The 144,179-nt window shown below is 41.6% G+C and overlaps 1 protein-coding gene across 1 annotated transcript; it reads right to left on the bottom strand.

The window, feature by feature from the left end:
- Positions 1 to 86,839: 86,839 nt before the first annotated feature.
- On the bottom strand, positions 86,840 to 138,095 carry ETAA1 (ETAA1 activator of ATR kinase). The gene is made up of 6 exons (XM_069768728.1): positions 137,774 to 138,095; positions 104,914 to 105,054; positions 104,325 to 104,401; positions 100,862 to 100,968; positions 97,110 to 98,887; positions 86,840 to 87,305 (listed from the first exon to the last, which is right to left on the bottom strand). The coding sequence occupies exons 1-6, from the start codon at positions 137,994 to 137,996 to the stop codon at positions 87,181 to 87,183; spliced, it is 2,451 nt and encodes an 816-aa protein (XP_069624829.1). The 5' UTR covers positions 137,997 to 138,095; the 3' UTR covers positions 86,840 to 87,180.
- Positions 138,096 to 144,179: the final 6,084 nt, after the last annotated feature.

Raw genomic sequence — 144,179 nt, 5'->3', positions numbered from 1 at the left:
GAAAGGTACAGCGCCACACATACAGTAGTGGTTGTGTCTGGTACTGCAGCTTAAATGAGCTCAGATCGTGCAAATGAATGGGGCTGAACTGTACCAGATACAACCACAGCTGATTGGATGGTGGCGATTTGTCTATATTTATATACAAAAAATGTTTCGCCCATTTTTTACCTACTAATTAAAAACTCCAGTACATAGAGTAATGATTACACATAAGGAAGATGTTGTAGTAGAAGCCCATTCATATTATGTGATCATTATAAAGAATTGACCCTTAAACGTTTGCTTTTTTGAAGATTTCAGCTTCGCCTCTTAACAGATGGCTAATTTATATTTGTGTTATTCATAAGTACGCAGCATTGCAATATGATTTTTCTTGACTGCTCCATAACTACATTTTGCAGAACATATAATCTAATTCGAAGCTTATTGATGCTTTGTAGTATTTGGGAAGCTGGTTTTCTGGGATATGGGCCAAAATGACAAATAAATAGGACCATAGCAAAATCTGCTAAGTAATATTATTCTCTTAGGGAAGTGAAGCAGATGAATGTTTTCTTTGTCTTCATGATTAAAGGAAAAGACCATCTTTCGTTATGGATTTTTAATGGTGTGTTAAAGTAGCTGCATCTTAATCTACATAGAGACATGATGAACCAGTAATAGGACCCTGACCAGGAAATCTTCAGGTCTGAGTCTAGACAATAAGTAGATTCTATCAGTTCCAACCTGATTCACACAACTGGTGGTCTACAAATAGGGAGATTTGGATGTTTCGCCCCCAGCAGTTCACCCCCGGATGTTTGTACCCTTGTGGTTCATGAATTCCCGTCCGTCATCATGTGCGGGGGCGAAATGTACCCAGGGCGAAATGTACCCGGGGCGAACTGCTGGGGGCAAAACATCCTATAAGCACAAATAGGAGATCTAGCCAACACTTTCTGGTGAAGGGATATTAAAAATGTCCTTTAGGCCGGATACACACGTCAGTGGCTCCGGTACATGTGGTGACAGTTTCCTCACGTACCGGAGACACTGACTCACGTAGACACATTAAAATAAATGTGTCTCTGCACATGTCAGTGTGTTTTCACGGACCGTATGTCCAAAACACGGAGACATGTCAGTGTTCGTGGGAGCGCACGGATTACACGGACCCATTAAAGTCAATGGGTCCATGTAAACACGTACCGCACACGGATGCTGTCCGTGTGCCATCCGTGTGCTGTCCGTGTGCGTTTTTCCTGTCATAGGGTTAAAATTGTAAAAATTGTTGCAATACATGGACACGGACACACGTACAGCACACGTACAGCACACGGACAGCACACGAACCCTAAAAACGTACTCACGGACATCACACAGATCCCACACGGATGGCCTACGTGAGCACACAGACACGGATAACTCCGGTACCGTTTTCTCCGGTACCGGAATTATCTGGACGTGTGAGACTGGCCTTAGTGTTCATTTGCTCTAGGAAAAGAAGTTCACCATATTGATCCCCCGTTCCAACTCTACAGGCAAAAGGACAAATATGGAAAAAGAGGGGAAAAAAGCACTGACATCAGCTAACAGGTTTCGGAAAATGCCGCGTTTTGGTGCGGTACGAGGAAGTTCCAGGCCAACTCCTGGGCGATGAGAAGAACAAAGGATTATGTGGCTCCAACAACAGCAAAATTGGAGACAGATTAAAGTATCACATTTATTAGAAACATTAAATCTAGGGAAAAATGAAAAAAAATAATGGATGAAAAGGAGGAAAGAGACACCGAGTCAAAAAGGACAAATATACCAGTCCACTAATGTATGGGCCCAACAAACTGCAGTAAATATCTAACATTCCTGCACCTTTAGCACTCAGTTAGGAAATTAATATTTTTTTAGGGAACCTGTTACTCCCTAAATGCTTTTTAAGGGATTTTGAGACTTCAGCCCTATCAAAACCACACTAGCACTGTTCTTGTTACTGGTACGGTGATTGTAAAAATAGTTTTTAATTCATATGCAAATGAGGGGGCATTCGGCTGTACCCATGCAATGCCCATGAGCTGAGTGCACCCCTATGCCTCTTGAATTTGCAATCGAGGTTACTGCCTTAGCTTTTGATGGACAGTGATCACTGCTAGAGCAAATGCTGCCCCCGTGTGAGTGTGCATGCCCACTGATACTGGTTGTGCTGGCCGTGCACGCACGCAGTGGCTGGGCGCATCTTCCTACCTAGCTCCCGTCTGTTGATGTCGCTCATACACCAGTAAGTGCAGCAAGCGACATCCACAGAGAACGTGCCCAGCCACAGTGCACACACGTCACCGGCACAGCCAGTATCAGACAAAAGAGGAAAAACAAAGCTGGCACATAGGTGAGTAAATTTAAAATTGATTCTTCGTTATTTGATCCTCCAATAAAAAGTTATTTGTGTTGCTTTACCATGAATGATTAATGAAAACATTATTTTAAAGGAGTTCATCCACTACTTTGTTACAGCTCATTGTAGGCCCTAGCGTGATGGAAAGAAAATTTTCTGATTCGTGCCTCCAAGAGCAGTGCCAGTCCCTCACATTCTGTCTCTTGGCTTCCACTCCTTGCGTCCTGTGCCGAACTGCAGAATTCATATTCTTCATGGGATGGAAGAAACACTGCATCTTCTGTGTTTTACTTCTTCTGTTTCAGATGAAATGTAAAGGCTACAGTTGATAAGCGGCGAGAGCAGGCGAGTGATGTCTCCTGCCGGAAGCCAATAAGCCAGTGGTCACAAGTGCCGAGTACAGAAGAGTGGTGTAGGTTTGGGAGATATTGACTTTCTTTGTTATTCTTCACCATCCTCTGGCCAATAATGAGGTGCTGTAAAATAATGGAAAACCCCATGGTTGCATGCATGCACGTGATAGCCTGCACTGAAGACATGATGTGGGGAGTTTGGAGAGAGTCAATCACGACCAAGGAGACAACATTACAACTGTGAGGCCGGACTGTTTTAGGAAAGAAACCCCTCATTGGATTAGTCAAAGATCGTTTTCATATGTAAGTGATAATAAAAAATTTTTTTTTGCGGAGATAGCAATAATACAAACATCATCTATATGGTTCCCAAGATTCGGGCCTTTTTTTGGGTACATTTTTGTGGTCTTTATGGTCTTTTCTAGGGGGCATGGCTCACAAGGTTCTTTTGGGGCACGTCTTTAGGCTGCTCTATATTATTATCCTGTGAGCATCACCTCCTTGGCAAAGACCATAAAAACGAACTGTAGATAAAAAGGGACACATCTCTGAAGGCACAGGGCGAGTTAAAAAAGCAAACAAACAGAACAGATTACTAAGGGGAGCAACTGTAAGAAAACAAGAGAAAATACTGCCCACTTTTGATCTCTTCATAGGTACTCTTTAAAGAGGTTTTGCAATTCCCCAAATGCTTGGTGTCATGTAAGACAACAAATCCAGATAATATTCACCTTTACTGCTCCATAATGTTTAGTGTGACAAACATGCAGTAACAAGAGGGAGCAAATATGCTATTCCTTACTTTCTTCTTCCCTCTTTCCCAAGCCAGCATAAGGAGACTAATAAGCCATGCATGCTCCTATGGAAAAATTAAATATGTAAATTGTCTCTTTAGGAAAGAAGAGGACTAGTATTCTAGAATCACCTATCGAAAGTAGCAAGCCTAAAAGTCAATATTGACCCTTTAATGAGCCTTGTCACATGGGTTATTATTTATTATTATAGCACCATTTATTCCATGGCGCTTTACATTTGAGGAGGAGTATACATAATAAAAACAAGTACAGTAATTTTAGACAATACAAGTTATGACTGGTACAGGAGGAGTGAGGACCCTGCCCCCGAAGGCTCACAATCTACAAGGGATGGGTGAGAATACAGTAGGCGATGGTAGAGCTGGTCGTGCAGCGGTTTGGTCGATCGGTGGTTACTGCAGGTCTTCAGGTTCTTTTTGAAGGTTTCGATGGTAGGTGAGAGTCTGATGTGTTGTGGTAGAGGGTTCCAGAGTAGGGGTGATGTGCGAGAGAAATCTTGTATACGATTGTGGGAAGAGGAGATAAGAGGGGAGTAGAGAAGGAGATCTTGTGAGGATCGGAGGTTGCGTGTAGGTAAGTACCGGGAGACGAGGTCACAGATGTATGGAGGAGACAGGTTGTGGATGGCTTTGTATACCATGGTTAGGGTTCTGAACTGGAGTCTCTGGGTAATGGGTTAGGATAAATGCAAACCAGCACTTTGCACTGAGGTATTGCAAACACCCACGAAACACGTGTCTGCAAATAGTGACTTACTTTCCTTTTATCCTAAGTCATGTGGCAAGGCCTATAAGTCTCTTTACACTAGCTTAGCATTCTCTAAAAGGAGAGAGGTTACCCCTTTGAACATTATCAAAGGGCTCTGACCTAGCCAAATCAGACAGCTTGATTTTCAATGAGGAGTGGTAAACACCCCAGAATACATGACTGAAATTGGAGTATCAGGTTTGGCTAAGTGTTGCAAGACATATGAAAGCATTTTTCGTATTGCACTGCTGGAGTGGTGCTTTAAATGCAAGTCCCCAGCACCCTGTCTGATATTCACCTGCCACCTTCATCCATTTCCAGCATCACTCTTGTCGGTCTCCGATGAAAATTGACCTACTCGCAGCTCCAGTATTTCTTGGGGCTGCGCGTAGGTCACTTTTCAATACAAATCTATTAGAGCCTCATTCTGGCGTTGTTCTGGCTCTCATAGACTTGTATTGAGAGTGTGTGATGTAGATTCTGACTTCCAGCCAGTCATAAACTATTGTTACAAGATGGCGTGCAGGACCGAAGTGGCACAGAAAAAACTGGGAAACGCTAGAGGATGAGTATATAACAGGGGGCATGGGGTTTAGATTTAAAGCGCCACTCCAGTGCTGAAAATATAAAATCTGCTGGAATGGTGCTTTAAATGTAAACCCCATGCCCCCAGTTAATTTAAAAACATAGATCAGCAGGAAAGATTCATATAAAACATAACTTTTAATCACATGATGCCATAAAAAACAAACCTTGTTAAGTGTGCTTAAAAAAGCGCCCAGTGTGCAAAGCAAAAGAAGAAACCCACAGTGGTGGGTATTCGATTGGAAAGGCAGAGTGTTGCCACCTTGTTGAGAAAATGCTCCCCATTTTGACACTTTATCTCTGGGGTATGTCCTACTTGGTACATAGGTTTAATGGACTAACGAGGGGGAGCCGCTGGCCCTCATTTGAGGTCAATTATGACGTTTAGCACTGTAAACTATCGATTAGGCTTTTGTGGACCCGCATTGGGTGTTAATTCAATCCAAGGTTGGACTTATGGCCTTTGTTTGTCACACTTATCAGGGTTTGGTTTTTACGGCATCATATGATTAAAAGTTATGTTTTATATGAATCCTTCCTGCTGATCTATATCTTTTTTCAGAAAGAGAGGACCTGCAGTAACTAGCAGCTGATTTTCCTATATAGGTAATTTAAATATAGTATTATTGATGCACACGAATAACGCTTGAATAAGGTATAAGTCACACATAGGTGTAGTGAACCATGCCAGATTACAGCCTGTTGGTCACCTCCATTCTATTATTAGATCAGGTGAGCCCCCTGCATTATGGAAATGCACCCACTAAGGACAGACACACTAATTCTTCCCTTTTATTCAAAATGTCCTAGATTTGATGTTCTTTTTAATTAATCTCTCTTCCATCTATCCTTAATTCCTCCCTTCATTTCTTTCTTCTTTCACTCCTTTCATACTCCAATCTTTTCGTCATTGCTTCACCTCCCTACCTGCCCCCTCTCTCCATTCTTCATTCCTGCTACTTCCTCTACCTATCCTTCCTTCTTCTCACTCCCTTCCCCCTCCCTCTATCCATACTTCCTTATTCTCCTATCCCTCACTCAACCCTTCCCTCCATTCTTTCTTTTCTCCTTCCTTTCATCCCCACGTCCATCATTGTTTCTCGTCTTCTCATTTTATTTACCATCCCTACATCCTTCATTTTCTCCTACCTTTGCTTCCACTTTCTTCCTTTCTTAGTTTCTCCCTACCTTCCTTCTTTCCCTCCTCCTCTCTCCACACACCCTCGATCCTTATATCCCTTTCTGCTTCCATTGCTCCTCTTTCTATCCTTCCTTCCATTCTTCTTTCCTTCCTTCTCACTTCTTCTCCCCTCCTTACATCCTTCCTTTCCTCCTTACTTTGCTTCCCCTTCCTTCCTTTTCACACTCTCCACACTCCCTCGATCTTTCTATCCCTCCCTCATTCCTTTGCTCCTCTTTCTATTGTTCCTTCCATTCTTTTTTCCTTCATTCTCACTTCCTCTTCCCTCCTTACATCCTTCCTTTCCTCCTTCCTTTACTTCCCCTTCCTTCCTTTCTTTTCACTCTCTCCACAGTCCCTCCATCCTTCTTTTCTTCCTTTGCTCCTCTTTCTATCCTTCCTTCCATTTATCTTTCCTTCCTTCTCACTTCCTCCCCCTCCTTACATCCTTCTTTCCCTCCTTACTTTGCTTCCCCTTCCTTCTTTCCTTTTCACACTCTCCACACTCCCTCGATCCTTCTATCCCTCCCTCCTTCCTTTGCTCCTCTTTCTATAGATCCTTCCATTCTTTTTTCCTTCATTCTCACTTCCTCCCCCTCCTTACATCCTTCATTTCCTCCTTACTTTGCTTCCCCTTCCTTTCTTTTCACACTCTCCACACTCCCTCGATCCTTCTATCCCTCCCTCATTCCTTTGCTCCTCTTTCTATTGTTCCTTCCATTCTTTTTTCCTTCATTCTCACTTCCTCTTCCCTCCTTACATCCTTCCTTTCCTCCTTCCTTTACTTCCCCTTCCTTCCTTTCTTTTCACTCTCTCCACAGTCCCTCCATCCTTCTTTTCTTCCTTTGCTCCTCTTTCTTTCCTTCCTTCCATTTATCTTTCCTTCCTTCTCACTTCCTCCCCCTCCTTACATCCTTCTTTCCCTCCTTACTTTGCTTCCCCTTCCTTCTTTCCTTTTCACACTCTCCACACTCCCTCGATCCTTCTATCCCTCCCTCCTTCCTTTGCTCCTCTTTCTATAGTTCCTTCCATTCTTTTCTCCTTCATTCTCACTTCCTCTTCCCTCCTTACATCTTTCCTTTCCTCCTTCCTTTACTTCCCCTTCCTTCCTTTCTTTTCACTCTCTCCACACTCCCTCCATCCTTCTTTCCTTCCTTTGCTCCTCTTTCTATCCTTCCTTCCATTCTTCTTTCCTTTCTTCTCACTTCCTCCCCCTCCTTACATCCTTCCTTTCCTCCTCCCTTTGCTTCCCCTTCCTTCTTTCCTTTTTGCGCTCTCCACACTCCCTCAATCCTTCTATTTCTCTGTTCTTACTTTGGTCCTCCTTCTATCCTTCCTTCCATTCTTCTTTCCTCCCTTCTCACTTCCTCTCTCCTCCTTACACCCCTCATTTACTTCCCCTTCCTTCCTTTCTGTTCACTCTTTCCACACTCCTTCCATCCTTCCTTCCTTTGCTCCTCTTTCTATCCTTCCCTCCATCCTTCTTTCCTTCCTTCTCACTCTCCCCCTCCCTCCATCCTTCCTTCTTCTTTCCCTTCCTTTCTCACAACCTTCGCACTGTTAGGCGTTCTCTGAGTGCATCCATCACACATCTTCAGATCATTTTTTATTGGTGTTTTCATTATGTGTAAAGAGTTGACAATGTTTTCTCGTATAGACACATTAGGACAGTAATGAGAGCTGAGATCACCGGGATAATACATGTTATAATCTCTTTTGTTTTGTGTCAATTTGCCTAATAACTGTTTTCTAATTTGACAGCTTTATAGCACAATTATTGAGAATAGAATTCCCTATAAATCACTGAGATAATAATAGTAAGATTCCTGTGTTACTGTTTAGAGTCAGGAGGAAAATTACATGGGGCAGTAGGATGAAATGAACCCCTGAAGGATATAGTGAGGCGGTGAAGAGGTGGAGAGACGCACTAGGGGGCACTGTTGCTGTTTAATGGAAATTCACAAAGCCCTTGATAATACAACTACTGAAAGGTTTCTATGAAAATATCGATGAAAATAACTATTTTTCCTTAGACGGTTCAGACGAAGATATCACATATAAATCAAAGCAACTTAAGAAGTCAAATGCTTACTTTATTTTGAAGGAAGTCGGTTCAATTATAAGAAATGAAATCCATGAGGCCGGACGAAAGTCGCGCAAATGTTTTGCCGTGGTTTATATTCTCTCATCTGCAAAATATTAAGTGCAAGATTCATCGTGCGGCGATGGCTCATTTCTAATTAGTTTGCAACATCTTCATTACTTTAGTAAATGTGGCTATACCGTATATATGGGTGCTGGGGAGCGCAGGAAAGAACGAGCAGTAACACTGACGTCCGTAAATATTATTCATATAGAGCGAATGGATGTGAAAAACACATTTCTACCAATCACTTACTGGTCAATTTCTGAAGTTACCCATCAAGGGTTAAATTCAATAAACAGAAAACGAGCGGGATACACATTGACGTCAATGAAAAAGGTGAAAAATCAGCAGGTATGACACCCAGATCTTCATAAAAGTGTGGCGACTTACATGTATTTAATATATAACTAGGTATCAGATCAGATTTTACAGTCCAACTAGAGAACTTTTATATATTACTGCAAAGTACCCATGTACCCAATAACTGTATAATATTACTTATTGGAATTACCATATTTGATTGATTTTTCGTCATAATAATGCAAAAATATTTTATATATATATATGTATATATGAAAAATAACATAATAAAATAAAAAATGACAACAAAAGTTTAAGCTGTAAGGTTATCAAGGCCCAAGTTTACATTTTTTATCGATCATTTTTTAGATGAAAAAATGGATCTTTTTACTTATCTGATGCTTAGCAAATCCAAAAGAAATGAAGAAATGACATACAATTAAAATGTAGCAAAAAATATGAGCAAAAAAGAAATAGAGGTAATTAAAAGGTGGAATGATTATAGTGGAATGCTAGTAAATACATTGCTGTAATATTCATCAAGAAATGTGTAAATATCATGAAAACATCTGAAATGTTGGGTTAATCACAAATAAGCGTCTGATCCACGACAGCATGAGGGAAAAGGTATGTCTGGAGACGGCATCTGATGTGGCTAAAATGCTAATGTTCTTCATGTCGAGACATAAAGTCTGGTTCATATCTGCAGTAATATGATTAGAACTATATGATTCTTAGTAAGTTTACAAAACAGGAGCAAAGCACATTATCCTGCTAATGTCTCGCTATGCACAACGCACAAACCAGACACCGGCACATTCAATTGTATCCATTATGTAGAGTTTAGAAATAGATAGATAGATAGATAGATAGATAGATAGATAGATAGATGATAGATAGATAGATAGATAGATAGATAGATAGATGATAGATAGATAGATAAATAGATAGATAGATGTGGAATAGATAATAGATAGATAGATAAATAGATAGATAGATAGATAGATAGATGATAGATAGATATGGAATAGATAGATAGATAGATAGATAGATAGATAGATAGATAGATAGATAGATATGGAATAGATAGATAGATAGATAGATAGATAGATAGATATGGAATAGATAGATAGATAGATAGATAGATATGGAATAGATAGATAGATAGATAGATAGATAGATAGATAGATAGATATGGAATAGATAGACAGATAGATAGATAGATAGATAGATATGGAATAGATAGATAGATAGATAGATAGATATGGAATAGATAGATAGATAGATAGATAGATAGATAGATAGATATGGAATAGATAGATAGATAGATAGATAGATAGATAGATATGGAATAGATAGATAGATAGATAGATAGATGATAGATAGATATGGAATAGATAGATAGATAGATAGATAGATACCGTAGATAGATAGATAGATAGATAGATAGATATGGAATAGATAGATAGATAGATAGATAGATAGATAGATAGATAGATAGATAGATAGATATGGAATAGATAGATAGATAGATAGATAGATAGATAGATAGATAGATAGATAGATATGGAATAGATAGATAGATAGATAGATAGATAGATAGATAGATGATAGATAGATAGATATGGAATAGATAGATAGATAGATAGATAGATAGATAGATATGGAATAGATAGATAGATAGATAGATAGATAGATAGATAGATATGGAATAGATAGATAGATAGATATGGGATAGATATATGATAGATAGATAGATCCTAACTAAGACATTTAACTCTACACATACATATATAATATAATAATTAGATGATAGCTTCATAGATAGTAGATAGATATGTGATTTGTTGATGGATGGACAAATAGATATTTAAAATGAGAGATACAAATTTAGATGTTAAAGATAGATGATAGATAGATAGATAGATAGATAGATAGATAGATAGATAGATAGATAGATAGATATGGGATAGATAGATATGGGATAGATAGATAGATAGATAGATAGATAGATAGATAGATAGATAGATGTAATAAATTACACATGGAAAGAATGATACATCATAGTTTACACTGTCATCTAGGATAAGCAAGTTTTCCCCACGTTGAGCATTTATAATGTAGTAAAGATATTAAAACAAGACACAATGCTGTTTGTCAATAAGGTACAATTTGCCTCCTTCACTTTTTTTCTCAATTAATAAAAAACATCACATATAGCCTATAGGAGGGCGATGCAATGTATCTGCAGCTCATGATAATTAGAAATAAAATATGTATTTTCTCAAATAAGGATATAATCAGTGTGGGGGAAACTCCTAGTAAGGAGATGATATAAAGTCCAGGTCTTCTAGATAATTACAGCCCTAGTTGCAACTGGAGATCCTACGTAATCTGACATATTTTTTGAAAAATATCTTTTTTCTCCTCCCTGATTGCATTTATTTTTCGTATATCATCTTCCCCGACACTCTCTCGTTAACCACATGAACTGAGTTGTTTTTCTTTTAAGAGACACATCTATTCGCAATATGGCCGTATAGTGTATATCCTCCTGGGCTGAAGTCTTGGAATTTGCAGCTACAATGGAGGAATGTGGGGAAAACAACTTCAGCTTTAGAGATGTCAATTCCATAAGTTTTTGTATCTAAGGTCATTAAAGGGAAAGGTGTTTTTATGTTTTTGTATGTGTTTATGTTTTTTACTTTTTATGCCTTCCCCTCCCCACTCAATAAGTTTCCTAGCCAATAATAAGTAGTATACTGTATATATATGAAGCCATATTCTGCTATACACAAACACATTCCCTTCAATTGTGCATTAATTAACTCTATCTGGAATGTAATATTGGGTTTTATACGGCACAGGAATTAATTTACAGCTAGTCCTCATTCACAAATGTCATAAAATAACACATGTTCCGACAGCAACAAACTTGCTATGCTGATTTCTCCTCTATAAAATATGATGGTAAAACAGAAAGAAAAAACATACTATCATTTGTATTATTCTTAATTACATAAGGCATTCCCTTTGTCTATAAAGCATAATAATTACAGAAAATAAATGAAATGGGACAAATTAGCAATTTTGTAAGAAAAAAAAATCACACTCAACAACTACAAAAATGCCAACTTATTTCGACTTTATAATAAACTTATACTTTTTTTTTGTTGTTATATCCCAGACTGAGTAAATAAGAACAACATAAGTTATTAAACTTATCAGTACAAAGCAAGGAAAATACAATGGGCTCAATTGTATATAAGCATTATAAGGATTAGGTTGCAACAAGTGATCATGAAGGTAGATAAAACTGTAAAGGTTCTTTTCATGTAACATAAAGGGTCATACTTTAGTGGATTTTGCGAAGTTTTTTTTTTTACGTAAAGGAATTTTAATCAAGAGGAAGATTAGGGATGTTACCACTTCGTCTGCTGAACGGAAAAAAAAGCTATTGCTTTTGCGGGATAGGCAATCTGCTTGTGAATACACCCGGTATCTTCCATACGGGAGGAACACAAGTTATAATTTAATAGAGAGAATTAAAAAAAAAGATAAAAAGTTATACACCCAGTACTGAACAAAGTTTGCGAATACTATGTAACAAAGAAATAAAGACAGAAAGAAAGAACGAAGGATAGAAAGAAAAAGGAGGGCGAAGGAAATAAAAAACAAAAGAATGGAAGGAAGAAAGAAAAAAAGACGGGAAACAAACTCATAGCCTGTTCAATGTTATGTGAATTCAAGGTCATTCAACCAATAGACAACTGAAGATATATCTAGAGATGAAAAAATAAATATATATTTACATAGTCTTGTTTTTTTAAATTACAAAAAAAGGAAATGGGCTGATGCAAACGTTTGGGGATTTGTGTGATCAGATATCTTTGATCAAGGTTTCAGACCTTAACTAGCCTTTTAGGGTTATGGCTTGTTCACTATTATCATTAGGAAAAGCCAGGTAATGCAAATTTCTCAGCTTTACAAAAACCCAGCCTCCTTTAACTTTGTGCCAAAAACAGTAAGCATGAGTTCTTCTAAGCAGCTGCCCAGCACTCTGAAAATGACAATGGAGGAGGCCCACAAATCAAAAGAAGGCTATAAGAAGAGTTTTATAATAAAGCGTCTTCAAGCTGCCCTTTCCTCAGTTCGAAATCTATTTAAGAAATGGCTGGAAAACCAACCAAAATTTCAGTGAGAGTTGCTCATAGGATCGCTAGAGAGGCCCCCGCTTAACTGCAAAAGACCTTCTATAACATTTAGCAGACTCTGGAATTGTGGTACATTGTTCTACTGTTCAAAGACACCTGCACAAATATGGCCTTTATGGAAGAGTCATCAGAAGAAAACCTCTCCTGCATCCTCACCATAAAATTCAGCATCAGAAGTATGCAAATGAGCATCTAAACAAGTCTAATGCATTTTGGAAACAAGTCTTGTTGACCTATGAGGTTAAAATAGAATTATTTGGCCACAATGATCAAACGAATGTGTGGAGAAAAAAAAAAGGCACAGAATTTCAGGAAAAGAACATCTCAAAAACCATTAAGCATGGGGGTGGATCAATCGGGTTTTGCGGTTGTGTTGCAGCCAATGGCATGAAGAACATTTCATGGGTAGATAGAAGAATGGATTCAATAAAATGTCAACAAATTCTTGATGCAAACATAACACCATCAGTAAAAAAAAAAAAGCTAAAGTTGAAAAGAGGATGGTTTCAACAAATGGATAATGATCCTAAAAACATGTCAAAATCCACAATAGATTACCTTAAAAGGAAGGAGCTGAAGGTTTTACAATGGCCCCCACAGTCACCTGATCTGAACATCCTTGAAAATCTGTGGCCAGACCTCAAATTAATAATGCATGCAAGACAAACCAGGAATCTCACAGAATCTGAAGAATTTTCCAAGGAAGAATGGATGAATATCCCTCAAGCAAGAATTGAAAGTCTCTTGGGTGGCTACAATAAGCATTTACAGGCTGTGATACTCTTAAAAGGGGTGCTACGATGGAAAAATATATATATTTTTGCCTAAAATACAAAGAAAATGTGTCATCTTTAACTGTAGGCGTTTTAGAAATAATTTCATCTTCAATTTGCTGAACTGTTCACAATAGCAGTAATTTTGTCAAGGGGTGCACAAACTCTTCCATGCCACTGTATGTGCACATGACATCTTTTAAACATGGACCTAGCCAAATCTGCCAATGAAGATTTTCAGTTGGCTCTTGCATCGATGGTATCAAAGAGTTTTGCTACATATAATTCATGCATAAAAGTTTCTGTACTTTGAAACATTATTATTTTTGAAAATTTAAAGATTCAGAATATTTTGTTATGTAAATTATCTGATTTTTTTTAGAGGAAAAAGTAACAATTCAAATAACTAAAACCTGTCAAAACACTATTGATAATTAAATAAAAACAGTTACAGAAATTGCACTATAAAATGTGGTCCTCATTCAGAGACAATTATTTTTTGCTTGTCTCTTGTACTCCTGCATCGGATCATCTCTTACAAATTTCTAGCAGTAATGTGCAAGCATTGATGGATTCCATTTTCCTTGATATGTTTGCTCCAAAGCCACAATATCTTGGTGAAATCTGTCACAATCAAGAGTCTAGGTGCCAATGTAAGAAATTAATCTTTAAGGACATGTTACAGCCAAGGTTCTTATATGTTTTGAGGACATTTTAAAACAATTTTTTATAGTTATCTGCTCTTAATTTCCCCATAAATTAGTTACCACTAATGCGAATGCTACCCATGCAGCCTATTCCTTGCCCTACAACAAACAGAGAAACTCCTCATCGTGAAGAAGTTTACGAATCCAAGGTCCAATAAAACTTCTTCCTTTATCTTTGCTTCAGTCAGCCTTGGAAATGTATCAATTTCATATTTTAATGCTTTTGGATTTTTATCCACTGGCTTATCAAAGTTCTTCATTAGGCCCAACTTCATATATAATGGCGGTAACAAAATCTTATGTGGGTTAACAAGTGCTGGATGTAGGACATTTTTACTCCCTGGCTGATGAGAATATCTGAGAGAGGTCATTCTTTTACTGTAGTGATATTCTCTTGCATGACTATCACACTTAAACAGAAAGCAGCATTATTTTGTGTATCCACCATGGAGACTAAGTAACAGGTCAACCTTTAAGTCACCACAGAGGGGCCACAAATGTTGATCATATTTCAGGCACCTGAACAACTGTTTCATGTTGTCATAGGTTTCTTTCATGTGGACTCCAACTTCAATTAAAAGTAGCACATTGCCATTATGCAGCAAAACGGCCTTTATGCTTGTTTTGGATGAATGGATGAAGAGCCTCTATTCCTCTGGATTATGACTTATATTCAGAGCTTTAATTAAACTGTTGATGTTGATGTATCCCACAAGATCACCCTGTATGAAGAAGTATTGGACAAAATCTTTATCATGGTTGTAGAACAAATAAATCTGAACATCGCCCACTAGAAGATTCCACTGATGTAGCCTGGAACCTAAGAGCTCAGCCTTACTCTTGGGTAGATCCAAATCTCTAGCAATATTGTCCAGCTCACTTTGTGTTATACAGCGTGGTTCAATTGAGGTTACTGACAGAAAATCTGGGTCGTGAGATGAAGATGCTTCATGACACCAAGCTCCATCTTCTTCCCCACTTGACTTGTTGACTTGACTGAAAATGTTTCTGGTATTTTTGGAACCACCAGTTCTTCTGTATGTGGTACCTGGCGTATTGCAGATGGAATGTTTGGATACTGTAAAGTCCACTTCTTCCTTGAAACTCTTTTCCCAATGGAGGGAACCATGCAGAATTAGCAATTGGCAGTGTGATTGGTTGGCTTTCTCCAGATAATTGGGACTGCAAAAGGCATAGATTGCCTCTTCCCATGCCACCACTGGGTAAGATGTGAGGCACATCTATTTCAGCATATGGGTGGAGCTCAACTCTTGTCCTAATGACCTATTCTGTAACAAAAATACAGGTTATAGGCTTTCCTTAACATGGTAGTCAAGTTTCGCCTTTGTGACGCAAAAGTGACTTCTCCACATATGCAGCAAAAAAATCTGCTTTGTTAATGCAGGAATGAGGCAAGTCTGAAAAAACATATAGAAACATGTCAATATGCTAAGAAACTAAGATAAGGAATCATAAAACTGTATACCTTACACAGAGAGCATTTATAAAAGATGGTAATGAAACGTCATCGAACCTGGGTTGGCGTTTTTTGATTGGTCGCCCAAACATGATAGAATATTGAAGGCTCAATAGATTAAATAGATTATGTAATAGACGAGTTACTAGCAATGCAATAATGATGAAATAATAAATATGCAATTTTTCTATACGCCTGCATGAAAGGTGTCATAAGTAATTACAACCTCATCTGGATCTTGAAAATCAGAGCCACTCAGCATATTTAAGCATCATATTTGTTTTTAGCAACACAAAATTAGTTATGTTCGACTGTTTTCGTCTCTGATCCAATTTGGCTGTTGGACAGTATAGATAGATAAAATTCCAAAAAAGGGGATAAAGCAGAATTGATCAAAAATTTGAGGTTGCAAGCAACAAAGTCCGGGCCACTGGGCTATAAAATGCAAAGAATAGATACACAGATAGATTGATAGATACACAGACAGATAGATATATAGATAAATAGATAGATAACAGCGAAACAGAATCTTTGCATTCTTTTTTTTATTTATTTTCATATTTTACATGTAAGCTGCCTGTCACACACATTGTGTTAGATGTTTATTGTTCATATAAGGAAAATACTAGTATTTTTATATTTTATATGCAGTTTTAACCTCTAAAAGTAAGGGCTCACATTCTTTATTAATGCTGTTAGTTTTAGTTTATAGGCGTGTAAGAGCTGACATACTGCACAATAATAATAAATCCGGCTGTCACAATAAAAATTTTCAATACGTAAAGAAAATGACAATAATACCATTCATCACTGTATAAGTAGTATCTGTCCGGTTATATATCACCAGTAATTCAGCAATGCATTAACGTCATACTCCGGCGTACCTCAGCACTACAAGTCAGCACAGGTATCCACCAGCTTCATGTTAATTCAACGGTTCATAATTGATCATCTACATTTTCTTGCTTGTTGTAAATTGCCGTATGTAAACTAGAAATATCGGCGACAGTAGAGATAATATTTTACATGTCAGATCATTCCTGTATCTACAGATCCATTCTTCATACCATTGACAAGGAATGTATTAATAGGAAGGATATGCCACTCAGTACACTGAGCCCATTGTTGTCTCTGGAATGATTAAGAATGATACACGCTAAGCCAGGTGCTTCACCGTCACAATGACTACATCAGGAGCTGTCAGTCTCTGACTACAGTGAAAAAAATGTCATTTTTGACTGAAGCTACATTTCCAGTATAACAAAAACATGCAGAATGTAACCTATTCTGTAAGACGGGCTACAAAAAAGGGAATAATGTCAAATTACTTTATTACATGTATTCCCTTAATTCAGCCAGTTACTTCTTATTCTAAAGACCAAGTAAGGCTCTGAGTTTTTTCTCATCCATTTAATATAACACGTTTGCTGGGAAAAGCTCCTTGTTTATTGCAAAGCTGGGATGGATGTCAAGTAGCGGCATCCATCACCCATAGGATGGATCCATCACCTATATTGAAAAAAGAACAAACATGGGGTGGTATAATTTTTTATTTGGATGCCGCTGTATAAAATAGGGCAGCCAGCTACTATTCCATACAGAAAACAAAAATTGTGAAGCCCAATGTACTGTATACCACTGAGAGAAGGTCAAATTGAATGGTGGCCATTCAACTGTGTTGGGAGCTTTACCGGTGAATCTGGATACAGAATGAATCCGGATCTGATGAGAGCCTTTAGGCCAATTGGCTCTGGGTACTGACAAGCAGAAAAAATGGAATATCCAATTTATTTTTAGGTTAAGGAATAATTTTTCACTGTCCCGCTAGTTAATAGAAGGTAAAACATATTGCCATGTGAATAAATGATCTTCATTTTAGAGATCCAATTGTGTTTTTTTTCATATTTGTTCATATTTATTTTTACTTCAGTGAAGCAGGCTACTTAACCCCTTTACCCCCAAGGTTGGTTTGCACGTTAATGACCGCGCCAATTTTTACAATTCTGACCACTGTCCCTTTATGAGGTTATAACTCTGGAATGCTTCAACAGATCCTGGTGATTCTGACAATGTTTTCTCGTGACATATTGTACTTTATGATAGTGGTAAAATTTCTTTGATAATACCTGCGTTTATTTGTTAACAACATGGAAATTTGGCGAAAATTTTGAAAATTTTGCAATTTTCCAACTTTGAATTTTTATGCAATTAAATCACAGAGATATGTCACACAAAATACTTAAAAAGTAACATTTCCCACATGTCTACTTTACATCAGCATTTTTTGTTAGGGAGTTATAAAGGTTAAAGTTTGACCAGCAATTTCTCATTTTTACAACACCATTTTTTTTTAGGGACCACGTCTCATTTGAAGTCATTTTGAGGGGTCTATATGATAGAAAATACCCAAGTGTGACACCATTCTAAAAACTGCACCCCTCAAGGTGCTCAAAATCACATTCAAGAAGTTTATTAACCCTTGAGGTGTTTCACAGGAATTTTTGGAATGTTTAAATAAAAATGAACATTTAACTTTTTTTCACAAAAAATTTACTTCAGCTCCAATTTGTTTTATTTTACCAAGGGTAACAGGAGAAAATGGACCCCAAAAGTTGTTGTACAATTTGTCCTGAGTACACCGATACCCCATATGTGGGGGTAAACCACTGTTTGGGCGCATGACAGAGCTCGGAAGCGAAGGAGGGCAATTTGACTTTTCAATGCAAAATTGACAGGAATTAAGATGGGACGCCATGTTGCGTTTGAAGAGCCACTGATGTGCTTAAACATTGAAACCCCCAACAAGTGACACCATTTTGGAAAGTAGACCCCCTAAGGAACTTATCTGGATGTGTGGTGAGCACTTTGACCCACCAAGGGCTTCACAGTAGTTTATAATGCAGAGCCATAAAAATAAAACAACATTTTTTTCCCACAAAAATTATTTTTTAGCCCCCAGTTTTGTATTTTCCCGAGGGTAATAGGAGAAATTGGACCCCAAAAGTTGTTGTCCAATTTGTCCTGAGTACGCTTATACCCCATATGTAGGGGAGAACCACTGTTTGGGCACACGGGAGAGCTCGGAAGGGAAGGAGCACTGTTTTATGCAGAATTGGCTGGAATTGAGATCGGATGCCATGTCACGTTTGGAGAGCTCCTGATGTGCCTAAACAGTGGAAAACACCCAATTGTAACTGAAACCCTAATGCATATACACCCCTAACCCTAATCCCAACGGTAACCCTAACCACACCTCTAACCCAGACACACCCCTAACCCTAATCCCAACCCTATTCCCAATCGTAAATGTAATCCAAACCCTAACCCTAACTTTAGCCCCAACCCTAACCTTAACTTTAGCCCCAACCCTAACTGTAGCCTTAACCCTAGCCCTAACCCTAGCCCTAACCCAACCCTAACCCTAGCCCTAACCCTAGCCCTAACCCTAACCCTAGCTCTAACCCTAGCCCTAACCCTAGCCCTAACCCTAGCCCTAACCCTAGCCGTTACCCTAACCCTAGCCTTAACCCTAACCCTAGCCCTAACCCTAACCCTAGCCCTAACCCTAGCCCTAACCCAGCCCTAACTCTAATGGGAAAATGGAAATAAATACATTTTTTTAATTTTTCCCTAACTAAGGGGGTGATGAAGGGGGGTTTGATTTACTTTTATAGCAGGTTCTTAGTGGATTTTTATGATTGGCAGCAGTCACACACTGAAAGATGCTTTTTATTGCAAAAAAATATTTTTTGCGTCACCACATTTTGAGAGCTATAGTTTTTCCATATTTGAGTCCACAGAGTCATGTGAGGTCTTGCTTTTTGTGGGACGAGTTGACGTTTTTATTGGTAACATTTTCGGGCATGTGACATTTTTTGATCGCTTTTTATTCCAATTTTTGTGAGGCAGAATGACCGAAAACCAGCTATTCATGAATTTCTTTTGGGGGATGCGTTTATACCATTCTGCGTTTGGTAAAATTGATAAAGCAGTTTTATTCTTCGGGTCAGTATGATTATAGCAATACCTCATTTATATTATTTTTTTATGTTTTGGCACTTTTATACGATAAAAACTATTTTATAGAAAAAATAATTATTTTTGCATCGCTTTATTCTCAGGACTATAACTTTTTTATTTTTTTGCTGATGATGCTGTATAGTGGCTCGTTTTTTGCGGGACAAGATGACGTTTTCAGCGGTACCATGGTTATTTATATCTGTCTTTTTGATCGCGTGTTATTCCACTTTTTATTCAGCGGTATGATAATAAAGCGTTGTTTTTTGCCCGTTTTTTTTCTTACGGTGTTTACTGAATGGGTTAACTAGTGGGACAGTTTTATAGGTTGGGTCATTACGGACGCGGTGATACTAAACATGTGTACTTTTATTGTTTGTTTTTTTTATTTAGATAAAGAAATGTATTTATGGGAATAATATATACCGTATATACTCGAGTATAAGCCGACCCGAGTATAAGCCGACCCCCCTAATTTTGCCACAAAAAACTGGGAAAACTTATTGACTCGAGTATAAGCCTAGGGTAGAAAATGCAGCATTTACCGGTGAATTTCAAAAATAAAAATAGATGCTCCATACCGTTCATTATTGCCCCATAGATGCTCCATATACAACTGTGCTATATAGAATGCTCTGCACCTTTGATTATGGCCCCATAGATGCTCCTTATAATGCTGTGCCATATATGCTCTGCACCTTTGATTATGGCCCCATAGATGCCCCTTATAATGCTGTGCCATATATGCTCTGCACCGTTGATTATGGCCCCATAGATGCTCCTTATAATGCTGTGCCATATATGCTCTGCACCTTTGATTATGGCCCCATAAATGCTCCTTATAATGCTGTGCCCCATATATGCTCTGCACCTTTATGGCCCCATAGGTGCTCCTTATAATGCTGTGCCCCATTTATGCTCTGCACCTTTATGGCCCCATAGGTGCTCCTTATAATGCTGTGCCCCTTATATGCTCTGCACCTTTATGGCCCCATAGGTGCTCCTTAGAATGCTGTGCCCCATATATGCTCTGCACCTTTATGGCCCCATAGGTGCTCCTTATAATGCTGTGCCCCTTATATGCTCTGCACCTTTATGGCCCCATAGGTGCTCCTTAGAATGCTGTGCCCCATATATGCTCTGCACCTTTATGGCCCCATAGGTGCTCCTTATAATGCTGTGCCCCATTTATGCTCTGCACCTTTATGGCCCCATAGGTGATCCTTAGAATGCTGTGCCCCATATATGCTCTGCACCTTTATGGCCCCATAGGTGCTCCTTATAATGCTGTGCCCCATTTATGCTCTGCACCTTTATGGCCCCATAGGTGCTCCTTATAATGCTGTGCCCCATATATGCTCTGCACCTTTATGGCCCCATAGGTGCTCCTTATAATGCTGTGCCCCATATATGCTCTGCACCTTTATGGCCCCATAGGTGCTCCTTATAATGCTGTGCCCCATTTATGCTCTGCACCTTTATGGCCCCATAGGTGCTCCTTATAATGCTGTGCCCCATTTATGCTCTGCACCTTTATGGCCCCATAGGTGCTCCTTATAATGCTGTGCCCCATATATGCTCTGCACCTTTATGGCCCCATAGGTGCTCCTTATAATGCTGTGCCCCATATATGCTCTGCACCTATATGGCCCCATAGGTGCTCCTTATAATGCTGTGCCCCTTATATGCTCTGCACCTTTATGGCCCCATAGGTGCTCCTTATAATGCTGTGCCCCATATATGCTCTGCACCTTTATGGCCCCATAGGTGCTCCTTATAATGCTGTGCCCCATATATGCTCTGCACCTTTATGGCCCCATAGATGCTCCTTATAATGCTGTGCCCCATATATGCTCTGCACCTTTATGGCCCCATAGGTTCTCCTTAGAATGCTGTGCCCCTTATATGCTCTGCACCTTTATGGCCCCATAGGTGCTCCTTAGAATGCTGTGCCCCATATATGCTCTGCACCTTTATGGCCCCATAGGTGCTCCTTAGAATGCTGCTGGTGCTGCCATAAAAAAAAAAAAAAAATCACATACTCACCTCTCTTCTCAGGACGCCGGCGCTTTCAATAATTACCTGCTCCTCGTGCGGCTCCGTCTCCAGCACTGACGCTCAGCAGAGGGCGCGCACTGACTACGTCACAGCGCCCTCTAACCTGAGCGTCACTGCTAGAGGACGCTGCAGACGGAGCCGGAGCAGGTAATTATAGCGCTGCGCTCCCCTTACCTGCTGCGGCGCGGTCCCTGCAGTCCCTGGCTTCTCCGGCGCTGCAGCTTCTTCCTGTAATTGAGCGGTCACATGGCACCGATCATTTACAGCAATGAATATGCGGCTCCTCCCCTATGGGGGTGGAGCTGCCTATTCATTTCTGTAATGAGCGGTGCCATGTGACCGCTCAGTGCAGGAAGAATCTGCAGCGCCGGAGAAGCCAGGGACTGCAGGGACCACGCTGGGAGCAGGTAAGTATGATTACACAGCCCCCGCTCCCCCTCCCCTGCTGACACCCGGGTATATGACTCGAGTATAAGCCGAGAGGGGGACTTTCAGCCCAAAAAAATGGGCTGAAAATCTCGGCTTATACTCGAGTATATACGGTATATTTTTTTCATTATTTGGGAAATTTTTTTTATTTTTTTTTACACATTTGGAAAAAAATTTTTAAACTTTTTTACTTTGTCCCAGGGGGGGACATCACAGATCACTGATCTGACAGTTTGCACAGCACTCTGTCAGATCAGTGATCTGACTTAGAGCACTGCAGGCTTCACAGTGCCTGCTCTAAGCAGGCGCTGTGAAGCCACCTCCCTCCCTGCAGGACCCGGATGCTGCGGCCATCTTGGATCCGGGCCTGGAGCAGGGAGGGAGGTAAGGAGACCCTCGGAGCAACGCGATCACATGGCATTGCTGCGGGGGTCTCAGGGAAGCCAGCAGAGAGCCCCCTCCCTGCGCGACGCTTCCCTGTACCACCGGCACACTGCGATCATGTTTGATCGCAGTGTGCCGGGAGTTAATGTGCCGGGGGCAGTCCGTGACCGCTCCTGGTACATTGTGCCGGATGTCAGCTGCAATAGGCAGCTGACACCCGGCCGCGATCGGCCGCGCTCCCCCCGTGAGCGCGGCCGATCGCTGTGATGTACTATCCCATCGAGGGTCAGATAGGCCCAGGGCACCTTGACGGGATAGTACATCTAAGGTCAGAGAGGGGTTAAAGGAAATGTGTTATTTTATATATATATAAATATATACAGTATATATATATATATATATATATATATAGTGATGTGGTGACCCATGTTACAGCCAGGGTGCACTGTATTTGCTCCACAGGATACACAAGGAGGGGTATCTGTAATGGTGATGGTGAAACAGTGTGCGGCAGGATTGTAAATGGCTGGTATGTGTCGCAGAGGAAGTCTGTGCTTTAAGCTCGAAGTAAGGTTGTTCTGGCACCTATAGTCCCACAAGTATTTGTGTTTGTTTACTTTAAAGGGAGGCTTGCAGGGTTAGTTAGAGAGATGGGTGGGTCTAACTAACCACACTCACCTCCCATCCAGGGGAGGGGTTACAGGTACATAATGTGGCCATGATGTGGTCACATGGTTCAGAGTGTTTGGACCTGAATGGTCTGTGTTGTAGGTCCTGAAAGAGGTCAGGTCTGAGTTAGAAGTTCCGGCAAGTGGAGACTTCCTGAAGAGCACGTGGAGAGACCGTGGACCTGGATGGTCTGTATTGGAAGCTCCTGTGAGTGGAGACTTCCAGAATAGCACCTGGTGAGACCACGTACCTACAGAGCCTGGGACGGCATCTGTGTTGGCAAACCCTGGACTGACAAGGAGTCAGCAAGAGGAGCAGAGCTCCTGGAAGGTAACCCCAGACAAGGGGGGTTGTAATACATGGCTGAGAAGTTTATCTGCTACATGAACAGACTGGTGGTCATGTCATGTTCGGGAATGTAATGAAATGAACTTTTTGTTATCTGGTTTATGCGGAGTTAATAAACCAAATAGACTGATTTATGTGAGAAAACCACTCCTGTGTGCTTTAATCCCGTGCCAAGCGAGTGTCCCCACACACTCAGTAAGTGTTATCTCACTATGTACAGTATATATATATAAGAAAAAGAAAATTTGGAGCAGCACAAAGAAAGAGTCCGGGTTCAGAGCCCCCCAGGCAAATACCAAACCTTTCTGGGCTGATTAAATAGCTCCTTTTCACTACAAAACGCTGTGTGCTGCCTCCAATTGTTCTGTTTTTTTTATATATATTTTTATATATACAGTATATACATATTTATATACATACATACACTGCTCAAAAAATAAAGGGAACACTTAAACAACACAATGTAACTTCAAGTCAATCACACTTCTGTGAAATCAACCTGTCCAGTTATGAAGCAAAAACAATTGTGAATTCATTGTTAATTTCTCCTGATGTTGAAAAAATGGAGCATGCAACAGATAGAAATGATAGGCAATTAGCAAGACGTCCCCTATAAACAAGTGGTTCCTCATGGGGTGACCACAGACCATTTCTTTGTTCTCATCATTTTTGGCAGTTGTTTTGGTCACTTTTGCAGTTTGTAATTGCTTTCACCCCTAGATGTTCTGTACAGTAGCATGAGACATTGTCTACAGCCCACAGAAGATGCCCACAGAAGGTATTGCAGCTCATCCAGGTTGTGACTGTCAGCACAGTGTCCAGAGAATGGAGCATATACCAGAAGACTGGCTAATACACCAGGACACGTGGAGGAGGCCATAAGAGGGTAACAACCCAGCAGTAGAACCGTTACCGCCTCCTTTGTGCAAGGATGAACCGGACGAGCAGTGAGAGAGCCCTGCAAAATGAACTGCAGCAGGCCACTAATATTCATGTGTCTGCTAAAACTGTCAGGAACAACCCCATGAGGGTGGTATGAGGGCCCAATGTCCACAAGTGTGTGTTGCGCTTACAGCCCAACACCGTGCAGTGCTATTGGTATTTGTCAGAGAACACCAAGATTGACAGATTCAACATTGGCAGCCTTGGCTCTTCACGGATTAGAGCAGGTTGACACTTAGCACATGTGACGGACGTGACAAAGTCTGGAGACACCATGGAGAATGTTCTGCAGCCTGCAACATCCTCCAGCATGACCAGTTTGGCAGTGGGTCAGTAATGCTGTGGAGAGACATTTCTTTGGAGTGCTGCACAGCCCTCCATGTGCTAGACAGAGGTACCCTGACCACCATTAGGTACCGGGATGTGATCCTCGACCTATTGTGAGACCATATGCAGGTGCAGTGGACCCCGGGTTCTTTCTGATGCATGACAATGCTAGGCCTTATGTGGCTGAAGTATGCCAGCAGTTCCTGCATGATGACATCCAGGATGTCTGCCCGTTTCCCAGACCCAAATCGAGCACATGTGGAACATCATGTCTGGCTCCAGCCACCAATGCCACGTTGCACCACAGACTGTCCAGGAGTTGACTGATGCTTTATCCCAGGTCTGGGAGAAGATCCCTTAAGAAAACCTCCGCCACTTCATCAGGAGCATTCCTAGGCATTGTAGGGAGGTCATAAAGGCACATGGAGGCCACACACACACAACTGAGCATTATTTCCTTGTCTTGAGGCCATTCCACTGAAGATAGATTAGCCTGTAATTTGATTTTCCACTTTGATTTTGAGTATCATTCCAAATCTATACCTCCATGGGATATAAATTTTGATTTACATTGATCATTTTTCTGTTTTTCTGTTCTCAATGCATTCCACTATGTAATGAATACAGATTTTCAACAGGAATATTTCATTCAATTACTGTATATCTAGGATATCGTATCTCAGTGTTTCCTTTATTTTTATTTTTGAGCAGTATATATAAATACTGTATATATATATATATATATTCAGTAAAGACCAAAAGTTTGGACACACCTTCTCTTTAAAGATTTTTCTGCATTTTCATGACTATGAAAATTGTATATTCACACTAAAGGCATCAAAACTATGAATTAACACATGTGGAATTGTATACTTAACAAAAAAGTGTGAAACAACTGAAATTATGTTTTATATTCTAGGTTCTTCAAAGTAGCCACCTTTTGCTTTGATGACTGCTTTGCACACTCTTGGCATTCTCTTGATGAGCTTCAAGAGCTAGTCACCGGGAATGGTTTTCACTTCACAGGTGTGCCCTGTCAGGTTTAATAAGTGGGATTTCTTATAAATGGGGTTGGGACCATCAGTTGCGTTGTGCAGAAGTCTGGTGGATACACAGCTGATAGTCCTACTGAATAAACTGTTAGAATTTGTATTATGGCAAGAAAAAAGCAGCTAAGTAAAGAAAAACGAGTGGCCATCATTACTTTAAGAAATGAAGGTCAGTCAGTCTGAAAAATTGGGAAAACTTTGAAAGTGTCCCCAAGAGCAGTGGCAAAAAACCATCAAGCGCTACAAAGAAACTGGCTCACATGAGGACCGCCCCAGGAAAGGAAGACCAAGAGTCACCTCTGCTTCTAAGGAGAACTTTATCCAAGTCAACAGCCTCAGAAATTGCAGGTTAACAGCAGCTCAGATTAGAGATCAGGTCAATGCCACACAGAGTTCCAGCAGCAGACACATCTCTACAACAACTGTTAAGAGGAGACTTTGTGCAGCAGGCCTTCAAGGTAAAATAGCTGCTAGGAAACCACTGCTAAGGACAGGCAACAAGCAGAAGAGACTTGTTTGGGCTAAAGAACACAAGGGATGGACATTAGACCAGTGGAAATCTGTGCTTTGGTCTGATGAGTCCAAATTTGAGATCTTTGGTTCCAACCACTGTGTCTTTGTGCGACGCAGAAAAGGTGAAGGGATGGACTCTACATGCCTGGTTCCCACCGTGAAGTATGGAAGAGGAGGTGTGATGGTGTTGGGGTGCTTTGCTGGTGACACTGTTGGGGATTTATTCAAAACTGAAGACATACTGAACCAGCATGGCTGCCACAGCATCTTGCAGCGGCATGCTATTCCATCCGGTTTGCGTTTAGTTGGACCATCATTTATTTTTCAACAGGATAATGACCCCAAACACACCTCCAGGCTGTGTAAGGGCTATTTGACGAAGGAGAGTGATGGGGTGCTACGTCAGATGACCTGAACCCAATCGAGATGGTTTGGGGTGAACTGGACCGCAGAGTGAAGGCAAAAGGGCCAACAAGTGCTAAGCATCTCTGGGAACTCCTTTAAGATTGTTGGAAGACCATTCCTGGTGACTACCTCTTTAAACTCATCAAGAGAATGCCAACAGTGTGCAAAGCAGTCATCAAAGCAAAAGGTGGCTACTTTGAAGAACCTAGAATATAAGACATAACTTCAGTTGTTTCACACTTTTTTGTTAAGTATATAATTCCACATGTGTTAATTCATAGTTTTGATGCCTTCACTGTGAATGTACAATTTTCATAGTCATGAAAATACAGAAAAATCTTTAAATGAGAAGGTGTGTCCAAACTTTTGGTCTGTACTGTATATCTTTCTCCTCCAGGACTGGTCCTTCATTTCCAAAATTTTCAATTCGGAGGTAAAATCCGTATTCAGTGGAGACAGACGTTTACATTATTATTATTATTATTATTATTATTGATAGTAGATGGCAGCTGGTGCTTTTAAAATTTTATGTAGGGGGAGGCGGGAAGAGCTAGAGTAAGCGCTCCTCCTCCCTCTTCCTCCCCTCTACGTAGAATCTTATAAATAATAATGATCATATCCTATATCAGTTATATAACAATCTGTCTTCAATGAAGACAGATTTTACCCCTAAATTCAGAAGATTGAGAGTGAATAATCAGACTTGAGAAAGATTTCTCTGATAAGGTATATTACAGAGTTGCGTATTTTCATGTGTACTATTGACTTATGAAATAAAAATTAAAATGACGGTTACACTTTAAGTTACCTGGGATGTTAATTTTTCCTTACAAATATTTTGAACATTGCCTATTTTTAATTCTGATCATTCAAGAATTACAAAAATGAATCATCTATATTTTTTGTACCTTTCGAAAGAAATAAATAGAACACTGAATTTAACATTGTTCCCTTCATAAGAGCTGCCACGTCCATAAATTTGAAGCTTCAGAGAATTATCATATTAATATTTTTGAATTAAATTCTTAAATCTCTACATATCAGTAGCTGGCATCTCTGCAAATATGCATTAAAAAGGCAATAATATATTTTACAGCCATAAGCCAGGACAATTCTGGAAATGTTAAGCTATGGAGAGCCCAAAAGGGGAATATGTAGGTATTTTATTGAATATCAACCTATTTCTTAAGTCCCCATTCTGTATTCCCTCCACTACTCTACTGAGAGGCATTTCCGAATATCCATCAACCTTTTTGTAAAATATGACTTTCATATCTTAGCTGAGCTTTCCAGATTTTCATGAAAAATATTTCCCATTGGAACTATAATAAACCATTTATATGAGTGTGTTTCAAATTCTGATGATTATCATTTATATTTAATGTATCAAAATATTCTGCAGTACTCTGAACGTAATACTGCAACCAATAAAACAGCAAAGCAATAATGTGATGCCTAACAGTACATAAAATGAATACTGCTTATAGGACTAGAGTGAAAGGAAAAGCTCAAGTACAAGATGTCTCTGATCAACCAACGGATCATTTGTCAGTAGGCCACCGGTGTGAGTGGAGACATGTGACAAGAAAATGAGAAGCGTCAACAATCTGCCTTTACACCATCTTTCAACTTTTTTTCCCATAGTTTTTGCCAACACGTTGACAGGAGAAATCCAGCCGGGAGACAGAAAGAATATAAATGTGATGTTATTTACACCATAGAATGAAGCTGTAAATTAAGTACATTGGTATGAGGATAGAAAACTAAAATATTTTTCCTCATGGATCTCTTTATGTGCAGCTGTTTCAAAAAGATTTCATATGACATTTATCAAACTTACGACAAAGAAAAAAGTAGATTATAAGCAATTCAGGAGGTTGACCACCTTTGGCCATATTGCACATGTCAGTGGCTCCATTGAGGCTTCCTTCCTTCTGAAGCTCTAAAAAACAGAATTAGGGTGAAACCTCGCACTGAACCATTGACTTTAACGAAGCAAATGGAGTGACTTTGTGTCTGGATTCCATTTCGGCAATCTCCACTTTTTTGAAGAAGGTAAAAAAATGTAGTCAACTGCACTTTTGTGCCCACCCCAAAAAGATGGAGGGAGACGATACTGAACCAACATAGCAAAACATGACTCATTTTGCCTTATAAAGTCAATGGCTCATCGGGTGTTTCGCCTGAATCACATATTTCAGGGCTTGAGATCGAATCCCCGGCAGAAAAACTGATATGTGAGATAGTCTTAGGCAACCTCTATCCATATACACTTACGTACGACTTCCCTCTATCAGAGAAGCTCTCATTTTGGAGGACAAGAATAAAAAAAATGGATAATTAATTTGATTAGGCCTCACCAAATACTTAGAGTGACCATTAATTTATCATGGTTATTCATCACTCTTCTTTGTGACCTTCGTTTGCTTCCTTATGCCTCTTCGGCTGAAATTACCTTATGGGCCCAGTATGGTGGCCACAGCTGGCCACCATTTTGCTTAGGAAATGACAAAAAATCTAAATTCTCTAGAATGCAGCTTTTTGCAAGATTTGAGTATAATTCAATTACGCTAGAATAAATGTATCCATCTCTACTTAAAGGGAATCTGTCACCCCAAAATTTGCCTATAATCTGTGGCCACCGCCATCAGGGGCTCATCTACAGCTTTCTGTATGAATCATCGTATGAAGATGGGAGGCACCAGACCTGGACCGCAACTCCCATCGGACCCGAACAGAAACGGGACCGCCCGTGGGTGAGTATAACATAACCTGTTTTTCTTATCTTGCAGGTTACTTCGGGGGCTTATCTACAGTATTACAGAATGCTGTAGATAAGCCACTGATGGCGGTGGCTGCAGTTTATAGGCAAATTTTGGGGTGACAGATTCCCTTTAATAGGGACGTTTTTCACTTACTAGATCATGAGTGTTTTTGGCATGTTTTATAAAATATGACTATACTTTTAGAGTTTTTTATCCTCCTATTGCAGTATTTTTAGGGCTATAGACAGTGTGTTCTTATTCCACCCTATTCACCACTAAAAAAAAAATAAGTGAATTAAAAAAAAATCCCAACCCAGTGAGGAGCACCCGTAGAGAAAATCAATGTCTATTAGGATTGCGTTTACAGTAATTAAATGGATCCCGTCATGTTAAAAAAGAATTATTAACCTGCAGATATGTAGTTAATCTACAGGTAATGGTGTTGAAATACCGTACAGCTGATGCACTAAAAGTCCAGCTACCAGGGTGAAATTAACTTTATTCTTACCGGCAGCCTCCAGCTTTCAGTAATAATGGCGTCATGCCTCAGCACTCATTCTACTTTCACACTTCTGTCATTTGGCCAATGTCGCAATGTGTCATTTTGGAGAAAAAAACGCATTCTGCAAAGTTGCCCGCAGGATGCGTTTTTTCTCCATAGACTTGCATTAGCGACGCATTGCGATGTATGCATACGTCGTCCACTGGATGCGTCGGGTTTTGGCGGACCGCCGTCTCGGAAAAACGTTCAAGGGAACGTTTTTCCATATGTTGCATCCAGTGTTTCACACTGCGCATGCCGAGCAGGAAATATTGCTCTCACGATCTTTCCTGCTCGGCAACGCAGACGGAAATGTGAAAGCAAACACTTCCGTCGGTACATCGCGCCGACGCTTCGTGACGGCCCCGTACCGATGGAAGTGTGAAAGAAGCCTTACTGACATCAGACTCAGCAGTGTACCAGCGCAGAGCCGGCTGTCAGTCAATGTCGGGGTGTGGTTACAGCCGCCGCTCGCTCTATACTGATAAGGGGACTGAACTGCTCCAACCACACTACTATGATTGAAAGTCAGAGGTTGCCCGGAGGAATAAAGTTCATTTTCTCCTGGCAGTGGGGCTTTCGGTGCGGTGACCGGCCGGTTTTACAACTCCATTTCCTGTAGATTAACCCCATATCTGCAGGTTAATAGCATTTCTTCACATGACAGTTTCCCTTTAATGCTTTAATATTTACTATAGACTATAATTTCCACTTTGGTTTGCTTTAAACTTTTATGGCGAGAAGGTGTTATACACGCTATTGATGTCTATCAAGATGCTTATTATCTTACAAAGCTTGTCATACTGTTCCATTAGTAATTCTCTACGCTGTTAGCAATTACCTAAATATATAGGAAATTCTATTTTCCAATAAGTAAAACTTGTCTCGGGTACAAGAAGTGTTCATTATCGTTTATTGCTTATCTTTAGAACCTCTGGATACTTGTGATTTGTATCAAAGTCATTCTAAAAAGTACGGGTGTAATTAATGGAAGACTGTACATGGCCAGGGTGAATGGTAGATGTCAGCTATTGCGTGATGGGCGATCATCAATCATCCATTGTCAGTTATTTCTGTCTTGGTGAGTAAGCCTTTATTTAAAGCATGAAGTAAGAATGCTGCCAGACCACAGGAACAAGCCCTGAGCTGTTTGCAGGTGCTGCTATTCACAGCTGTCAATTAAACCCTTGACATTTCCATAATGGCCAAGAGGCAAAGCATATGCAATTGATACTTTATATATCCAGAGAAAATATATATACATTGCTTTACCCAAAACAATAATAATGCATGCAACTATATAGAACAGAAATGTGCAATATATTATTATTATTTTTATTATTATTATTATTCGCCATATTAGTATTATTAGTAGTAGTATTATTACTAAGGTATGCTAACACTGATGTATAAAAAATCGGTCCTTTTCTCATTCAGAAAAGTTTGACACGTGGAATCTGTATGGTTTACATTTTGTCATGCAAGTGCAATGCAAGTGTGTGATTAATTTCTCGGCTTGGATCTGTATGCTATGTGTTTTTAACATCACCTTTTACAGATGATAAAACTCTATGTAAACTTAAAAGCTAGTTGACAAAGATAATAAAGCAATCATATACAAAGATATAGATACAATGGGGAAAATAAGTATTTAATACACTATCGACTTTGCAAGTTTTCCCACTTACAAAAAATGGAGAGGTCTGTAATATTTATCGTAGGTACACTTCACTTGTGAGAGGCAGAATCTTAAAAAAAATCCAGAAAATAACATTGTATGATTTTTACATAATTAATTTGCGTTTTATTGTATGAAATAAGTATTTGATACAATAGAAAAACAGACCTTAATATTTTGTACATAAACCTTTGCTTTCAGTTACAGAGGTCAGATGTTTCCTGTAGTACGTGTCCAAGTTTGGACACCCTGCAGCTGGGATTTTGGCCCACTCCACCATATAGAGCGTCTCCAGATCTTTCAGCTTTCAGGGCTGTAGCTGGACAACATCGAGTTTCAACTTTCTCCAAAGATTTTTATTGGGTTCAGGCATGGCCGGACTGAGCATCGGGCACTTCTGGCGAATGCCAGAAGGGCCGGTGCCTGTAGTGGGCCGGATTGTCAGCTACGTTGTTAACAGTGTTGGTGTCATCGGAACATCCACACTGTACTAAAAGCCTGTGTATACCTGCCTTATTATATTCTTTTGCCCCACTTCTGTCTTATCTACATCCGCCTCTTCTCCGTGTGTTATTTTAGTGCCTCACTTCCGCCTCTCCCCCCTGCCCCACTTCCGTCCTGCATGGTGTACTCTCTCTGCCACACTTCTGGTCTAATGCAATCACAGCATGACGTCATCTTCTCAGGCACAAGCGGTTTATTCCAACCAGGCTTGCTGACACCTCCTGCATCTTCGGCAGCAGCAGATGGACATCTGTCTCCCTGACCTGGTGACGCCTCCTTCCCGTGCTTGTTTCCCAGTTATCTGTCATGTATACACTCTTTTTCAGAGTATTTCTATTCATTGCAATGCAATCCTCATTTCTCCTCACTCCTAGTTCTCTCCTGTTTGCCTTCATTTTCCATCAATCGTTTGCTGCATTACATATTTTAGCCTGTGCTCTCCATCTTATTGCTGGCTTTTTTATTCTTCTCTTTTTTTCATCCTTACCTTTATTTTCCCCCTGTTATATAATTATTATTTATTTTTATCACCCCTTTTTCTCTTTTTTCCTAACTTTCTATACCTAGTCCCTTCCCTTGACTTTCTCACCTACTTTAATCCTTATGCGCCTTATAAATTACTCTTCTCTTCACCTTTACTGCTATTCCATGTTCATTTTAGTCCATATCTTATTTGCTCCCACATCCAAGTCATATTCCTGTTTTCTTTTTCCTTTTCTTTGTCTTCTATTTTTTTCTGCATTTTTTTACTTATTCTTTTTCTCTGTGGGTTATTTCCATGTATTTACTGATATTTAACTATTATTAATTTGCATTCTTATTGATACCCCTCATGCGTTTATAAACTTTTGCATGCGCAGTATGTATTATTTACATTTTAATTTTTAATGTTTTTTATTCTAGAACTAGCTGAAGAGCCCGGCGTTGCCTGGGCATAGTAAATATCTGTGGTTAGTTATAGCACCTCACTTCTCTTATTTTCCCATTACGCCTCTCATTTTCCCAATCACATCTTTCATTTTCCCCCTCACATCTCTCATTTTCTCCCTCACTCCTCTCATTCCCCCCTAACACTTGTCATTTCGACCTCACATCTGTCATTTTCCAATCACTCCACTATTTTCCCTTACTCCTCTCATTTTGCACTCACACCTTTTCATTTTCACCTCACACCTCTCATTTTCACCTCAGTATATACATGTTTGTCATCTCCCTTATACATAGTATACACCTGTGTGTCATCTCCTGTATATAGTATATACCTGTATGTCATCTCCCCTGTATATAGTATATGCCTGCTGTGTGTCATCTCCCCTGTACATAGTATATACCCGTATGTCATCTCCTCCTATATATAGTATATACCTGTATGTCATCTCCTTCTATATATAGTATATACCTGTATGTCATCTCCTCCTGTATATAGTATATACAAGTGTGTCATCTCCTCTGTATATAGTATATATCTGTGTGTCATCTCCTCCTGTATATAGTATATACCTGCATGTCACCTTCTATATATAGCATATATCTGTATGTCATCTCCTGTATATACTATATACCTGTAGGTCATCTGCTCCTGTATATAGTATATACCTGTGTGTCATCTCCTCCTGTATATAGTATATACCTGTATGTCATCTCCTCCTGTATATAGTATGTACCTGTATGTCATCTCCTCTATATAGTATAAAACTGTGTGTCATCTCTCCTGTGTATAGTATATATCTGTGTGTCATCTCCCCTGTATATAGTATATACATGTGTGTCATCTCCTCCTGTATTAGACCTCGTTCACAAGTTATTTGCTGAGTATTTTTAACTCAGTATTTGTAAGCTAAATTGACAGCCTGATAAATCCCCAGCCAACAGGAAGCCCTCCCCCTGGCAGTATATATTAGCTCACACATACACATAATAGACAGGTCATGTGACTGACAGCTGCCGTATTTCCTATATGGTACATTTGTTGCTCTTGTAGTTTGTCTGCTTATTAATCAGATTTTTATTTTTGAAGGATAATACCAGACTCTTGTGTGTTTTAGGGCGAGTTTCATATGTCAAGTTGTGTGTTGAGTTGCGTGTGGCGACATGCATGTAGCGACTTATGTGAGATGAGTTTTGTGTGGCGACATGCGTGTAGCAACTTTTTGTGTGTCGAGTTACATGTGACAGGTTAGTGTAGCAAGTTGTGTGCAGCAAGTTTTGCGTATGGCGAGTTTTGCGCATGGCGAGTTTTATGTGTGGTGCCTTTTGAGTATGTGCAAGTTTTGTGTGAGGCAACTTTTGCATGTGTTGCAACTTTTGTGCATGTGGCAATTTTTCCGCGTGTGCAAGTTTTGCGTGTGGCGAGTTTTCCATGAGGTGAGTTTTGCACTTGTGGCAAGTTTTGCGTGAGCCTAGTTTTTGCATGTGGCGAGTTCTGAGCAGCGACTTTTGTGTTCGACTTTTACATGGCGAGGTTGGTGTATGTGTGGTGAAATGTGTGCTGAGGGTAATATGTGTTCAAGCACGTGGTAGTGTGTGGCGCATTTTGTGTGTGTGTTCATATCCCCGTGTGTGGTGAGTATCCCATGTCAGGGCCCCACCTTAGCATCTGTACAGTATATACTCTTTTGTGCCATCGCTCTCACTCTTTAAGTCCCCCTTGTTCACATCTGGCAGCAGTCAATTTGCCTCCAACACTTTTCCTTTCACTTTTCCCCATTATGTAGATAGGGGCAAAATTGTTTGGTGAATTGGAAAGCGCGGGGTTAAAATTTCACCTCACAACATAGCCTATGACGCTCTCAGGGTCCAGACGTGTGACTGTGCAAAATTTTGTGGCTGTAGCTGCGACGGTGCAGATGCCAATCCCGGACATACACACACAAACACACACACACATTCAGCTTTATATATTAGATTTTTTCACAATCTGCATGTATCCTGTTTTTTCATGTGTGTACTGTATATATGTGTATTTTGTAGGCTGTGAGCAAGGTCTGAGGACCGAAACATTGGCCAAAAATCTTATACAGACATGTTTTTGCTGCACCCTTATAATTACGTCTTTTTCATTGGAATATATCTGTACCGTGGTATTTCATTCCATATCAAGTTTATTTTACCACTGAGCAAGAAATCTATTGTTCGTCTGAGAGCCCACCATATCATTCTCTACTCTCTCCATACTGGTAGCCATGGCCGGGCTTAGCTATGTGCAATCGCAAAGGATGCCGATCGGCAGACTGCATTGGGGTTGACTTCCCCTCCCTCTGGGCTCCTGCACACTCTCCTGTTAGATCACGGTTACAACCAGAGAGAAGGGCCTGCATGGCACTGGGTAGGTGGAATGGCGCCATGTCCTCCACCTCTCTCCCATCTCATCATCTGGCTCTTCAGCAGTAACCCCGCAGAGGAGCCAGGTGACGTGACTGCAGCCAATGCTGATTGGCCAAACATTGACCAATAAGGGCCAGATTTCCATTTTTCAGTAGCCCTGGATCTCAGCTGTTTATCGTACTCACATGAGGAGCAGCCTCATTCAGGAACTTGTGCTGCACCTGATATTACCGGTGGGGGGAGAGGGGCAGCTAAGCATCTGGTACTTTTATCTGAGTGTGTTTACATCTAATGTATACCCTATATCTAATGTACTCGTTACATCAATGTACAGTATATGTGTGCCAGGTGCGATATTTATCCAGTGTGTGAGTGCCATCAGTTCAGCCTGTGTGCGGTATACAGCCAGTGTGTGGTGGGGATGTGGGAGGGATGATCACACTGTGTAGAGGACTGTTGGGAGGACCATCATACTATATGGTGTCAGTGGGGGTGATCATCATACTGTATAGGGGGCTGTTTGGGGGCTCATCATATTGTATAGGGGACTTTGGGGTGGACCATCATGCTATATGGGGGCTGGGGTATCATCAAAATGCGTGAGGGGGTTGTGGGGACCATCATACTCTGTGGGGTTTCTGGGGGGACTATCATACTGTGTTTGTGATGGACATTATGCTGTGTGGAGTAGCTGTGGGAGGACCATCATACATAATTAAAGCAGGATCTTGTCTACCCATAAAACTGTAAGCTTTTAGCCCGGTAGAGACATTTTAGGTTACGGTCCCATCAAAAAGGTCCGCCTTGTCGAGGCTGGTGGGCTCTCATGAATTGGCCAATTTGTGCTCCAAGTACCTTCATTTTTAAGCATATTTTCTATATCAGTAATGTGGTTCCGATTTCATATATTTAATGTTTGCATAATGTAGCATTTCAAAGTGTAGATGTATTTTCTTAAATTTTTTTATTATAAGGAGGTACAGGATATCTACTATAAGGGGTCAAGGGAAATTATTATTAAAGGAGGCACAAAGGGAATTATAAGGCAGCACAAATGGATATTGGTACAGTATGGTGCTGTATAGCTGTAAGGAGGCACAGCAAAGAATTATCATAAGGAGTTACAGGGGGATATTATGTTTATAGGGTTCTTTATAACTGTAAGGAGGCATGGGGGAGCATTATTCCTATGAGGAAGTACAGAGGAAGCATTATAACTGTGTAGGGGCACTCAGAGGGCTCTGTTATTCTGTGGGGTACAATAGGAGGGTAGTATAGGGCATTATTAGTCTATGGGGCAGTGATAATAGCGGTGTATGGTTTGTATGGCTATGGATGGAAGAAGAGGTCAAAGTTGTCTGGGCCGAATGCAAAGGAAAAGGGAAAATGAATGACAGCAATCAGCGAGAATTTCACTGGTGAGAACCTGTACATTATAGACATATGTGGTCTGAGAGCACTGGTGTAGACAAAATATTCCCATTATATGGTCACTATATGGTGGGGGTATCAGTCCTAGTAAAGTGGTTTTGTTAAAGGGGTGATCCAGGCTTGAAGCTAGTCTGCAGTCACTGTATGTGACTGCAGAATTCTGAATCCTCACATTGTGTACATTGCATGCTGTGTGGATTCTCCGGTGACTGCGCTGGGAGTGGGCAATCATGTGATTTAAATTCTTGCAGTCATGTGCTTACTAGATGTGTCTGGGCTTGCTCAATACGATACGATACGATACACTTTATTGATCCCGTGGGAAATTATGGTATCACAGCAGCACAACTTAAATCATAAAAATCATAAAGGAATTACATAGTTGACATGACAGTTTGTTGACAGAAGAACATTATACATTAGAATAGGACATACACAACGAGTGAACTGAAATGTAGAGAAATAAGTAGACTTTCACCTTGGTGGTTTAACCCTAATGTTATTATTGTACATTCCCATGGCAGTTGGCACAAACGATTTCCTATATTTTTCCTTCTTACACCTCAGAAGTATTAGCCGGTTGCTGAAGGTGCTCTTCTGTCTCATGAATAGCTCATATAATGGATGTGCATTATTGTTCATAATTGCCATACACTTTTTCAGAGTTCTTCTCTCCACTACCTCCCCAAAAGAGTCCAGATTACAGCACTGCAGAACTTGCCTTCTTAATAATCTTATTCAGCTTATTAGCATCAGAGGCCCGCACACTACTACCCCAGCACGTGATTGCAAAAAAGATGGCACTTGCCACTACAGATTGGTAGAACATTTCTAACATTTTGCTACAATACATCAATACAAGTGAATTTAGCAAAGCCAAATGTGTTGGAATGTGGCCAGAGGTGTGGAAATCGCATACTTGCGGTCACATGATGGCTACTCTGAATGCGATAAATTGTGACAGTGAGCACTGTGACGATTTAGAAGTCACATAGACTTTAACCTCAAGCCTGGACAACCCCTTTGACGTTCAGTATAGTGGTATTAGCAATAATAATATGCTGGTAATATTTGGTTATGGTTTGTTGGCATTTGTCTGTTATATTGCAATATTATTAGTGCGGTATTATTATTATTATTTAATCTTATATAGCTGTATTATTGGCATTATGAAAGTAGTAAATATTGATTTCCTCCAGGCAAGGTAATATTAGTAATAGATATCCCCATCTGGTGCTATGGGGCGAGAACAGCATGGACCTGTGTTCTTTCAAATGCCAGAACTGAATTTGAGTCCCAGCCCGTCCCTGGGTTCAGGTCTAGTGACTGGCTCGGCCATTCCTGGACCTTTAAATGCTTTTTCCAGAGCCACTCCTTAGTTGCCCTGCCTGTGTGTTTTGAGTCATTGTCATGCTGGAAGAACCAGCCACGACCCATCTTCAATGCTCTTACTGAGGGAAAGAGGGAGTAGGCCAAAATCTTGCAATACATCACCCCATCCTTCATCCCTTCAATATGGTGCAGTCATTCTGTTCCCCTTGCAGAAAAGCACCCCCAAAGTATGATTTGTCATGGTTGGGATGGTGTTCTTGGGGTGGAATTCATCCTTCTTCTTCCTTTAAACACGGCAAGTGAAGTTCATACCAACAGTTCTATTTTGGTCTCATCTGACCTCATGACCTTCTCCCATGCCTCCCCTGGATTATGCAAATTGTCATTGGCAAACGTAAAACAGGCCTGGACATGTGCTGGCATGAGCATGGGGACCTTGAGTGTCCTGAAGGATTGTAATCCATGATGGCATGGTGTGTTACTAACAGCGATGTTTGAGACTGTGGTTCCAGCACTCTTCAGGTCATTGATGAGGTCTTCCCATGTAGATCTGAGCTAATTCCTTAACCTCCACAGAATCATTATTATCCCACGAGGCGAGGTCTAGCATGGAGCATGGACTGAGGAAGATTGACAGTCATCTTGTGCTACTTCTATTTTCTAAAAATTGTGCCAACAGTGGTTGACTTCTCACCAAGCTGTTTGCCTAATGTCCTATAGCCCATCCCAGCCTTGAGCAGCTTAGACAGCTCTTTGGTTTTGGCCACGGTCGAGATATTGGAGTCTGATTGATTAATCTCCATTACTAATACCAGGGTTTCATATCAGCCATGTTTTTGGACAATTAACAGCTGACATCAACCCCAAGCTCCATTACCCCGATTGAAGGCAAAGCGCCATTCTTGGAGTGTCTCATGTGATGTGGTACTTCTGGGGTGACTGCAGGCTAGTATTTTTAGGTTAGGAAGTTTCCATTAACCATGAACCTTCCCCGCCTGATAATATCAGCTCACAGCTGTCTGCTTTACCTTTACTGGTTTAAAAAAATTTAGGGAACCTTTCGTCGTTTTTTAAAATGTATTTACTTATTAGACTAAACAAGCATAAAAGCTGTAGTAAAAAGTTCACATGAAAGGCACTAAAGATTTAAGTTTTAAAATATCTAGGGGGGTTGTGAAATTATATACAGTCTTGTCCGAAAGTGTTGGCAGTGGCACCCTTGAAATTGTTGCAGAAAATGAAGTATTTCTCCCAGAATTTATGGGTGCACAAACCAAAATCAGAATCCATATGGATCATCCGCATTGCATTCTATTTTTATGGATACATTGCCAATCCTAAGATAGGAAAATGCATTTGGTCTTGCAATTTTTTTCACTGCTGATGTATAAAAAAGGATGACACACGAATTTCATATAGCTGTAAAAAATGGACTCACGAATGGCACATGGATGACGAACGGATGAAATATGACTGACAATATGCATGAAACTCATCTGTTTTTTTCTGGATGCAAATTGGATGAATTTTCATATGCTTATCTAACCCTGCCAAAGGCCGGTTTCACACAGTCAGAAGTCACAGTCCAAGTACGAACTTTGATGTCTTGTTGTTTTTTTCTCTTTGATTAACCATTTGTTTTCTGCTACCAACACCTGATGAACATTAACACATCATGTGTCTTCTTTGCTCCATTATTTAAACTTCAACCCTATAATGTCTTTATTATGTTGCTTGCATGTTTTTTTGTCCTAAGCAAGAAGTTTGTATACTTTGAAACGTACACAAATAAAAGACCACAGACCTATTTGTGTGTGCCTAGATCTACGATTTTACCCACCAGCATCGTGGGATTATTCACAACTCCACCCCTCTTCTATGCTAATATTCTGGTCTGAGGACCCATGGACCTGCAGCAGCTGGGATTTTATGCTTTTATATTGTTTTTTGATCATAACCATACCAGCTTAGCATAACTATAGTATAATATAATAATTATATATTTATTGTTAACCGGATAAGACCCCATTGTGCTTTTCTTTGCTCCCTAGTTTCTCCGGTTTTACACATTCCGCACTCACAGTCCGACTAAGAACTGCTTACGCAAAGGCTTCATATATGAAATTCGATTAACGGCAATGCAAATTGATTGTGCCTTATTGCCTTCTGGGGACCCCATAGCACAACAATTGTAGGATGTAGAAAAAAAAAAGATTACTACTCACTTCATAGCTCACCTTTCCCGCCCATGCAGCCTGCCGTCCAGTTCTCCGCATCTCTTCTTTTCCCATTCCTCCCATTGCATGCATTCTCTTAAGCTATTTCACTCCAGGCCTAGCCTTCCGATGTATCTAGGCCTCAACCATAACCACAGCTGGCAACCAATTTGATGAATTTGCACAAAATCTGTATTCTGGAGAATATTATTTTTTGAAAAATTTGAGAAATTCTTCTTGAATTAATATGCTACCTCTAATTATAAATTATGCAAAAAAAAAAAGATTAGTTAAATATAACCATCATCATCACCAACTTAATGTTTAATAGTATAAATTACATTATTAAAAGCCTACAAGCAACTGTTTGAGTCAACTAAGCAAGTTTCTTTGTTTTCCTTTTTTGTATTGAGGTCTATAATTTGCTGAAAATTTCTAGAATCTAAGCTGTTGTTTTGGAAATCCTATGGCCCAACATCAGAACATCAAAGATCTTGACTTCTTATCAATCATTCCTAATAGACAGCTGATAACAATACATAATGGCTTCTTTGAGCCCATATTTGAAAAGGAAAAGGTATGATAACTAAAAAGACACTGCTTTTATCTTCTAAAGACAAAAACTTGACAAATGTTGGATTCCAAGCTTTCATTACAAGACATTAAAATATAATTCAATTTGTGCAACACGTCATTCATCAAAGAAAACAAATTACAGTAATACAACGGAAAATATTTTTTTTAAATCTCGTGTACAAATAAAACAATCTACAATAGGATTTTTTATAAAGTAAATATAAAATGGTTTAAAAAATGACAATTTGCATTATCGATATATATATTCTATTGTGGTCTATGTGTGATCTTGTTTCTTCGTTGCACCTTCTTAGCATTGTTGACTCATTTCTTGGTCTTCATGTTAGACAAATGGATTAAAGAGAACCTGTCAGCACAATTTTGTAATGTAAGGTAAAGTCATGGCTGTAATGAGGCTGAAATACTAATTGAATAGAAACCTTTGGTGAAGAATTCCGTTTTGTGGTTCTTCTTTAGTCACCATTTGAAGTTTTCTGCTTAATTAGATTTCGGTGCGCAGGGGCAGGATTATGCATTGGTATTCTCCTCCTCTTTTGTGATTCTCCGGACCCTTAACCTGCTTCTGGTCTGCGAATGGCCTATCTCCTTTGTTTGAAATCTCAGCAGTGACCAGTCATTCAAAGACCAGAAGGAGACAGAGGGACGTTAGAGTGTAAGCCATGGTATAACAACGTTGTGCGATTCCCTTGAGACCTGGCGCCGATGTGCTGGAATGGCACCAATGCCGAAGGTGAGTATAGGCTGTTTTTATTTAACACTGGGGAATATAAAATATAGCAACTGAGAAGATGTTCAACCCATTTTATGTATTTGGCACATCTTTACCCAGTGCACACTTCATGAAGACAGGTTTAGATTTCTAGATGAATAGGGGTTATCTGAATTTGAGCCTGTGGCATAATCCATATGGCGTATTTTCCAGTCCTATTGCTTAGTAAAGATTTCCACCTTTTTGTCATTCTTGACATTGATTTTTTGACATGGATTTCCTTGAATAATATTTTTGCTAAACAGTTCCTCATTCTACATGATCATTTTACCCAAAATGTTTGACCACCCCTGCTACCCATTAATATAGAAGAATTATCTCTGTATATTTCACTTTCTTTCTTCTTTTGCATCTGTGATATTCTCAAGGTGATGACACCGCATAGAACAGGTTCCCAAACGACGAGTTGCAACCAAAAAGCTCTTTGACGTTTACATACAGAGAAACATTTTTCTATAATGTCAGACGGCTTGTCATAATAAAGGGCTGATCTGAAAAATCAGTATGCAACAAATGCAAAACAAGAGATTAATGAATGACACCAGAAAAATAAATGGCATTCACAGTCAGCAAACTTTCTTAAACCCAGTGTTAAAGGAGGGGCTGAGAAGGAATCATTGTCTACACAATTTGCCTCTAGGCACTAAAGCAACGAAAGCATTTAATACCTATAATTATTTTAATAAGCCCGGGCTTAAATCTAAAAAAACATAATTTAGTTAATATGCTACACAAGTACATAATTTACTTAATTGCAAGAAAAATATAATAAAAAAGTAAGATGCCGACACAGCAAAAGTAAAAAGGAGGGGTACATGTAATACAACATGACTAGAATGGTTTTGGTTTGTAAAAAATAAAAAATGGTTTCTATGAAATATCTATCTAGTGGATCTTCTAAACTGCAAAAAGCTTGGAATGCAATGACTAAGGCAAAGAGTCTAATGTATCTCTTAGTTCTTCACACTTTATTTTTCCCAAGAATGTATGAACTATAGTGCAGTCAGAAATAGAGCTAAAAGTAGCCAAGAGTAGAGTTGAACAAAACGTCTTTCGAGATCTTAGTCCAGTGACCACGTTGGTTGCCTTTGGATGATGACAAAGACACTGAGAACTTCCTACTACTGTGATATCCTTAGTGTACCTTGTATTAGGCCTGGCATCATCATTAAGTTGCTGTACAACACATGCATGATGTTGCTGGCAGCTACTAATCAGAAGTGGTACCGGGGATACCGCAGGTAGTATAGGTTCATGGTCTGGTACCGCAGTCATAGGATAGGACGTGGTTTCTGTACCGGGGTCCTGTGAATCTTTTTGCTCACCTCTAACCAAGAGCACTAACACACCAAAAGCAGTCAGGTTGCAGAGTATGGAATGAAGACATTGTCAGAGGATGGGACAAAGGTCAGAACCAAGAGTGGGACAAGAGGCACTTGGAAACAGATCCAAGAAGCAAGACAGAAGCAAAATCCAGCAGAGCAGGGCCATGACTGAAACTAACAGAGCCATGGCTGCTAGGATAAAAGCATTGGTGGAGAAGAAAGAGGTCAGGATGCCTAGTCTGAAGCTTCTGCCACTAGAAGGTACCCTCCACTGGCACATGGAGAGACAAATAGATAGATAGAAAAAAATTAATGAATAAAATGTATTTAGACTTCAAAAGAGATTTATAGCAATAAATAAATGGCCTGTACACAGAAATATGGTAAAAAGGTGGATGTTTCGTACATCTCGAGAAAAAAAAGTTCAATATTCAGATGCACAAACGCTTTTTTACTGTAAAAATATAAGAAAAACATGGCACTCTATTATGAATTGCTGTTGGTGCATATATGGGGTGTCCGGCCCATCGTATCAATAGTCTAAATAAACTTGGCACTCAACATTTTGGAAAAAGAAAATTTAGTTGTATTGAAATTTAGATTTATTATGAAAATTTTGATGTATTATGCATCCAGACAATAATTCTTTTGTGCATTATTTTGACTTATAACTGTATTTTTCTTTACTGTAAACATAGTCATACTCATCAGATGAATGTTAGCTGACGCAGATGACTATCTAATGCATATGGCGGTGTTTGGCAATGGTAGATAGATACTATGGGAGTGTGGAATGAAGTGTGTTGGATTTAAATGGAACCTGTTAGCAGGCATTTCCTATATAAAGTAGGGGCAGCACCTGTAAGCCCTATGTGACAGCATTCTAAAATGCTGTCTATATGTCCCTAATGTGTTCTCCATCAAACAAAAATTATATTTTATTATACTCACCTATGGGGAAGCCTGGTCCAATGGGCGTTGCTATTCTTGATCAGCATCGAAACCTTCAAAAAGAACCTGAAGACCCACCTCTTCCGACAAGCCTACAACCTGCAGTAACCACCGACCGACCAAACCGCTGCATGACCATCTCTACCCTCGCCTACAGTATTCTCACCCATCCCTTGTAGATTGTGAGCCTTCGCGGGCAGGGTCCTCACTCCTCCTGTACCAGTTATGACTTGTATTGTTTAAGATTATTGTACTTGTTTTTATTATGTATACCCCTCCTCACATGTAAAGCGCCATGGAATAAATGGCGCTATAACAATAAATAATAATAATAATAATCAGCACCTCCTGTTTTCTTGCATCGTATAGATGATGCATCCTATGTCACCAATACAGTGTCCACAGCATCTCACTCCTCCACAGTTGACTCCATCACAGGTGCACTTTTTTCTGCCCTGATGAGGACACAGCAAAGCACTGTAATGCGCATGCATGATGAAAGGCCAAAGAGCCCCAGTGCATGCTCACTACAATGCTTTGCTGTGTCCTCAGTAGGGCAGAGAGAAATGCACCTGTATAGGAGAATGATGCCAAGGACACTGTGTGGATGACAAGACAGGAGGAGATGAGAAAGAACAGCAACGCCCATCAGACTGGACCGCCCCACAGGTGAGTATAATAAAAGCTATTTTGTTGTTTCATTGAGAGGCATTGAGGACTTATACACAGAATTCTAGAATACTGTCACATAGGGCTTACAGGTGCTTTCCCTACTTTACAGTATATGGGTTCCCTTTAAAGTCTCCAACCCTTTCTTCTTAAGGAGATAAGCTGCTACCAAAGGAGCCTGGTAGCAGCTTCAGACTGACTTACATGGGTATTTTTGCCAACAACAACCTTTGAAAAAATTCAAACTCTGTGGAGATAAAAGATTTTAAGTACGATCACTCGGTCAGTAAGAGTTTTGCATATACTGTAGTTGATCTTTAATAAAAGATACGAGTAGCTGAAGAACAAGTATATTCTCAGCCTTTGGCTGATTGCTGCCATAGTTAATTGGGATGAACATTCCTACTGACTTATTTGGTCAAATATCAATGTAGAAAGGTCGAGAGGAATGAGTGGAGTAAGGTGGAGAGGAATAGTTGTTGGCCAATAATATTGCTTTTTAAAAAATATGGCCCACTGAAAAGCTGTAAACCTGTGGCCTATAGCCACCTCATTGGTTGGTTTTAGTTCATACAGTTGATTACTTCATCAAATGACTATAGAATTTTGTTGAAAACATAAGTATATAAATAAGTATATACAGTCTTACATTAGGATCTTCAGATTTTCAGTTGTATAGTGGGGGTCTTATGTATATGTACTGTATATTGCAAAAAGGAAATGGCTGCAATAATGTGAGCCAAAAATATCACCGATGACTCCACAGCCGTAATCTGGATGTGCAGCGTTGACTTTATACGGGCGGGAATTAGTTTGGTGTTTTGTTTTAGTAAAGCCTTGTTGGATTACTTGAGAAATGCAGGGAGGAAATGTTAAATATTATGGGGGGTTTTTCACTCCTGACTAGAACATGACAGTTCTTATGAAACACTGTCGAATCCCTTTTTCATTAAGGCCAGTGTTTACATCTCATTAGTACTTAAGACTATTAATTATGAGATTTATGGTTTCCCTTTTGATTATTTATGTACCGAGCTTCACCATGTATAATGGTTACTCCTGGTTAATGATTATTTATGTGACTTTACTGTGATGTAACTAATGAAAGGAATACACAATGAACAATACATATTTTTCCATCCAGCCAATGATATGGGGCATTGCAGTGAAAAAAGGAATCTGACATCGAACAATTACCATATTTTTGAGAAATTTTAAGCTACTCAACTTACTAACACATTGAATTGTTTGAAAATGTGCAGTAGTCAACCACCAGTCGCATGACCAGGTAGCCATTTTGGACTTTGAGAATACAAGTGTATTGATGTTTGGGAATGAAGAAATTTGCTCTTTTTTTTAGAGCATTACAAAAGTACACTTCAGTACAAAATGTGCAAGTGAAGTGCAGTGAAATCCATGAATGTGCAAAGGTAGATATCTCTTCTTAACTTTAGTGTGCTTAAAATTCACAAAAGATTGTGCCAAGAGAATTTGGCAATTACCAAATATGTGTTATCCTTTTTTACGTCCGTTACAATATCTATCAATTTCTTAATGTTACAACACAATAGTCGGAGATTTCAGAAACAGTCACAGAAGTACTAATTATCTGCTTTCTGTACATATTCATCATCATTTTTCAGAAAGGGACATATCTGGTACAAAATAGCAATGAAACGGACGTGACATAACAATCGTTGCGTTCTTTACAGGCATATATTTTTAACATTTACTATACAGCCCGACATTTATATAAAAAACATAAGAAACCTGAATATCTGTGAGATCTCTTTGACCTAATTTTAATGAAAACTTTGCTGGGAACGCTGACTCAGCCGATAAATCTGTAATATCTTGCGCGATTGAAAATACACTGCAATCCAAGAAATGTAATGTTACCAAAGTTCATATTTTGGGCCACCTTCACACATCCTGGTAATTTCTGTACTGCAGAAACCAGCACTGGTGAGATCTGTGGTCCACGTGACATCCATGTGTACATATGTGACATCCATATGTCCGTGTGCTTTCCATGTCCATGTGCTGTCAATGTGCTGTCAGTGTGACACGCATGGAATGAATTCCAGCATAGAAATTAAAGAGCTTTGTGTATTAAAGATGTTCAAAGATAGAGATAGATAATGATGAGGAGCAAGATTGATGATACAGTAGGTATGGTAAGTGGAATTTTCTGAACATCTCTGCGCTCAGCCACAGTGATCTTAGGGTTCTTCTTTACCTCTCTCACCAAGGCTCTTCTCCCACTATTGCTCAGCAGCTTGGATAGTCTGCCTCTCCATTCTTCCTCCAGACTCTGGGAACTTGATTTCAAACGTCTAGTGTAAAGTATCCACAATCAATGATGGTTTCGGGAGACATGTCATCTGCTGCTGTAGGTCCACTGTGTTTTATCAAGACCAAAGTCAGCGCAGCCGTCTATCAGGATATTTTAGAGCACTTCATGCTTCTCTCTGCTGACAAGCTTTTTGGAGATGGAGATTTCATTCTCCAGCAGGACCTGGCACCTGTCCACACTGCCCAAAGTACAAATTCTTGGTTTAAAAACAACAGTATCACTGTGCTTAAGTGGCCAGCAAACTCGTCTGACCTTAACCCCAAAGAAAATCTATGGGGTATTGTCAAGAGGAAGATGAGAGACACCAGACCCAACAATGCAGACGAGCTGAAAGCTGTTTCAAAGCAACCTGGGATTCCATAACACCTCAGCAGTGCCATAGGCTGAACGCTTCCATGCCATGCTGCATTGATACAGTAATTGATGGCAAAGGAGCCCCAACCAAGTATTGAGTACATTTACTGAATATACAGTTCAGTAGGCCAACATTTTGGATTTTAAAATCATTTTTTCAAGCTGGTGTGATAAAGTATTCTAATTTACTGAAAAGTGACTTTTGGGTTCTCATTGGCTGTAAGCCATAATCATCAATATTAAAAGAAATAAACACTTGAAGAAGATTACTCTGTTTGTAAAGACTGTATATAACATACGAGATTCACTTTTTCTATTGAAGAACTGAAATAAATTAACTTTTCGATGATATTCTAATTTTGTGAGATGCACCTGTGAGTAAAATAAAAAAAATAAAAAAGTCAATGGAGGAGTAATTCAACACAATTTTTTTTCCTATATAGTTTTTATTTTTAAATTCAAAACTAATTTAAAACAACCTAGAATTTACAAAACTAAAACTAGCCATCTAGAACCTGAAGGCGTAGGTCCAAGTGGAAGAAGAAGTGGACGTGGCGATATATCCAGACTATTTTTTTTTAAACAAAATCTGCACAGGTAAAAATACAGGCAACTCAGCAATTGTTGTTGCGCAGGCACTGCAGCTTTTATTGTCTCATGTGTGCCAGGCTGCCCACAAGCAACAACAAGCTGTCCTCGGTAGGAGATGTATCGTCTGGGTGCTCTATATTCCAACAACAATGCTACAGTGATGCCCATGAGCTGATCTGAGTGCCAATCTGCTGTGAATACAGTTGTTCCTCTTACTTCTCTTCCTCATCATCATCATCTTCACCCTCGTAACCTGTCCCTTGGCTGTACAGTTGGTTACTTTGCCACTGTTGGGGCAGTGTTCGCATAGTCTATCCAGCTTATGCAAGGTAGAGTTCCACCTTGTAGGTACATCACATATCCACCAGTGAGTAGCAGCAAGATGAGAAAACCAAAAATGTGCACACACTGCCCCCACTTTCAGCAGCAGCTCCGACATATATGGGTTGTTTTTCAGTAAGCTCTGCACCCCCAAGTTCAGCACATGCACCAGGCAAGGAATGTCCATCAAATCAGCTATGCCCAGAACTCCTACGAGATTCCACCAGCTATTGCACACAAAAAGGCCAGGCTTGAGGTTCACTGGCACTCATCTATCTGCTGTTTGATCCCAGTCAACAGCTTCTGCGCGTTGTGGGACTTGTCCCCCAAAGAGAGGGGTTTAAGAACAGCCTGCTGTCGTTTGCCTCTGCCTGTGCTGAAGTTGGTGGGGCAGGTCTGGGAAAAACAACGTACTGCGGGACAGCCACCACCATCAGTTTTTTTTTAACTATCCATCTCCACCAGTTGGAATGGCAGCATTTCAAAGGCCAGTAATTTGAACATCCTGTAATTCAGGACCATAGCTTGTGGGTGGCTAGGGGGAGTATCTACACTTCTATAGGACAGTGTGGAGATGCTCGGTGACACTGGAGGTGGTTATTGTGGTGGTGATATTGTCACATCCTCTCTTTGGTGGGGAGGTAAGTGGCCATGTTGATCATGAGCATGAGGAAGAATCTGACCCCGCAGCAAAAGTAGGAGCAGAAAGAGGCTCAGATCTGTCATGCTTTTTAAGGTGTTGGAATTCAAATGTCTCGTCATATAGGTGGTGATCAGGATAAGGTGACCACCTCCTCTTCCGCCAAACAGTACATGCCATTAGCATGGTCTCCTCTGCATATGAGGTTTAGGACCTTATCATCCTCTGAATCATCTTTCACCCACTTCTAAATTCTGACCTACCTACCGGTCTGCATACTGCAAAAAGACACTTTTCAACTGAGTTTCATTATCATCATCACCATCATCTGACATATGCAGTGGTGGTCCACTGAACATGTGCACTGACCCTCCCATGTACACATCCTCCAACATAACAAGTGGTTGGGCATCACTGCACTCTGTCTCTTCCACTTCTAGGGCAGGGCCACTAAATCCCAGCCAGTGGAGTCATCAAAAAGCAGAAGAGACTGCTGCATGATTTGGCGCTCGCCCATCACTAGTGATTATCACTACTTTTTCTATTTTTTTTTATACTTACATTTATTATGCTCTGGGGTATCTACAGAACCCAGACCATAATAAAGAAAATTAGAATAACTTATCTGCAAATCACATTTTCTTGGGAAATCTGTGCACACAGGCGAATTAGAATTCTGCCTGATCCACTCACCTCTAATCATCACCTATCCACTGAACAGATGATAAAAGTGTGATTGTTGAGACTCTCACTGCAAAGCCAACCACTGATTCAGAATTCAGGGGTGCAATACTGAGCATGTGCAACCACTGCTATAGATAGCTAAACAAAGTTAAAGGACAGTGGTCACACATGCTCAGGAACACTTAATTCACAAAAGGGACCATTGCACCTCATTTTCATAATCATAGGAGGGTCCTAACAGTCAGTACCCAACAGTTATATATTTATCAGCTATTCAGTGTAAGGGGGATATATGTTGTTTATAGGACAACTAGATGTTGGCCCGATTCAAACGCATCGGGTATTCTAGAATAGAATAGACAATTAGACCCTTAGACAACACAATGGCGGCACTTGACAGCAGTGGAGGACAATGATTCCAGAATTCCCGGCAGACTGTGCCCGTCGCTGATTGGTTGAGGCCGGCTGGCCTCGACCAATCAGAGACTGTGCCCGTCGCTGATTGGTCGAAGCCTGGCGGCCTCGACCAATCAGCGACGCGCACAGGCCAGCCGGCCTCGACCAATCAGAGACTGTGCCCGTCGCTGATTGGTCGAGGCCTGGTGGCCCCGACCAATCAGTGACGCAGGATTTCCATGACAGACAGACAAACTCTTAGATCCTTTAACCCTTTATCGACATATGACGTACTCGCTGATTTTAGGAAAAAAAACTATGGATGTTTCTTATTTGCGTAATCATATTGACTGGGATTGTCAGATCAGTTTTACTACATAGTGAATGTCGTAAATAAAAAACCCAAGAAACAATTGCAGATTTTTTTTCCATTATTTCACCACGATTGGAATTTTTTTCTTATTTTCCAGTGCATCACCTGATAAAATTAATGGTGTGATTCAAAATGACTCATCCCACAGAAAACAAGTCCTCATATGGCTATGTGGATCTAACAATAGAAAAGTTATAGCTCTTGGAAGAAGAATAAAGTGCAAAAAAGGAAAATCGCCCTGCAAGGAAGGGGTTAATCTTTATATGTCTCCTATATGCTACTGGGGCATGATACTCAGAATAAATATTGGAGGCGAATAAAGCAAGTCTAATCAGTATTGCAAACACAATTCTTCATCATCAAGAATTTATACTGTTTGCTTATATATTTCCAGTTTCCCTTTGTCTTGGCTCTAGTACAGTATTTTATGTACTGAGAATTGCCAGGAATCCATAAATCAGGATCCGATTTTATTTGATTGTTAAGTCTGATATATGTTAACTGCTTTACTAGTAATAAGTCTGGTCTGAACAAATGGTAGCATGCATGGAATTAACATTTAATCATATCTTTCAATTGGCTAGTAAATTCAACAGTGATATAAATGATAGGGGTGGGATGAATGTTCAGGACCATTCGTAAAAGCAAATCCATCCAAATCAGTGTTCTCATTATGGGCTGGCTACACCTGAAGAAACAAGTATGAAATCAAACTAAAGTATAAAATTTATAATATATCACATTGATAAATGCGATAACTTGTCATGAAAATGTATCTCTTTGTGTTACTTGGCCAAGCAATGCAAAAACTATTTAAAAGATGAAGAGTGCAACAATATAATGGGCAGCCACAGCTGAAATCCTATCCGAACCGGCAATTAAAGCTGAAAGTTAGCCCCAAATTGTACTCGCCTTAAAAGAGGTCAACAAGTGTAGCAATAAATCTGTGAGGACACCATAACCCTAATGAACTCAGCGGTGATCTCTAGAGTCAGTTGTCCAGCATTAGATTACACTTACATCCTGTGACCTGTCATCTAGGTCCCAGCAGTAAAAGAAAAAAGATCTCTACTCATTGTTAACATGTTCTACGATCAAAGAGGTGATGGAGTTGTGGATGAATTGTAAAAACATCAATTATCAGATTCAACTGCCCAACACTGTCATCATGCCAAGACACTAAAGTAAAAACTACCGCCACTACTTTACACTAATGCCCCTCTGAAGGACACCAGGGATTTCAGAACAATTTGCTTGGATTGGTTTTCCAAGGTTTTTCTATAATAGTTGTCTACAAATATCTGAAGGATGTCACAGTGTAGAAGGATCATCATTATTCTCATTTGCACATGGAAACACGAGAGGTAATGGAATGAAACTGAAAAGGAGAAGACACAGATTAGATATTAGAAAAAACTTCCTGACGATGAGGGTGATCAGTGAGAGGAACAGGCTGACGTGAGAGGTGGTGAGTTCTCCTTCAATGGAAGTCTTCAAACAAAGGCTGCACACACATCTGTCTGAGATGGTTTAGTGAATCCTGCATTGGACAGGATGACCCTGGAGGTCCCTTCCAAATCTAACATTCTATGATTCTATAAGATGTAAACAATAATGGCCAAATCTTTAGGCTAGACTGTTGATTGATGGCATTGATGATTGATCAAGGAGGACAAACCCATCGGGCTTCTGTTAATCAACAGAAAAGAGGGACCAAAACAAGTTTAAACGGACTGTCTATGTTTTTTTAAAGGGGACAAAAAGAAGGAAATCTTTTGAATTAATTCAGATCTACGCAGAAATACCCGCACCATTAGAGCACCACTGCTCCATAGGCCCTTCGGTCTTTGCAAATTGCCCCGAAAATGAAGATGCACTGATTGCTACAGACAGTCTTATCAGTGATGGTTGCATGGTCGGCCGGAGGCAACTGAGGCCATCACTTACTGACAATTCACAAAGATGGAACTGTCTCAACAGTCATGGAATAAGCAGCTAGGTGTGGGTTTATTTTCCAGTTTAGTGTTTTTGCTACTTTCCACCTACTTTGAAAAATGTTAGACTGTTCCTTTAGTTGTACAATACCCAAGTGCTCTATTTTATGCCTTTCCTTAAAGTGGCCAGTTTTTGCTTTTTTTTCATTCCCGCTGCAAAGTAAGAATGCTTTCAAAAATATACAGTGGGTGAAATAAGGATTGATATTTGCACCTCTTCAGGTGTTCAATACTTTTTCCATATGTCATTATTACATATAAGTTAATTTATAGACATCTATGGTTTGATTTCTGTCCCTGGTGTGGATTGGATGGGTGGTCACCGGCATCTGGTGAGAATTTCATGTCAATAGCACCTTTAGAAATATACTTATTTAGAAAATTGGTGACAAGTTCAATACTTATTTCACCCACTGTACATGTTCTTTGTATTCATTACATTGAAAAGTGAATGTACAAAAGAATATTTTAAATCAAATCAATATTTGGTGTGACCACCCTTTGACTTTAAAATAGCATCACTTCTTCTGGGTACACTTGCACAAGTTCGGGAATGTTGTGGGATTATAGTCAGTGGTATGCTTAACCAATTATAACAAATAGGTGATAATGATCATCATTGAAACACAATCAGTAACTGAAACATTATCTGTGTAAAAGATCATGATTAAGGGAGCTCGGTCTCCAGAAACGCGTTGAGATTCTTACCCATACGGTTCGTGCTGAAGTCTGTATCCTCTATGCTTAAAGTTTGTGAATAAAGAAAACTCTTTTTTACGGATTCGGTGAAGCTGGACATTCTCTTCTTTTTTTATAAAACTAGATGACAAACAGCTAAATTCTGCCAGAAAGGTGAGGTTTCGGAAGACAGTTTCATGTCACAGGTCATACACCATGGCAAGACTAAGCACAGCAACCAAACTCAATATATTTATATTGGATCAACAAGGCCTTTCCAAGGCAAATATTTTAAAGCAGGATAGGGTTTCATGCTGTGATGCTCAAACTATTTTGAAGCAACCTCAAAAAATGGGCAACGTTGAGGAGCGTAGATGCAGTGGTTGGCCAATGATATTTAGCAGATGAAAGTCACATCTTACTTACTTCCCTTTGAAATCTGAAGATGTCCAGCAGTGTCATAGCTCAGAACTGGCGGCAACCAGTGTGACTGAGCTATATCCATCTTCTGCTCGGAGAGGTCTGGCTAGAAGTGGTCTTCATAGAAGTATTGAGGCCAAAAAGCAAAATAAAAAATGGAAACAAGTAACACAACTACGCACAAAAAATAGGGTGTAGAAAAATGGCAGGAAATTATCTGAACACATAAGTAAAAATTGAGATGGACTGGACCCAAGTAGTGGAAACACAGTCGAGGGAGGCCACATAAATAATTAATGCCCAGTTCAAGAGAAAGGCCACACCGTTATATGCACATGATGCGAAAAGACAGAAAAAAACCAAAGGCCCAGCCCTTATCTACAGTATATGCATGTCACTTGACAAACGGTAAGGTTGTTAATTTTGGAGTTAGGACCGTCCCAATTACGGTCACCGTGAGGAGGCGGCATGGCTTTCGCATTTTTTTTAAATCTAAAAACATGTTAGCTAAATACCGTATATTATTTTCACTCTTTGTGCTATTTATTTATTTACTGAAGGGTATTTAATCATTATGCTTCTGTCCTTGTTTTTTTCTGTTCAGTGGCCTGTGTGAACATGCGCTTACACCAGTTTATATCCAAATTCATAACTTTGGTTTTTTTACAGTGTTATGTAACAGATTTGTAGTGTGGTCTGTGGCCATTAGCTGCGGACATCAGTCTTTGAAGGTAAACTCCAGAGTAATCTGTTTTATGGCTATAGGGCCCAAGGGGTGGTGAATGACCTTCCAAGTAAAACATCAAAGAGAGATTACGATATCACGTGATGTCCACTTTGACGTCTTATACCAGATACACCGGGCAGCACGGTGGCTCAGTGGATAGCACTGCAGCCTTGCAGCGCCGGACAACATCTGCAAGGAGTTTGTATGTTTCCCCCGTGTTTGCGTGGGTTTCCTCCCACATTCTAAAGTCATACTGATAGGGAATTTAGATTGTGAGCCCCAATGGGGACAGTGATGATAATGTGTGCAAACTATAAAGCGCTGCGGAATATGTTGGCGCTATATAAAAATAAAGATTACACAGGTCTGAAAAAAAATTTTTTCCAGGAGCTGTTTTGATTATTCCACGTAATCTTTATATTATTAAGTGCGCTGAATCCAAAAATGCCCTCCATTTTGTCATAGGACATCACATTTACTGACAATTTAAGTAACTATGTTAAATAAGACCATTCCTCAAAATAAATGAAAATTGACTCATAAAATTAATTTTTTATTACAAATGTTCCATGAAAATCATTTATTAACTGCAATGAGCTCACTAACACACACTAAAATCGATTCTTCTTCCCTGTGAGGCTTCTCTTGGTACATTTACGCTTGTGAGTAGCATCTGGAATGTCTCTCTGAAGCATCCAACAGTAGTCTGCCATCATTGTAATGCTCCATCTTCCCTGGTATCTTCTTTCCATCTCTTTAATGTCCTGGTGCAATCGTTCACCTTGCTCTTCACTCACAGCCCCCAAATTTTCAGGAAAGGTGTCAAGGTGGGAATGGAGGAAATGCACTTTCAAACTCATCAGGCAACCTAAAGCTTGAAATGCTTTCAGCATTTGTCCGACGATGTTTTTGTAGTCAGGGTCTTTGTTATTGCCTAAAAATTTCTCTACGACCTCTTTAAATGCAAACCACCTTTCTTTTTGAGGATATTCCCCACAAATGTAGCAGAAACTGTCAGGCGAATTAATACACTTCCGCTGAGCCATAATGCTAATTTTGGGAAACACGGTTGAATATGACGAGCTTACACGAACTGAGATGAAAAAGTGTGAACAGGCGAGAACCAAGATAAAACAATTGCATCAAGCCCGAGAATGTCAGAGCCTGCTCGTTCAGCTTGCAACATGTTGATGCTGGTTTCATTAGCTCACTCTGAAAGTTCTTTTCTTTAAAAGTTATATTTTTTGGCATTGTATATCTTCAATGCATTGATGTGAATAATTAATAGCAATTTTGACTTTCAAAACCCTAAAACAAACCATTAAAAAATACCAAAAATTTAGAAAAATATACTAAATTTGAAGAGAATTTTGCATTTTGTGGCAAATCCTGACATCCAGGATTTTTTTCAATATTTTTTTTCGTTTTCAGCACACCAAAACACACGGAAATTAGATGAAAATAATCAAACAGCTTTTTAGTCGCAGACCTGTGTTATTGATTATTATTATTAGATATAACACTCTGTATCATTATTCCCTGAAGTGTTCTTTGAGATTCATTGCAGAGAAAATCGGGAGGGAGAAAGAAAAAAAAGGACAAAATACATCTCTTAAAGGGAACCTGTCACCCCGAAAATCGCGGGTGAGGTAAGCCCACCGGCATCAGGGGCTTATCTGCAGCATTCTGTAATGCTGTAGATAAGCCCCCGATGTTACCTGAAAAAGGAGAAAAAGACGTTAGATTATACTCACCCAGGGGCGGTCCCACTGCTGGTCAGGTCAGATGGGCGTCTCTGGTCCGCTGCAGCGCCTCCCATCTTCATTACAAGACGTCCTCTTCTGATCTTCAGCCTGCGCACTGCAGTACTATCCTCTGCCCTCAAGAGGGCAGAGCAAAGTACGCCTGCGCCGGAGCCGTGGCTGAAGATCAGAAGAGGACGTCTTGTAATGAAGATGGGAGGCGCCGCAGCGGACCGGAGACGCCCATCCGACCTGACCAGCAGCGGGACCGCCCCTGGGTGAGTATAATCTAACGTCTTTTTCTCCTTTTTCAGGTAACATCGGGGGCTTATCTACAGCATTACAGAATGCTGCAGATAAGCCCCTGATGCCGGTGGGCTTACCTCACCCGCGATTTTCGGGGTGACAGGTTCCCTTTAAGCCACGCCTGACATTATGATTAAGAGAGAATATACAGCTCTGGCAAAAATTAAGAGACCACTGCAAAATGTACAGTTTTTTTATTTTATTTTTCTCTTTATAGGTATATTTTTGAGTAAAATGTAAATTGTTCTTTTATTCTATAAACTACTGACAACATGTCTCCGAGTTTCCAAGCAATAATTTTTGCCTTTTTTTCTGACAAAGAAAAATGGTCAAAATTAAAAAAAGATCAGACCACAAGTAATGCAAAGAAAACAAGTTCAAAATCATTTAGAAACAACAATACTAATGTTTTAACTCGGGAAGAGTTCAGAAATCAATATTTTGTGGAATAACCATGATTTTTAATCACAGCTCTCATGTGTCTTGGCATGCTTTCCACCAGTCTTTCACACTGCTCCTGGAGCAAAAATGTAAGCAGTTCTTTTTGTTTGATGGCTTGTGACTATCCATCATCCTCTTGATTACATTCCAGAGGTTTTCAGAGGGGTTCAGGTCTGGAGATTGGGCTGCCCATGACAGGGTCTTGATGTGGTGGTCTCTTAATTTTTGCCAGAGCCGTAGGTTTAACTGTAAATTAATATTTATTATTTCGTAGCAATTAGTTAAGCCTTTATTTCAAAACTTCTTCTTTTCGATGTGATTGTGCATTTTTCTCTGCATTAATAATAAATCGATATTAAAAGTAAAGGAAATTTCCTAAAAAGACGTCTGATGACTGTGGTTCCTTGAGGTGGTACAATTGTTAATCTGTACGAAATTAAAGTGACTACAATGTAAAGGCCAGTCTTCACACCTCTCTGCTTCATTTCCAGCTCCGTCCTCAGAGGTGTGTATAAGGAAGGTGCTGAAGTCCCATGGATTAAAGGTTAACGAGCCCAAGGAAAACAATATGGAAACCTCACGTTAACATACAGTGATCCTCTCCAGGTTCAAAATTTGTTTGGTAAAAGAAGTCAAATGTAATAATTCAACAAGAGAAAATTGCAATAGGAAACAGAATAAAAGAATTAGTGCGAGTATGATATGGAGTCCCACAAGGGATATTGGTTGAAACCTTGGAAGCAACATAATGGGAAAAGGATACAGCCGAGAAAGGCAAAAATGAAGATGTAAAATATGACTAGACACTGGAAAATAAAACAGACAATTATATTCTTTAGCAGGAAGGTTGTGCCAGATGAGAAAAAAAAAAACTAGAAAATGAGAAGACTGAAAATAATAAAGTTTGGAGCCACAAAAAAAAGAGTGGAGGATATTTATATTGGCCTGGGATTATGGAACAATGCACATTAAGCGGCGGGAAATTAATGAGGGTGAGAGTATATTTTATTGACGGATAATTAATTTTAGAATGTATTCTGTACTGTAGATAGCGACGGATCAGAGCTCAGGCATTGTCGAGGTAAAAGCTGGATACAGCCTCTCAAGAAAACACATTATTTATAGATTTAATTACATGAACAGCTGAAAAGAAAATTAAAGCTAAGGTTCTGTATGGCAAAGATCTGCGGCATGAATTATTTGCTCCAAGTAATTCAGCAAGTATACTGATCGGCTGTCGTCTACTTTTCAACGCCGTCTCTGCCTAACCTAAGGAGCATGGTTTTGAAGTGTGTATTTTGAGTGATAGCTGGGATATAGTTTTATAGTTTTGTAAAAATATTTTACATGCCTGTTTTCTTCATAAAAAAGAAATCCTTTAGAAAAGTATGGTTTTGCTGCCTTATTCCCACACAGAAAAAGTAAAAACGGCTTCTGATGCCCATACCAGTGTAATAATAGTATGGTAACTGTCCTAATTATTAAACTACAGAACCTGCTATTGACCCTTTTTAAGTTCTTCAGTATTCCACCAGTACTGTAGGTGCTGGAACTGACTATTCCTCGTTTGTCAGCATGAATTATTCCTGCCAATGTCCAATACCTTGCCTGCCCTGAACTGGAAACTCAGCTTTCTGTTGCACGTATGCAATTTAATAGAAAGGAGAGCAGGAGCAGAAAAACGAACACCCACCCCTACTTTCACAATGGCTTCTCTGATCCAGGAAATGGATTACCCTTGGCTAACGTTAAAGGACATCAAGAAGGGAGACACCTAGTGGCCAGCGCTTCAATTGTTTTTTTGTGGGGAGGAGAGGGTTAAGACAACATAATCTTTAAATAAAGTGATTTGCGGCCAGCTTATTTATCACATTATCAATTGCTCCTGGCCACATGACTGTGCAGAGAACAGCAATTGACTGAATTTACTAGCACTAAATTCTGGGAGTCCCAGAGGCTAGAACCCCACTGATCATAAAGTGATTGTATATCTTAGAAATACCTCTTTAAAAGTGTTGTATAATGAAAAAAAAAGTCAATAATCAGTTGACCACCATGGATCTGGCTACTGATACATGATATTAATATGCAACATGCTTCTTGGCCATATAATCCAATTAATGGGAATCTGGGAGTAGGATCAACCCTCCTAAACCATCTATCTGGGTAAGTAGGCTACAGGAAGATGGATAAAATGATACCTTGATATCTTATTCCAGAGAAATCCATATTTTTTCTTAATATGCAAATGAGCAGTTAAGATCTATGGGCCGGGCAGAGATCTCCCTGAGAATCTGCCTCCAGAGCTTATTTGAAATGAGAAGTGGCGTTACTAGTGTGAGACATGTAATGACTGATAGCTTCCCTGATCTATATGTATCACACTCTCCCTTTCATTTAATATAAACTCTGGAAGCAGATTCTTAATAAAATCAGCTTCCGGCCCCAAGATTTTTCACAGCTCATTTACATTAAAAAAAACCCTCATGGATATCTCTGGAATAAGACACCGGATTGCAGATATCAGGGTATCATTTTATTTAGCTTCTTATGACCTAATTGTCCATATAGACGGCTTAGGGGGTTGATTCTACTGACATATGACCTTTATCAACCATGTTATACATGGCTATAACTAGTCCTCCAGTTCTCCACAATAAAGCACATAAAGCAAAAGCTCAGTATAAATGTGTAAATTAGTAAACAATATTGCTAAATTCATCAAAATGACTATTTCTGCTGGGAGGAAATATAATATCCTGGGGAACAACTTCCATGTAGTTATTTATGAAGGCACTTAGTACCTCTGGGTTTTCAGACCCAATCTATCCGCTCACACCCCCATTACTGCAGGGACGTATTCCTGGCAGCAGGGCTATCAAAACTTTGAAGTAGTGGAGTTTGTTTATAGTTTACTGAGCAATGACATAGACATAGCTAATTTGTAAAGCATCCAATGACTTTAATAAAAGTTCTGAGTTATACAAGAAATTAATCAAAACACGACTACGGCACAACGCCGAATACTCAACATTGGACTGAATACAATGAAAGCATTAATACACGGAATAATCACCGCTACGGCTTTACAAGCAAGGCTTCATTATTCACCATAACTGCTTTACAAGTAAAATATAATATTCCAGGCAAGAATATTAGGAAAGGTTTCATATGCCCAGCAAAAATCTTTAAAATATTCCGAACAGATCAATCAAGTTTCAGATATTAACCTCGTAACCTCAGATATTAATGGAAGACGTGACAAAAGCCTCATCTGTGGTGGAAGTCTGATGGGACACGTGATTTACCTCAATATGTTTGTTTAGGGAAAATGGTTTATAATACTTTGGGAGAATGTATATTGATTTCACATTACTTTTTGTTTTTTATGCATTCTCGATGACTACAGAGTTCTAACTGATGTCGATGGTGGAAAATGACCCAAAATATGGCTGCCGTCACACTATCAGTATTTGGTCAGTATTTTACATCAGTATTTGTAAGCCAAAACCAGGAGTGGAACAAATAGAGGAAAAGTATAATAGAAACATGTGCACCACTTCTGCATTTATCACCCACTCCTGGTTTTGGCTTACTAATACTGAGGTAAAATACTGACCAAATACTGTTAGTGTGACGGCAGTCTAAGAGATTTGGTGCAGTAGGCGCGATCCCATCACATAGGACCCAGTCACTTTTAAATACTGGTGAGGGCACAAACACAGATCAAGTGCCCCTACTGAAGACCAAGACCCTTAGTGCTATCACTCATTATGATACACCGCATACAGTATGATGCCCCCAAGCACAGTGTGATACCCCACAGTAAATACCACCAAGCAAGAAGCTCCCACAGTATGACAACCCAACAACAGACCCCCACTGAATGATGACCCCCAGAGTGACATTATGGTACCCCACATGGTTCCTCCTTAAATTATGATGCCCCCAGAGTCCACCACAGTATGATGTTCACAATCTTCCCAAATTATAATGCCCTCTACAGTCCCATAAAGAGTATGATGCCGCCAAAACCAATCCCCACAAAGTATGATGATGCTAGAGGCCTCCACACACAGTATGATGTCCCTAAAGCCCCACACACAATATGATCCCCCTAATATTCCCCACACAGGATGATGCTCTCACACAATATGATGACCTCATAGTCTCCCACACAATATGTTTATCTATTAGTTATCAAATTATAATCTATGATCTATCTATCTTCTATCTATCTTCTATCTATCATCTATCTATTATCTATCTAGGTATGTATGTATGTATCTATCTATTATCTATCTATCTATCTATCTATCTATCTATCTATCTATCATCTATCTATTATCTATCTATTGTGGTGCAGTGACTCACGTTACAGCCAGGGAGCGCTGTGTGTGCGCTCCAAGATGCGCTTGGAGGCATAAATGTGATGAGACAAAGTCTGGCAGGAGTGTAAATGGCCGGTGTGTGTGTTGCAGAGGAAGTCACTCTGCGCTGTCAGTCTGAAGTTAAGTTGGTGTGCTGGGACCTGTAGTCCCACAAGTAATTGTGTAGTTCTAATGGGAGACTGGCAGGACTAGTTATGAGAGATGGGAGGGTCAAACTAGCCACACACACCCACACTCCCACCCATGGGAGTGGTTACAGGTATGTAATGTGACCAGGGTGTGGGTCACGGGGTTTCTGTGTATGGATCTGTTTGTTCCATGTGCAAGGTCCTGGCCGGTCGATGTTGGGAGTCTCCTGGCATTGGAGAAGTCCTGCAAGCACCTGAGACTGTGGACCTAGTGGACGGGTCAGAGTGTTGGATTGTCCTGAAGTGGGCTGGAGTCCTGGAAGCACTGCTGAGGCCATGGACTGAATGCTCAAGGGTGTTGGATTGTCCTGGGATGGACTGGAGTCCTGCAAGCACCTGGTAAGAGTGTGAGTCCTGGAATGGTCAGAGTGGTGGATTGTCCGCCAATGGACTGGAGTCCTGTAACCACTTGGTAAGATCATAGACTGATGGCCTGTGTGTTGGAGTGCCTGTGATTGGACTTCCTGGAAGTGCATGGAAAGGCTGCATCTACAGAGCCTGAGATGGTTTCTGTGTTGGGGAAGCTACAGTTCCTACTGTGGGTCTGGACTATCCGAGGTGCCCTGGTCACAAGGACGATGATCCCAGTGAGGCAGTTTCCCTGTGAACTAACACTGGCAGGAGTCAGTGTGTGGAGCCGGAGCTCCTGAGGTAATCCCTGGTATGGAAAAAACCTGTAATATACGGCAGACACGTATCTGCCATTGGAACAGACTGTCGGGGTTTAATATGTTCCGTTGATACATGTAATGTAATGAAGACAAAAGACGTGACTACCGAATGTTTTTTAAAGCCACACGTGTTAAAGTAACAGACTGTGTGTAACCTGGCTTACAGTGCGGTTTATGATGCTTTAATAAACCGGAACGGACTTAATTTGTGTGAGACATCGTGCCTGTATGCGTTATTCCCGTGCAAAGTGAGTGTTCCCCAAGACCTGAAGTAAGGGAAACGGTACACTATCTATCTATCTATCTATCAATCATCTATTATCTATCATCTATCTATTATCTATCTATCTTTCTATCATCTATTTATCATCTCTCTATGTATGTATCTATGTATGTATCTATCTATGTATGTATCTATCTGTCATCTATCTATAGATCTATCATCTATCTACTTTAACTATCTATCTATCTATCTATCTATCTATCTATCATTTATCTTTCTTTTTTTCTCTATGTTATCTATCTATAATCAATCAATAATCAAAAAATATATCAATTGAAGATATAAAGAATATGCAGCACTCACCAATTCGGTGGAACGTGGAAGTTCTTTATTTCATGATCCCGGACATGGACAAAGACAAGGTGTGCAGGTTACAGAGGAATACGGCGATAGACAGACAGGATGACGGCCGTTTCTTGTAACAATGCTTCAACAGGTCCAAGTGCCATTACTTCTCTTTCATCAATGTATCTACCTATCTATTAATCACCTATCTATGTACAAACAAAAGAATACAGCAGCACTCTGTGTAAGCGCCAAGATGTATGCAAACATTGAATATATAAAATCTGGACTGCATTACTGCTTTATAGGATGTACTTATAAAATTAAGGTACTTAGTGCACAAATTGACTAATTCACGTGAGCTTACCAGAAACGACAAGGTCAGTTTCTTTGATGGGACCCTAAACCCTAATATTTATCAAACATGCTTCTCCGAAACCAAAAGCCAATAAATTTAAAGGGCAGGATCCAGCACTTATTAAAAACAGTCTTGATGGAAGGAAGAGCTCATCCAAATATGTAAGCAATCAACCTCTCCCATAGTATACTAAAAAAAACTGACCAGCACCTCCAACTAAGTGTGAACAGCTGCAAGCTGCTATGACTGCATCATGCACAAACAAAACGATACAGCAGAACTCCATAAGGCTCTCATCTTGAACTTTTCAAGATGGGTGGTGACCATGGTGGCCATTTTGAAGTCGCCATTTTGGATCCAACTTTAATGCTCAGACCTGACACCAAAGATGGTGCACCTCCACATTATGGGTGTCAGGTCCGAGCATTCCTACATGAACAGTTTCTTAGAAAGTGGATTGGTCGTCGTGGGCCAGTTGAATGGCCACCAATGCCTCCTGATCTGACCCCCTTAGACTTTTATCTTTGGGGTCATCTGAAGGCAATTGCCTATGCTGTGAAGATACGACATGTGCAGCATCTTAAACAACGGATACTGGAAGCCTGTGCTAGCATTTCTTCTGTGGTGTTGCTATTAGTGAGTCAAGAGTGGAAGAAGAAGGTTGCATTGAAAATCCAACACAATGGGCAGCAATTTGAACACATTTTATAAGTGGTCATAAACTTGTAAATGACTCATGAAATAATAAAGTTACGTTAAAACCAAGCACACCATTGTTTTTCTTGTGATATTCTCAATAAGTTTGATGTGTCGCATGACCCTCTTCCCATTGAAAAAAATAAAGTTGGATCCAAAATGGCCGACTTCAAAATGGCCACCATGGTCATCACGCATCTTGTAAAATTTCCCCCCTCCCATATACTAATGTGTCACAAACAGGAAGTTGATATCACCAACCATTCCTATTTAATTTAGGTGTATCCATATAAATGGCCCACCCTGTATATATATACAGTCATGGAAAAAAGAATTGACACCCCTGCAATTCTGTCAGATAATACTCATTTTCTTCCTGAAAATGATTGAAAACACAAATTATTTGGTATTATTATCTTCATTTAATTTGTCCTAAATGAAAAAACACAAAAAGAATTGTCCTAAAGCCAAATTGGATATAATTCCACACCAAACATAACAAAAGGGGTGGACAAAAGTATTGGCACTGTTCGAAAAATCATGTGATGCTTCTCTAATTTGTGTAATTAACAGCACCTGTAACTTACCTGTGGCACCTAACAGGTGTTGGCAATAACTAAATCACACTTGCAGCCAGTTGACATGGATTAAAGTTGACTCAACCTCTGTCCTGTGTCCTTGTGTGTACCACATTGAGCATGGAGAAAAGAAAGAAGACCAAAGAACTTTCTGAGGACTTGAGAAACCAAATTGTGAGGAAGCATGAGCAATCTCAAGGCTACAAGTCCATCTCCAAAGACCTGAATGTTCTTGTGTCTACCGTGTGCAGTGTCATCAAGAAGTTTAAAGCCCATGGCACTATGGCTAACCTCCCTAGATGTGGACGGAAAAGAAAAATTGAAAGAGATTTCAACGTAAGATCGTGCGGATGTTGGATAAAGAACCTTGACTAACTTGCAAACAAGTTCAAGCTGCCCTGAAGTCTGAGGGTACAACAGTGTCAACCCATACTATCCGTCGGCATCTGAATGAAAAGGGACTGTATGGTAGGAGACCCAGGAAGACCCCACTTCTTACCCCGAGACATAAAAAAGCCAGGCTGGAGTTTGCCAAAACTTACCTGAAAAAGCCTAAAATGTTTTGGAAGAATGTTCTCTGGTCAGATGAGACAAAAGTAGAGCTTTTTGGGCAAAGGCATCCACATAGAGTTTACAGGAGAAAAAAAGAGGCATTCAAATAAAAGAACACGGTCCCTACAGTCAAACATGGCGGAGGCTCCCTGATGTTTTGGGGTTGCTTTGCTGCCTCTGGCACTGGACTGCTTGACCGTGTACATGGCATTATGAAGTCTGAAGACTACCAACAAATTTTGCAGCATAATGTAGGGCCCAGTGTGAGAAAGCTGGGGCTCACTCAGAGGTCATGGGTCTTCCAGCAGGACAATGACCCAAAACACACTTCAAAAAGCACTAGAAAATGGTTTGAGAAAAAGCACTGGAGACTTCTAAGGTGGCCAGCAATGAGTCCAGACTTGAATCCCATAGAACACCTGTGGAGAGATCTAAAATGGCAGTTTGGAGAAGGCACCCTTCAAATATCAGGGACCTGGAGTAGTTTGTCAAAGAAGAATGGTCTAAAATTCCAAAGAACATTGTAAGAAACTCATTGATGGTTACCGGAAGTGGTTGGTCGCAGTTATTTTGGCTAAAGGTTATGCAACCAAGTATTAGGCTGAGGGTGCCAATACTTTTGTCTGGCCCATTTTTGGAGTTTTGTGTGAAATGATCAATGTTTTGCTTTTTGCTTCATTCTCTATTGTGTTTTTTCATTTAAGACAAATTAAATGAAGATAATAATATCAAAGAATTTGTGTTTGCAATCATTTTCAGGAAGAAAATGAGTATTATCTGACAGAATTGCAGGGGTGTCAATACTTTTGGCCATGACTGTATATATATATATATATGTATATATATATATATATATACATACATATACTAGATGGTGGCCCGATTCTAATGTATCGGGTATTCTAGAATATGTAGGTAGTATATAGCACAGGCTACGTACTATATTGCACAGTGACGTAGTATATAACACAACCGACGTAGTGTATAACAGAGCTACATAGTATGTAACACAGCGCACATAGTATATAGCAGAGCTACATAGTATATAACACAGCCATGTAGTATATAACATAGCCATGTGGTGTATTGCACAGCTACGTAGTGTATTGCACAGGCACGTAGTATACTGGTCAGCCACGTAGTATATAGCAGAGCCACGTAGTATATTGCACAGTTGACGTAGTATATAACAGAACCGACACAGCCACATAGTATATTGCACAGCTATGTAGTATATAGCACAGAGCATGTAGTATATTGGACAGTCACATTGTATATTGCACAGTCACGTTGCATATTGTCCAGCAACATAGTATATAGCATAGAGATGTAGTATATAACAGAGCCCATGCAGTATGTAACACAGCCCCCATAGTATATAGCAATGTGGGCACTATATGCGTGGTTAAAAAAGACTTAAAATAAAAAATAAAGATATACTCACCTTCCGAAGGCCAATTGAAGTCCTGGAGCCTGTATGTGTTTAAATAGCAACCACAGGTACACTAATCGCTATATGCCAACAAATAATAAAATCAAATAGGAAATAAAACCTTGATATAAATGCCAGTGACTAGCGTCCTGTGGAGAGAAATGTGGAGACCACCACCATACTAAGAGAAAGCAACCACAGCCAATATAGAATAGTCAAAGAAGATCTCCCAAGCAGGAATAAGATTAAAAATGCCTTTATTGTATATAATTGGCAAATATTAAATAGAAAATACAAATAATAAAATGTAGACACATGTGCGCAAAATGGGACAATATTTTTGTATAAATAAAATCAATATCAACAATGGTACAGGCTGACCCTTTAAAAAAATATATTGTATTTAAATAACAGGTTCATACATCACCCCAAGATGACATATATTGTTAACTGGAATTACATGTAGCACAAAATCCGCATATGCTCAAAATACACACTCCTTAATACAATGTGTGCAAAAATGGCAAAGTAATAACTTATGTGTGCAATATAGCAATAAAAGTGCAAAGAAAAAGGGAAAGGTTGAATATAACCAATGTAATATACTGGATTGTGTCAAGTCACAGAAAGTGCAATGTGCAAAAAATTGTAAAAAAGCGTGGGAACTATAAAAACCGCAGAGTGCAAAAAACATGCAGGTATTGCTACTATAGGTGGTGTTTAAACTGAACCACAGTGTGCAAAAAAATGGCCTATAAGGAAGTCCCTATTAATTGGGCAGTGTAAAGTTACACAATGCAAATTTTATGTGCCAATAATAATTATTCTAACCTGTCACCATATAGAGCCAGATATAAAAAGGTTGCCAAAATACAGCTAAATTGCCACCATTTGGCCCAAATAATGTATGTGAATAATGGTTACAATCTGCCACTACATGGAGCCAGATACAGATCGGTTACCAAATCCAGCTATATAGCCACTATCCGGTCCAAATACAATCTAGATCCAGGGGACCAGAGGACCGGATACTAATCCAGCCAGTATGGCACAATGCAGGGGGATGTATAGAATCTCCAATATACCTGTAAAAGTGGGGTCAGCCGAATCCCAAAATGGCGCACCCCGATGCGCGTTTCGGATTACTATCCTTCGTCAAGGGGTGCACGCGGCAGCTTCCGGTCCCAGGGTTGGTATGAGCGCAGGACCTGTGATGACGTCACGGTCACATGACCATGACATCATGGCAGGTTCTTCTCGCATAGCATCCTTGGCACCGGAACCTGTTGCTTGCACCGCCGAGTACAGCGCGCCACGAGGGTGAGAATAACCTTTTTTTAATTATTATTATTTTTAACATTAGATCGTTTTACTATTGATGCATAGGCAGCATCAATAGTAAAAAGTTGGTCACACAGGGTTAATAGCAGCGTTAACGGAGTTCATTACACCGCGGTCCGTTAACTCTGGCATTAACCCTGTGTGACCGCTCAGCGCTGACTGCAGGGCAGTAAAGCAGAGGCCCTTTCGCTGCCAGACTCTGGCCGTCACTAATTGGTCGTGGCAATGGTCGTGGGCGTTTTGCCATGACCAATCAGCGACTTGGATTTCCATGACAGACAGAGGCCGCGACCAATGAATATCCGTGACAGACAGACAGACAGATGGAAGTGACACTTTCACAATTATATAGTAGATATATTCAGTACTGTGAAAAAAGTGGTATTTATTTTTATCAATTAAAAAAATATAAACTGAATGAACATGAGAGCAAAAATAGTATCAACTTCTACAATTTAAGTCACGGAGTTTGTAGGACAATAGTAAGATGTATGAGTTACCAATTATACCAAATAGGTGATAGCTATCATCATTTTCATACAAAAATTAAAATAAAGTCATTAGCTGAAACAGAAACAGCTGTGTAGGAGGCTTAAAACTGGGTGAGGAACAGCCAAATTCTGCTACAAAAGTACGGTTGTGGACGACTGTTTCATATTACAGGTCATACACCATGACAAGACCGAGCGCAGCAAAAGAGACACAAGGTAGGTATACTACATCAGTAAGGTCGAACCCAGACAAAGATTCCAACGCAGACTTAGGTTTCAAGGTGCACTGTTCAAGCTCTTTTGAAAAAGCTCTAAGAAATCAGGAATACTGAGGATTGTAGACACAGTGGTTAGCCAAGGAACATAGCGAAGAAGATGAAAGACATATCATGCTTACTTCCTTTCGAAATCAGATGATGTCCAGCAGTCTCATCAGTTCAGAACGGGCAGCAACCAGTGGCACCCAGCTACACCATATACTGTTTGGAGAATCTAGCCAGAAGTGGTCTTCATGAAAGAATTGTGGCCACAAATAAACACCTTCGACATGGAAACAAGGCCAAGCGACTCAACTATGCACAAAAACATAGGAACTGAGGTGCAGAAAAATGGCAGCAAGCCAAAATCCTCAGAGGATCTGTGGTTAGTTCTCCGAGATGTTTGGAATATCTTTCAGCAAAATACCTTCAAAAACAGCATGCAAGTGTACCTAGAAAAAATTGATGCGGATTTGAAGTCAAAGGGAGGTCATGCCAAATACTGATTTCATTACAGATCTTGCTTTTGTTCAGACACTTTGCATTTTGCTAATTGATAAGCATAAACTATTAACACTTCTATGTTTGAGAGCATCCTTACTTTGGAGTATGTTTTCAATTCCTGCCTAAAACTTAGTACACAGTACTGTATCAATATAGTGACTAGCGTGTGCACATATGTGCTTTAGGTGTGTGGTTTGGTGGGTTAGGAATCAGAGCTGTAACTTTGCATTCCTGTGTTTTGAATTTTGCCTCAAATTCAAAGGATTCCCAGAAATGGAGGTTGAAAGTGACAGAAGCCAAAACCCTGAAATAGTAAATGTGCTGATTTGCAAGGCGATTTAACATGCTTAGACAGAAGTTTCACAAATGTCTTTGGCTGTAGAGATGTGTGGTTTGTGGGGAAAGCAGCGACTGTATATTCCAGCGAATGCGGGGATTTATTTCACTACTTACAACACTTTGTGCCTTTGGAAAATGGGCTATGCCCGCAGCAGTTCATCATTACAGGGGTCATTATCAGTTTCAACACAATACCACATTTTGACAGTACAAGTCAGTAGCCATTTACTTTTGGTTTTGCTGCATGGGAATTAAGAGGCATCTAAAAAAAAACAATAATATAAAGGGTATTCCCATCTCCAAGATCCTATCCCCATATGTTGTAGGTGTAATAATAATATTAGCAGACACCTCCAATTAGAAATGTGTAGGCATAGTTCTTTTGATTCTCTATGTCGCTTACCCCATGTGCGGGCATTGCAGTAGCTTAGGTATCCATGCTTACGACCACTAGCAACGAACTAAGGCTAGGTTCACATTGCATTAGTGCAGTCCATTCAACGCATACGTTGAACGGACTGCGCTGACGCAAGTGCTGACTTTTGCACAGCGCTAGCGCAGATGGAGCTTCATCAGGTCCGTCACTCAAATGACGGCACATCGCTAGTGCACGCCCATTGTGGGCGTGCGCTAGCGATGCATCCGACATTGCAGTCTATGGCGGCGTTAACGGACTACGTTACCCCGAGTTATGCCGCGGTGTAACGTAGTCCATTAAATGTAGAGCCATAACGCAATGTGAACCTAGCCTGTCACTATATGAGTGGTCGTAATGATGGATACCTAAGCTACTGCAATGCCCTGCACATGGGTAAGCGACATAGAACTATGCTACATTTCTATTTGGAGGTATTTGCTAATATTATTATTGTTACACCAACATATTGGGATATGATTTTGGAGATAAGAATACCCCTTCAAGTAAGAACAACAGTAACGTAGCCATATCTGGAAATTCACTAATTTTACGAAGGTGGCTAAACCTACAAGTTTTGCGATGCGATAGCATGCAACTGTGCCTCATTGCTTCAGTACATCTCATTGTGGCCCTTTCTCAGCACATACAGTGGGGTCATCTGACCTGATGAGGGCCAACACTTTCAAAGCAACGGCCTTAAAGTAACATTAAACCCAAAATTCAGTGTATAAATTAAACTCACTGCTTTTGAATCTGCAGAATCTTCTGCAGAATCCTCCAGAAACTAGCAATCCTTTAAAAATCTTGCAGAAAAAAAAACAAGTGTGGAAGGTGTTATCCACTACTAGGACAACCTCTTGTTGATCTAAATGTTTGGCCCCGATAAAATAAAAAACCCTATACTGACCTCCCATGCTGGCGCCATTGCAGCGTTATATGTAAAGGTACCTTCACACATAACGATATCGTTAACGATATCGTTGCAACATCACGCTTTTTGTGACGTAGCAACGATCCCGCTAACGATCTCGTTATGTGTGACAGCAGCCAACAATCAGGCCCCTGCTGGGAGATCGTTGGTCGTTGGGGAATGATCAGGACCTTTTTTTTGGTCGCTGATCACCCGCTGTCATCGCTGGATCGGCGTGTGTGACGCCGATCCAGCGATGTGTTCACTTGTATCGAGTTACTAAGTGCAGGGCCGCGCTTAGTAACCCGATATTTACCCTGGTTACCATTGTAAAAGTAAAAAAGAAAAACAGTACGTACTCACATTCCGATGTCTGTCACGTCCCCCGGCGTCAGCTTCTCTGCACTGACTGTGTCAGCACCGGCCGTAAAGCAGAGCACAGCGGTGACGTCACCGCTGTTACTGCCGGCGCTGATACAGAAAGTGCAGGGAAGCTGACGGCGGGGGACGTGACAGACATCAGAATGTGAGTATGTAGTGTTTTTTTTTTACTTTTACAATGGTAACCAGGGTAAATATCGGGTTACTAAGCGCGGCCCTGCACTTAGTAACCCGATGTTTACCCTGGTTACCCGGGTGCTGCAGGGGGACTTCGGCATCGTTGAAGACAGTTTCAATGATGCCGAAGTCTTTCCCCTGATCGTTGGTCACTGGAGAGAGCTGTCTGTGTGACAGCTCCCCAGCAACCACACAACGACTTACCAACGATCACGGCCAGGTCGTATCGCTGGTCGTGATCGTTGGTAAGTCGCTTAGTGTAATGGTACCTTAAGTCTCCTTACACTGGCATGCCAGGCATGTCACTCTCCATAAGGAGATCCATTACCCTTTAGATGCTAGAATAGCACAAAAATGTAATATATTTGCTTGTGAGATATTGGAGGTCTCTAACCAAATTCAAGAAAATGGTAAGAGTGCACTTATGAATAAAATAGTTGTACTAAATGGAATTTAAAAAAATCCACTAGTGTTAAGTCAAGGTAATAAAAACCTACTATTGTTCATGTATTTCTCAACTGTTTCTGAGATCTATTATGTATACTCTTTGGAAACACACAGGATCAATATAGCAAAAAAAAAAACCATACCAAAAAACAACAGAGAATCCATATAGAACTTGTAATAGAGCAGCAAAGGGATTTGTTGTTTTCTTTAATATTTTCTTATTGATTTACTGGTTATACTCCAAAGACTACACAAGATCAATGATAGGTGATCTCAGATCTGCTTACGTGTCACTGTATATATTTGCTCTTTGAATTTCTCATAAAATCCCAGCAGGGTTTTGCTGGAGGAAAAATTCCAAACTAATCCACAGGTGTAGGAAAATATGGACGGCCAGAGATATGACCATGGAATTCCCAATGATGTAGTTAGTTCTCATCGTGTACTGGAGGGCAAGTGGAATTTGTTAGGTAGACAAACAACAAGTGTAAGCCATATTAATGAATGAAAGTAAAGAAAAATAATTATAGACATTTTCTTCATAGGAGATTACTATGATAAATGTAAAATTCCCTTCAGAAAAATCTCAGTGTCTTTCCTTGGCTTCTTACTTAGCATATAATTGTTCCATCATGTTTAAATGCAGTTACTGATGCCTTATCCATGCTAGTGTATTCACGAAAATGACTAAATAAGATTTTGCTCACACTAGTATTATCACTTCCATTCCTAATGGTTTTTCACATGAACAAAGTACATTTTATTTAATAGATCTTAGAATAATAACATAATAATATGTCCCACAAGTGGATGTGTTAAAAAAATGTTCCTGTGTTGAGATAATCTTATAAATGTGACCTAGCTATGTACTGTGTACTGGCTGTGTCTGACCATAAAGAGCTGCTCCAGTTCATGGTCGGTGCCTACCAGAGCTACTGGCAAGAGGAGGAAGCATAAGAGAGTATATAAACAACGCAGCAGGTACTTACAGCTGCTTCTTCCTGTGAGGTAGCGGATTTCCCTGCCTGTTTTATCATGGGATTGATTGTTTCTACCTAGTCACCAGTCCTGTGAGCTCATCATGTCTCAAGTCAGTAACATAGGAGCACGACGGAGCTCCTATGTCAGTGACTTGTTTTATGATGAGCTCGGAGGGATGATGGAACACTTGCTGCTATGGTAAAGCAGGCATATAAATCTGTTACCTCACAGAAATAAGCATCTGTGAGTCCCTGCTGTGTTATCTGTATACTGTATATACTAGTGTATAAGCCGAGTTTTCAGCACTTTTTTTGTGCTGAAAACGCCCCCTTGGCTTATACACAAGTCATTGTCCCAGAAAGATGACGGGGAAGGGGGAGCAGTGGGTCACAGAGGCAGGAGCCGGCGGCAGCGGAAAAAGCTTGTGCCCGCTGCTAGAGAGAATTGAATATTCACTGCGCTTGCAGTGAATATTCATTTCTCTTATAGTATACACAATTACAGCCGCAGCAGTCGGCTTCCAGCACACATCCTACTTACCTTCCCTGTGTGCACTCGCTACATCTCGTTCCGGCACCAGCAGCTCTTCCTGCTGAGCGATCATATGCTCCCCGCTCATTAAGGTAATTAATATTCACCTCTCTCCACTCCCATAGGCGTGGAGTGAATATTCATTACCTTAATGAGCAGGGACACACAATCGCTCGGGCAAAAGAGCTGCTAGCACCGGAGCAAGATGCAGCCAGGGTGTGCAGGGAAGGTAAGTAGGATTTTTTTTTATAGGAACCATTCATACAAGGACAGGGATGGGGAGCCATGCATACAAGGACGGGAATAAGGAGTCAGGCATACAGGGTCGGGGAGCCATGCATACAAGGACAGGGATGGGGAGCCATGCATACCAGGGTAGGGGATAATGCATACCTGGCTTATACACGAGTCAATAAGTTTTCCCAGTTTTTCAAGGCAAAATTAAGTGCCTCGGCTTATACTTGGGTCGACTTATACATGAGTATATACGGTACTCTCTTATGCTTCCTCCTCTGGCCAGGAGCTCTGATATGCACCGACCACCATGAACTGGAGCAGCTTTGCATGGATGGACACAGCAAGACAGTACATAGCAGAGTCACATTTATAAGATTATCTAAGGAATATTTTTTTAACATATCCAATTGTGGAACTTACTATTATTCCGATATCTATTAATTAAATATACTTTGCTTGCGGGACAAACCATTTAACGTCTATTTTTAAGCTCAACTCCTGTAGTGCAGAGCTGTGATTTTTGACTACATTTTCGCAGCAGTGCCTATAGGGAGTCTGGTTTAGTCAAAGACACACCTCCTATCTCATCATTGGATCAGGCTGATTCAATTTGCAGCTCTGAATCATGTGATTGGCTGATGGGAATAAACACAAGTTTATTCCAGGCTAACAGGGAAGTTTGTGCACAGAAAATAGATTTTTACTATAGCAAGGTGATAGCTGTGGAAAATCGACAGCATTTTTAGAACAATATGTGCATCAAAATCTACAAAATAATAAAAAAAGAAACATTTGATTTGTATTTCACTAAACGTAAATTCAGCAATGAATGTTACATGTGATCTCACCCTAAAAGTTATACTCATAAATGGAAAATAAGATACAGAGTTTATGTTCCTCAATTAGTCCATAAAAACCCAAATTGCAGTTCTCTTAAAAGTCATTTGAAGGTGGAAAATTCCTTTAAACGGCTAATTTAATATTCCAATCCGGAGGTTTGATTTACATTCTTTAATCTTTTCTGCTTTGTTCCACTTTAATGTAAAAACAGATAATTAGAAAAACAAGGCGCTGGTAAGTGTTTTGTTTCATGGATGCCACATAATGAAGATGATTCTTGAGACTAATTAATCCTTGAAATGATCAGTTGATCTATCTCATTGAGACCAATACATTTTTAATTGTTCATTTTAGTCAAGCATCATTTGAACAGAACTCAATTTGCAATTTCATTAGTGTACAAAAAAAAAAAAAAAGAAAGAAAAAAGGCCCGGGGTCTATTCCTGGTAAAGGAAAAAAAAAATCTTTGGCAAAATTTCATAGCGGATGTTAATCCTGTAATTAATTCTATGTATCAAGCAAGAATTAATGTGCCTTTCAATTTCATCATATTTCATTGTGCCAAGAACTGCATTTTGTCGTACCTTCCCTTTCAGATTTTTTTTTTTTTAACAAGCTCAGTGGCACAATATCCAGGCAACTAATGATAAGCTTTGAAACAACATTCACAGGCCATTTGCTTTGATGGCGTTTCAAGGTTTCTTTTCCTCATTTAAAGTCTACTGTATGCAAAGGGAGAAATAGCGATTGTTAAACGGCTTTTAAAAAATGAACGCTCAATGCGCTATAACTGTTATCTGCAGACATTTGTGGAAAGAGCATTCCTGTCTTCTTAAAGGTCCGGCCACATTCACAATATGTAAACGTAAGGTACTTTGAGTCTTAAAGTGAATCTCTACCTTTTATCATGATGGCATTTTTAAGTCATAAATTCTGTGTTAAAAAGTTTCTTATTATATGGTCAAACTCGTAGTGACCCCTACAGAAGATTCTATGACTTCCCACTCTAAATATGTTGGCATTAATATGGAGTTGGCTCCCCTGTTTTAGCTTGCACAACTTTTATTCTTCTCTGAAGGCTCTTTGGGAATTTTTACCCAGTCATCCAGAAGAGCATTGGTGAGGTCAGACACTATTGTTGAACGAATGAGCTGGTCTGACATCTGTATTAGTGCCTGATTTTGACCTACGGTAGTTTGTTTTTGACTATTACTCTTCTTTACGATTTTGTACCTACACTGGCCTCCTGGTTCTGACCTGGCTTTCAGACCATTCTCTTGCCTCTGGTTCGCTCCTCTAGACAGCAGCTCTTCAGTGGACGAAAGCCACTGGGCCCTGTGGTAAGAACAGTTCCCTATAATGCTGTTAAGGGCTGAAGGCCGGGGGTTCCCTTACAAACTGCCAGATGGAGTGGCTTTCTCCAAGTCTGTCTGAGATAGTCCTTTAGGCTCTCAATCTCCATTCTAGTTCATCCCGATGGTGTTCGATGGGGATGAGGTCAGGGCTCTGTGTGGCCAGTCATGTTCTTTCATGCCAATCTCACCCATACATGTCTTTATGGTCGTTATACACTGGGCACAGTCATAAGGAACAGAATAGGGCCTTCCGAAATGTATTGAAATGCTGAAGCATTAAAACTAAGCAGCTTTGGCCGATCCCTTAAAGCCACCCTATTAATATTATTCCGCCTAGACCAAACTTTAGCACAACATAGTCAGGCAGGTAATTGTTCTTCTGCCATTTGATAAACCAAGACTCATCCATCAGGTTAGATAGAAAAGCATTTATGACTCCACAGAACATGTTTCCACTGTTCCGAAATCCATTGGTGGAAATTCCTGCGCATATAGCGCTGGCAGAATGATGAGGAGGAGCAGCTCAGCCAAAAAAAGGTAGATGGCAAGTTACAGAACATGAGAATTTGGACAGTCCTTTGCAAATCAGACTGGGATGAAATAAGAAAGGTCATGCTTTACAGGTTCTGTGTGGAAGGACAGCTATGCTGTAAAAGTAAACATATTGGTTTCCTTTATCCAAAGGCCAGAGGGAGCTTTGGAGCTTACTCTATTACGGCACATGCAGTAAGGTGAATGAGTTCATTGTACATGTTGGCAGTTAAGCTCCAAAGCAGAAATTAGAATATAAAGTGTTGTCATCAGACTTTTTCAGTAGTGCAGCCCCAGATGTTGTACCTGTGATTCTACATGATATCTAAGTTCAGCTTTCACTGTTCTGGTGTATTTCCAGTGATCAATTCCCATAATTCGAGTAGGTCATGTTTTCAACCCCTTCCCTTTGGAGCCAAATTATAGTTTTCCCTCCTCTTTTTCCAAGAGCACAACTTTTTTATTTCTTCATCAATGTAGCCAAATTAAAGCTTATTTTCTGTTGGGCTAGATGAAATACATTATTTATTATACCATATAAGGCACAGAAAAAGCGGAAAAAAATCTGTGTGTGGTGATTGGTAAAAAAAATAAATCCACCATTGTTTTTTTTAAGCGTCGTTTGGTTAAGTGATTCATCCAAGTCAGTATATTTATATTCTTGACTGGTTTTTTAAAAAAAATTGGTGCTTTGTAAAAATGTAAATAATTTTGGTTTGTGTAAACATTTTCTGACACCTAATTATTTGATTTATTCTGTTGATAGAAAAGTACAAAGATTTTTTTTCAGGGTGAGCTGTAGTATTTATTGGTACTGTTTTGGTGTGCTCTAACTTTTTGCTCACTTTTCATTCCATTGTTTGTTTGCTTTTTTTAAATTGTAATTTTTATTGAACATGTTTCAAATTTTCTTTTCAAAGGAAAAGAAAAAATAATTAGGCATTTTAGATTTTTCACTATCATTTATATGTTAAGGCTAGGTTCCCATTGCGTTAATGGGACAGCGCTAATGGACAGCGTTGCACGTCGAAATTAACACCGTGCAACGCGTCCGTTAGCGCGCCCATTAACAGCAATGGGGACGCGCATCACTAGCGCGTGCCATTTTCGGCACGCGCTAGCGATGTGCCGGTGTTTTGTGGCGCGCCGCGGACGCTGCTTGCAGCGCCCGAGGCGCGCCCGCGGTCCGTTCCCCGCTCTCGCAGATCAGAGATCTGCGAGAGCGGGGACGTTTAATGCGACCCCTTTAAAACACATTGTGTTAGCGCAATCCGCTAGCGCTAGGTGCTAAACGGATTGCACTAACGCAATCTGAACCTAGCCTAACAACTGATCTTATACTATAGCATTAGTTAAACATTTTCAAGTAGATAAAAAGTAAAATTTTACAAACACACACGCAGACTCAGGCAAAAGGAAAGGGGTGGAAGTGATGTGGAATGTTACGACCTAAACATAGCCATCTTATAGAGGTCATATATTTAACATGGACCAAAAGGAATTCCAAGGAGACCAAACAAGGTTAAATCTCTCTACGGTATTGTCATTAGGGGCTGCCCAGTATTCAAAGTTCCTGATATCTTTGATGTGAGAATATAGATCTAGTTGGAAAGGTGGAGACGTTTGCTTCCAGTGGTAGGCAATGAAACAGCGCGCTGCTGTTACCATATGTAAAATCAATCTAATGGATCTCTTAGATATGGATTCAAGGAAAATAATAGAAAGATCTGAGGACTTAATGGGAGATCCTCTCCAAAAACTTGCTTAGTGAGGAGTTGGACTATCACCCAGAATGGTTTAATCAGTGGACAGTCCCAAAAAATGTGAAATATAGAACCTCTAGAAAGGACACGCCGCCAGCAAAGGGCAGGAACATATGGGTCCATTTTATGTAAAAATTCAGGCGTATGGTAACAGAGATAAAGGATTTTATATCGATTTTCTTTTGTATGAAATACAAGATGTGGTCTTGGCTGCTCTGGTCCAAACATTTCTCCACTCCACCACGGTCAGTGTTTTACTCAGATATTCCTCCCATTAGAGCATATAAGAGAGTCTGGTTAGGGAATCTGTGTCTGGAGCCTGTAGAATATTGTAAATACTAGATATTAAACCTCTTGTTGTTGAACTATTCTTGCACAGTCTCTCGAAGGAGGTAGGGATGGAGGTCTGTAGACAGTGGAATAATGAGGAGTCCAAGTGCCTAATTTTAATATACTGAGATAATGTAAGAGAATGAAGGGAGAATTTTGTTTTCAGCTCATCATTGGAATGTTGAATTTGCGTTTTATAGTTAATTATGTCAGCGAAGTTAAACAAGCCAGATTGAGTCCATACCCCTTGTAAATGAGTGGGTTAAACTTTCAGGGAAATTTGGATGGAAAAGGAAGTAAGGGAGGTGATAGAAAAAACATCAATATGGACTTTTTATTGCTAACGTTTTTATTTCAAGTTATTATATATATTTATGAAACATTTTTCGACATTTTTTCTCAACCTCCTAGGAAACTTGAGTCTCTAATCTTTAGTATTGCAGTATATGGCAAAATTAACCATCTGCGATGATTGTTAAATTTACCAACCCGTTGGTATCCCACAATTGGATGATAGGAGGTAAAGACGAATGGTGATTTAAAAGACCTTGCCCCAGAATCTAACCACTTATACCCCTGTCCATTAAGAACAGTATTTATCAGTGGTAAAACAGCAGTGATCAGAACTTTCTGCAAAGTATGTAATATAGCCGGCAGCCAGTCTCTACAGTGGACTCCAGATACTCGTATAGGACATGACATACAGTCATGGCCTTAAGTGTTGGCACCCTTGAAAATGTTCCAGAAAGTGAAGCATTTCTATCCGAAAATTATTGCAATTACACACGTTTTGGTATACACGTTTCATTTGCATGTATTGGAACAACACAAAAAAAAGAAGGCAAATTGGACATAATTGCACACAAAATCCCAAAAATGAGCCAGAAAAAATTGCCATTTTTCAAAAATAAGTTAAAATAACTGTTTCAAGCAGGTATCAGGTGTGGGCAATATGAAAATCACACTTGAAATCAGGTAAAAAGGGGAAAAATTGACAAAATCTTTGCATCGTGTGTGTGACACAAAACATGGAGAACAGAAAGAGGAGAAAAGAACTGTCTGAATACTTGAAAATCTAAATTGTTGAAAAATATCAACAATGTCAGGGTTACAAGTCCATCTTCAGAGATCTTGATGTTCCTTTGCTTACAGTGCAAAACATAATAAAGACGTTTACAGCCCATGGCACTCTATCTAATCACCCTGGACATGGACAGCAGAGAAAATGTCCAAAGAAATTCAAGCTGTGATGCAGGCACAGGGTGCATCAGCGTGGGGAGCAGTGAATATTCTGGCAGCGCTCTTCTTGCAAGCAGCGTATGACGTCACTGCCATGCACGGCTTACAAGCATAAATCAGCTGCTGGCATTGGAACAGAACACATTGCGCAGGGAATGTAAGTATAATGTTTTTTTTTTTTTTTTTTTTCTGATGGGGGCCATTCATACCAGGATGGGGCCATGCATAGCAGGACAGAGATGGGGGCACTGTATACCAGGATAGGGATGAGGGGCACCATGCCTACCAGGATAGGGATGTGGGGGACCATGACTACTAGGATAGGGATGAGGGGGACCATGGCTACCAGGATAGGGATGAGCGGGACCATGACTACTAGGATAGGGATGAGGACCATGGCTACCAGGATAGGGATGAGGGGGACCATGGCTACCAGGATAGGGATGAGGGGCACCATGCCTACCAGGATAGGGATGTGGGGGACCATGACTACTAGGATAGGGATGAGGGGCACCATGGCTACCAGGATAGGGATGAGGGGGACCATGGCTACCAGGATAGGGATGAGGGGGGCCATGGCTACCAGGATAGGGATGAGGGGACCATGGCTACCAGGATAGGGATGAGGGGACCATGCCTACCAGGATAGTGATGAGGGGGACCATGCCTACCAGGATAGGGATGTGGGGGACCATGACTACCAGGATAGGGATGAGAGGGACCATGACTACTAGGATAGGGATGAGGGGGAACATGCCTACCAGGATAGGGATGAAGGGGACCATGGTGTTAGGTGTCGAGTTCCTGCCTCTGCACAGGGGGAATCTTGAACCATCTCCGCTGCGGTCTCCCATTCTTCTCCAGCCGCAGTGGAGCCTGCTCAGCGAAGACGTCGGTCCCAGCGTCTTGCTCAGTCCCACTCTGTACAAAGTTACTGCTGCTTTTCCGGCTTCTGCCATTGAAGTCAGTGCTGGGCAGCGGCGAGCAGACGCTTCTGCTTTTCTCGTTCTGAGCATGCCCTGTGTAAGATCTCTCAGTGGAGATCGAGGGTCACATGGTCGGATACTGCAGCTAAGTCCATTGGTCCTTTCAGGAAGGTCCTTTAAGTGCTAGGACTAAGTCCTGCTTTGCACACACTGAGCATGCCCAGGGCAAGATCTCTCAGTGGAGATTTAGGGTCACATGCTCAGGTATGGCAGTCTCTTATTGGTCCTTCTAGGAAGGTCTTTTACTTGCTGCAGCTATATAAGGCCTGCATAGCCACATGGCCATGCGCTAGTGTACATTTGTATCCATGTGTTTGTTGTGAGTGCAAGTCGTTCATGAAATACCCCTACCCTATTGTATGACTGTTCGCATAAGGAGTATGGCTGCTACCTAGCGCCCGACTAACCACTCAACATGTTACACACGAAACAGCGCCTACTGCTGTGACCGCCTGTACGGTGCCACGCGCCATTAGAGCGTTTCTTTAACCCTAGTCAGGGTGGTTAGTGGCATCCGCCAGTACGCCACAGTTCGCACTCTCGTGCTATTCTATTATTAGTTTTGTTACGTGCGGTACTGCGGCCCTGTGACTCAACAGGGTTCGCTTCCTTCACACAGGGTGAAGTTAACCCGTGTGTGTATTCACATTGTACCGCCATATAGTCCGTCATTACTTGGCAGCAGGTTCCATCTCTGCACAGTGGACCCCGGGCTGCGAACGCACCATACTCTATCTGTCTTATTTGGTGCGTTCCGCTAGCCCTAACACATGGCTACCAGGATAGGAATGAGGGGACCATGCCTACCAGGATAGGGATGAGGGGGACCATGGCTACCAAAATAGGGATGAAGGGGACCATGGCTACCAGGATAGGAATGAGGGGACCATGCCTACCGGGATAGGGATGAGTAGGCCATGCATACAAGGATAAGGATGGGGCCATGCATACCAGGATGAGGTTGAGGGGACCATGAATAACAGGATAGGGATGAGGAGACCATGCATACCAGGATGGGGATGAGGGGACCATGCATACAAGGATGAGGACACCATGTATACATTGATTGTGCATATTAGTAGAGAATTGACCAGATATTTTTAATCAATTTTTTTTCTAATTCCCTCCTCTAAAACAGGTGTGTCTTCTAGTCCGAAAAATACAGTAACTGCAATAATTTTATGGGAGTACTTTATTTTCTGCAACAATTGCAAGGTTGCCAACACTTTTTCCGATAAATGTAGATGTACGTCACATGTCGGAAAGGGGTTAATTTGCACATATGCATCTATCAACACAATTGTTTGGTTAATATATGTCAAATGAGATAGAGTGAAAGGATTAATCTGCAAGAACGTTAATGTGCACCTTATTTCAGATAACTTTTCATAGTAATCTGAATTGTGTTGTGTGCCAATTTTTCCCTCTGCAGGCTTGATCTCTAATTTCAGTTGTCTCTGAGCTTGTGGTTAGAGCCTAGCTGCTTTTATGTCTGATACACAACAGGCCAAAAGAACAGGAGATCCTGCTGCTATCTCTCAGTAACACACCCTGAAAAGCAGCAACACAAAGATGAGAGTTTAATATAGTGCTGAGTGGCACAGTCTGTGTCTTACTGTCTCTTTCTGCAGCCGATTGCACCTTCTCCTTTCCTTTCCCATTGTAAAAATAGGAATAAATTGGAATAAATCCAATCACAGTCACACACTTGTTAAAATCTTGACATCTTTATTTTTTCCATTAATTATGAGCAAAGTCTCATCATTTGATGTACCTGTAAAATCGTCAGGTTTCCTTTCCACTTGAAACCAGTGATGTGGGGAGCAACTTCAATAGGCAGGAAGGCAAGAGATAAGCTGTCCAACTATATAAATAACTTCCATCCTCATAGACGTCATTGAGCTGCATGTAACATGATCCCTCAGTGAGCTAAAAGTCTTTCTCATCTCTTAAAATGGATTTTAGCAGCCTTTAAAAGTTAATAGGAGTTGGATGGAGAAGTGTCTAAACCCCAAAAATAGAGCTTTGCAGTCTTGAATGGAGCAGAAAAGCACTTGCTGAACCTCCACTTCATTCAATGTCTACCGGACGGATGGAAAAAGCAGAATGCTGAACTCAGCTTTCAAAAGCAGTCCCAGGGACGATAAATGGAGCTGAAATTGCGCAAAAGAATCTCCACTCTATTCAAGGATCGCTACTTCTAACAGGTGGCGCTATAGAGTTTAAGTCCTCTTTTTCTCAGAAGAGACAATTTGCACACTCTATTCAATACATCCTGGGATTGCTCGAGGTCAAAAGTAGCAACCGTGAGAATTATCAAAAAACATTACTTTTACTAAAAGTACAATTAAATTAAAAATCCACAATAAATTTTAAGAACAGGTGAACAGATAACTGTAAAAGTATTAAGGTTCATCTGTTACACGAGAAATAAAAGTGAGGGTTCTTCACTTCAAATAAAGCAATATGTGTGACCTTCTCATACAGGTGTAGACTCTTCATATACTGAGTAATCAACTCCAAAAGACTACAGTATACCCACGTAATTTATCATTTATACTTCTAATTTGTGGATCAGTCAAAGTGATCTCAAACCTAGATCATAATATAAAGCAGAGAATGAGACGTCAACATTTTTCAATTAAATATGGTGGTATTGATAGTGGTCAGACATCACCAAATCATATCAACGCCCTTGACCACATCTAACGTTAAAGTACAACACAAAAGTAAGTGGAAAAAAGGAAAACATCCATTTATTGGAGCAGAGTTTGGAGTGGATTATGTTCCCAACAGATCCACAATAAGCATCCCAACACAAGCCCTATAAATCCCACTGAGGGCTGTTAAGGCCCTAGGGTTCAAAAACAAGGACAGTCCACAATTCTCCCTATACGTACATTGCCCTATACCCTACCTTTTGTGCCTCCCAATGTGTTGTGATATGGATTGGTAATAAAACTGTGCCCATGAGACCTTATAATAATGAGGCCCTCAACTGCACCACTGTGACCCTAGCATACCCATTCATAGAGCAGGACTTAATCTCAAAACTTATTTCAAAGTGCACAGACTTTTCCCTTCAGTACAGTCGGTAACACTTATCGTTACAGGAAAGGCAGTGTTTGTAGGTGAAAAGCCATGCAATTAGCAGAATTTTTTCCCCAGCCGGGCTTTGAATGACTTGTGAGTATTTTGCTCTACATAATTTTTAATCTTTCAAACGGTGATAGATCATTTGTGCTCAAGTTGCGGTATATTAGAGAACAACCTACAATGAAAGAACAAAGAGGCCTGAAAACTCCTCTTAATTCGTATTCTCTGTGATATACTGTCCTATATTATTACAGCCAGGGCTTTTGATGTTAGAGAAATTATGCCAGCTTTGTAGATAAAATTCAAAACCATTACTTTACAAAATGTAATATGCATGACTAGTAATTACAAGAAATACACTGCTCCGAAACAGATTACACAGTCACGCGGCGCTCTAGACTGTTCGTTCCTGTCGAAGGTGGCTGAATAAAGATACCTCTTAAAGGATCGTCCTTGGCAAATCAAATTTACGCATTCTTTAAAGGATTACTAAACTATTCATCATAATCTTTGTCTGAATAGGATATTTCCTAAAGGCAACACTGCGCTACTTGGTCATGGTTTATTGACAATACATATACGTCTTAGTAAAAGAGACTGAATTAACTACAGTCATAAACTGATGAAAATTCTTCAACAATACACTATAGTGTCTGGAAAAAATATACACAACTGCTAGGACTCCATTCTTTTTTTTCTAACACTTGTCACTGTAAAAGTATGCAGTGGTATACATTGACGCCGATCCACTAAGACTGGCGGTAGAGAGTGACTTTTTATAGTTTTTGTGCAATATCGACACACATTGGATGTTTCCATTTGTAAAGATCTTCATATACATATAGGCTGAACACGGGCCAACGAAGATCATTCAATGTCTCAAACTACATTGGCCAATATTAGTTTTTTTTTGGCCTGATGATTCAGTCAGAGGTTATCATCAGTCTAAAAATGTCAACATGTCCAGTCAGTATTTTAAATGATTCCAATTGCTCATTACAGTCGAAATTGGTCATTTCATTTGCGTTTTAGCTAGTACTTACAGGCTCCCAAAGTTTTCATTATGACATTTTGTTAAGTTTCTTAAATTGTATATACGAGAGAAGAGTATATTAGCATCAACGAAGGTGACCACACCAAACCAGTAGGAGTTGAAGCAAGGACAACAAAGGAATTGTTCACGCTACAGACAAGAATTGGGAAACACATTAAACTTTGAGGCCTAGCTAGGAAATTCATAAGCACCATAATATCTTACCCACACTGTACAAATAAAGGCCATTCACTGCCCACCTTTGCAGTCTAAACAATAGAAGTGGAAATATCCCAATTCATACAATGAAACATGGTGGCAATCAAGTGATATATTGCATATAGCACACACCCACCTCTCTCTGCTGTCCTCACTTTTGCTTAATGAATGTGGTTATGGCTTGCACAGATACTGGATATTCTGGATACTGCCAATTTTTGGAACTTCTATACAAGTGAATGGAGAGCCACATATGTGTGGCTATAAGAACTAGAACAACCCCTTTTTAGGCCACTTGGAAACGGCAATATTTTGCATCATTTTTCAAACCAGTTAAACGCAGGGGAACAAATACACAGAAAACAGATCAAAGAAAGATTAGAGCCTCCTGTGCTATGAATGCACTCCTGGTTTTGACTTATAATTAACAAAGGAAACAACTGACCAAAATACCGGTGTCCAAATGTTGCCCTAAACAGTGGGGTCACCAGATTTCACAATACAATCTGCTTATATTAATTCACGAATCTTAGATCTGATTAGGTTGATGTACTTATTTTGGCAATCCATGTTAGAATGGCTGTATATCCTGAGTAGTGATGGGCGAGTATAATCGGGTTTTCCGAGTATGCTCGGGTGTTCTCCGAGTATTTTGGGCGTGCTCGAAGATTATGTTTGAGTCGTCCCAGCTGCACGATTTGCGGCTGCTAGACAGCCTGAATACATGTGGGGTTTGCCTGTTAGGGAATCCCCTGCATGTGTTCAGGTTGTCTAGCAGCGGCAAATCGTGCAGCTGCAATGACTCAAACAATCTCCAAGCATGCCCAAATTACTCGGAGACCACCCAAGCATGCTTGGAAAACCCGAGTACCCTCGCTCATCACTCATCCGGAGTTCAGCATAGAGTGAGAGGGTTCATTAGTCTAAGTTTATTTAGTCTTTTCCCACTCAGCCTGAGAGCTGCAGCTTGTAGTGGGCATGGAGGAGAGGGTGACAGTGAGGAGCTGTCAATAAAACTAGGTGGTCGGAAAATTAATTTAGATACATTATACAGCCATTCTGATAAATATGAAAGTAAATTCATCAGTTTAAAGAAATCCATTTAATAATATATGGATTTTGTTATATCAAATCTGGTGACAGATCACCTTGAAACTGGAGAACGGTGTATAACCAAGAACTTCAACAAAGACGAGCTGGGAGAAGAAACAGCAGAACCTTCTATGTCTGGCTCTTTTCAGACCTATTTTATATGCACCCTAAGCCTGCTGAAGTTTGGTAAATTTATTAAGAGATACACACCTCTAAGTAAATTTGGCACATCTTTTGGGCTGTTTGTGAGTAAAAAAAAAAAATTATAAAAATGTAATTATGCCAGCTCTGTGATACATTATAGAACCAACGGAATGAAACAAAGGTAGAAGACACAGATTAGATTTAAAAAAAAAATTTTTGACAGCGAGGGTGATCAAACAGGCTGTCACGAGAGGTGGTGAGTTCTCCTTAAATAGAAGTCATTAAACAAAGGCTGGACAGATGTCTGAGATGGTTTAGTGACTCCTGCATTAAGCAGGGGATTGGACATGATGACCCCGGAGGTCTCTTCCAACTCTAACATTCTGATTCTCTGTAATGTATTGCACTGTGGTTTGTTTGTTTTACTAAGGTCAATCTATTTTTACGAAAGTCCCAACCCTTTTGTACAAATACCCTCTGCGTCAGATATTGTGACTTTTTGATGTAAGAAAACTGGCAGAGGGAACGATAAACTTCCCCTCTTTTGTTTTCTCTGAAATGTAGTTGATTTTCATGAGGGAGCCAGTCATACTGTGATTAGGGCAGCAGCAATTCGCCGACAGGTTCCCTTTAACAAAGAACCCATTCCATAAGGCTCATTAGAAAGCAGTGCCTGATTTATGACTCCTCTCTAGAACCAGAACAGAGTTGCTAAGAACATCTCTGTCTTTCACCTATTTTGTATGTTACCGTAGCTCGATAATGAGGAATCCTCTTGAGCTTCCCTTCGAAATCATTTTCTAAGAGATTAAGAGAATATCCGCACAGCAAGGTCAGTAAATTAATATATTTGATGAATGTTAAATCAGGAACTTGAAACTATTTTATTTACACAAAAAGTTCTAATTAACACATAGTTTTCGATAACAGAACAACGTGTCTTGTAGGAGTGTTTGATGAGTAGATGATAAACACAAATCCGCACGGTTTATTCCTGAACATAACAGGCCGCTTTATTATACATTAATGGAAAGATAAAGTTTACCACTGTAAACATTACAGAACATACTATAATAAAATAGTGTTTGCTGTGAATTCTACATGGAATTTCTCACAGAGAAATTATAAGACCGCGCTAACAAAGATATCAAATACAACAGTGAAATAAGAAGACTAAGTTGGTGCAATGTCACTGGAACACGCTCGCGCTTTCATTTTCCTCCTGGCCAAAGCTTCCTGCTTTTTCCTCTCAATCTCTTCCATGGAACATTTCTTCTGTTGATCTTCAGATATAAGCACTGAAATTACATATAAAGGAAAAAAACAAACTTTAAATTAAACATTTCTTAATTTCTTCATCATTAGGCTTAATTTTTCTAAATGTATTTCTTTGAAATGTTTTTGAGTAAAAAAAATATATATATACACATACATACAGTACAGATCAAAAGTTTGGACACACCTCATTTAAAGATTTTTCTGTATGTACATGACTATGGAAATTGTACATTCACACTGAAGGCATCAAAACTATGAATTAACACATGTGGAATTATATACTTAACAAAAAAGTGTGAAACAACTGAAAATATGTCTTATACTGTAGATTCTTCAAAGTAGCCACCTTTTGCTTTGATGACTGCTTTGCGCACTCTTGGCATTCCCTTCATGAGCTTCAAGAGGTAGTCACCGGGAATGGTTTTCACTTCACAGGTGTGCCCTGTCAGGTTTAATAAGTGGGATTTCTTGCCTTATAAATGGTGTTGGGACCATCAGTTGTGTTGTGCAGAAGTCTGGTTGATACACAGCTGATAGTCCTACTGAATAGACTGTTAGAATTTGTATTATGGCAAGAAAAAAGCAGCTAAGTAAAGAAAAACGAGTGGCCATCATTTCTTTAAGAAATGAAGGTCAGTCAGTCCAAAAGATTGGGAAAACTTTGAAGGTGTCCCCAAGTGCAGTGGAAAAAACCATCAAGCGCTACAATGAAACTGGCTCACATGAGGACCGCCCCAGGAAAGGAAGACCAAGAGTCACCTCTGCTTCTGAGAATAAGTTTATCTGAGTCACCAGCCTCAGGAATCGCAGGTTAACAGCAGCTCAGATTAGAGACCAGGTCAATGCCACAAAGAGTTCTTGCAGCAGACATCTCTCCAACAACTGTTAATAGGAGACTTTGTGCAGCAGGCCTTCATGGTAAAATAGCTGCTAGGAAACCACTGCTAAGTACAGGCAACAAGCAGAAGAGACTTGTTTGGGCTAAAGAACACAAGGAATGGACATTAGACCAGTAGAAATCTGTGCTTTGGTCTGATGAGTCCAAATTTGAGATCTTTGGTTCCAACCATTGTGCCTTTGTGCAACACAGAAAAGGTGAACGGATGGACTCTACATGCCTGGTTCCCACCTTGAAGCATGGAGGAGGAGGTGTGATGGTGTGGGGGGGTGATTTGCTGGTGACACTGTTGGGGATTTATACAAAACTGAAGGCATACTGAACCACAGCATCTTGCAGCGGTATGCTATTCCATCCGGTTTGCGTTTAGTTGGACCATCATTTATTTTTCAATAAATGACCCCAAACACACCTCCAGGCTGTGTAAGGGCTATTTGACCAAGAAGGAGAGTGATGGGGTGCTACGCCAGATGACCTGGCCTGCACAGTCACCAGACCTGAACCCAATCGAGATGGTTTGGGGTGAGCTGGACCGCAGAGTGAAGGCAAAAGGGCCAACAAGTGCTAAGCATCTCTGGGAACTCCTTCAAGATTGTTGGAAGACCATTCCCGGTGACTACCTCTTGAAGCTCATCAAGAGAATGCCAAGAGTGTGCAAAGCAGTCATCAAAGCAAAAGGTGACTACTTTGAAGAACCTAAAATATAAGACATATTTTCAGTTTCACAATTTTTTGTTAAGTATATAATTCCACGTGTTAATTCACAGTTTTGATGCCTTCAGTGTGAATGTACAATTTTCATAGCCATGAAAATACAGAAAATTCTTTAAATTAGGTGTGTCCAAACTTTTGGTCTGTACTGATATATATATATATATATATATATATATATATATATATATATTTTTATATATATATATATATATATATATATATATATATATATATATATATATATATATATATATATATATATATATATAGCTGTGGAAAAAATTAAGAGACCACTGCACAGTTTTATAAAAATCCGCTTCTCTGCATGTCTGACAGCCATTCCATTCTAGCGTCAGTTGAATTCCAACCAGAGTACACCTCATTCTACTTAATGTGCTTCTGATTAGGTGATCACCTGAACCAAATCTTATTTAGTGAAGGAAAGTATAAAAACACTGCTGTGGTGCTCACAATCCTCTTGCAATAGGACAAGCTGGATGGCAAATCAAGTGCTAGTAATATCCCAAAAGTAATAGGAATGAAAAAATAACTTTTAACCACGCCAAAGGTGTTGAAAGAAACGTCAAGTGAGGGAAAAAAGGGCTCAATTCTGGCTTTACTAGCAGCGGGACACAATGAGTGTCATGTTACCTCCATCCTGGAAATTTCTAAGACAGCAGTCCATTACAGCAAGGTCAAGCAGCAGACATTGGTGACAAGAAAGCTACAGACCAGCAAAGGGCGAGAATGACTCTCCAATGACCGGGATGACCGTCATCTTATTCAAATGTCACTCAGCAATCACAGGATGACATCAAGTGACCTAAAAAGGAATGGCAAATGGCAGCTGGGGTGAAGTCCATGGCAAGAACAGTTGATAACAGTCTCCTAGAGGCAGGACTCAAGTCATGTTAAGCTATAAAAAAGCCTTTCATCAATGAGAAGCAAAGGAGAGCCAGGCTGAAGTTTGCCAAAGACCATAAGGATTGGACCATAGAGGTCTGGAGAAATGTAATCTTCTCTGAGGAGTCTAATTTTTAGCTTTGCCCAATACCTGGTCATCTAATGGTTAGACGGAGACCTGGAGAGGTGTACAAGCCACGGTGTCTTGCACCGACTGTGCAATTCGGTGGAGGATCGGTGATGATCTGGGGATGCTTCAGCAAGGCTGGAATTGGGCAGGATGTTCTTTGCGAAGGATGTATGAATCAAGCCGCATACAAGGTTATCCTCGAAAAACTGTTGATTCCTTCTGCTCAGGCAATGTTCCCCAACTCTGAGGACAGGTTTTTACAGCAGGACAATGCGCCATGCCACACAGCTAGGTCAATCAAGGTGTGGATGAAGGACCACCACATCAAATCCCTGTCATGGGCAGCCCAATCTCCAGACCTGAACCCCATTGAAAACCTCTGGAATGTAATCAAGAGGAAGATGGATAGTCACAAGCCATCAAACAAAGAAGAACTGCTTACATTTTTGCACCATGAGTGGCATACGGTCACCCAAAAGCAGAGTGAAAGACTGGTGGAAAGCATGCCAAGACGCATGAAAGCTGCGATTAAAAATCATGGTTTTTCCACAAAATATTGATTTCTGAACACTTCCCGAGTTAAAAAATTAGTATTGTTGTTTCTAAATTATTATGAACTTTTTTTTTTTTTGCAATATTTGAGGTCGGCAAGCTGTGTATTTTTTTGTTATTTTGACCATTTCTCATTTTCAGAAAATAAATACAAAATTTATTGCTTGGAACTTTGGAGACATGTTGTTAGTAGCTTATAGAATAAAAGAACAATTTACATTTTACTCAAAAATATACCTATAAAGAGAAAAATCAGACACACTGAAAATTTTGCAGTGATCTCTAAATTTTTGCCAGAGCTGTATATACACACGTACATACTTATATATACTATATCTATAAAGGAATTTTTGACAATGATTTTTGCAAAAAAAACAACTTGTTCTGTTCTTGTAGTGTTCTCTCTTCACCCTTATTCACATATTAAATGAAATATTTGTGCTTCTACTGTTGTGTGGAAACCTAGTAAGTGCATATTTTTTTATTTTCCCCAAAGGGTGGGAACAAAAAAAACAAACAACATTTTAATCATGTTTTTTTTTTTTCTTTTATGCTTAACCCCTTCATGACCCAGCCTATTTTGACCTTAATGACCTGGCCGTTTTTTGCAATTCTGACCAGTGTCCCTTTATGAGGTAATAACTCAGGAACGCTTCAACGGATCCTAGCGGTTCTGAGATTGTTTTTTCGTGACATATTGGGCTTCATGTTAGTGGTAAATTTAGGTCAATAAATTCTGCGTTTATTTGTGATAAAAACGGAAATTTGGCGAAAATTTTGAAAATTTCGCAATTTTCACATTTTGAATTTTTATTCTGTTAAACCAGAGAGTTATGTGACACAAAATAGTTAATAAATAACATTTCCCACATGTCTACTTTACACCAGCACAATTTTGGAAACAAAATTTTTTTTTGCTAGGAAGTTATAAGAGTTAAAATTTGACCAGCGATTTCTCATTTTTACAACGAAATTTACAAAACCATTTTTTTTAGGGACCACCTCACATTTGAAGTCAGTTTGAGGGGTCTATATGGCTGAAAATACCCAAAAGTGACACCATTCTAAAAAATGCACCCCTCAAGGTGCACAAAACCACATTCAAGAAGTTTTTTAACCCTTCAGGTGCTTCACAGCAGCAGAAGCAACATGGAAGGAAAAAATGAACATTTAACTTTTTAGTCACAAAAATTATCTTTTAGCAACATTTTTTTTATTTTCCCAATGGTACAAGGAGAAACTGAACCACGAAAGTTGTTGTCCAATTTGTCCTGAGTACGCTGATACCTCATATGTGGTGGTAAACCACTGTTTGGGCGCACGGCAGGGCTTGGAAGGGAAGGAGCGCCATTTGACTTTTTGAATGAAAAATTGGCTCCACTCTTTAGCGGACACCATGTCACGTTTGGAGAGCCCCCGTGTGCCTAAAAATTGGAGCTCCCCCACACGTGACCCCATTTTGGAAACTAGACGCCCCAAGGAACTTATCTAGATGCATAGTGAGAACTTTGAACCCCCGGGGGCTTCACAAATTGATCCGTAAAAATGAAAAAGTACTTTTTTTTCACAAAAAAATTCTTTTAGCCTCAATTTTTTTCATTTTCACATGGGTAACAGGATAAAATGGATCCTAAAATTTGTTGGGCAATTTCTCATGAGTACGCCGATACCTCACATGTGGGGGTAAACCACTGTTTGGGCACATGGTAAGGTTCGGAAGGGAAGGAGCGCCATTTGACTTTTTGAATGAAAAATTATCTCCATCGTTAGCGGACACCATGTCGTGTTTGGAGAGCCCCCGTGTGCCTAAACATTGGAGCTCCCCCACAAATGACCCCATTTTGGAAACTAGACCCCCCAAGGAACTTATCTAGATGCATATTGAGCACTTTAAACCCTCAGGTGCTTCACAAATTGATCTGTAAAAATGAAAAAGTACTTTTTTTTTCACAAAAAAATTCTTTTCGCCTCAGTTTTTCATTTTCACATGGGCAATAGGATAAAATGAATCCTAAAATTTGTTGGGCAATTTCTCCCGAGTACGCCGATACCTCATATGTGGGGGTAAACCACTGTTTGGGCACACGGCAGGGCTCGGAAGGGAAGGCGCGCCATTTGACTTTTTGAATGGAAAATTAGCTCCAATTGTTAGCGGACACCATGTCGCGTTTAGAGAGCCCCTGTGTGCCTATGCATTGGAGCTCCCCCACAAGTGACCCCATTTTGGAAACTAGACCCCCCAAGGAACTTATCTAGATGCATATTGAGCACTTTAAACCCCCAGGTGCTTCACAGAAGTTTATAATGCAGAGCCATGAAAATAAAAAATAATTTTTCTTTCCTCAAAAATGATTTTTAGCCTGGAATTTCCTATTTTGCCAAGGGTAATAGGAGAAATTGGACCGCAAATGTTGTTGTCCAGTTTGTCCTGAGTACGCTGATACCCCATATGTGGGGGTAAACCACTGTTTGGGCGCACGGCAGGGCTCAGAAGGGAAGGCACGCCAATTGGCTTTTTAAATGGAAAATTAGCTCCAATCATTAGCGGACACCATGTCACGTTTGGAGAGCCCCTGTGTGCCTAAACATTGGAGATCCCCCACATATGACCCCATTTTGGAAACTAGACCCCTAAAGGAACTAATCTAGATGTGTGGTGAGGACTTTGAACTTCCAAGTGCTTCACAGAAGTTTATAACGCAGAGCCATGAAAATAAAATAAAAATTTTATTTTCTCTAAAATGATTTTTTAGCCTGCAATTTATTATTTTCCCAAGGGTAAAAGGAGAAATTTGACCCCAAAAGTTGTTGTACAGTTTCTCCTGAGTACGCTGATACCCCATATGTGGGGGTAAACCACAGTTTGGGCACATGTCGGGGCTCGGAAGTCAAGTAGTGACATTTTGAAATGCAGACTTTGATGGAATGCTCTGCGGGCGTTACGTTGCGTTTGCAGAGCCCCTGATGTGGCTAAACAGTAGAAACCCCCCACAAGTGACCCCATTTTAGAAACTAGACCCCGAAAGGAACTTATCTAGATGTGAGGTGAGCACTTTGAACCCCCAAGTGCTTCACAGAAGTTTATAACACAGAGCAGTGAAAATAATAAATACGTTTTCTTTCCTCAAAAATAATTTTTTAGCCCAGAATTTTTTATTTTCCCAAGGGTTACAGGAGAAATTGGACCACAAAAGTTGTTGTCCAGTTTCTCCTGAGTACGCTGATACCCCATATGTGGGGGTAAACCACTGTTTGGGCACACGTCGGGGCTCAGAAGGGAAGTAGTGACTTTTGAAATGCAGACTTTGATGGAATGGTCTGCGGGCGTCACGTTGCGTTTGCAGAGCCCCTGGTGTGCCTAAACAGTAGAAACCCCCCACAAGTGACCCCATTTTGGAAACTAGACCCCCCAAGGAACTTATCTAGATATGTGGTGAGCACTTTGAACCCCCAAGTGCTTCACAGACGTTTACAACGCAGAGCCGTGAAAATAAAAAATCATTTTTCTTTCCTCAAAAATGATGTTTTAGCAAGCAATTTTTTATTTTCTCAAGGGTAACAGGAGAAATTGGACCCCAGTAATTGTTGCCCAGTTTGTCCTGAGTACACTGATACCCCATATGTGGGGGTAAACCACTGTTTGGGCACACGTCGGGGCTCGGAAGGGAAGGAGCACCATTTGACTTTTTGAATGAAAGATTGGCTGGAATCAATGGTGGCGCCATGTTGCGTTTGGAGACCCCTGATGTGCCTAAACAGTGGAAACCCCTCAATTCTAACGCCAACACACCCCTAACCCTTATCCCAACTGTAGCCGTAACCCTAACCACAACCCTAACCGCAACACACCCCTAACCACAACCCTAACCCCAACACACCCCTAACCCTAACCACAACCCTAATTCCAACCCAACCCTAACCCTAAGGCTATGTACCCACGTTGCGGATTCGTGTGAGATTTTTCCGCACCATTTTTGAAAAATCCGCGGGTAAAAGGCACTGCGTTTTACCTGCGGATTTACTGCGGATTTCACCTGCGGATTCCTATTGAGGAATAGGTGTAAAACGCTGCGGAATCCGCACAAAGAATTGACATGCTGCGGAAAATACAACGCAGCGTTTCCGTGCGGTATTTTCCGCACCATGGGCACAGCGGATTTGGTTTTCCATAGGTTTACATGGTACTGTAAACCTGATGGAACACTGCTGCGGATCCGCAGCGGCCAATCCGCTGCGGATCCGCAGCCAAATCCGCACCGTGTGCACATAGCCTAATTCTAAAGGTATGTGCACACGCTTCGGAAAACGCTGCGGATCCGCAGCAGTTTCCCATGAGTTTACATTTCAATGTAAACCTATGGGAAACAAAAATCGCTGTACACATGCTGCGGAAAAACTGCACGGAAACGCAGCGGTTTACATTCCGCAGCATGTCACTTCTTTCTGCGGATTCCACAGCGGTTTTACAACTGCTCCAATAGAAAATCGCAGTTGTAAAACCGCAGTGAAATGCGCAGAAAAACCGCGGTAAATCTGCCATAAATCCGCAGCGGTTTAGCACTGCGGATTTATCAAATCCGCTGCGGAAAAATCCGCAGAGGACCAGAATACGTGTGCACATACCGAAACCCTAACCCTACCCCTAACCCTACCCCTAACCCTACCCCTACCCCTACCCCTACCCCTAACCCTACCCCTAACCCTACCCCTAACCCTACCCCTAACCCTACCCCTAACCCTACCCCTAACCCTAACCCTACCCCTAACCCTACCCCTAACCCTAACCCTAGTTCTAACTCCAACCTTAGTGAAAAAAAAAAAAAATTCTTTATTTTATTATTGTCCCTATCTATGGGGGACAAATGGGGGGGGTCATTTACTGTTTTTTTATTTTGACCACTGTGATAGATTATATCACAGTGATCAAAATTCACATTGGAACGAATCTGCCGGCCGGCAGATTCGGCGGGCGCACTGCGCATGCGCCCGCCATTTTGGAACATGGCGGCGCTCGGGGAAGAAGACGGACGGGACCCCGCCAGGATCGGTAAGTATAAGGGGGGGAGATCAGGGCACAGGGGGGGGAGATCAGGGCACGGGGGGGCGTCGGAGCACGGGGGGGGAGGGATCGGAGCATGGGGGAGAGTGATCGGTGTGCGGGCGGGTGGATCGGTGTGCAGGGGGGGTGGATCGGTGTGCAGGGGGGGTGGTTCGGAGCACGGGGGGGGATCGGAGTGCGGGGGGGTTTGATTGGAGCACGGGGGGGTGTGATTGGAGCACGGGGGGAGCGGGCAGGAGGACGGGGGAGCGGAGCACAGGACGGAGGGGAGCGGACCACAGATCGGGGGGCTGGGGGGGCGATCGGAGGGGTGGGGTGGGGGCACATTAGTATTTCCAGCCATGGCCGATGATATTGCAGCATCGGCCATGGCTGGATTGTAATATTTCACCATTTTTTTAGGTGAAATATTACAAATCGCTCTGATTGGCAGTTTCACTTTCAACAGCCAATCAGAGCGATCGTAGCCACGAGGGGGTGAAGCCACCCCCCCTGGGCTAAACTACCACTCCCCCTGTCCCTGCAGATCGGGTGAAATGGGAGTTAACCCTTTCACCCGGCCTGCAGGGACGCGATCTTTCTGTGACACAGCATATGCGTCACAGGTCGGATTGGCACCGACTTTCATGACGCATACGCTGTGTCACAGGTCGGGAAGGGGTTAAAGAGAACCTGTCACTTGCCGGAGATATGCATTTTTTTTTACCAGGTGTAAATGTTGCTATTCTCTCATATAGGGTATTATTATTCTTTTGTTTCTGCTCCTAAGATATAGCCCCCTTCTTCCCTGTATGTAACTCTATTCTTACTAGACAAGTGGGCCTGGTCATCAACTCTTCTCTGCAAGCTTCTTCTTGGGGACCACGCCCAATTGGCCAAGACGTCTTCCCTCATATACAGAAAAGTGAAATCACCATCTCAGAAATAGAATAGTGATGAGAGCACATGCTCAAATAAGGTGTTATCCGAGCATGCTCGTGTGCTAACCGAGTGTCTTCGGCATGCTAGAAAAATATGTTCGAGTCCCCGCACCTACATGTCTCGCTGCTGTTCGACAGCCATAACACATGCAGTGATTGCCTAACAAACAGGGGGCAGGCGATACTCCTCTTATTATTACTCGGAACTCTGCTGCTATTCCACTTGCACCTCATATTTAACAAGAGTGTGCACTCCATATTTTATACTGTTTTAGTTAACACAACGTTCTTTCAATCTACATATGAAAATGACCATTATCATCTATTTGGTATAATACACCTAACTATAATCCTGCAAAATCCCTGACTTTTTGCAAGTGTACGTACAAGAATTGATGGACACACCAAAAATTGATTTGATTTAGTTTTTTCCTTGGTTAAGTCTATTAAAAATTCTAGTTTGTAAAGCATGCTTATTTTGCAGCATTTTTCCCCACCTGTCTAAAACTTTTGCACAATACTGTACATGTAATCATTTTTGAAATATGGTAACTTTAGAAATCACAAGCTGCATATTTTCGTATATGCATTCACAAAATATAATATATAATATTGGCCCCTCTTTGACTCCTTTTGTTTCCCACATACCTTTTGAGGACTGCATGGTGGACTCAGAAATATGCCTTTTTATTGAGGATGGCTGAGGTTTGCTTCCACTGACTGAGTTAGTAGGAAAAACAGGAACGCTCTTGTGCAATCTGTCACCAAAGCTCTGCAGATCATTGTAAGTGCTCCAGTTTCCAGCTGACTGAGCTGTGAGGATAGAGGAGGCCTGCGATGGTTTTATTCTGGTAAATGAATACTTAGAAGGTGCTGCTTGGTTTGCTCCACTACATGTCACAGCCAGAGGCTTTCCTGGATTCTGAGTGCTGGTAAGAATGACATTTTTACACTCCCCTCCTGACGGTACAGATTTGCACCTGCTAGAAGTCTGGTTGGCCACTTGCAAAGAACCGTTCTGATAAGCATTTGAGCAATTTCCACTGAAAGATGTAGGAGAGACCCCTCTATTATTTGACTTATTTGACCCCAAGGAGGAGCTTGCAATCATAGGACTTCCATTCTTGCTTTGATGACTGGTTGGTTGTTTGGCAAGCATTTGGCGCGTACAATTTGGCAACTGTGGAGTTTCCTCCTTACGATTTTCTTCATTGAATTCCTGAGCTTGAGTTAACCTTTCCACATCATCACAAACTTGATACAGTAGGTCATCATCATCTTCCTTCTCTTCCCATGGACTATCGGACTCACAAAACATATCAAGGACTTCATCGGAGAACTTTAGATCATCCCACTCATCGTGCAGGACGGAGTCTTTAACGTTCGTTGCCCTGGTCTGTGGCACAGCTTGGACACATGATTTCAGTGAGGATTTCATCAAAGTGCTATTTGAACTAGGTGCCATGCTGTGAACATTGCTTTTTGACATTTGACCTCCTTTATTTGTCAGAGGATGGAAAGGCATTTGAGTTCGAGAAGTAGAAAAGGCTTTTGAATTATTTGCTTTATCTTGAAAGGCATTGACACCTGTTATTTCTGTGCTACATAACTTACTGGGTTTTCCTTCAGATCCGCCATTTGCTTTCTTTGGCACAAATTTAAAATTATTTGTCTTACTCAAAGTAGTCGAAATAGCTGCGACTTTAACCCCCTCTCCAGCACGATGTGCACTGGTGCGATCAGATATATTAGGTGACATATTGCTTTTAGGAGTAGCGATTAGTTCGGGATTTTGAGTAACCTGCATGACAAAAGAATCATCTTCAAGGAGATCGTTGCCCCAGTCATCCTCAAAGTCATCTTGGCTTCCTGGCAGTGAATGGATGGTTTCTTTCTCTTTACCATTGTTCAGCTCAGGACATTTTCTTACACCTTGATTTGCGTTTGCAGAGATTTCTGATGTTACATTAGACGGCTCTGGTCTTTTAGATTTTTCAGAACATGGTTCCATCTTGCTGTGCTTGATCTCTTCATGGATATTTCTTCTCACATTTACTGCAGAGTCCTTCCCACTGAGAGAAGAAACATCTGATAAACCTTGGCTTAAGCAGCTGCTGTATTTCTGCGTCGATGAATCAAACAGATCAATAAAAGCAGCTTCTGCATCCTGGTCCACAGACTTCTGACTGCTCCTCTGTGGTGGCGGGGATCTCTGGCTAACAGATTTCAGCCCTGCGGGAACATCATCTTCTCCAGGGAAGTCCTCCAGGAAGGAGTTGTCTTCGTTAACAGCGTTGCATTCACTGACCATTTCATCCTCTGAATTTGCCGAATGTGCCTCGCTTTGACCTTTTTGTTTCACCAGATTACTGTCCAATTGTTTTGCCAATCTCATGAGCTTTTCTTCGGTTTGTAAAATCTTTGACCTATAGCAAAGAGACCAAAATGCTTAAAAATTCATATGTACATATTATGAAATATTATATGCTGGCACGAGCCTGCCACAGATATCCAATTGGTGGGTGAAAGAGGACAAGAACCTCCTGCTGAGTTCTCAGGACCGAGACGGGACTGTCCTCAAAATTGGACCCTCTTAAAGCTAGAGTCCACCCTATCCGTACTGTGCATGTCTGGTCACTTTTCCTGAACATTTCTGTTCTTCTGCTGTCTCTTCCTCTGCTCCTGGTGTTCTAATGCTCGTCAGTCCAACATGGCTGGTGCGGTGGCATGGGGTGGGCCTCCCCTGTCCTGTGTGCTGAGGGATGGATAGAGTGGCGGCGTAATAAGCACTGGGTCCATCCCTCAACACATGAAAGGCTAAAGTGATTTAGACACACCTCTCAGATCCCTATGCCACTGCACCCTCCATGTTGTATTAACCCTTTCACCATATTGCAATTTTTTTCCATTTTTGCACTCTTATTTTTTTCATTTTTTCTTCCAAACCTTTTATCATTTTCCTTCAATGTGGCCGTGTGAGGGCTTGTTTTTTTTTGTAGGAAAAGTTGTACTTGTGAATGACACCATTGATTTTTACCACATAGCGTAATGGAAAACGAGAAAACAAACTTCCAAGTGCAGTGCAATTTAAAAAAAAAATGAAAAAAAAGTGCAATTCCACAATTGTTTTTTGGGGTTTTTAATTTACCATGTTCACTAAATGGCAAAACAGACTTGGCAATATGATTTCCCAGGTAAGTACGAGTACGCAGATACCGAACACGTATAGTTTTTTTTTTTTAAGTGTTGGAAAAAAAAAATTGTAATAAAATTTTTCTTCTCTAATCTCGCAATTTTCTGAGACCCGTAGTGTCTCCCTTTTTCGGGATCTGGGGCTGGGTAAGGATTTATTTTTTGCGACATGATCTGCCAATTTTATTGATACCATTTGGGGGTATTTTGATCACCTTTTATTGCATTTTATTGCAATGTTGTGGCGACCAAAAAAACATAATTCTGTCATTACGATTTTTTTCTCACTCCGCCATTTACCGGTCGGATTAATTTACTTTATATTTTTGACAGACCGGAAATTTCTAATCGCAGCTATACCAAATATGTGTATCTTTTATGTTTGTTTGTTTGTTTTATTTACAAAGGGGTAAAAAGGAAGTGATTTTAACTCGTGCTTTTTTCTTTTTTTAATATTTAGAAAACTTTTTTTTTTTTGGTTTTACTTTTTACAGACTACATTAGCCTCCTTACGAGACTTGAAGCTGCGATCTATCAAAATATCATGATCTTCTATGTATAACCGGCACGGGGTTCTTATAAAGACCCCCAGCTGTCGTGACAGCTCATTGGCACAATGCAATCATGTGACGGGGCGCCAATGGGCGGAACATGTGATGCACGTAATTAAAATTAGCAATCAAATGAGGGGAGAAGGCAGGGAAACTACCTACATGTCAAGGGTCTTGAAGGGGTTAAAGAGGACCAGTACACCAGACACAGAGGAGAAGGCAGCGCGACAAGAGAGGTCATCATGGAAAGAAAAAACGATTAGTCATTTTTAGGGATACGGTGGGAGGCCACTTTTTTAAAGTAATTTTCCAAGTAATCCAGCGAAGAAATCCAAGGTTAAACCTGGGATTTCTGACACGGTTCCACAAGAGGAATAGAAATCATTCTGTGTAGAATCCATGAGAAGAATGCACATTAACAATTTCTCCCAGATGATTTTTTTTTTCAGCTCAAACAAAAATCTGAATAGATTTTTTTTTTTTACAGACATGTGGATGACATATACACTAATGCACTAATCAGCAGATCAGATGAGGCTGAATCAAAGACTACATCCTGAACGTGTGGACAAGTCATTATTCTTCTCTATGGAAAAAGACCAATGTCTGCTCGATTATATCAGGGTTCTCCTGTGAACAAAATCTCTTCATATATACCTGGGCATTCTAGTTCTACTTCGGGCTACTACTGGGGTACATGGGATAGCATCCTCTCCAATCCAAATACCAAGGTATGGTGATTCAGAGCATGAAGGTTTTTCATTCTAAAAGACAACAATAATCTTAAATAACAACACGGCTCAAAAGAGATTTTTTACATATTAACTCATGTCACATATTCATACAACAAGAAAATTAAATATGGTTATGTTAGACTTAGCTGATGAACACAAACAAATTGGATGTTTCTGCCCCTAATTGCCCAGTGTACACCAAGACCCACGGGTTTACCACCGATACATCAAGTACACACTCATTTACTCTAACTTAAAAAAAAAGTTAGAGTAAACTGTATGAAGTAAAAGACGACCAAAAACACCTATTTTAAATATAGAGAATTAACAAAATGAATATGAACTGTATAATTTAGTGATAATAGTTCTGGCCCTTTAACAACTCTCACACATATACCCTTCAGTGATTTCCATATCTTTATGTATTGTCCATATAATAAAGATGAGGCCATTTCACAGATGTAGTTCAGTTGGATGATCACGTTGGGTCACAATAAAGATTTGACGTACTTTAGCTTCCTATAGAATACCATCTCTTGTGTGATGTTCCGTATTTTTCGCTTTGTAAGATGCTCCGGATTATAAGACGCACCCCAAATTTTGAGAAGAAAAATAGGAAAAAACGTTTTGTTTTTTTTAATAAAATGGTGGTGCTTCTTATAATCCATGCATCTTATTGCTTACCGGGGGTGGTGGCTGCGGTGAGGCAGGGTCCCAGGGTCGCTGCTGGAGGAGGCAAGAGTGTTGCTGCAGGCCGCAGGCTGGGATGAGGGGGTGTGCAGTTGTCCTGTGCTGCGGGGGGCTCCTGTGCTGCGGGGTGTCTCCAGTAATGCTGCAGGGGGGCTCAGCTGACATTTTGTGAAAGGCCAGAACCCCCCGGGAGTTCGTCCATGCTTTCCTGAGCGGTGGACTTTGGGAAAATGGCTGCCGGGAGGTGGCACATGCGCAGATGGAGATCTCGGCACCAAGATCTCGAGAGATGAGACTTCAGCGCTGAGATCTCATCTCTCGAGATCTTGGTCCCGATATCTCCATCAGCGCATGCGCCGCCTCCCGGTGGCCATTTTCCCAAAGTCTACCGCACAGGAGCAAACCACGGAACTGCCGGGGGGCTCTGGCCTTTCACAAAATGTCGGCAGAGCCCCCCGCAGCGGCGGACACCCTGGGTAGCGGTGGACACCCCCTCATCCCAGCCTGCAACGGTACCAGTAAGCTGTATGGCATTGTAAGACGCACCCCCATTTCCTCAAATTTTTTGGGGAAAAATGCGTCTTAACAAGCGAAAAATACGGTACATTAGACCAGAATTTGTGCCTGGAAAGTGGCCACATCATTCATTTTTCACATATTACACATCATTAAAGTCAAAGCCTCTAATCTAGACACTTCTGCAAAATATTTAGCAAGGTGACAACATCTGTTCTTTTTGGCACAACTGATTAATAAATGTGTCTAAAATCATTGTGCCAGAGCTAGTGCTGAAATTATCGCATAATAGTGATGATAAATCTGCCATGTACATTTGCTACCAGATGATTTTAGGAAAATGGTTTAGAAATTTAGAAAAAGACAAGTTATCAAACTTGGAATTATTCAGTTTGGAAAAAGAAAGACTTCAAATATATGAAGAGAAAATACAGGGATCTTTTACACCTACTCCTCCAGCCAGGGCCAGACACGTCGGTGTCCTTTTTGTGGAGTCAGTATAAAATGGACCGACTCTGAAAAAAATATGATAAATTGGGTACAGTAGTACAATGCAGGATGTGCTGTAAGTTTTTTTCATAAGAATTTTGGAAAGTTATGTAATGCCGTATAAATGTCTGTTCTGTTCCTGATCTAAGGAACTGAGCTTTTAGCTGAGATGAATCTGTGCTGCACTTTATGTACATGCTCAGCAGTGACCAGTGCTGTGGGGTCATAGCGGAGATGAATCTGTGCTGCACTTTATGCACATGCTCAGCAGTGACCAGTGCTGTGGAGTTGTAGCGGAGATGAATCAGTGCTGCACTTTATGTACATGCTCAGTAGTGACCAGTGCTGTGGAGTTGTAGCTAAGATGAATCTGTGCTGCACTTTATGTACATGCTCAGTAGTGACCAGTGCTGTGGAGTCGTGGCTGAGATGAATCTGTGCTGCACTTTATGCACATGCTCAGCAGTGACCAGTGCTGTGGAGTTGTAGCGGAGATGAATCTGTGCTGCACTTTATGTACATGCTCAGTAGTGACCAGTGCTGTGGAGTCGTGGCTGAGATGAATCTGTGCTGCACTTTATGTACATGCTCAGCAGTGACCAGTGCTGTGGAGTCGTGGCTGAGATGAATCTGTGCTGCACTTTATGTACATGCTCAGCAGTGACCAGTGCTGTGGAGTACAGAGTCAGAAAGTCGAAGGTTTGGCCTCTACGGCCCTGCCTGCAACAATGGAAGGGGGCATCCTCTACATCTAGAGGAATGAAGATTTAATCATATTCACACATGCAGATTCTTTACTGTAAGAGCAGTGAGACTATGAAACTCTGTTGCGTAATGTTGGTATGGTTGATTCACTACTAAAGTACAAAGATCTGGATGTCTGTCTTGAAGAGTATACTATTACAGGTCATGGGCAGTAGATTCTATGATAGGGCGTTGATCCAGGGAACTAGTCCGATTGCCATATGTGGAGTTTGGAGGGAATTTTTCCACTATTATGGTGCAATCAGCATCTGCTTCATGACATTGTTGCCTTTCTCTGGATCAACGTTAGGTTATAGGTTGAATTCGATGCCCTTATAGGGGTACTTCCAATCTCTTGGATCCTATTCCAATATGTAGTAGGAGTAATAATAGGAAATACCTCCAATTAGAAATGTAGTCTAGTTTTTCAAATTCGCTATTTCTCTTTCGTCATGTGCAGGCATTGCAGGACCTTGGGTGTTCATGGTTACGACCATTGACATAGTGATAGTTACTTAGCTAGTTGCTAATGGTCGTAACCATAGATACCTAAGGTCCTGCAATGCCTGCACATGCGGAAAGAGAAATAGCGAATATGAAAAACTAGACATTTCTAATTGGAGGTATTTCCTAATATTATCATTATTTCTACACCTACCACATATATTGGGATAGGATCTAGGATATGGGAATATCCCTTTAAGGCTGCCATCACACTATCAGTATTTGGTCAGTATTTTACATCAGTATTTGTAAGCCAAAACCAGGAGTGGAACAATTAGAGGAAAAGTATAATAGAAACATATGCACCACTTCTGCATTTATCACCCACTCCTGGTTTTGGCTTACAAATACTGATGTAAAATACTGACCAAATACTGCTAGTGTGACCGCAGCCGAAGTCTACCTTCGACCTTAAAAAACTATAAAACTAAACAATCAGTTACCTTCGGGGCAATTCTATTAACTATATCCGATATGTCAACCGTACATTTATTTGTAGCCAGTTTCTTCCTTCCATTTTCTGCAAAAAAAAAAAAAAGAATTAAATTGTACAAATTATAACGCTTGTATCCTTTTCCAATATAAGGACAATCACATCACAATCAGAAGTGTCTTCTTACTAATAAAAGTACATCTATGCCTTTGTGATCTCGCTGTCTTGGCCGCATTTCTACTACTATGGATGGAAATCGGTAGAAACTCTGCTTTCTGTCGTATAATCTTGTCCACTAGAATCAATGCAGACTGCAGTGTATGGCAGAGAATACTAAAGCTTTCCTCTTGTAAGGCTCTATTCACATTGTGACAAATCTGACCAAACTCTGTCTGAGTAAACTGCCTACAGTGAATGAAGAACAAACTCTAAAAGATACATGCGTTACATGTGGATTTGTTGCAGACATTTTTTATGGATTTCAGGGGTGAAATCTCCGCTGAATATCCAAAATGTGAATTAAAAAAATCTGCACCTTAGGTCAATTTCCTGCATGGTTTTTATGCAGGGTGTATTAGTTATGCTACAACTCCGGTTACCTAATTTAAAAGTTGTTGGTGAATGAGGGTCCCAGAAAATGTCCAGCTGCTGATCAGTATCATTCGATGGAGAATTAATGGAGGAACTCCAAGGCTTACAGTTGGGGAATCGCTGGGGAGTCTTCTTGTTTGTACCTGGTTCTGAAGCATTAAAACGTAGATGAATGAATATGAAGAAAAGTGAAATATGGGCTGCAGAGCGGATTAAGTTGAAAAAAAAAAAAAAAAGACACAGATTGGTTACAAATTCTTTTCTTATAAGGCAGATGCTAAATAGAGGGCAAATCCCTTCCCAAGATCAGTTCAATCAGAACAAATTGCATCTTCTGAAATCTAGTATCCAAAGCCTATTATTTATTACTAGATGGTGGCCCGATTCTAACGCATCGGGTATTCTAGAATATGCATGTCCCCGTAGTATATGGACAATGATGATTCCAGAATTCGCGGCAGACTGTGCCCGTCGCTGATTGGTCGAGGCAACCTTTATGACATCATCGTCGCCATGGCAACCATTATGACATCTAAGTCGATACTGTGCCCATCGCTGAATCAGAAACGTGAGATTTCTACATCCTTTATGACATCATCGTAGCTGTGCCCGTTGCTGATTGGTTGAGGCCTGGCGGCCTCGTCCAATCAGAGACGCGGGATTTCTACGTCGATGCTGTGCCGGTCTCTGATTGGTCGAGGCCTGGCGGCCTCGACCAATCAGAGAGCCGGGATTTCCAGGACAGACAGACAGACGGAAAAACCCTTAGACAATTATATATATATATAGACTAGATGGTGGCCCGATTCTAACGCATCGGGTATTCTAGAATATGCATGTCCACGTAGTATATTGCCCAGCCACGTAGTATACAGCACAGAGCCACGTAGTATATTGCCCAGCCACGTAGTATATTGCCCAGCCACGTAGTATATTGCCCAGCCACGTAGTATATTGCCCAGCCACGTAATATATTGCCCAGCCACGTAGTATATTGCCCAGTCACGTAGTATATTGCCCAGCCACGTAGTATATTGCCCAGCCACGTAGTATATTGCCCAGCTACGTAGTATATTGCCCAGCCACGTAGTATATTGCCCAGCCACGTAGTATATTGCCCAGTCACGTAGCATATTGCCCAGCCACGTAGTATATTGCCCAGCCACGTAATATATTGCCCAGCCACGTAGTATATTGCCCAGCTACGTAGTATATTGCCCAGCCACGTAGTATATTGCCCAGCCACGTAGTATATTGCCCAGCCACGTAGTATACAGCACAGAGCCACGTAGTATATTGCCCAGCTACGTAGTATATTGCCCAGCTACGTAGTATATTGCCCAGCTACGTAGTATATTGCCCAGCCACGTAGTATATTGCCCAGCCATGTAGTATATTGCCCAGCCATGTAGTATATTGCCCAGTCACGTAGTATATTGCCCAGCCACGTAGTATATTGCCCAGCCACGTAGTATATTGCCCAGCCACGTAGTATATTGCCCAGTCACGTAGTATATTGCCCAGCCACGTAGTATATTGCCCAGCCACGTAGTATATTGCCCAGCCACGCAGTATATTGCCCAGCCACGTAGTATATTGCCCAGCCACGTAGTATATTGCCCAGCCACGCAGTATATTGCCCAGTCATGTAGTATATTGCCCAGCCACGTAGTATATTGCCCAGCCACGTAGTATATTGCCCAGCCACATAGTATATTGCCCAGTCACCTAACATATTGCCCAGCCACGTAGTATATTGCCCAGCCACATAGTATATTGCCCAGCTACGTAGTATATTGCACAGCCACATAGTATATTGCCCAGCCACATAGTATATTAGCCAGCCACGTAGTATATTGCCCAACCACGTAGCATATTGCCCAGCCACGTAGCATATTGCCCAGTCACATAGTATATTGCCCAGTCACGTAGTATATTGCCCAGTCACGTAGTATATTGCACAGCGACAGAGTATACAGCACAGAGCCATGTATTATACAGACTTAAAATAAAAAATAAACATATACTCGCCCTCCGTTGAAGTCCTGACCCTGTGTGTGGTGCACGCGGCAGCTTCCGGTCCCAGGGTTGGTATGGGCGCAGGACCTGTGATGACGTCGCGGCCACATGACCGTGATGTCGTGGCAGGTCCTTGTCGCATACCATCCTTGCCACTGGAACCTGCCGCTTGCATGGAGCGGTTACCGGAGCGTTGCGAGAAGCGGGAAAGGCGCCGGAATGTGAGTATATGATGGTTTTTTTTATTATTATTAACATTAGATCTTTTTACTATTGAGGCTGCATAGGCAGCCTCAATAGTAAAAAAGTTGGTCACACAGGGTTAATAGGAGCGTTAATGGAGTGCGTTACACTGCGGCATAACGCGGTCCATTAGCGCTGCCATTAACCCTGTGTAAGCGCTGACTGGAGGGGAGTACGGAGCGGGCACTGACTGCGGGGAGGAAGGAGCGGCCATGTTGCCGCCGGACTGCGCCCATCGCTGATTGGTCGTGGCAATGGTGGTGGGCGTTTTGCCACGACCAATCAGCAACTTGGATTCAATGACAGACAGAGGCCGCGACCAATGAATATCCGGGACAGACAGAAAGATAGAAGTGACCCTTAGACAATTATATAGTAGATACTTCCTTATATAGCGCCATCATATTCAGCAGGGCTGTTGTTATATCTGCTAATGACAGGTGTTATGAAGGCAATCCAGAAACTCAGTGTGCTTAGCGATCAGAGCGCACACAGTGATCTGACAAATACCCAAAAATACAAGAACGAGCTCTGAGACGTGGAAACTCTGTAGACTGCACACCTGATCCTATCCTAAACACAACTAAAAGCGGCTGTGGATTGCGCCTAACAACTACCTAGGCAACTCGGCACAGCCTAAGAAACTAGCTAGCCTGAAGATAGAAAAATAGGCCTGACTTGCCCCAGAGAAATTCCCCAAAGGAAAAGGCAGCCCCCCACATATAATGACTGTGAGTAAGATGAAAAGACAAAACGTAGGGATGAAATAGATTCAGCAAAGTGGGGCCCGATATTCTAGGACAGAGCGAGGACAGTAAAGCGAACTTTGTAGTCTACAAAAAACCCTAAAGCAAAACCATGCAAAGGGGGCAAAAAAAAACCACCGTGCCGAACTAACGGCACGGCGGTACACCCTTTGCGTCTCAGAGCTTCCAGCAAAACAAAAGACAAGCTGGACAGAAAAAAAGCAACAAAAAAGCAAAAAGCACTTAGCTATACAGAGCAGCAGGTCACAGGAACAATCAGGAGAAGCTCAGATCCAACACTGAAACATTGACAAGGAGCAAGGATAGCAGCATCAGGCGGAGTTAAGTAATGAAGCAGTTAACGAGCTCACCAGAACACCTGAGGGAGGAAGCTCAGAAGCTGCAGTACCACTTGTGACCACAGGAGTGAATTCAGCCACAGAATTCACAACAGTACCCCCCCCTTGAGGAGGGGTCACCGAACCCTCACCAGAGCCCCCAGGCCGACCAGGATGAGCCGCATGAAAGGCACGAACAAGATCGGAAGCATGAACATCAGAGGCAAAAACCCAGGAATTATCTTCCTGAGCATAACCCTTCCATTTAAGCAGATACTGGAGTTTCCGTCTAGAAACACGAGAATCCAAAATCTTCTCCACAATATACTCCAATTCCCCCTCCACCAAAACCGGGGCAGGAGGCTCAACAGATGGAACCATAGGTGCCACGTATCTCCGCAACAACGACCTATGGAATACATTATGTATGGAAAAGGAGTCTGGGAGGGTCAAACGAAAAGACACAGGATTGAGAACCTCAGAAATCCTATACGGACCAATAAAACGAGGTTTAAATTTAGGAGAGGAAACCTTCATAGGAATATGACGAGAAGATAACCAAACCAGATCCCCAACACGAAGTCGGGGACCCACACGGCGTCTGCGATTAGCGAAAAGTTGAGCTTTCTCCTGGGACAAGATCAAATTGTCCACTACCTGAGTCCAGATCTGCTGCAACCTATCCACCACAGAATCCACACCAGGACAGTCCGAAGACTCAACCTGTCCTGAAGAGAAACGAGGATGGAACCCAGAATTGCAAAAAAATGGAGAAACCAAGGTAGCCGAGCTGGCCCGATTATTAAGGGCGAACTCAGCCAACGGCAAAAAGGACACCCAATCATCCTGGTCTGCAGAAACAAAACATCTCAGATATGTTTCCAAGGTCTGATTGGTTCGTTCGGTCTGGCCATTAGTCTGAGGATGGAAAGCCGAGGAAAAGGATAGGTCAATGCCCATCCTACCACAAAAGGCTCAGAAACAATATTCTCAGGAATGCCATGCAACCGAACCACATGCTGAAAGAACAAAGGTACCAAATCAGAGGAGGAAGGCAATTTAGCCAAGGGCACCAGATGGACCATTTTAGAAAAGCGATCACAGACCACCCAAATGACTGACATCTTTTAAGAAACGGGAAGGTCAGAAATGAAATCCATCGAAATATGTGTCCAAGGCCTCTTTGGGACCGGCAAGGGCAAAAGCAACCCACTGGCACGAGAACAGCAGGGCTTAGCCCTAGCACAAATCCCACAGGACTGCACAAAAGTACGTACATCCCGTGACAGAGATGGCCACCAGAAGGATCTAGCCACTAACTCTCTGGTACCAAAGATTCCAGGATGACCAGCCAACACCGAACAATGAAGTTCAGAGATAAGTTTATTAGTCCACCTATCAGGGACTAACAGTTTCTCTGCTGGACAACGATCAGGTTTATTCGCCTGAAATTTTTGCAGCACCCGCCGCAAATCAGGGGAGATGGCAGACACAATGACTCCTTCCTTGAGGATACCCGCTGGCTCAGATAAACCCGGAGAGTCGGGCACAAAACTCCTAGACAGAGCATCCGCCTTCACATTTTTAGAGCCCGGAAGGTACGAAATCACAAAGTCGAAGCGGGCAAAAAATAACGACCAACGGGCCTGTCTAGGATTCAAGCGCTTGGCAGACTCGAGATAAGTCAAGTTCTTATGATCAGTCAATACCACCACGCGATGCTTAGCTCCTTCAAGCCAATGACGCCACTCCTCGAATGCCCACTTCATGGCCAGCAACTCTCGATTGCCCACATCATAATTACGCTCAGCGGGCGAAAACTTCCTGGAAAAGAAAGCACATGGTTTCATCACTGAGCAATCAGAACCTCTCTGTGACAAAACCGCCCCTGCTCCAATCTCAGAAGCATCAACCTCGACCTGGAATGGAAGAGAAACATCTGGCTGACACAACACAGGGGCAGAACAAAAACGACGCTTCAACTCCTGAAAAGCTTCCACAGCAGCAGAAGACCAATTAACCAAATCAGCACCCTTCTTGGTCAAATCGGTCAATGGTTTGGCAATGCTAGAAAAATTACAGATGAAGCGACGATAAAAATTAGCAAAGCCCAGGAACTTTTGCAGACTTTTCAGAGATGTCGGCTGAATCCAATCCTGGATGGCTTGGACCTTAACTGGATCCATCTCGATAGTAGAAGGGGTAAAGATGAACCCCAAAAATGAAACTTTCTGCACACCGAAGAGACACTTTGATCCCTTCACAAACAAAGAGTTAGCACGCAGGACCTGAAAAACCATTCTGACCTGCTTTACATGAGACTCCCAATCATCTGAGAAGATCAAAATGTCATCCAAGTAAACAATCAGGAATTTATCCAGATACTCACGGAAGATGTCATGCATAAAAGACTGAAACACAGATGGAGCATTGGCAAGTCCGAACGGCATCACTAGATACTCAAAATGACCCTCGGGCGTATTGAATGCAGTTTTCCATTCATCTCCTTGCCTGATTCTCACCAGATTATACGCACCACGAAGATCTATCTTAGTGAACCAACTAGCCCCCTTAATCCGAGCAAACAAGTCAGATAACAATGGCAAGGGATACTGAAATTTAACAGTGATCTTATTAAGAAGGCGGTAATCAATACACGGTCTCAGCGAACCATCCTTCTTGGCTACAAAGAAGAACCCTGCTCCCAGTGGTGATGACGATGGGCGAATATGTCCCTTCTCCAGGGATTCCTTCACATAACTGCGCATAGCGGCGTGTTCGGGCACGGATAAATTAAATAATCGACCTTTAGGGAATTTACTACCAGGAATCAAATTGATAGCACAATCACAATCCCTATGCGGAGGTAGAGCATCGGACTTGGGCTCTTCAAATACATCCTGATAATCAGACAAGAACTCTGGGACCTCAGAAGGGGTGGATGACGAAATCGACAAAAATGGAACATCACCATGTACCCCCTGACAACCCCAGCTGGATACCGACATGGAATTCCAATCCAATACTGGATTATGGGTTTGTAGCCATGGCAACCCCAACACGACCACATCATGCAGATTATGCAACACCAGAAAGCGAATAACTTCCTGATGTGCAGGAGCCATGCACATGGTCAGCTGGGCCCAGTATTGAGGTTTATTCTTGGCCAAAGGTGTAGCATCAATTCCTCTCAATGGAATAGGACACCGCAAAGGCTCCAAGAAAAACCCACAACGTTTAGCATAATCCAAATCCATCAGATTCAGGGCAGCGCCCGAATCCACAAACGCCATGACAGAAAACGACGACAAAGAGCATATCAAGGTAATGGACAGAAGGAATTTGGACTGTACAGTACCAATGACGGCAGACCTAGCGGACCGCTTAGTGCACTTAGGACAATCAGAAATAGCATGAGTGGAATCACCACAGTAGAAACACAGACCATTCAGACGTCTGTATTCCTGCCGTTCAACTCTAGTCATAGTCCTATCGCACTGCATAGGCTCAGGTTTAACCTCAGGCAGTACCGCCAAATGGTGCACAGATTTACGCTCGCGCAAGCGTCGACCGATCTGAATGGCCAAAGACAAAGACTCATTCAAACCAGCAGGCATAGGAAATCCCACCATGACATCCTTAAGAGCCTCAGAGAGACCCTTTCTGAACAAAGCTGCCAGCGCAGATTCATTCCACTGAGTGAGTACTGACCATTTCCTAAATTTCTGACAATATACTTCTATATCATCCTGACCCTGGCACAAAGCCAGCAAATTTTTCTCAGCCTGATCCACTGAATTAGGCTCATCGTACAGCAATCCGAGCGCCAGGAAAAACGCATCGACACTACTCAATGCAGGGTCTCCTGGCGCAAGAGAAAATGCCCAGTCTTGAGGGTCGCCGCGCAAAAAAGAAATAATAATCAAAACCTGTTGAATAGGATTACCAGAAGAATGAGGTTTCAAGGCCAGAAATAGCTTACAATTATTTTTGAAACTTAGAAACTTAGTTCTATCTCCAAAAAACAAATCAGGAATAGGAATTCTTGGTTCTAACATAGATTTCTGATCAATAGTATCTTGAATTTTTTGTACATTTATAACGAGAGTATCCATTGAAGAGCACAGACCCTGAATATCCATGTCCACACCTGTGTCCAGAATCACCCAAATGTCTAGGGGAAAAAAAAAAGTGAACACAGAGCAGAAAAAAAAAAAAAAAAAATGATGTCAGAACTTTTTCTTTCCCTCTATTGAGAATCATTAGTGTGGCTCCTTGTACTGTTATATCTGCTAATGACAGGTGTTATGAAGGCAATCCAGAAACTCAGTGTGCTTAGCGATCAGAGCGCACACAGTGATCTGACAAATACCCAAAAATACAAGAACGAGCTCTGAGACGTGGAAACTCTGTAGACTGCACACCTGATCCTATCCTAAACACAACTAAAAGCGGCTGTGGATTGCGCCTAACAACTACCTAGGCAACTCGGCACAGCCTAAGAAACTAGCTAGCCTGAAGATAGAAAAATAGGCCTGACTTGCCCCAGAGAAATTCCCCAAAGGAAAAGGCAGCCCCCCACATATAATGACTGTGAGTAAGATGAAAAGACAAAACGTAGGGATGAAATAGATTCAGCAAAGTGGGGCCCGATATTCTAGGACAGAGCGAGGACAGTAAAGCGAACTTTGCAGTCTACAAAAAACCCTAAAGCAAAACCACGCAAAGGGGGCAAAAAAAACCCACCGTGCCGAACTAACGGCACGGCGGTACCCCCTTTGCGTCTCAGAGCTTCTAGCAAAACAAAAGACAAGCTGGACAGAAAAAAAGCAACAAAAAAGCAAAAAGCACTTAGCTATACAGAGCAGCAGGTCACAGGAACAATCAGGAGAAGCTCAGATCCAACACTGAAACATTGACAAGGAGCAAGGATAGCAGCATCAGGCGGAGTTAAGTAATGAAGCAGTTAACGAGCTCACCAGAACACCTGAGGGAGGAAGCTCAGAAGCTGCAGTACCACTTGTGACCACAGGAGTGAATTCAGCCACAGAATTCACAACAGGCTGTACAGACATTATCATCACTATCCCCATTGGGGCTCACAATCTAAATTCCCCATCAGTATGTTTTTGGAATGTGGGAGGAAACTGGAGAACCCGGAGGAAACCCACGCAAACACGGGGAGAACATACAAACTCCTTTCAGATGTTGTCCTTGGTGGGATTTGAACCCAGGACCCCAGCGCTGCAAGGCCTCAGTGCTAACCACTGCGCCAGCATCCTACCTACTATACAACAATAATATAATGGCCTCGATACATCAAGCATTTTGTACACCAGTCTTACATAGTAACATAGTAACATAGTTAGTAAGGCCGAAAAAAGACATTTGTCCATCCAGTTCAGCCTATATTCCATCATAATAAATACCCAGATCTACGTCCTTCTACAGAACCTAATAATTGTATGATACAATATTGTTCTGCTCCAGGAAGACATCCAGGCCTCTCTTGAACCCCTCGACTGAGTTCGCCATCACCACCTCCTCAGGCAAGCAATTCCAGATTCTCACTGCCCTAACAGTAAAGAATCCTCTTCTATGTTGGTGGAAAAACCTTCTCTCCTCCAGACGCAAAGAATGCCCCCTTGTGCCCGTCACCTTCCTTGGTATAAACAGATCCTCAGCGAGATATTTGTATTGTCCCCTTATATACTTATACATGGTTATTAGATCGCCCCTCAGTCGTCTTTTTTCTAGACTAAATAATCCTAATTTCGCTAATCTATCTGGGTATTGTAGTTCTCCCATCCCCTTTATTAATTTTGTTGCCCTCCTTTGTACTCTCTCTAGTTCCATTATATCCTTCCTGAGCACCGGTGCCCAAAACTGGACACAGTACTCCATGTGCGGTCTAACTAAGGATTTGTACAGAGGCAGTATAATGCTCTCATCATGTGTATCCAGACCTCTTTTAATGCACCCCATGATCCTGTTTGCCTTGGCAGCTGCTGCCTGGCACTGGCTGCTCCAGGTAAGTTTATCATTAACTAGGATCCCCAAATCCTTCTCCCTGTCAGATTTACCCAGTGGTTTCCCGTTCAGTGTGTAATGGTGATATTGATTCCCTCTTCCCATGTGTATAACCTTACATTTATCATTGTTAAACCTCATCTGCCACCTTTCAGCCCAAGTTTCCAACTTATCCAGATCCATCTGTAGCAGAATACTATCTTCTCTTGTATTAACTGCTTTACATAGTTTTGTATCATCTGCAAATATCGATATTTTACTGTGTAAACCTTCTACCAGATCATTAATGAATATGTTGAAGAGAACAGGTCCCAATACTGACCCCTGCGGTACCCCACTGGTCACAGCGACCCAGTTAGAGACTATACCATTTATAACCACCCTCTGCTTTCTATCACTAAGCCAGTTACTAACCCATTTACACACATTTTCCCCCAGACCAAGCATTCTCATTTTGTGTACCAACCTCTTGTGCGGCACGGTATCAAACGCTTTGGAAAAATCGAGATATACCACGTCCAATGACTCACCGTGGTCCAGTCTATAGCTTACCTCTTCATAAAAACTGATTAGATTGGTTTGACAGGAGCGATTTCTCATAAACCCATGCTGATATGGAGTTAAACAGTTATTCTCATTGAGATAATCCAGAATAACATCCCTCAGAAACCCTTCAAATATTTTACCAACAATAGAGGTTAGACTTACTGGCCTATAATTTCCAGGTTCACTTTTAGAGCCCTTTTTGAATATTGGCACCACATTTGCTATGCGCCAGTCCTGCGGAACAGACCCTGTCGCTATAGAGTCCCTAAAAATAAGAAATAATGGTTTATCTATTACATTACTTGGTTCTCTTAGTACTCGTGGGTGTATGCCATCCGGACCCGGAGATTTATCTATTTTAATCTTATTTAGCCGGTTTCGCACCTCTTCTTGGGTTAGATTGGTGACCCTTAATATAGGGTTTTCATTGTTTCTTGGGATTTCACCTAGCATTTCATTTTCCACCGTGAATACCGTGGAGAAGAAGGTGTTTAATATGTTAGCTTTTTCCTCGTCATTTACAACCATTCTTTCCTCACTATTTTTTAAGGGGCCTACATTTTCAGTTTTTATTCTTTTACTATTGATATAGTTGAAGAACAGTTTGGGATTAGTTTTACTCTCCTTAGCAATGTGCTTCTCTGTTTCCTTTTTGGCAGCTTTAATTAGTTTTTTAGATAAAGTATTTTTCTCCCTATAGTTTTTTAGAGCTTCAATGGTGCTATCCTGCTTTAGTAGTGCAAATGCTTTCTTTTTACTGTTAATTGCCTGTCTTACTTCTTTGTTTAGCCACATTGGGTTTTTCCTATTTCTAGTCCTTTTATTCCCACAAGGTATAAACCGCTTACACTGCCTATTTAGGATGTTCTTAAAACATTTCCCATTTATTATCTGTATTCTTATTTCTGAGGATATTGTCCCAGTCTACCAGATTAAGGGCATCTCTAAGCTGTTCAAACTTTGCCTTCCTAAAGTTCAATGTTTTTGTGACTCCCTGACAAGTCCCCCTAGTGAAAGACAGGTGAAACTGCACAATATTGTGGTCGCTATTTCCTAAATGCCCAACCACCTGCAGATTTGTTATTCTGTCAGGTCTATTAGATAGTATTAGGTCTAAAAGTGCTGCTCCTCTGGTTGGATTCTGCACCAATTGTGAAAGATAATTTTTCTTGGTTATTAGCAGAAACCTGTTACCTTTATGGGTTTCACAGGTTTCTGTTTCCCAGTTAATATCCGGGTAGTTAAAGTCCCCCATAACCAGGACCTCATTATGGGTTGCAGCTTCATCTATCTGCTTTAGAAGTAGACTTTCCATGCTTTCTGTTATATTTGGGGGTTTGTAACAGACCCCAATGAGAATTTTGTTACCATTTTTCCCTCCATGAATTTCAACCCATATGGACTCGACATCCTCATTCCCTTCGCTAATATCCTCCTTTAAAGTGGACTTTAGACAAGACTTTACATAGAGACAAACCCCTCCTCCTCTCCGATTTTTACGATCCTTTCTAAACAGACTGTAACCCTGTAAGTTAACTGCCCAGTCATAGCTTTCATCTAACCATGTCTCGGTTATTCCCACTATGTCAAAGTTACCTGTAGATATTTCTGCTTCTAGTTCTTCCATCTTGTTTGTCAGGCTTCTGGCGTTTGCGAGCATGCAGTTTAGAGGATTTTGTTTTGTTCCAATCTCCTCACTGTGGATTGTTTTAGAAATGTTCTTACCTCTCTTCTGAGTATGTTTTCCTGGGTCGTCTTTGTTCGAGTCTAATGTTTTTCTTCCCGTCCCCTCTTCTTCTAGTTTAACGCCCTCCTGATGAGTGTAGCGAGTCTTCTGGCGAATGTGTGTTTCCCAGGTTTGTTGAGGTGTAGTCCGTCTCTGGCGAGGAGTCCATCATACCAGTAATTCACACCGTGGTCCAGGAATCCAAATCCTTGTTGTCTGCACCATCGTCTTAGCCAGTTGTTTGCATCAAGGATCCTGTTCCATCTCCTGGTGCCATGCCCGTCTACTGGAAGGATAGAAGAAAAAACTACCTGTGCATCCAGTTCCTTTACTTTCTTCCCCAACTCTTCAAAGTCCTTGCAGATTGTCGGTAGGTCCTTCCTTGCCGTGTCATTGGTGCCAACATGTATCAGAAGAAATGGGTGGACGTCCTTGGAGCTGAAGAGCTTTGGTATCCTTGATGAAGATTACGTCAGAGTAAGGATAACTTTTTTATTTTCAGGTAGAAGAAAAATGGTCCTAGTTCCATCAGTGATTTTCTTCAGTGTCATCAGAGTTTGGTCGGAGTTTCATCTGTTTTTCCAGCATCAGGAAAATAAAAAAGGTTTCTGTACTTTCTCCTAACTAGCAAATCACGACAAAACGGTCAGCACCTGGGTCGCATTCGAGTGCGGCCCGATTATTTTACACCTCCATAGTCTAGAATTGTAAATTTTGATCAGATCAATATCGGACATGTCCGATTGGTCTGCTCAAATTCGCAGAGACATGTGAACGGCCCCATAGACTACATTAAGCATGAGTTCTATCTGTAAAAAACACAGCTAGAATTCATATATGAAAACTGACGTGTGAATGAGCCCCATGATGTGTCAAATTTATTAAGAGACCTTCGCATCACTCAGCACCTATGGAGCACATAAATATCGGTGAGGCGGATTGTTCAGATCAGGAGACCAGCGGTCAAGATAGGCATTGCAATCCAACCACAGTCCGTATCATATAGGCATGTCAATGCTTAGAGTGCAACCATTTTAATTTTTATTTCATACATCAATAGTACAAGTGAAAATAAAAAAACTTTGTACTACTGTATATCTTATCAGAGAAATCTGCTTCTATCGCTGCCAGAACTGATTTTTTTATTTTCAAAATGTACAATTCATAGGTAAAATCTGTATTCAGTGAAGACAGATTATTACATTACTAAGGTAGGAGATGACAGCTGCTACTGATGAGATTCTATACAGATTACAGATGATGGAGAGGGGGATAAAGGGACAGGATCCCAACTTCGAGCTACTCCTTCCTCCTTCCCCGCCCTTCTAAAAAGAAGTTGACACTTCTACTTGCTACTGATAAGAGTGTCTTCATTCAATACGGATTTTATCCAGAAATTCGCAATAGACAAAAGATGAGTTGATCACATATCCTATTTAACCCTGACAAAGGGGACATTGCCCGAAATATTGCTATACTTCACTCTGCGGTGTAATAACTTTTTTTATTTTAGATATGAGGTTAGAAATGAAAAGCATTCATAAACATTCAGTAGTTTTGTGCCCATTCTTAAAGTGCTATTCCTCTATTCAATGTTTTTACCCAGAAAGTGAGAATTTTGAAACTAAATGATCTGTCCAGGAGAAAGAAGTACTGTATATTTCAGACTACAAGACGCACTTTATTTCTCCAAACTTTTGGAGGAAAGTGGAAGGGGGGCATCTTATAGTCCGCTTGTACCTTATATAGCTGTGGATGGGTGGGAAGGGGGAAGCGGCAGCGGCAGAGAAGCGGGTCACAGGAGTCAGCCGACGGCTGCAGCCAACACGTGTGACCGCTGTTAAAGAGAATGAATATTCACTGGTCCTCACACCTTTATGCACTGAAGCCAGAGTCGAGGAAGGCGGGACGATGGGAGTGGAGAGCAGTGAATATTCATTCTCTTTAATAGCAGGCACACATGATCAGCTGGCAGCTGCAAAAGTCGGCGGTTGTGGCTAACAGTGTGTCTGCTATTAAAGAAAATGAATATTCACTGCTCCCCTCTCCCATAGTCTCGGGCATGGGGAGCAGTGAATATTCCAGCAGCTGACCTCGGAGTGTGGGGGCGCACGACAGTGACGCCATGCGATGATTACACGCTGAAATCAGCTGCTGACATCAGAACAGGACGCCATGCGCTGCGAGAGAGCAGAGGGAAGGAGTGCAGAATTGTTTATTTTTTCATCTGTGCAACACGATGGGGGGCAAAATATACCAGGATGGGGATAGGGGGTCAGTGTATACCAGGATGGGCATGGGGAAGACAAGTATAGCAGGGTGGGGATGAGGAAACCATGTATAACAGGATGGGGGGTGCCAGTGTATACCAGGATGGGGGGGCCAGTGTATACCAGAATGTGGGGGCCAGTGTATACCAGGATGTGGGGGCCAGTGTATACCAGGATGTGGGGGCCAGTGTATACCAGGATGGTACACACCTGGATGGGGACATACCAGGGTGGGGATCATATATACCTGTATGAGGACGGGGCATATCTACCAGGATGAGAACATAAATATACAAGGATGGGGGATATTAGTACTGAATTGGGGGACATTACCCCTATAAGTCTCCGCTGCAGATCCCCCCCTCCCCATAACAGTGTGTCAGGACCACATTTACTGCTTCAATTTTGTTTCTATTCTCCTCCTCTAAAACCTAGGTGTGTCTTATAGTCGGAAAAAATACGGGAGATTTCTCTGATAAAATACATTACAAAGTTTCTTATTTACACATATACTATTGGATTATGCAATAAAAAAATAAAATGATGCCCTAAGACATATCCATACGTAATGGAAGGGAAGGATTTCCTAACCTATGACGTATAGATACGTCATTACGTTTTTGCGCGCACAGAAGCTGTGAGCATGATTGCCATTGGATGCTCAACTAACATTGCACCTGACACCCAGCTCTCACTGCCAGGAGGGGTACCCGCATCGCTCTTGACAATTTAACCCCCTAAACGCAGTGCTCGATATCGACAGCAGAATTTAGAAGGCAGGAAGGAGGAGGGGGCTCCTTCTCCGATCGGCGCCCCCTGCGACATCATCGTGAGTGCCCGATCATTGCCATGATAACCCGAGGCAGTCATGATGACATCCAGATCACCAGGCTCTAGAAAGCTTTTTAGACAATGCTCAGAGCATGGTCTAAGAAGCTTGTGTGAGAGCAGACTGACAGTTTACAAAGCATTGCAATGCTGGTGCACTACAATGCTTAACAACAGTGATCAGATTGCTGAAAGGGTAAGTCCCATAATGAGACTAGGGTACAAAAAAATTAAAAAAAGTAAAAGCATTTTTTTTTTAAATCACAAAATAAAAAAAATAAAAAGAATTTTAATGTAAAAAAAGAGACACATTTGGTATTGTCGCAACCGAAACGACCTGACCTATAAAATGGTCACACTAGTTGACCTTTTCAGTGAACACTGTAAAAAAAAACAAAACAAGGCAACAAGCAAAAAGTGGAATAAAACACGATCAAAAAGAAAACTGTAAATAAAAATGGTATCACTGAGAATATCAGCCGGCATACAGCTCCATCAGTGTAAAAACAGAAGTCATGGGCCTCAGAATACAGCGATGCAAAAATATTTTTTCTATAAAATAGTTTTTTATTGTGAAAAAGCAACAAAACAAAAAAATTATGTAAATGTGGTATCGCTGTAATCGTACGGACCCAAAGAATAGAGCTGCCTTATCAATTTCACCACAGGAGGAATGTCATTAAAAAAAAAACAGTTGTTCATTCTGCTTCCAAAAATTGGAATAGAAAGTGATAAAAAAAAAGTCATGAAGCCCAAAAATGGTACTACTAAAAAGATCAACTTGTCCCGCAAAAAAGGAGCTGTCACATGACTGTCAGACGAAATATAGAAACATTATAGCTGTCTAAATAAGGAGATGCAAAAACTAGTTTTTGCAAAAAAAACTTCTTTTTTGGTGTGTGACAGCAGCCAACCAATATATCTGGTATCGTTGTAATTGTACCAACCCAAAGAATAAAGTCGTCTAATAACTTATACCGCCTGAGGAATGGCATAAAAAATAAATAAAACAAATTACTTGTTCATTCTACCTCCCAAACATCACAGTAAGGCTTGGCTCACATTTATCCTGCACTCTACGCTGAATGCTTATACTGTAGTATTCGTGTAAATCTCTGAAATACGTGATTCAGACAGAACCTCCGGCAAAAGATTCCCTATAAAGAGGCAGATGGAGGCACTGTGGATGTCGTCTGGCCTGTGATCTGGCGGTATCCATCTTTTTAGGCATACATAAAAGCGCTGTCCACACAGTATTGTGCGCTTCTGAAAAGAAGGACACCACTGAGCAGAGGCCAGACAGAGTCCATAGTAACTCTGCTGCCTCACTATAGTGATTGGATCCCTAAAGGTTTTCATTAGAATCACGTTATTCAGAGATTTAGATGAAAGCCCCAATGTAAGTGCTCAGCAAAGCGCGCCGGATAAATGTGATCCCAAACGTTATGTAAAATGTTTCCAATAAAAGCATCAATTCAATCGACAAAAAAAAAAAGCCCCACTCAGGTCCGTCATCTCTTAACAGAAATATAGGTCGCTTCCATGTTACTGGTAGTACAAAGGCTCTGCAAAAGCAAAATGGCTGCTCGCCCCCCCAAAAAGAAATACAGGGAATTCTGCACTCCCAAATCCAAGTGCCCCCACCCTTCTGAACTCCACAGTGTGCCTAAACCACATTTAAGGTACCTTCACACATAACGATTTCGTTAACGATATCGTTGCAACGTCACGCTTTTTGTGACGTAGCAACGATCCCGCTAACGATCTCGTTATGTGTGACAGCGACCAACGATCAGGCCCCTGCTGAGAGATTGTTGGTTGCTGGGGAATGATCAGGACCTTTTTTTGGTCGCTGATCACCCGCTGTCATCGTTGGATCGGTGTGTGTGACGCCGATCCAGCGATGTGTTCACTGGTAACCAGGGTAAATATCGGGTTACTAAGCGCAGGGCCGCGCTTAGTAACCCGATATTTACCCTGGTTACTATTGTAAAAGTAAAAAAAAAAAATGACCTGGTCATAATGTTATGGTCACTACAATAGCAGATTTGCAATTTTCACTTAGCAACATCCACTGCTGATTGTTTCTGAAAAACACCCATGGAGTCAAATCATCACACCTGTAGATAAATTCTCAAAGGGGTACCATTTACAAAATGAGGTCACTTTAGGTGGGATTCTGCTCTGCTTTCTAGCACTTAGGGGCCCTGTATATGGAGTTCACAAACTATTCTAGGAAAATCTGCCCTCCAGGAGGCAAATAGCGCTCCGTCCCTCTCGAGTCTCACCGGATGGCTAAGGCTACTTTCACACTAGCGTCGTTCGACGCACGTCACAATGCGTCGTTTTGAAGAAAAAACGCATTCTGCAAAGTTGCCTGCAGGATGCATTTTTTCTCCATAGACTTTCATTAGCGACGCATTGCGACGGATTGCCAAACGTTGCATCCGTCGTGCGACGCACTGCGACAGGCCCGTACCGACGCTGGTGTGAAAATAGCCTTAGCAGTAGTGATGAGCGAGTGTGCTTGTTACTTGAGTTTTCCGAGCATGCTCAGGTGTTCTCTGAGTATCTTGGGCGTGCTCGTAGATTATGTTTGTGTCTCCGCAGCTGCATGATTTGCGACTGCTACACAGCCTGAATACATGTGGGGGTTCCCTAACAAACAGGCAACCCCTGCATGTGTTCAGATTGTTCAACAGCCGGGGGGGCACAAACAATCTACGAGCACGCCCAAGATATACAAAAATGTTTTTTTAGCTTTCACAGGGGTAACAGGAGCAAAAGGGACCAGACAATTTATCCTGAGTACACAGATACCCCATATTTGGTCGAAAACTACTTTTGAGACACAGTGCAAAGGTATAGGGAATTCCCAAAAGTGATACTGGTCAAAATTTTAAAGATTGAACCTGGTCATGAACGTGAAAACTGGCTCTGGAGGTGAAGGGGTTAAAGTATAATTTCTAATTACCTATTTATTGTGCACAGTGCCATTCCTTCCTGTCACATGAACGCTGGGCTGCACCGTTTATCTGTGTGGGAGACTCAGGACAGAGAGTGGTCTGTCTAAGGAACGGCTAAAGGTACCGTCACACTAGACGATATCGCTAGCGATCCGTGACGTTGCAGCGTCCTCGCTAGCGATATCGTCCAGTGTGACAGGCAGCAGCGATCAGGCCCCTGCTGTGCTGTCGCTGGTCGGGGAAGAAAGTCCAGAACTTTGTTTCGTCGCTGGACTCCCCGCAGACATCGCTGAATCGGCGTGTGTGACACCGATTCAGCGATGTCTTCACTGGTAACCAGGGTAAACATCGGGTAACTAAGCGCAGGGCCGCGCTTAGTAACCCGATGTTTACCCTGGTTACCATCCTAAAAGTAAAAAAAAACAAACACTACATACTTACCTACCGCTGTCTGTCCTCCAGCGCTGTGCTCTGCACTCCTCCTGTACTGGCTGTGAGCGTCGGTCAGCCGGAAAGCAGAGCGGTGACGTCACCGCTCTGCTTTCCGGCCGCTGTGCTCACAGCCAGAGCAGGAGGAGTGCAGAGAAGCAGAGCGCCGAGGACAGACAGCGGTAGGTAAGTATGTAGTGGTTGTTTTTTTTTACTTTTAGGATGGTAACCAGGGTAAACATCGGGTTACTAAGTGCGGCCCTGCGCTTAGTTACCCGATGTTTACCCTGGTTACCGGCATCGTTGGTCGCTGGAGAGCTGTCTGTGTGACAGCTCTCCAGCGACGCTGCAGCGATCCGGATCGTCGTCGGAATCGCTGCAGCGTCGCTAAGTGTGACGGTACCTTAACCCCTTAAGCCCCGAGGGTGGTTTGCACGTTAATGACCGGGCCAATTTTTACAATTCTGACCACTGTCCCTTTATGAGGTTATAACTCTGGAACGCTTCAACGGATCTTGGCGATTCTGACATTGTTTTCTCGTGACATATTGTACTTCATTTTAGTAGTAACATTTATTCGATATAACTTGCGTTTATTTGTGAAAAAAACGGAAATTTGGCGAAAATTTTGAAAATTTCGCAATTTTCCAACTTTAAATTTTTATGCCCTTAAATCACAGAGATATGTCACGCAAAATACTTAATAAGTAACATTTCCCACATGTCTCCTTTACATCAGCACAATTTTGGAACCAAAATTTTTTTTTGTTAGGGAGTTATAAGGGTTCAAAGTTGACCAGCAATTTCTCATTTTTACAACACCATTTTTTTTTAGGGACCACATCTCATTTGATGTCATTTTGAGGGGTCTATATGATAGAAAATACCCAAGTGTGACACCATTCTAAAAACTGCACCCCTCAAGGTGCTCAAAACCACATTCAAGAAGTTTATTAACCCTTCAGGGGTTTCACAGGAATTTTTGGAATGTTTAAATAAAAATGAATATTTAACTTTTTTTCACACAAAATTTATTTCAGCTCCAATTTGTTTTATTTTACCAAGGGTAACAGGATAAAATGGATGCCAAACATTGTTGTACAATCTGTACTGAGTACGCTGATACCCCATATGTGGGGGTAAACCACTGTTTGGGCGCATGGCAGAGCTCGGAAGGGAAGGAGCGCCATTTGACTTTTAAATGCAAAATTGACAGGAATTGAGATGGGACACCATGTTGCGTTTGGAGAGCCACTGATGTGCCTAAACATTGAAACCCCCCACAAGTGACACCATTTTGGAAAGTAGACACCCTAAGGAACTTATCTAGATGTGTGGTGACCACTTTGACCCACCAATTGCTTCACAGAAGTTTATAATGCAGAGCCGTAAAAATAAAAAATCATATTTTTTCACAAAAATGATCTTTTCGCCCCCAATTTTTTATTTTCCCAAGAGTAAGAGAAGAAATTGAACCTCAAAAATTGTTGGCCAATTTGTCCTGAGTACGCTGATACCCCGTATATGGGTGTAAACCATTGTTTGGGCGTATGGCAGAGCTCGGAAGGGAAGGAGCGCCATTTTACTTTTCAATGCAAAATTGACTGGAATTGAGATGGGATGCCATGTTGCGTTTGGAGAGCCCCTGATGTGCCTAAACATTGAAATCCCCACAAGTGACACCATTTTGGAAAGTAGACCCCTTAAGGAACTTATCTAGAGGTGTGGTGAGCACTTTGACCCAACAAGTGCTTCACAGAAGTTTATAATGCAGAGCCGTAAAAATAAAAAATCATATTTTTTCACAAAAATAATCTTTTCGCCACCAATTTTTTATTTTCCCAAGGGTAAGAGAAGAAATTAGACCACAAAAGTTGTTGTGCAATTTGTCCTGAGTGCGACGATACCCCATATGTGGGGGTAAACCACTGTTTGGGCGCATGGCAGAGCTCGGAAGGAAAGGAGCGCCATTTGACTTTTCAATGCAAAATTGACTGGAATTGAGATGGGACGCCATGTTGCGTTTGGAGAGCCCCTGATGTGCCTAAACATTGGAACCCCTCACAAGTGACACCATTTTGAAAAGTAGACCCCTTAAGGAACTTATCTAGATGTGTGGTGAGCACTTTGACCCAACAAGTGCTTCACAGAAGTTTATAATGCAGAGCCGTAAAAATAAAAAATCTTATTTTTTCACAAAAATGATCTTTTCGCCCCCAATTTTTTATTTTCCCAAGGGTAAGAGAAGAAATTAGACCACAAAAATTGTTGTGCAATTTGTCCTGAGTGCGACGATACCCCATATGTGGGGGTAAACCACTTTTTGGGTGCATAGCAGAGCTCGGAAGGGAAGGAGCGCCATTTGACTTTTCAATGCAAAATTGACTGGAATTAAGATGGGACGCCATGTTGGTTTGGAGAGCCCCTGATGTGCCTAAACATTAAAAACCCCCACAAGTGACACCATTTTGGAAACTAGACCCTCTAAGGAACTTATCTAGATGTGTTTTGAGAGCTTTGAACCCCCAAGTGTTTCACTACAGTTTATAACGCAGAGCTGTTAAAATAAATTTATTTTTTTTTCGCAAAAATTTTTTAGCCCCCAGTTTTGTATTTTCACAAGGGTAACATAATAAATTGGACCCCAAAAGTTGTTGTCCAATTTGTCCTGAGTACGCTGATACCCCATATGTGGGGGGGAACCACTGTTTGGGCGCATGGCAGAGCTCGGAAGGGAAGGAGCGCCATTTGGAATGCAGACTTAGATGGATTGGTCTGCAGGAGTCACGTTGCATTTGCAGAGCCCCTGATGTACCCAAACAGTACAAACCCCCCACAAGTGACCCCATATTAGAAACTAGACCTCCCATGGAACTTATCTAGATGTGTTGTGAGAACTTTGAACCCCTAAGTGTTTCACTACAGTTTATAACGCAGACCCGTGAAAATAAAAATTCTTTTTTTTTTCACAAAAATGATTTTTTAGCCCCCAGCTTTGTATTTTTACAAGGGTAACAGAATAAATTGGACCCCAAAAGTTGTTGTTCAATTTGTCCTGAGTACGCTGATACCCCATATGTGGGGGGGAACCACTGTTTGGGCTCATGGCAGAGCTCGGAAGGGAAGGAGCGCCATTTGGAATGCAGACTTAGATGGATTGGTCTGCAGGCGTCACGTTGCATTTGCAGAGCCCCTGATGTACCCAAACAGTAGAAACCACCCACAAGTGACCCCATATTGGAAACTAGACCTCCCATGGAACTTATCTAGATGTGTTGTGAAAACTTTGAACCCCCAAGTGTTTCACTACAGTTTACAACGCAGAGCCGTGAAAATAAAAATCCTTTTTTTTCCCACAAAAATGATTTTTAGCCCCCCAAATTTTTATTTTCCCAAGGATAACAAGAGAACTTGGACCCAAAAAGTTGTTGTCCAATTTGTCTCGAGTACGCTGATACCCCATATGTTGGGGTAAACCCCTGTTTGGGCGCACGGGAGAGCTCGGAAGTGAAGGAGCACTGTTTTACTTTTTCAATGCAGAATTGGCTGGAATTGAGATCGGACGCCATGTCGCGTTTGGAGAGCCCCTGATGTGTCTAAACAGTGGAAACCCCCCAATTATAAATGAAACCCTAATCCAAACGCACCACTAACCCTAATCCCAACTGTAACCCTAACCACACACCTAACCCAGACACACCCCTAATTCTAATCCCAACCCTAATCCCAACCGTAAATGTAATCCAAACCCTAACCCTAGCCCCAACCCTAGCCCTAACCCTAACCCTAACCGGAAAATGGAAATAAATACATTTTTTTTAATTTTATTATTTTTCCCTAAGGCTAGGTTCACATTGCGTTAGGGAAATCCGTTTAGCACTAGCGGATTGCGCTAACACAATGTCTTTTTAGGTGTCGTGTTTAGTGGTCGCGTTAACGTCCCCGCTCTGGAAGATCGGGGATCGGACCTCGGGCGCGCCGCGGACGCTGCAAGCAGCGTCTGAGGCGCGCCACAAAAGAATGGCACCTTGCTAGCGCGAGCCGAAAATGGCACGCTCTAGCGATGCGCTACACCTGAAAATCACATTGCTGTCAATGGTTGTGCTAACGGACCCGTTGCACGGCGTTAATTGTGACATTTTCGCCGTGCAACGCTGTCCGTTAGCGTTAACCCATTAACGCAATGTGAACCTAGCCTAACTAAGGGGGTGATGAAGGGGGGTTTGATTTACTTTTATAGCGAGTTTTTTAGCGGATTTTTATGATTGGCAGCCGTCACACACTAAAAGACGCTTTTTATAGCAAAAAAGTTTTTGCGTCTCCACATTTTGAGACCTATAATTTTTCCATATTTTGGTCCACAGAGTCATGTGAGGTCTTGTTTTTTGCGGGACGAGTTGACGTTTTTATCGGTTACATTTTCGGACACGTGACAGTTTTTGATCGCTTTTTATTCCGATTTTTTTGTGAGGCAGAATGACCAAAAACCAGCTATTCATGAATTTCTTTTGGGGGAGGCGTTTATACCGTTCCGCGTTTGGTAAAATTGATGAAGCAGTTTTATTCTTCGGGTCAGTACGATTACAGCGACACCTCATTTATATCATTTTTTTTATGTTTTGGCGCTTTTATACGATAAAAGCTATTTTATAGAAAAAATAATTATTTTGGCATCGCTTTATTCAGAGGACTATAACTTTTTTATTTTTTTGGTTATGATGCTATATGGCGGCTCGTTTTTTGCGGGACAAGATGACGTTTTCAGAGGTAACATGGTTATTTATATCCGTCTTTTTGATCGCGTGTTATTCCACTCTTTGTTCAGCGTTATGATAATAAAGCGTTGTTTTTTGGCTCGTTTTTTTTTTTTTTTTCTTACGGTGTTCACTGAAGGGGTTAACTAGTGGGCCAGTTTTATAGGTCGGGTCGTTACGGACGCGGCGATACTAAATATGTGTACTTTTATTGTTTTTTTGTTTTTTTTTATGTAAAGAAATGTATTTATGGGAATAATATTTTTTTTTTTCTGCTTTATTTAGGAATTTTTTTTTTATTTTTTTTTTTACAAGTGTGGAAATTTTTTTTTTTACTTTTTCACTTTGTCCCAGGGGGGGACATCACAGATCACCGATCTGACAGTGTGCACAGCACTCTGTTAGATCGGTGATCTAACATACAGCCGGGCAGGATTAGAGCTGCAGCTGCAGCCTGATCCTGACCCGGAAGTGCTCCCTGCAGGACCCGGATGCAGCCCGGCGGCCATTTTGGATCCGGGGACTGCAGGGAGAAGACGCTCGGTACACGGTGAGCACATCACCGTGTACCGATCGTCTCAGGGAAGCCCGCAGGGAGCCCCCTCCCTGCGCGATGCTTCCCTGCACCGCCGGCACACCGCGATCATCTTTGATCGCGGTGTGCCGGGGGTTAATGTGCCGGGAGCGGTCCGTGACCGCTCCTGGCACATAGTGCCGGATGTCAGCTGCGATAGGCAGCTGACACCCGGCCGCGATCGGCCGCGCTCCCCCCGTGAGCGCGGCCGATCGCATATGACGTACTATCCCGTCCATGGGAATTAAGTCCCAGGTCACCTGGACGGGATAGTACGTCATATGGGATTAAGGGGTTAACAGTTATCTCCTGCGTATTTCCAGGTCAGCCTGGCTGCAAAGTACTCACATGCAGAACCTCTAGAGTAATCAGAGCAGGATCAGTGAATTTTGCTGCAAGTCTGACAGAAATCCACAACAAAAATTACATTACCTTCCTCTTGCTGTTTTCATCATTCCCTGAGACGTCACCCAGACGTTACTTTCTGTCCCAAATGGAAAAAAAAACAAAACGACAATAACACGACCATCTGCCTAGAAATTACAATAAATCTGCTGCACATTCAACCCGTGTGCAGATATTTGTATAGGCATAAATGTGCCGAAACGTTGGGATACTTTTGATGTCTATATCAAATATCGGCTGAGTGTTGAAGATAAATAAATAAATAAATTTCTCAAGAAAGAAACAAGAGTGGAAATGTTTTTGAGTGCCGGAGGTTATTTTTCTACTATATGATTATTTTTTCCTCTGGGCACCAACTGTTAGTGAGTGTGCCACTATTGACTGTTTAGATATTTGTATCTGTCAGGAGTCTGGGAAAGCTGGGGAGACAAACCTGACAAAAGCTGTAACGGTCTCCGCATTAGCGGGCACCCAGCTTTCTCAGAAAGGACAATTAGGAGGTAATACATCATTCTAGGGTCTTTGATTTTACACAGCAGACATGTACATGAGCATTATACTGGGGCTGTACTAAGTTTACAGAGTGTATACTGGGGGTACACTGAGTTTACACTGGTGGTATACGGAGTACACTGGTGGTATTCGGTACACACTGGTGATACAGACTGATTGTATACTGGGTACACACTGGTGGTAGGCTGATTACGTTGGTGGTATGCTGGGTACATGTGGTATACTGGGTACACACTGGTGGGGTAGACTGATGGTATACTGGGTACACACTGGTGTTATACTGGTGGCATGCTGGTGTTATACTGGGTACACACTGGTAGTGTGCTAGGTACATGTGGTATACTGGGTACACACTGGACACTGGTGGGGTAGACTAATGGTGTACTGGGTACACACTGGTGGTAAAGACTGATGGTATACTGGGTACACTGATGGTATACTGGGTACATTGGTGGCTTACTGGTGTTATACTGGGTACACATTGATGGTATACTGGTGGTATGCTGGGTACATGTGCAATACTGGGTACACACTGGTGGTGCAGACTGATGGAATACTGGGGGTGTACTGGGTACACACTGGTGGTAAAAACTGATGGTATACTGGGTATACACTGGTGTTATATTGGGTACACACTGATGGTATACTGGTGGCATGCTGGGTACACTGGTGGCATATTGGTGTTATACTGGGTACAATGATAGTACAGACTGATGATATCCTGGTACACACTAATGGTATACTGGGTACACTGATGTTATACTGGCTACACACTGGTGTTATGCTGGGTACACTGATGGTATACTGGATATACTAGTGTTATACTGGGTACACTGATGTTATACTGGCTACACACTGGTGTTATGTGTAACATTACAGTGATGAATATGCAGCTCCACCTCCCATAGGGGTGGAGCTGCATATTCATTACTGTAATAAGCGGCACCACGAGATCGCTCATACAGGACAAGCAGCGACGCTGAAAGGATGTAAGCGCCGAGGGAGCTGGGTAAGTATTTTAATGCCAGTGGGGGGGCGCAGATTACCGGCAACTTTATTAAAAAAAAAAAAAAAAAGATTATTCATTCCTTCTTTCCAGCAAACGCTGCTGGAGAGAAGAAATGAATGGGGCTTCCTGCACGGCACACGGACAACATCCGTGTGCGGTACGTGTTTTACACAGACCCATGGACTTTAACCCCTTCAAGACCCAGCCTATTTTGACCTTAAAGACCTTGCCGTTTTTTGCAATTCTGACCAGTGTCCCTTTATGAGGTAATAACTCAGGAACGCTTCAACGGATCCTAGCGGTTCTGAGATTGTTTTTTCGTGACATATTGGGCTTCATGTTAGTGGTAAATTTAGGTCAATAAATTCTGCATTTATTTGTGATAAACACGGAAATTTGGCGAAAATTTTGAAAATTTCGCAATTTTCACATTTTGAATTTTTATTCTGTTAAACCAGAGAGATATGTGACACAAAATAGTTAATAAATAACATTTCCCACATGTTTACTTTACATCAGCACAATTTTGGAAACAAAATTTTTTTTTGTTAGGAAGTTATAAGGGTTAAAATTCGACCAGCGATTTGTCATTTTTACAACGAAATTTACAAAACCATTTTTTTTAGGGACCACCTCACATTTGAAGTCAGTTTGAGGGGTCTATATGGCTGAAAATACCCAAAAGTGACACCATTCTAAAAACTGCACCCCTCAAGGTACTCAAAACCACATTCAAGAAGTTTATTAACCCTTCAGGTGCTTCACAGCAGCAGAAGCAACATGGAAGGAAAAAATGAACATTTAACTTTTTAGTCACAAAAATTATCTTTTAGCAACAATTTTTTTATTTTCCCAATGGTAAAAGGAGAAACTGAACCACGAACGTTGTTGTCCAATTTGTCCTGAGTACGCTGATACCTCATATGTGGGGGTAAACCACTGTTTTGGCGCACGGCAGGGCTTGGAAGGGAAGGAGCGCCATTTGACTTTTTGAATCAAAAATTGGCTCCACTCTTTAGCGGACACCATGTCACGTTTGGAGAGCCCCCGTGTGCCTAAAAATTGGAGCTCCCCCACAAGTGACCCCATTTTGGAAACTAGACGCCCCAAGGAACTTATCTAGATGCATAGTGAGCACTTTGAACCCCCAGGTGCTTCACAAATTGATCCGTAAAAATGAAAAAGTACTTTTTTTTCACAAAAAAATTCTTTTAGCCTCAATTTTTTCATTTTCACATGGGCAACAGGATAAAATGGATCCTAAAATGTGTTGGGCAATTTCTCCTGAGTACACCAATACCTCATATGTGGGGGTAAACCACTGTTTGGGCACATGGTAAGGCTCGGAAGGGAAGGAGCGCCATTTGACTTTTTGAATGAAAAATTATTTCCATCGTTAGCGGACACCATGTCGCGTTTGGATAGCTCCTGTGTGCCTAAACATTGGCGCTCCCCCACAAGTGACCCCATTTTGGAAACTAGACCCCCCAAGGAACTAATTTAGATGCCTAGTGAGCACTTTAAACCCTCAGGTGCTTCACAAATTGATCTGTAAAAATGAAAAAGTAATTTTTTTTCACAAAAAAATTCTTTTCGCCTCAATTTTCTCATTTTCACATGGGCAGTAGGATAAAATGGATCATAAAATTTGTTGGGCAATTTCTCCCGAGTACGCCGATACCTCATATGTGGGGGTAAACCACTGTTTGGGCACTCGGCAGGGCTCGGAAGAGAAGGCGTGCCATTTGACTTTTTGAATGGAAAATTAGCTCCAATTGTTAGCGGACACCATGTCGCGTTTGGAGAGCCCCTGTGTGCCTAAACATTGGAGCTCCCCCACAAGTGACCCCATTTTGGAAACTAGACCCCCCAAGGAACTTATCTAGATGCATATTGAGCACTTTAAACCCCCAGGTGCTTCACAGAAGTTTATAACGCAGAGCCATGAAAATAAAAAATAATTTTTCTTTCCTCAAAAATGATTTTTTAGCCTGGAATTTCCTATTTTGCCAAGGATAATAGGAGAAATTGGACCCCAAATATTGTTGTCCAGTTTGTCCTGAGTACGCTGATACCCCATATGTGGGGGTAAACCACTGTTTGGGCGCACGGCAGGGCTCGGAAGGGATGGCACGCCATTTGGCTTTTTAAATGGAAAATTAGCTCCAATCATTAGCGGACACCATGTCACGTTTGGAGAGCCCCTGTGTGCCTAAACATTGGAGATCCCCCAGAAATGACACCATTTTAGAAACTAGACCCCCAAAGGAACTAATCTAGATGTGTGGTGAGGACTTTGAACCCCCAAGTGCTTCACAGAAGTTTATAACGCAGAGCCATGAAAATAAAAAAAAAAATTATTTTCTCAAAAATGATCTTTTAGCCTGCAATTTTTTATTTTCCCAAGGGTAACAGGAGAAATTGACCCCAAAAGTTGTTGTCCAGTTTCTCCTGAGTACGCTGATACCCCATATGTGGGGGTAAATCACTGTTTGGGCACATGCCGGGGCTCGGAAGTGAAGTAGTGACGTTTTGAAATGCAGACTTTGATGGAATGCTCTGTGGGCGTCACGTTGCGTTTGCAGAGCCCCTGATGTGGCTTAACAGTAGAAACCCCCCACAAGTGACCCCATTTTGGAAACTAGACCCCCAAAGGAACTTATCTAGATGTGTGGTGAGCACTTTGAACCCCCAAGTGCTTCATAGAAGTTTATAATGCAGAGCCGTGAAAATAATAAATACGTTTTCTTTCCTCAAAAATAATTATTTAGCCCAGAATTTTTTAATTTTCCCAAGGGTAACAGGAGAAATTTGACCCCAATATTTGTTGTCCAGTTTCTCCTGAGTACGGTGATACCCCATATGTGGGGGTAAACTACTGTTTGGGCACATGCCGGGGCTTGGAATTGAAGTAGTGACGTTTTGAAATGCAGACTTTGATGGAATGCTCTGCGGGCGTCACGTTGCGTTTGCAGAGCCCCTGATGTGCCTAAACAGTAGAAACCCCCCACAAGTGACCCCATTTTGGAAACTAGACCCTGAAAGGAACTTATCTAGATGTGTGGTGAGCACTTTGAACCCCCAAGTGCTTCATAGAAGTTTATAATGCAGAGCCGTGAAAATAATAAATACGTTTTCTTTCCTCAAAAATAATTATTTAGCCCAGAATTTTTTATTTTCCCAAGGGTTACAGGAGAAATTGGACCCCAAAAGTTGTTGTCCAGTTTCTCCTGAGTACGCTGATACCCCATATGTGGGGGTAAACCACTGTTTGGGCACACGTCGGGGCTCAGAAGGGAAGTAGTGACTTTTGAAATGCAGACTTTGATGGAATGGTCTGCGGGTGTCACGTTGCGTTTGCAGAGCCCCTGGTGTGCCTAAACAGTAGAAACCCCCCACAAGTGACCCCATTTTAGAAACTAGACCCCCCAAGGAACTTATCTAGATATGTGGTGAGCACTTTGAACCCCCAAGTGCTTCACAGACGTTTACAACGCAGAGCCGTGAAAATAAAAAATCATTTTTCTTTCCTCAAAAATTATGTTTTAGCAAGCATTTTTTTAGATTCACAAGGGTAACAGGAGAAATTGGACCCCAGTAATTGTTGCGCAGTTTGTCCTGAGTATGCTGGTACCCCATATGTGGGGGTAAACCACTGTTTGGGCACACGTCAGGGCTCGGAAGTGAGGGAGCACCATTTGACTTTTTGAATACGAGATTGGCTGGAATCAATGGTGGCGCCATGTTGCGTTTGGAGACCCCTGATGTGCCTAAACAGTGGTAACCCCTCAATTCTACCTCCAACACTAACCCCAACACACCCCTAACCCTAATCCCAACTGTAGCCATAATCCTAATCACAACCCTAACCCCAACACACCCCTAACCACAACACTAACCCCAACACACCCCTAACCCTAACCACAACCCTAATTCCAACCCTAACCCTAAGGCTATGTGCCCACGTTGCGGATTCGTGTGAGATATTTCCGCACCATTTTTGAAAAATCTGCGGGTAAAAGGCACTGTGTTTTACCTGCGGATTTTCCGCGGATTTCCAGTGTTTTTTGTGCGGATTTCACCTGCGGATTCCTATTGAGGAACAGGTGTAAAACGCTGCGGAATCCGCACAAAGAATTGACATGCTGCGGAAAATACAACGCAGCGTTCCCGCGTGGTATTTTCCGCACCATGGGCACAGCGGATTTGGTTTTTCATATGTTTACATGGTACTGTAAACCTGATGGAACACTGCTGCGAATCCGCAGCGGCCAATCCGCAGCCAAATCAGCACCGTGTGCACATAGCCTAATTCTAAAGGTATGTGCACACGCTGCGGAAAACGCTGCGGATCCGCAGCAGTTTCCCATGAGTGTACAGTTCAATGTAAACCTATGGGAAACAAAAATCGCTGTGCCCATGCTGCGGAAAAACTGCACGGAAACGCAGCGGTTTACATTCCGCAGCATGTCACTTCTTTGTGCGGATTCCGCAGCGGTTTTACAACTGCTCCAATAGAAAATCGCAATTGTAAAATCGCAGTGAAATGCGCAGAAAAAAACGCGGTAAATCCGCCATAAATCCGCAGCGGTTTAGCACTACGGATTTATCAAATCCGCAGCGGAAAAATCCGCAGAGGACCAGAATACGTGTGCACATTCCTAACCCTAACCCTAGCCCTAACCCTAACCCTACCCCTAACCCTACCCCTAACCCTAACCCTACCCCTAGCCCTACCCCTAGCCCTACCCCTAACCCTAACCCTAACCCTATTCTAACAGTGGAAAAAAAAAAAATTATTTATTTTTTTATTGTCCCTACCTATGGGGGTGACAAAGGGGGGGGGGGGGTAATTTATTATTTTTTTTATTTTGATCACTGAGATAGATTATATCTCAGTGATCAAAATGCACTTTGGAACGAATCTGCCGGCCGGCAGATTCGGCGGGCGCACTGCGCATGCGCCCGCCATTTTGGAAGATGGCGGCGCCCGGGAGAAGACGGACGGGACCACGGCTGGATCGGTAAGTATGATAGGGTGGGGGGGGACCACGGGGGGGGGGATCGGAGCACGGGGGGAGGAATCGGAGCGCGGGAGGGGTGGAACGGAGCGCGGGGGGCGTGGAACGGAGCACGGGGGGACTGGAATGGAGCACGGGGGGGTGGAACGGAGCACGGGGGGGGGTGGATCGGAGTGCAGGGGGGGTGATTGGAGCACGGGGGGGTGATTGGAGCACGGGGGGAGCGGGCACGAGCACGGGGGGGAGCGGAGCACTGGACGGAGGGGAGCCGGAGCAGTGTACCGGCCAGATCGGGGGGGTGGGGGGGCGATCGGAGGGGTGGGGTGGGGGCACACTAGTATTTCCAGCCATGGCCGATGATATTTCAGCATCGGCCATGGCTGGATTGTAATATTTCACCCGTTATAATGGGTGAAATATTACAAATCGCTCTGATTGGCAGTTTCACTTTCAACAGCCAATCAGAGCGATCGTAGCCACGAGGGGGTGAAGCCACCCCCCCTGGGCTAAACTACCACTCCCCCTGTCCCTGCAGATCGGGTGAAATGGGAGTTAACCCTTTCACCCGATCTGCAGGGACGCGATCTTTCCATGACGCCGCATAGGCGTCATGGGTCGGAATGGCACCGACTTTCATGACGCCTACGTGGCGTCATGGGTCGGGAAGGGGTTAATGGGTCCGTGTGATCCGTGTGCTCCCATGAACACTGACATGTCTCCGTGTTTTCCAAACGGACACACGGTCCGTGAAAACACACTGACATGTGCAGAGACAAATTGATTTTAATGTGTCTAGGTGAGTCAGTGTCTCCGGTACGTGAGGAAACTGTCACCTCACGTACCGGAGCCACTGACGTGTGAAACTGGCCTTACGCTGGGTACACTGGTGGTATACTAGGTACACACGTGTTATGCTGGGTACACTGGTGGTACACTGGGTACACACATCTTATACTGGGTACACACTGCTATTATGCTGGGTACACTGCTATACTGAGTACACTGATGGTATACTGGGTACGCACGTGTTATGCTGGTACACTGCTATACTTGGTACACTGATGGTATACTGGGTACACACTGCTATTATGCTGGGTACACTGGTGGTATACTGCTATACTGGGTACACTGATGGTATACTGGGTACGCACGTGTTATGCTGGGTACACACTGCTGTTATGCTGGGTACACACTGATTGTACACACTGGTATTATACTGGGTACACACTGCTGTTATGCTGGGTACACTGATGGTATACTGGGTACACACTGCTGGTATACTGGATACACAGTGCTGTTATGCTGGGTACACTGGTGGTATACTGGATACACACTGCTGTTATGCTGGGTACACTGGTGGTATACTGGGTACACACGTGTTATGCTGGGTACACTGGTGGTATACTGGATACACACTGCTGTTATGCTGGGTACACTGCTGGTATACTGGATACACACTGCTGTTATGCTGGGTACACTGGTGGTATACTGGGTACACACGTGTTATGCTGGGTACACTGGTGGTATACTGGATACACACTGCTGTTATGCTGGGTACACTGGTGGTATACTGGGTACACACGTGTTATGCTGGGTACACTGGTGGTATACTGGATACACACTGCTGTTATGCTGGGTACACTGGTGGTATACTGGGTACACACGTGTTATGCTTGGCACACTGGGTGCACACTGATTGTACACACTGGTATTATACTGCGTACACACTGCTGTTATGCTGTGCACACTGATGGTACACACTGGTATTATACTGGGTACACACTGCTGTTATGCTGGGTACACTGGTGGTATACAGGGTACACACTGCTGTTATGCTGGGTACACTGGTGGTATACTGGGTACACTGGTATTATACTGGGTACACACGTGTTATGCTGGGCACACTGGGTGCACACTGATGGTACACACTGGTATTATACTGGGTACACACGTGTTATGCTTGGCACACTGGGTGCACACTGATATTATACAGGGTACACTGGGTGCACACTGATGGTACACACTGGTATTATACTGGCTACACACGTGTTATGCTGGGCACACTGGGTGCACACTGATATTATACAGGGTACACTGGGTGCACACTGATGGTACACACTGGGGGTATACTGGGTACACACTGCTGTTATGCTGGGTACACTGGTGGTATACAGGGTACACACTGCTGTTATGCTGGGTACACTGGTGGTATACTGGGTACACTGGTATTATACTGGGTACACACGTGTTATGCTGGGCACACTGGGTGCACACTGATGGTACACACTGGTATTATACTGGGTACACACGTGTTATGCTGGGCACACTGGGTGCACACTGATATTATACAGGGTACACTGGGTGCACACTGATGGTACACACTGGGGGTATACTGGGAACACTGGTTGTTCCCACGTGACTGGTGACGCCCCTTTCTTCCCCGGAGTTTACCCTCTTCTCTCTCGCTCCCAGCAGCCATAGACGCGGAGGTCTGAGTGGACAGGCGGGCGGCTCCGGCCTTAGTAGTGCGGGGCAGCTTCTTGCCGGACTTCTGAGGCGTCTCCTTGTCGCAGTCGCTCCCCCGGTCTTTGGCGACTTTCCGTTCACCGAGGTCCCCATCCTCCTCACATATCTGCCGGGACCTATCCCTGAGCTGCCTCCTCCGGCTTGTCATGTCCCCGGGATGCTGGTAATTCGGGACTGTCAGTTAATGTAATAATTACGGGGAAAAAACCGAGGCCTGCTACAACGGCGCCGCCATCTTGCACGGAACGGAGCGCTGATTGGTTGGCCTGGAGACGGATCTGACTGGACAGCTCGGTCATGTGACCTGTGCGCTGTGGCGAATAGCTCGTACATAGAGCTCAGCACACACACCGCGCACGGTCACCGTGCCGGACGGTCGCCCTGCCTGTGCTGGGGTGTGTTTCGGTCCAGTGTGCGGGCGGTGCGCAGTAACCTATGTGCACAGACCTCTGCAGGACAGGAGTTTAATAATAATAATAATCTTTATTTATATAGCGCCAACATATTCCGCAGCGCTTTACAGTTTAACAGTTTCAAACACAAAAGTCATAAGTAACAACGTTAACAATACAATAATTGAAGCAAAATAAGACGACCCTGCTCGTGAGAGCTTACAATCTACAATGAGGAGGGGAGATGCAAAGTACAGGTGTGTATTTACAATGATGTATTTACAATGATGGTCCAGCCATCTTCAGGGGGTGGGGGATAGATGGGGATAGTGAATGGGCTACACACAAACATAACATAACTTTGATTAGTGAACGTGATAGGCCGCTCTGAACAAATGTGTTTTGAGCGAGCGCCTAAAACTATGCAAATTATGGATGGTCCTATTATCTTGGGGTAGAGCATTCCAGAGGATTGGCGCAGCACGGGAGAAGTCTTGGAGTCGGGAGTGGGAGGTACGGATTAGTGCAGAGGTTAATCGAAAGTCATTTGCAGAGCGCAGTGGTCTGTTAGGCTGATAGTTTAACCGCAGCTTATTTTTCTTGGGTGTTTTTTGAGGTTCATCACTTTTTTAACTTTGTTTTATGTTAAGGTTTTGGTTTCTTTTTTTTTTCTTGATTTTGTGGTGCATCATTTAATTTTTTTTAGCACAAATGTTAATTTTAGTTTTTTTCATATTTGCACTTCTTTCATATCTGTAATGGAGACTCCTCTAGAAAATAAACACAAAATCGCTGACGTCACATGTATGCCATCAGTGTGCAGTCTGTGATTAATGGTCCAGGCTTGGGGCCAGACCACCATATTATGTGTGTACCACCAAACTTGAGATCATCTGATCGCTTGTGCTACGCACAGCAATGTCACATCATTGCTGTATATACACACGTCGTCAAAATTAGTTTTTTACCCCTCGTTTAATGACAGAAAAACCGACTATCTTCACAGAAATAACTTGAATCTCACAAAAGTAATAATAAAAGATCTCTGAAAATGAACAAATGAAAGTCAGACATTGCTTTTCAGCCATGTTTCCACAGAATTAAAAAAAAATAAAACTCAAGAAATAGGCCTGGACAGAAATGATGGCACTCCTGAAAATAATGTGGCAAAAGGGACATGTTGTCCACTAACTAGCATCACAGGTGTCTACAAGCTTGGAATCAGTGAGTGGGCCTGTATATAGGGCTACAGATACTCACTGCGCTGTTTGGTGACATGGTGTGTATCACACTCAACATGGACCAGAGGAAGCGAAGGAAAGAGTTGTCTCAGGAGATTAGAAAGAAAATTATAGACAAACATGTTAAAGGTAAAAGTTATAACACCATCTCCAAGCAGCTTGATGTTCCTGTGACTACAGCTGCACATATTATTCAGAAATGTAGGATCCATGGGACTGTAGCCAACCTCCCTGGACGTGGCCGCAGGAGAAAAATTGATGACAAATCAAAAAGATGGATAATACGAAAGGTAACAAAAGAGCCCAGAAAAACTTCTAAACAGATTAAAGGTGAACTTCAAGCTCAAGGAACATCAGTGTCAGATCGCACCATCCATCGTTGTATGAGCCAAAGTGGACTTCAGGGGAAATGACCAAGGAGGACACTATTATTGAAAAAAAATCATAAAAAAGCCAGACTGGAATTTGCCAAACTACATGTTGATAAGCCACAAAGCTTCTGAGAGAATGTCCTATGGACAGATGAGACAAAAATGGAACTTTTTGGCAAGGTAGATCAGCTCTATGTTCACAGTAGGAAAATGAAGCATATCAAGAAAAGAACACTGTCCCCACTGTGAAACATGGAGGAGGCTCTGTTATGTTCTCAGGCTGCTTTGCTGCATCTGGCACAGGGTGTCTAGAATCTGTGCAGGGTACAATGAATTCTCAAGACTATCAAGGGATTCTAGAGAGAAATGTGCTGCCCAGTGTCAGAAAGCTTGGTCTCAGTCGCAGGTCATGGGTCCTGCAACAGGATAATGACCCAAAACACACAGCTAACAACACCCAAGAATGGCTAAGAGGAAAACATTGGACTATTCTGAAGTGGCCTTCTATGAGCCCTGACCTAAATCCTATTGAGCATCTTTGGAAAGAGATGAAATATGCCGTCTGGAAAAGGCAACCTTCAAGCGCGAGACAACTGGAACAACTTCTCTTAAGGAGTGGGCCAAAATACCTTTCTAGAGGTGCAGAAGTCTCATTGACAGTTACAGGAACCGTTTGATTGCAGTGATTGCCTCAAAAGGTTGTGCAACAAAATATTGATTTACGGGTACCATCATTTCTGTCCAGGCCTACTGTATTTCATGAGTTTTTATTTTTTTAAATTCTCTGGAAACATGGTTGAAAAGCAATGTCTGACGTTCGTTTGTTTGTTTTCATAGATCTTTTATTTATTATTTTTGTCAGATTCAAGTTATTTCTGTGACCATTGTGGGTTTTTCTGTCATTAAATGAGGGGTACCAGCAATTTTAACCACCTGTGTAGCAAAAATCATGGTCTCCCATGAACGCCAGGCACGGGCTGGTATCCACAGGAGAATCATCATGACGGGCACGGTGGTCATCAGCAGACGACGATCACTTCACTAGGGCACCAATGGACACATTGAACGTTGAAGCCCCCCCTGCTCGTGCACATTAAATGATATTGTCACAGGCTCACAGATATCCACCCTTTATTTTAAAATTTTTAAACCTTTATTAAACCTTAATAAATTAATCTTATATATAATTGACATCACACCAACACCACAAGAAAGAAAACAACCAGCGGGGGTGCCTGCCCCTAAACTGGCCTAAACTCAACCTACCTACTTGCGGAGGTTGGCACCCTAAACCTGCGCAGTGGCGCCCCCACTCCTCCACGGCTCTCCCTGCTCACCCTGCTGGGCCCTATAGTGGCAGGGAGTGAGGAAGATGGTGAACAGGCAGGTGAGAAAGAGAAGAGGTATGTGTGCAGTATTGTTCCTGTGTAGGCAGCTAGAGTAGTTATTCTTGATCTGTTGGCTAGAATAATACCCTGATGAAGCTAATGCAGGCTAAAATTAGGACTGCCCTCAATAGATAACATCGATAGCTCTCTGAATAAGATGTGTCTATAACAAAAATCTCTTCAGCTCAATGACATAATATAATCAGGGATATCTTATAAATTATACCTATAGAAAAGATACCTATCTGCACCCTCACAAATCTTGGTCTAAACAGTGTGTATGGGATTCATTTTGAGGAAGGATATAGTGCACGCTCTCCTACATCCTCTATGTGCAAAAAATGCAAAAGTTATAGTCCCTATCAATCTAGATAAATGAACATGAGAAAGATATATCTCAGTTTCTATCGATATTGCACATATATTGGCCAGAAAAAAATTAAAACAAAACCAAAACACCAACACCCTAAAAACAGTGCAACATGTCATGGATCAAATGGCAACTTAAGATTCATGTAGCCATTATGCCCTGAATCACATTTGGTTCAATTACTGAAGTCAAATATCGACTCCCAAGGCATGTCGCCCAAAGATTCATGTACCAAGTAGAAATCAATCACTCGACGCGTTTCCCCTCTGCTGAGGTTCATCAGGAGGAGGATGTAAACAAGGTACTTATTGCTGCAAACATGAGCTTGAGGTGAATGGATTAGATGAAGTGGTAGGGACAATCCCCCATTTCGATATGATGCCATCGAGCCAAAACCGCCCACCTTCACCTCTTATATAGATGCATTATTTAACAGTCTCGTGTACGTTACCATGTTGTGAGCCGCCACACTTCCGGTTTTCGATAACGCTGGCCCTTACCAATGATGATGTAATCTGGCGTGCGTGTCAACTCAGTGTGTCAGTAGGTATGTGATTCAAACCTCGCTGTGATGTACCATCGACTCCCAACAAAGACATACGTATACGCCCCCTGACAGCCGATATGCCAACATGGGGCGTGCATATAATTAACATACAGCTTAACAGAAGCGTAAGGCAAAGATGCCCCATATATGTACAGCAATTATGCGGATATCATCAATAGGGAAGATGAATATAATTAGCAAATATACAATGATATGGTAACGGGATATCCCAACCACGCCCATTCAAATGACGCCCCTTGACAACCGATCTAGAGATAGGGGGCGTGCATGTAATTAGCGTATATATACTGGGCAACAAAACCTCAAAATGCAGCGCCGAGACTTAAACGCTATAGGATTAAATGGTCCATTATTGAAAAGCATATGTGTGATGCTATTATAAATGATATATATGCGTGGCAAATACCTATAGGCAATGCAGGTACTATACAGGGTAATTCTCAATGTTCTTTTTTTATATTTTTTATATGTATGCTGTACCTGTTTCTGAAAGAATATCTGATGTAAATAATATCCATCCTTTCACTTTTGTCTTAGTTTCCTTCTCTTTTGTTTTTTTATTATATACCTTTTATTCATTACTCTTTGGGCCAATAAGTGGTACCCAGGTACTGAGTGTGAAACATAATACACTCAGGACTTAGGGCCCATATCACACATATACGTTCCTTTGGATGTTCCATTATTATAACTTAGCAGCGGAGAACCAGGCGGGACAATCATAAGAAAGGCTCCATTAGATTTAACCTCACTCTCATATTAGGAGGAAAAACAAAAGTGGATGAATATTCTCTACAATGAGAGTGAATAAAGAACACTTTTAGGCCTATTCTGGCCGATATAAGGACTGGGCTATAGATATCAAGAGACCATCGTAGACACATGGAAAGAAAGGGAGGCCGGGTGCGTCCCTGAAGTGCATAGGGATATTTACAAAAAACAACCAAATTGTATCTGCTCATTAAGCCCCAAAGGGGAGGTAGTGTTCAATCTGTATATCCATCTCAATTCTTTCTGTAAAATTTTTTTGTTCCAGTCGCCACGGCGCGCTAGTGGTGCTATCACCTCGATCACAGAGAAAGATATACAGTCCAGATCACCCCCATGTACCTCTCTGACATGTCTGGAGATTGGCGTATCTCTAGCGTGACGGATATCTCCTATGTGGTCACCAGTGCGCCTCCTCAGTTCTCTCTTGGTTTTTCCCACATAGCTCGTTGGACATGAACACTGGAATAGGTATACCACGCCACAAGTTTTACAGTTGGCGAAGTGTCTATTTTGGTATACCCTCCCAGTCATGGTGTTTGAGAAACTTTTTCCAACCTTGATATATCTACAGAATGAGCAATGTCCACACTTGAAGGTGCCAATCTCCCTTCTATCTAGCCAAGTACCCATTCTTGGTGGTGGAGTGTACATGCTGTGAACCAGCTGGTCACCAATTGATCTCCCCCTCCTATAGGTTATAGCCGGAGTCTCGGCCAAGAAATCACTAATCTCATTATCCGCTTTCAAAATCCCCCAATATTTGGAGATGATAGCGCGGACTTCCCTGAGCAGCTATCAAAGTTGCCAATGATACGTGTCTGTTTATCTTCTTTTTTCTCTTTAGGGCTCAAGAGACTGTTTCTGTCACATGACTCTACTTTCTTGAAGGCCTCTTGGAGAACATTCATGGGATAACCCTTGTCAAGAAATTTGTTGATAAGCTCTTTCGCCTCCCCATAGAAATTAGAGGAATTTGAACAGTTTCTTTTGACTCTTAGGTACTGACTCTTGGGGATCCCTCTACGTAGACTGCGCGGGTGATTGCTATCCCAATCCAGTAGGTTATTGGTTGCAGTTGGTTTTCTAAATAGTGTAGTTTCCAAGAGACCCCCTGTACCTTTCTTAATGTTGATATCCAGGAAGTTGATGGATTGCCGATCAACCTCTGAAGTGAATCTGAGGCCCAGGTCGTTTTTATTCAAATCCTGGACAAATGTATTGAAAGATGAC

This window comes from Ranitomeya imitator, chromosome 5 (genome assembly GCF_032444005.1).
Source record: "Ranitomeya imitator isolate aRanImi1 chromosome 5, aRanImi1.pri, whole genome shotgun sequence".
Taxonomy (NCBI): domain Eukaryota; kingdom Metazoa; phylum Chordata; class Amphibia; order Anura; family Dendrobatidae; genus Ranitomeya; species Ranitomeya imitator.
This window is presented reverse-complemented; position numbering and strand designations above follow the sequence as displayed.

Bases quoted from the DNA above. Each gene is read 5' to 3' on its own strand.
- ETAA1 (XM_069768728.1), bottom strand. From the start codon at position 137,996: ATGACAAGCCGGAGGAGGCAGCTCAGGGATAGGTCCCGGCAGATATGT. The intron at 105,055-137,773 runs GTAAACTCCGGG...TTAATGCTTCAG, and splicing joins TGGGAGCGAGAGAGAAGAGG to AACCAGGTACAAACAAGAAG. The intron at 104,402-104,913 runs GTAACCGGAGTT...TTTTTTTTGCAG, and splicing joins ACCAACAACTTTTAAATTAG to AAAATGGAAGGAAGAAACTG.